A 115,852-nucleotide genomic window follows, 5' to 3' on the forward strand; every position below is an offset into this window, starting at 1 on the left:
TTATCTGTCTTTACATGTGTACTGGAACATGGCCGTCCATGTACATAAAACCGCAGTAACAACCCGTGCAACTTTTCATAAGACACCAATGATGAAAAGTCTACGGTTTTGCTGAAAAATAATTAAAGGCATGAAATTGCCGTTTTGGACCACTGTGCATCTCCGAGAAAACCTAGTGATATTATTTGACATATACACACACACACATACATACACACACAGACATTGCTCAGTTCGATGAACTGAGCCGAATGAGAAGACAAAAAGATTAATATTTCAATTTAAACACGTGTAATTGAGTATATAAGGATCCGGAAGTGCCAGTGATCTTTGAACTTAATCAATGACATAATAGTAGCTTTTTGATTTTCGAACTTGATTCACTTCCCAAGAGTAGCTTTCAAACGATCCAAAACCAAAATTTTATTTGACACGGAAATCCATACAATGATCATTGTCTTTTTCATTTATGTGATTGCGTTTATAGTTGGTATCAAAAGCAAACGTTCCTTGCTGTAAATGTGCAATTGCGCATTTTGAAAGACCTCAATGTTTTTGCACTTGATCCATCTATACGCTGCCAAGGTAAATTTGGTACTGGAAGGATAAGGTTTTCAACAGCATTTTACCGTTTCACAAATACTTGTTACATGTATATATAATACCTCAAAGAACCTGGGACTATTATATATAGGACGATAGTATAGCTGACGCCCAATAAGGAATTCGAACTACTAAAGTTGCGCATTCAGAAAATATAGTGCTCTATTTACTTCATTATATAACTTTATTAAAACTACATTCTCAGCCTCCTTTTGCAGTTCAATTGAAAAGCATTGTGTTCTGTTCAGTATTTTTTTTCTTTTGAGGTTTAGTGTCCGTTTCCTAAAAACTACTGGGAATCCTTAAGTTGAGAGTTGATCGCGATTTTCACGCATTCGTTTGAGCTTTCGTTTCAATGCCAGAACACCTGAAACAAAAGAAATGGTAATCAACAAAGATTTTTTTTCGAAAATTTATGTACACTAGAACATACATTTTATAGTTTGGAAGGCTTTAGCAGAGGAATTATCATTTTTCGCATGGCGTGTTCCGCTTAGCTTGCTTTTACTGTAAAGTGAACTAAATGTTATTAATTCCATCATTCAACAGTTTCGCTAGAAATCTTACTCATGGAATAGTTTCAATTCAAGATATGCTCGCTCCAGATTCCGATGGTGTCGGTAGTTGCGAGTATCGTCAAGAAGTATACAGCGTACTGAAGATTCTCCCCCAATGCAGTCATATGGATTTAAATGATAAATTTTATGATACATGAGTTTTAAGATTGGCGAGTTCCATATGCACGAACAATACCACATCCAGAAAAAGATGTTCAAATACATATAAAGTTCTTTGTTAATGGCGTACAATGTAGGAATGAGAAACTCAAATGGCAACATATTGAGGAATAGGTAAGACCTGTATATAGAAAAAATGAGTAATCTAAATAAAATAAAACATCTAAAATATTACCATGAACTAAAATTAAGTATCACATATAACCTTAACGTAGTATCACGTTTTTCACTAGTATGCAGTGAAAGCAAGAGTAATGTTTCTTGGAACGCGTTGAACACCCCCAAGTAAATGTTGAGTAATACGCTATAATTTTCAAGTCGCAACACAAAACAGCATAGTAGTAATGCAGCATAGAAAATCTTAGAAACTGCTTCCGAATAATCACTGTTTCTCAAACGAGTTAGAGCACCAATTGTATCGAAGGAAACCAACACCATGGATACTATTTCAAACTTAACCACATCACATGCAGTTAGAAATATCGTGTTATTATATTGCGGGAAGTATTTACTGCTTTGATTCACGATTTCCGGGCGTATCAATAGCTTATGATACAATCCAAGGAATACTGTTGCAGCTGTGTAAAAGCAGATATTCCATGCGTGATGAACAGTTTGGGAATGTTTCAGTACTTGGACACGACCCCGACGAAGCACGAGCTGTAAAAACGAAAAAATGGATTTTTTTACTATTGTATATCATTGTAGTATGTAATAATAATGAAATTTCATTTACCTAGTGCTGTAATAATACCTTTCTCATATTACTCATATTCTCATTTATGTATAATAATGTCGTATTCTTTAAAAAATCTCTTTGGTGGAAAAGTTTGGTTGGGCATCATCTAGTATAAACAACCACCCCGATTCTGATAATCGACGGATTTGTGATACGAACGAATCTACACTTTCGTTCGAGTTCGAATTTTGCAGAAACCTCTGAGGAAACATAGTGAGTTCCACTGTTGCAGCTACTTCCGGATTACGGATACGAACGAATCTACACTTTCGTTCGAGTTCGAATTTTGCAGAAACCTCTGAGAAAACGTAGTGAGTTCCACTGTTGCAGCTACTTCCGGATTTTATACCCGAGTTGTCACATGTTAATTCAATTGAAATAAAACAAAAATAAACCTGTGATTTTCACTTACAGCAAAACAAAAGTTTAGCCATGAGAATGCAGCACCCAGAATAGCGGCGATTACTGCAATTGTTCGCCAGGATGCTTTTTCAAAGTTTTACACACAGTTCATAGGTGTTTATGTATCTGTTTTCTTTGGTATCATACATAGAATTATTTGTATATAGAATATGAGTGATATGAAGAAGAAATTATTACACGATCATTAAAAGTGTCATTACTAAGTAATGACACTTCTGCTCAAATGCTCGTCATTACTGCATTACTGTACATCATTACTTTTTAGCATTACACGTTCATTATTAATGATGAGTATTTGTAACTACTACAGCAATAGCAATAGCAATATTTTTATTTTCGTTTAGCTGAAAATAAATTTGATTTGCCATTGAAACGTTAAGGTTAATGAAATATTAACAATTTAAATCTACACTTTGTCATTTTTTCGCGTATAGTTCTAAAGATATTCAGCACTTCCACAAAAAAAATAAGAAGAAGAAATAATGTTGGTAATAATGGAAAATCCGGAATTCCATCATTACTCGTGTCATCACTGAACTCGTAGACCTTACACGATCATTAAAAGTGCCATTACTTTTTAGTAATGACACTTTTAATGATCGTGTAAGGGCCGCTATTACCCACATTATCAGATCCGAATCAATTCCGAATCGGCGAGAAATTTTCATTCGGAATTTCATGTGGAAATCATAATGGATTCCGAATCAATTCCAACTCCAGTGCAACAACCGATTCCGAATGAACCGGTTCGCCTACAACCGGTTGATTCGGAAATCATTCGGAATTGAGTGAGAAGATGCGGACTGAATTGTCAATTCGTCTTCTTCTTCTTCTTTCCTGATTTTGCACGTTTTCGTGCTGATTTTCAGTTTATTTTTAAACGAAAACATTATATAACTGAATAACAAATTTAAACCTTCTTGTTTTTCGGATATACAGAACTAGTAAAAAACCAGTTCTTCTTAGAATCCCAACATAAACTATTGAAATTCGCTGGAAATTAACAAAACGGCCTACCTTAGTCAGCATCATCCATTCCTCTAGCTGGAGTGTAGTGAAATGGCTTAAGTCGCTTGAATTTCACACTAACACATTGATAAAATGAGCCAATATTCAATGACATTTATAATGTCACTGTCAATCAGGTTGATCGAGCAGCTAACTCAGGCGAAAATTCTAGCACTGAACCGATCGAGCACTAAAAAATCATGCAGTCGAGTAAGAATTCATTGCTCATTCCGTCATTTCGATAATGTGGGTATTTGTATTTTTTAGTTGACACCCGGCCCGGTATTGTAAAGAGTAATGCCCCGTTTACACTTCTGCTGGCTGCCAGCATGCTGGTGTCAGTGTACTGCCCTCTTAGGAAAAAACGTTCAACTGTGGTCCAATGATCCAAAGTATTAGACCAACAAAGGACCACCGTTGAACGTTTTTTTCCTAAGAGGGCAGTACACTGACACCAGCATGCTGGCAGCCAGCAGAAGTGTAAACAGGGCATAAGGAATTTTCAATGCAAAACCACGGTAATCCGATATGCAGGTTCGCATATGAACTGTGGATAAAATTTTGAATGAGCATTCTGGCGAACACTTCCACATGTCTCTGCAATCGATACTGTTTGGGGTACTCACATTATGCAAAACTTTTGTTTCGCTTAAAATCACAAGTATATTTTTTAAATTAAATTCACAGGTGATTGAAACGACATGGAAAAAATTTGTCTTTTACATATATGGAAATCGAGTGAGAAGTATTCTAATTGTTGTGGTTGGGATATTTCTATACTAGGCAGAAGTACTTTGTTCTGGAAGATCACGGCAACCAGTCGATTACGAAGCAGCTTATTTCCAACGTATAGCAAATTTTAAATTTACATACACGCAGAGAAAAAAATGTAAAATTTACCAAATTTGGATTTAACACGATTTATGTTATTGAAATGATAAAAGAAAATTTGATTTGATATTGAAAATATTGTTGCTGTCATCTACAAAACAAGTTTGTTCCGATCAAAATTTTGATATATATAACAAATATTTTACTTGTACGTTCCTGTCAAAATAACAAACAATTCTACAATAAATTTAATTTAAAAATTAGTTTGAACTGAACGAAGTTTGGATATAGTTAATATTTAATGTTTTGTAGTTCAATTTAGACATTTTTGTTAAATTTAGCGATGCTTATGCTGTCGTTTGTGAAAATCATATATATTTGTTTGTTTTTAAGAAAAAACAAAGATTTATTTAGAATTATTTTTCAAGGTTTTTGCTATCGCTGTGAAAACAGACTTTACAACCGAGGCCCATTCGACTCAGTTCAAAGTTCAGTTTAGATACAAAGACTGACACCCCAGCTTTTTTCTAGAAACTATCAGACAATTTCATTATACTTAGATTTTATACATTTTTTTTTTGGTTTTCTATCTCTCATGTAGTTCAATATGATTGAAACCCGCTAGAAGAACATGTGAATCCATCCAAGGAAATCAAATATTTCACATGTAAACGGAAACGCACACGCACCATGCAAACCACCCATATATCTGATTGAAATAGAATTCATCACAAGGTATGCGTGTTTTCTCGCATAACGAACACCCTACCAGTCCCTAGTTGGTCATATAAACAATAATCTCATGCCTTTACCAAAAACGATAGTTTCACTTTCTTGGAATCTAAAATAATTTACATCGTTCAATGAAAAAAAAAAACAATTTTAATAAACCTAGTGGTGTTATAACGTCTTCCCCATTAACATAAGTAGTAAGATTTTACGCCCATCGAATAGTCAGGCCTACAAGATCAAATATATTTAAAATCTGTTTTGAAACTATCGTATATAAATATATTAACTAAGATTAAGAAGATTAAAACTTGAAATTCTGGAATTTCGTATGTGTGTGTGTGTGTGTGTGTGTGTGTGTGTGTGTGTGTGCGCGCGCGTATGTGTGTATGTAACGTTTTTTGCACTAACTTTTCTCGGGAATGGCTGAACCGATTTTTTGCACTAACTTTTCTCGGGAATGGCTGAACCGATTTTTACAAACTTAAATTCAAATGAAAGGTGTTATGGTCTCATACGTAATTCCTGAATTTCATCAGGATCCGACTTCCGGATTCGGAAATATAGGGTAAAGTGTGTTAAAAATTTTATACTGCTAATAAACAACATAACCAGGGCCGAACAACATAACATACCATTCGACTCAGTTCGTCGAGTACGCAAAATGTCTGTGTGTGTGTGTGTGTGTGTGTGTGTGTGTGTGTGTGTGTGTGTGTGTGTGTGTGTGTGTGTGTGTGTGTGTGTGTGTGTGCGTGTGTGTGTGTGTGTGTGTGTGTGTGTGTGTGTGTGTGTGTGTGTGTGTGTGTGCGTGCGTATGTGTGTATGTAACGTTTTTTGCACTAACTTTTCTCGGGAATGGCTGAACCGATTTTTTGCACTAACTTTTCTCGGGAATGGCTGAACCGATTTTTACAAACTTAAATTCAAATGAAAGGTCTTATGGTCTCATACGTAATTCCTGAATTTCATCAGGATCCGACTTCCGGATCCGGAAATATAGGGTAAAGTGTGTTAAAAATTTTATACCATCACTGAAAAGTGCGAAAAACCGTAAAAAGTTTTTTAAATCGACCTCAAATCTTTTCCAATTGATAGTTTTTATCAGTAGACGGTCAAACAAATCTATTTCGGTTATTGTTTTAAGAATCGAAGAAAAATAATTTTGAAGAATACCACAGTATTATATATGATAGTACACTGAGTCAAAATCTCCCATTGGATTTACGTGAGAAATCACATACTTATTGAAAAAAGCCCACCACATTATATTCATATGCATCGTGTAACATTTATATGTTAATTTATTATATTTAATTGAAATCTCGATAACTTTTAAGTGTACAGCACTTACGCCTTATGTGTGAAGCACGTAGGCAGATTTCATGTGTAAAGCAAATATAAATTACGTGATTGTAAGCTGAGAAATTGTTTGAAATAAAAATGGCAGTAAGTAACGAAGAACAGAGTGCTCGCAGATTTGGGATTAGAAATTGTCTGTTTGATCTTTTACGTAAGTTTACACGAGCTATCAAAAAATAATTCTAAAAATAATTAACATTTTTCAGAATTCAACAGCGACTTTTTCGTTTCATGTAGGCAACGGAATGCTACTTTTATATGGACGCTACAGTGTACCAGTTATAATAAGTATCAATTTAGCTTACATATTCGTTATTAAAAAATTAGAAAAATTCATTTTAAATATATGAAGGAAACGTAAAATCATTTTCATTCAATAAACATCAGCCATACTGCCAATAAGTCAATAGACAAGCTTTTGATTACCATTGAAAAAATACATAGAAGTTAAATGAAATACCGATAAATAATATATGGATTTCATATAAGACCCATGTGATATACTAATAATAGGTAGGTGAAATTCACATAAAACATACGTGTTGCCAACATTGATTTTCATTATGTGGGACACATGGCCGTCATATATGGGGAAATTAACTTTTACGTGCAAAGTATTATGGAAAATAATCATATGTTTTTGCATTTGAATACTAAGTAATGTTTATTTTGAGTGTATGATTGATATGAGAAGGCATCATTACACCATTAGGTGGATTAAAACAGGTTTTTTCCCTACATTCATTATCTTTACAAACAATCTTGAACGAAACCAACATGACATTCAATCAATTCAAAACCCTTACCTCCAAGCTTTTTTTGAAGTAGAAGAAAATTACTGCTAATAAACAACACAACCAAAATATTGAATTTATCGTTTTTCTCGGGCTATTATCACTACCGATCTGTGACTTCAGAGAGTGAAGATATAGCGCGAATTGGAATAACATCCTCAAAAACTACAGCCCGACAATCGTAATTCAATCAACAAAAATATAAAGAACTATTTTGCATTATTTTCAGGAATCATTTTCACTGCTTCTAAGAAATTAGCACGGTAATAGCTATTTGAAAACTAAAAATCAACACAAATTCGATTTAAAACTTTCTGAGCAAGATATATTACACCAAATTAAGACATAAACAAATAACTTTTCCACTGTTTTTCGTTTTGTTTTGATTCCTTGCTGACAGTGTTACACTCAGAAAAATCATCACTTCAATGCTACGTGAAAACGTATGTGATTATTATCCATAGAACTTTTCTTGTAATACTTATGTGAAGTATAGATAGCACAGAATGAACTCATGAACTCTTAGTCCACATTTGTATCACGTAATATCTACGTCACTTTTTTCGTAGATTCCATAGAATAACTTTGTGAAATTTATACAAAGTTCATTTAAATTGTACTGTAAAATTTATTTCATCTGAACTTACATTTTACCAGAATTTTACTTAATAGTGACATTATTTTCATGTAATTGTTACTATAAAGTTCTATATTGAATCTTAATAATGTATATTGGTACTAAAAACTAATAGATTACATAGTCTGTTGAACATAACATTGTGATAAATTTTGTTTGCACGCAGATATTCTGCAAATTTTACTTTTAAATTCGTTTCTGTTGAAGCACTGGTGAAAAATATCAGAAATATAGAATGCATCGTAGTAGTTCAAGATGTGATTAATGTGCTGGAACACAATCTAGAGGATTTGCCTTTGCTTATGCAAATAAGTTGTTGAGGATTGGGTTCGCAGAGCCATTTAGTAAACTCAATGAATGGTACATTTGCTTATAAATTATACTCCTGCTTGGTACTAATATTAGATCTGAAAGTATAATAAAAATTAGCTGGACTTCATAACTGCCGATATAATCAATGAGCAATTATTTACCCAAAAATCACTGTGATAAATACCGTATAAGGGTCAAAAGTGATTTGGCCTATGTTGTTTGTTCTAGGCTTTTCAACTGACGCCATATCGCGAGCACGAAATGAACATGACAAAATGAATTCAAGTAAGTACGTGACACATAAAATATATGTGACAACAGCAATAATTCTGACATATGGTTCATTTCATATTCAATCATGATCCGATGGTTGTTAAGGAGATCACGTAAACTCCGATGACAAAGCCATTTTTGGAATCTACGTGTTTTTTCACATAAGGTTAACGTGTGGATTTTTTTGAGTGTACGAATTATAATTACACTGAAAAAAACACGTGAATTCAATCTGTTTCAAACACTTCAAATCACGGTTGATTTTTCAATAGGGCGTATAAGCAAGTGACAGTTTCTCTTTAATCACTCTCTCTTTCGATTATTGTGATGTGTTTAAAAAGATTTTCTTTGATATCACTATTCTGTTTGAAAGTCGAAAGTTTCGGTTTCTTTTCATGCAAAGAGTTGAGTGATAAACGTGGGAACCGCTTGGTATGTAATAGAAGAGAAAGTAAACAAAGAGAAACTGTCACTTGCTTAAACGCCCTATTGAAAAATCAACCGAGAAATTCAAAGATAGCATACTACACTCAGAAAAATATTATGGCCAACTTGACCATGTGAGTGTAGTGGTTTTCAACCGACTATTAAATCAGATGATTTCAACAATAGTCAAGTTCATGTTTACTTTAAATGGTATCGGCTCTAGAATATAACTATTGAACAGTATGTTGTATGAATAACTAATACGATTGAGATGATCAGCCTAACCATGACCAAATCTTTGTTTACATTGTAGTTTTTACTATACCAGAGCCATGGTATTTTCGACATTTCACCACAGACTAACAGACAGGACACTCGAATTAGATTCTTCAAACATTTTAACGGTCATTTCGAATATTCCTTTATTTGGGACAGTACTCACATGTGTCATGATGGCGCCACGTTACCCTATCAAAAACATCCTGTCTGTCATCTATACTGTGTTTATTTTTTTCATTTACCAACAGAGTTGCCATTCATGCAGAATTACATGTAATGTATTGATTTGTATACGTCCATGCGAATTTCATGCAGGATACAAATTTTATACATATTGCCAAAACTATATACAGAATTATGCCTACTTCTCATCCTCCAACGCAATACAAAATCGAACCCGTTTTGTTACAATATTTACTTGCTTCTGGTCTGCCGCCACTTAATTTCGGGTGAAAACTACCAACACAATAAAAAATAGTCTAGATGAACTACGTTGAGTCAAATAAATGGTTACCTTACAACATCACGAAAAAGTTAAATATATTATAAACTTTGTTCTTTTTTTTTTGCGATATTCTCCTAACTAGAGATCATTTTTTTTTGTAGAAACAGACAATGAAAATTATAGAATGATAGTACTCAAGGGAGAGCAAGGATGTGAAAATATAGAACGGAAAAGTGAGACGTGACAGAGGGTCATTTAAGCAAGCCTAAGCCCAACTCCTCTGGTAGAAGGTAAAAGTTAAGTTACTAGAAGATTTCTGCTTGCTTAAATGACGCTCTGTCACGTCTCACTTTTCCGTTATATATTTTCACATCCTTGCTCTCCCTTGAGTACTATCATTCTATAATTTTCATTGTCTGTTTCTACAAAAAAAAATGATCTCTGGTTAGGAGAATATCGCAAAAAGAAATATTGACTACTAAACTTAGTCGTTAAAAAAAAAAGAAAAAGAGTATATATTATCAACGTAATCCAAAAATTTATTGTGACGATTCATTTTCAAAAATTTTGATGAAATCAGGCATAACTGCAAGCAGCTGATCGGTGTTGACAAACGAGGGGAAACCAACTAGTAAAAAAACTTTTACGTAACACAAGGGGTGTACCGATAGTAAATAGTTCGCGCAGTACAATATAGGTGAAACTAGTGCATCACGAAAAATTATTTTTATAAGAATTTACTCATACTGTCATGTCTGTTAGTCTGTGATTTCACTTCCAGTTATTTCGAAACTAAAAGCATTGGTTGATTCAACAATGCTGAAGATCATAATTTTCTAATTTGAATACAACTGAATAGAAATATAACATTAAAATACGATTATTTTTGTTTTATAGTAGTTCTTTAGTGGGTTACATAGCTTCTGCTGCATCTGGGCCGTGTAAATTCACCTTCCGAAACGATAATTATTTCATCTGTGGACATCAATCGACCAGGTTGCTTGTCTCAAAAATGATCAAATAAATGATGATCACTTTCAGTACAGATACAAACCAAGATTTGGATAGAAATTAGCATAGATGAAGCCATTGATAAAAATTTTTAAGCTCAGTTATCGTCGCGAATCGAACATTTTTCCAAGCATTATTATCATTTCAGATATAAAACTAATACCGTTGTTTTTGTCTTGTCAAACCAAGTGCTTGAATAAGTACCAAAATGATCTGTTTGGTTTTCATTGCCGAAACCGGTAATCACGGCTAAGGTAGCGGTCAAAAATAATAGTTGTTTTGTCTTAGTTACCAATATAAACATTTTAAGAACAATTTCAATTTGATATTAAGAGTTACTGAAGAGTAGTGATATTACGATACAGTTTTCATTGACGAGATGCAGGTCGCGTCATCGGTAGAAACGTACCGCTCATATACGTTATTCGAAACACTAGTCGAATAGTCTTGACCTTAGCTAATAAAAATCATGTTCATTGACTCAAAATAGACGAAAATTACGAGAAATAAATATCACTCTCAACTCCGCTTGCAAATTATGATAACGCGATCTATGTCCAGTCAACGACATAGTGGCGTATTTGCGCCCGGGGTAATATGATTTGACGCTCTCATCGTAAGAGGGGTTTTAGCAAGCAAAACACGGTCCCTACAGCTTACAATCAAAAAGCGTGAGCAAAAAATCTCTCCGTTTGTACTGCCGTCCCAGAAACGTTAGGCCCGGGACTAATCAAAACTGAGATCCATCAATACCGTCACAATTTGGTGTCAACGATTGTCTGTATAGGTAAGTGTGTTATTATAAATCAGCGATGAGTTTCATCTTTACCATCATTTGATGGATTTCATCTTAAGGGGTTACACCACTGTAGAATTTGAAAAAAATTGGAAATTTTTTTTCCATTGCAAAAGGTCATGTATGATCTTAAAAATAATACTCCAAAAGATAAAAAAGGCAAAAATTTTTAGACGTCTAAATTTTGAGTTTTACCGCGAGACTCCGACTATTATACTTCACGTTTTTTTAGCTAGCCAGAACCACGTTTTTTTAACAGACTGGAAACATAAGTCAAGTAAATCTAGACCAATCGATTCAAAAATTTTACAGAATAGTACCGATAGTTATCTCCACAGATGTACGTAAGGGTTTTTGAAAATTATGAATATTTTTTTATGAACAATTTTGTAATGAAAAAATGCGGTTTTATTTTCAAAGGGCTGCCATTTCACAGAGAACCAATTAATTAAAAAACCGTACGTACCTCTATGCACACTGTAATATGAAATTAGAAAATGTTTTGTTCTAGATCGAAAATTGCGGGAGCTGAATTTCCGGCCGTCAAAATGCAGTACTTTCGCGGAAATGCCACCAAGTCGCCATTTTGTTTTTAAAACTGATCATTTTTTTGTACCTAAATATACATATTAAAATTGCTTTATACAAAATTCGAATTACTCTATTTTTTGGGTCCCAAAATAATTCCCCAAAAAAGTCCTACTTTTTTCTACAGTGGTGTAACCCCTTAAATCATGAGGTGAGCTGATGCATAGAAAAAATGAGCCTCGTGAGTTTTTGCCATACTTGGCAATTAGCGGAAATAGTAGACTTAATCCGAGATCAGAATTGACTGCATGACCAAAGATTCTTAGGTCACGTTGGTCATTGTTGCTATAATAAGAGCCTTCGCCGAAGAAATGGTATTGTGGGGATGTTCATGAGCACACTTCACTGTTAGAGTAAACAATTCTCGAGTAAGTTTCAAAAAATGGAAAAAATATGTTACAATCCCATAAGGCTTAGATAATCGATTAGACAAAAATTAACTGATAAAATCGCAAAAAGTGCAATAATCTGCGTCGCCTGAAGCGAATTCACGCCACCGAAATGAAAGAAAAAGGTGATTGTTCGGTATGCTTTGACTAAAAATTAATTCCAAAAATTGGTTCAATTTTAATTATTTGAATAAATAATTGTAATTCATATCAAATATATTCTTAATTTAGTCTTCTTCGGAAAATCACTATAACGTCGGCTGAGGACAATAATTTAAAATAAAAAGTTACAAAACACTTATAATATAAACATAAAATAGTTATTTGGTACCTTTTTGTCACAAACTAGATTGGTTGCAATTTTGTTTTGTATTACAAGGTATATTATGAGAAAAACAGTTTAAACATTAGTTGGTGCATCCATTGCACAGATAATAGTTTTCATTATGGCAGCAGCGGCTAGAGATGCATAGTTTTGCCATTTCTTGGATGTAGTTCCGTCTTTGTAATCAGAAATGCCTTTAATTAAAATAAAACTGTCTCTACAGTTTCCAACTATGCTATCAAGCACAGAGTTCATTTCTACATCGGTAGCCACTAGGCCATACTCCTGAGAGTACATAGTCCTCAAACTATCAGATTTAACGACATCATATCCAGAACCAATCGGTCCAACATGTAATCGAGTTTGAGGAACACCATCAACATCGTCCTGCGACACTGGATGAGCCACTTCAATCACGTCTTTGTTTCCAATGTTCATATACAGTTTGTCTGTGTTTGGGGCTGGTCTATTGAAATCATTGTCACTTTTATTCTGAAGATTGATCAAACCTTCTTTTATGTAAGCTTGCCACGGTTTCTTATCATCGTCATTAATCTGAAGTGTTTTACCGATCAACTGCAAACAGTCATTCAATGGGTAATATGTTTTAACCTCTCCTTGATTGCTGTAAACATAGCAGTACGGTTTTGGAACAAATTTGGAATCGATGGCATCCAACGAACTCTTGTTTTGTTCGGACAACGATGCAATAACAACATCTCCCAACCGAACATGCTTCTTGTAATCAGTATAATGAGGGATGCCTCCCGCTAACCCAACGATGAATACATAGTCTACCTTCTGGAACGTTCCCAGCAAACGTGTCGTTGTATTACCAGCCGCTGTCATAGCCTCGCGTGTACTACCTATTGAGGGTAATTTAGTGCTGACGATACGATGAGCTCCAATATTACCCAGAGTATAAACGTTTGATTCACCTGAAATTTACAAAACATTAAATGAGTTAACACTATCAACATGAGTAGTATCAAACCAACAAGAATTAAACCTCCACCGTAAAAGCATTCGAGATGAGAATTGTTCTTTTGGAATATAGTTTCAATAAAACAAGTAATATATGGATATTGCGTAATGTTTAATTCAAGATAACAAGGTCATATGTATGAGTATAATTTTTCCATAGTTATATCTAGTTAAAACTTGGTTTAACGTCTAATTTAACTTTTTGACATGTAAGATGAGTTTTTTCAATTAGGGGCTGGGGTCCACTAGGAGATTGATAGTACCTATTAGCTCTCTCCGGACTGTACCAGCCTAGATGCCGTGTGGAATCCGGCGGAAAAAAATGAACCAAGAATAGATCCACTGGGTTCCTGCTTCCATGTCCTAAAAGGCGACAATTGCAGGAGTTTCTTTTTCCTTTCAGTTATCAGATATTTTCAATGTTTTACTTCTGATTACTCTATTTTACTAAATCATCTCTTTATTCAACCTATCAATTTCCGTCTAGCTTCGGCGAAAAGTTTTATTGTGAATGATTTCTTCTTCCATGTTATTGATTGTCTTTCAGGATTATAAAATGAATGATAAAAATCAACCATTGCGCAAATCCGTTTATATTACAAAGTTAATAACAGAGATGACATGTATCGGTATATTGAATACATAGTAAAAAACACTTGATATTAATATTTCAAACAGTAAATTAATATTTTTCTCGGTAGCCGGCAACTAATATAACCAATTAATAATTTTAATAAATAATTAAAATAATAAAGCGGAAATAATAAAGAATCAAGACGCGTGTGAAATCTGTTGACCTTTGTTTGATGATTTAAAATGATTTTATAATAACTGTTTAGAATATTTCAATGCAATGAATCAACTTTTTTGTCTAAATCCTATTCGCTCGTTTATTTTGTATCACGTAGTTTCATTTATAAAAACGTGCTTAATCCACCTAGCAGTGAGATGATACCTTTTTTTTATCAATCCGAATGTGTTTTTTTTGCATGACTAAGAAAACGCGAAAGGTAGATGCATAAACGAGTGACTGCATACTCGACAGCCGGCTGTCGGCGGAGTTTTGTCAATTTCGGAGATTGACTGTTTGGTGCATTATATTGCCAGCACAAAGTAACACATAAAACGATAATACTTTAAAACATTCTTGGTAGCCGGCTACCCAGAGCAATAAACACATGATAACATTATTAAAACATTTACTAACAAAGTATCCTCTCCTGTGATGCATGTGGGAATGCAGAGGATTCCTCGGTTCTTAGTAGCAACATGCATCGAACTAACAATCCTTTCCCTCCCAAGTAGATCTGCATTCGGACGTGGCCGGCGTCGGTATTGATCAGCATGCATGGTTCAATACAGTTTGCACAGTGTGAAACAATGTATTATTCCCAAACATGTTACTTCAAAAAATCATTTTGCAATCTCAATTGGTCCAGATCAATAACGGAGTAGCAACACACGGGCGGTCTCTAATGCAAATGCTAATGTAAGATGAGTTTTTTCAATTCCGTGCATTAGTGTCTTGTGATTAAGTACACCAACACTTGTCTTGGATGATTACAGAGCTCAAGGACTTTTTAAATATTTCTACTTGGTTGGTGAAGATATCGACATATCATTTGCAAAAGCAGAACCAGCCATGCCAGATAGTAGTAGTGTCATTTCCGTAGATTGACATTTTTGTCAGAAGCTCTCGCGAGGCAAAGCTTAGTTTTTTTGCTCGCCAGACAAAACTAGTTCCCGTAGTTCTCCGGTGACAAATTCTAATTTGCGTAGATCTTTGGATCCGTAGATCTTTGGATCCGTAGTTCTACGGAGAAACTGAATGGTCGCACATGAAAACAACTCGTTTTTTTCAAACTCGCCAAATCGAATCGGTACTAAGTTAACAAAAAAAAATTCACTCGTACCCGACTAAAAAACGTAAATCTCTACCCGAACCCGTTCCGATCCCGTCAGGTTAATTTCCGGGTAATTAAACCATACCGACCCATAGTTTTCTATTTTTTAACCCTAAAGGACTATTCACACATTTCAGTTTCGTGACGGTTCAGTGAAAGTGCCTTCAGTGCGCCGTCAGTGTTCTTTTTTTATCGAACTCTTCCGTTCCGTTTCCGTGCTGTTTTCGTTCCGGTACAGCAAATGCAGTGACATACCGACTTCAGTAAAAATAAAAAAATATCGGTGACAACGAATTTGAGTTTGCCGGACGGACACTACGCTGACGGCGAACTGCACTGAAACGGCACGGTGACGGATAGATGTGAATGCGCGCATAGAAAACGAATGAAATAATATCAGTATCCGTGCACGGTGTCATGCCGGCAGAGTGAATTTTTTTTTGTTAACTTAGTGTGAATAGTCCTTAACCGGGTATGGCTTCGGGTTCAAATATCCGAAATTCAACAATCTCTATTACCCGGCTCAGTACCAATTCAGGACTAGTGCAAATGCATGCATTGAAATATGTGCAAGAATGTTTGCGTCCTTCCACGAAACTGTGCATGCACTGAACCGGATCGGAAAGGTGGATATTACGACATTTATTTGAGAATATTACGACATTCTGTTTCGCTATTGCACTGCAAACGATACGGTTGTCGATATATTTATCAACACAGGCACATTTGCACCTTGTGGTGTATTGATGCCTCTCTCATTAACATTTTATTAGAAATGGATGCAAGTTCCGATGGAGTTTTTTAAAATCTACTTATTTGTGTCGTAAGTTTTATGACGATTAGACATTTTGACCAATATATAGTAAGTTCAGCGAAAGAGCTATTCCGTTCAAATGTTGATTACAGAGACAAAGATATTGTTTATAGTAAAGCAGATTGATTTATCTCTCATGCACTTATTCGATTTAGTCAACTTAAACGAAAACGAAAACCTGTGATTCTGTTGCTGCTGTTAATGCAATTCAGGTAAAATAAGGAGTAATATTTTTTAAATAGTATTATAAAACATTCTTTGTGATTAGGTTTTTATTTTTGTTATTATTATTAATATAATCATTTGTACTCACAGCATTATTATGATTGACATTACGAAGCGTAAAACTCAACTTAACTTCAATCTATTATAGAGGTTTTAACCTTAGGGTCATTCGTCTCTTCGGGCTAGAAAAACTTCCTGATCCTATGTGCGGGGTTGGCAATCGAACCCAGGTGGGCTGCGTGAATCACGCTATACACGCCCCCAATTCTTTCATTCTTTTTGCCACACTACCGTAAAGTGGCTGTGATTTTATTCAACCGCAGCACCAATGACGCAACATTGCGATCAACCAAACCAAACACCGGTAACAGACATTCGTGCCAACACTGGCGTTCTTGTTTCTTCAACACGATTGGAAACAGGTGTGTTCATGTGCGCATGGTGCCGATTCGGTTGTGTTTTGAAAACGTGGTAAGTTTACGTTCTCCCATATACGATATACGAAAAAAGTGAAAAAAGTACGTTGCGAACTTCGTTTGCAAAGGCAGTGGTGCCTTCTTCTTCCGTGCTTCCGGTGTTTTAAGTCGGATCTGGATGAAACGGCCCAGTATCTTTTAGTCTCAAAGTAGATTCATATATTAACTAACTAACAAGATCTGCCAACTAGATAAATTTGCCAGTAAGTTTTATAAAAATTTGCACCTCGTTTCGCCATCACTTGTGAAAAAATACTCATGAAAACGAAAGTTTTCAACTTGTCGGATCCGGATAGACCTTCTACCCGCTAGAAAATAAAAATCCTGTACCTGAAAAAAACTTTGGTAGTTCGAACTCTCGAAACCAGACAAAATTTTTGCACCCGACCCATACGCGTTTAAAATGAAAAAATCGTTATCCGTACCAGACTCGAACCCGACAGAAATGTTTTTTTTTTTCTATACCCCTCGGGTTCAGGTAAATATGCCCGAAACCCGACCTTCTCTACTCTGCACGTCGAGCAAATCCGTCAATAACTTCATCAATAAAACAGCTTCGATGTTGCAATTGAGACAGCAATTTGTATTCAACTACCATAAGCATAAGCCCATGAAGCCTCTCCTAACGGTGTGCATACAAGATTTCATAGAGCCAAACGTGACAAAAAGAACAACAAATATCGGAGCTAAACCCAGTAATTCCTTCTCTTCTTAAATCTGTGCAAGGAAAAGACACTACAGGGTCCGGCACTCGAAGTGTAACCAACTTCAGACCGCTCGCGCAGCTGACGCACGGGCATCAGCTCTCTAGAAATTTGCTAAATGACAGTTCGGAGTTGTATAGTTTACAAGCGCAAGAAAGCATTTTGCCAAAAGTGAACGCGGAAAAAAAATCTTGACTTGAGAGAGCGAAGGAGTTGCTTCGTTTGGCCGAAAGCGGTCAATTTCCGAACATTGTATTTTCTGATGAGAATTTTTTTCCAATTGAGCAATTCGTAAACTCTCAAAACGATAGGGTTTACTTGACCGACCGTTCATACGAGAATTTGAGTCATCGATTGGCCACCAGGAGGCAGCACCCGCAACAGATAATGGTTTGGGCCGCTGTAACCGCAGATGGGCGCTCTCCAATCGTTTTCATCGAGCCTGGCGTCAAGGTAAATGCGACATATTATCGGGAAAGTATTCTGGAGGTTGCTTTGAAGCCGTGGGCAGACAAACATTTCGCTGGCAGACCATGGACGTTTCAGCAGGACTCGGCACCGTCTCACAAAGCTCGAGTGAACCAAGAATGGCTGAAAAACAACGTTCCGAACTTCTTCACGTCCACACAATGGCTCTCGAATTCACCAGATGCGAATCCAATGGATTTTTCTCTTTGGGCCATTTTGGAGAGCAAAGTCCGAACTAAAAGATACACCAGTCTCGAGGCGCTGAAAAAAGTTATTGTTCACGAGTGGGCCTAAATACCTGCAAGTCACATTCGGCAGCTTGCGATTCGTTTTTTGACCGTCTCAAGGCCATATTCAAGGCAAAAGGTGGTCATATCGAGCAAAAGTGATTTGATTCTGAATTTTGTATTATTTTTACACATTTTGTACTTTGAATTAAGTAAAAGTAATTTTCCAAACTGAATTTATGGCCTTTTTAATTGGTTACACTTCGAGTGCCGGATCCTGTAATGTAGCGGAAAAGAAAAACTTGAAATTTTAAGTAGAATGTATATGAGATGCGTGTAAATACACGTAATTTCGGTGCACAAGGCAAAGTGCTTCAGAGCGTCACGTATTGGCTACGACAATGCAATACGAAAAGATCGTTTGGCTGTTATTGACTAGCAAACGCAAGCAGCTTAGAGTGAATTTATGCATATTATTTTGTGAACAAAATTGCTCATTATTTTATATTCGGCATCACCCGATCTGCTTTCATCGAATAAATAGAGAATCTAAAATATAATTGAAGTTCAAACACTGGCACCAGCACACTACCAGCTTATGTAAACGCTTGGCAGTGGTTGGTTGTTTCCAGTAAGAAAATTTATGACCGTTCTGCATATTCTGCTGGTAAACGTTGTTGGTGAAGTAATTAAAGATGGTGATGGAATGATAAACTTGTTATTTTCGTTCGTTTTTTCACGATTCTCTCAAACAAAAGCATTTGATGGTAATAAAGTTATTACTATTGAAAGATTTTTTTCATGAATTTCATTTTCTATTTGTTTTAAGCAATAAACAGTATCAGCGGTTGGTGTGAGAACAGTGTAAACACCTTATTTGATACCAGCATCTTGTTGCACTTTGAGTGGCCAAAGAATGATATGTATCGGTTATTTTGTGACACACTTTTATTTTCGTATATTTAGACTCAAATGCAAATCTATCTAGTATTTCTCAAAACATAAGAAAATATTTAAAAATGAGTACTAAGCTCGCAAAGAATTTCGAAGCCAGTGTGCAAAAGAAGAAGGATCCAAATTATTATTCCAAACGGCCGTGAATGAAATCCTGAAGTTTTGTTTGCGAAGTGAGTTCAGCGATTTATTACTAATAGTTTAAGCGTGTATCACTAAAGTAATAATTGATTTTCATTTCAAACCATCTGGAATATTTACCTATAATATTTTCCTGAATTAGAATTACAAGAATGGTGAGTTTGAACAAAAACGTGATAATAATTGAGTGTTTGTTTGTACGTGCATTATTAGGGTAAGTCAGCTACTCTCTTTGTGTGGTGAGACCACTATGGTGTTTGATTTATTTAATGATTCTGATTAAGACTGGAGTCATCTAACAGTTGCGCAGTAGTCCGTGAAATGTGCTTCCATAACAATACGCTATGCAAAATTATAAAAAAAAAATATTTCACTTCAAACGTGGAATTCCGATACGACCGACTTAACGAACTCACTGAAATTCTTTCTTTATTTCTGCCATACTTCTAGTAAAGTGGTTATGATTTTTCTCAATTGCTGCTCCGTGTACAATCAAAACCAAACACTGGTAAGCCTTTCGCACCGGCACAGTGATTCTGTTTTTTTAATATGGTTGAAAACTCGTACACATGACTATGTGCTCGGTGATGTTTTCAAAACCAAGTTTCGGTATCGACTATCGTTTTCTTCACCGCGTGTACGAAATCGCGATGTTGTACTTTCTTATTCATTACCAACACATGTACGTACCGGTGTTGTTTATAACCCACTTCTGTTTACTATCTATCATTACATTCTCGAAAGTTAAAAAATTGATAATTTCAGCGATTGCACCCGATGCACCCAAGCTCATATAAATTGATTAAAATTATCAATGCATAATTTTAGTTCAATCGTTTGAAGGCATGATTTTTCAATACTCATATGAAGCACGTTAGTTCATAAATTAACAAACCATTTTCCTCGCCCTTCACATATGTTGTTGAAATGTACCTATATTAAGATATGGATGGAATAGTCATTCCAGATCTCTGATATCAAATTTTAACCCAAATGCTTAGGATAGCGCGCTTACACCGCACTTCTCAACGGCGCTTACAAAAAGCGTAATGAAATATTGGTCCGAAGCTTGCTTACACCGTAAAACGAAAATGGACATATGTACATATCGAAAATCGTTATTGGACTAAAGTTGCAGAGATTTGGATATGGAAGTAGAGATAATGATGTTATAGTACTTAATTTTGATGAAAACGTATTTTGAATTGAATAACTGTCAATTTTCTTTGTGAAATCAAACAGATATCTATCATGAATTTTCTTTCTATGGACATATAGCAAACACCAGCGAAAAACATATGGAGAAATTTTCGAAAATCTAACACCTTTAATTGGATGTGCGTTTGAAGCATTGCGACGTTAAAAAAGACACACACTCGTGAAACACACAGATTGCGATAGGTTTGTTCCAGCAGTAACTTTGTATAAGCTTGCCATCAAAGCTATACAAGTTTAATCTGTAGAAGAATTCCCATTTTCTGCTAATACTAGAACAAACCTAATGATGAAGTTGTATAAGGTGATACAAGGACTTTTAATTGAACGCAGTTGTCGAATGCTCTTACCAAAACGTTTTCTTCTTTTCCTATTTCTTTGCAGCCCATTAATTGGTGCTTCTGGAGATGTTCCTGTTAGTATCAAAAGTTAGTTTGTAATGATTTTTAAATGTATCTTAGTTTCAATGAATGATCTTGTATTTTTGAATACATTATTCATAGTTTGCCGCTCTATATGAGTCAAATAGTAATCATATTCTAATTCATGCATAAAACTTACCAACTGTAGTGTACCGAACAAATGTTTCTTTGTTTTCTAGCATGGCATCCACTGCTAATTTTTCGCAATATTGCGCCGTTATTATAGCAATAGTTGGCTGTTTGTTGGACGCAATCGTTGGCATTTGTTTAACAATCTTGATCTCTTTGTCATCGTGATGAATACGGGTGAACGAATTGAACTCCATTGATTTTATAAGGCCTCGTTCTTTCAGCAGCATCATGATTTGAAGAACCTCTTCCTCATCCCAGCCATTATCTCTGTTACAATCCAGAAAAAGATTAGTAAAATAAAATAAACTTATTGATTTCAGACATACTTAGCTAAATCCTCTGGAGTTATAGGATTTGGATAAGCCTGCTCTATCAGCTCCAAAATTTTTTCCGGCGTAAGAGGAATTACTTCAAACTGAGAATCTTCAAAAGACACTGAAAATAAGTGAAATATTAAATATATTCGTAACGTATAATTATTTTCTTTCTAAATGCTACAAATGGTGGTTCGCATGCATATTATTGAAGACAAAAAAATAGCATTCATTGGAGCTTCTATCAGTAATCAGTAATTGAAATGTACAAGAAAAACCATATCTTCCCTTTTTACAATAATATTTATTGCCATCCTTGCCATTGCACAGAAAATTTACGTCTTGCTTCAGTCATGTATCCTATTTTTCAATCAATAAAATGTGTTAGCAAAACGGCTAATGAAAATTGTCGCACAGAGACGGTTGAAATGGAATGATAACACCCAGAATGTGCCTCTTTAAAAGTTTCAGTTGACAGTTCTCGTTGCCAAAAATACCACTGACCGCTGTTTTTATGGTTCGAACTAAAGGTTAAATATACCCAAAACTGCTGACCAACTTTTCTGTGGGTCTTATTTTAAAGATTGCAACAAAAATTAAAACCCTTTTCTTTTGTGTATCACTTTTTATTGCATAAGCAAAATTCGATGAAAGGTAGCTAGCAGAGAGTGTGATGTTTACATGTGCAAATTTTGTCACAATCAGTTAAGTGTTATCAAGGTAGCTTGTAAGTCGGTGATCTGTGGATGCGAGAAATTTAGCAAGCTATACATAATGACCGGAACCATCACCAGCCAAATATATTAAGAAAAATACCTCCAGAAGGTCTCATAAAGGTAATACTCTGTATTGGCCGGAACTGGCATCATGCTTCGCTCAATAGAAATATTCTAGGCGATTATGATGGACAAACTTCGGAAAACCATGGAGGTTTGCAAAAACGACAAGGATTTAAAGAAAGAATGGATAAGAATATGTAAGAATGATGGATTTTATGGGTAACATCAAGTTCAAGGCGCACACGTTTAGTCTAGAAGAGCAGGTTGAATAAATCAACTTTGCAAAAACATAGTTAATATATGTTTATTTACTTGCTGAGACATTCAAAAATATCCGACTTAAACCGATTTTTGGATGATCGTATTTGATTGTTGTTTTTTTTTTGAGTAAAAAAGTTACATAAAAGCTCTAATACGAATCAATCCTGCCAAAACATCAAATTATCCAAAATTCTGCATCAGCATAATATTTAGGTTTGTAAAAACGTAGCTTGATGATTACGCGTATTGTTAAAAAACTTTTGATTACCAGACATTACATTTTCATTATACTTTGTAGGTTCTTAGTCGTCTTTGAATTTATATGACTTCAATCAAATGGATAGACTTATAGTATATGCATATGAAAATACCATAATAAGAAGTCATATGACCTAAAGTGACTTTACGTGAAACCTACTGCAAAACAAAAGACTTTGGTACCCTCTAACTTAAAATGAAATGAAACTCATTGTTGTAGCATGTTTTTAAACATGTATTTATTATTTCAATTTAAACTGATGTGACGCTCACCCTAAAATCCGAGGGGGAGGGGGAGAGGCATAATAAAGGCGGTTTTGATAGAGAATTGAATCCTTGTACGGAACAACCATATGTTGAAGAACAGTTGGATAAGTAGACAGTGTATTGATAAACGGTGATACGAACATAGTAGGATAAACTTTCAAATATACAGAACACAAACTCATAAAAATGTAGCTCATACTATTGTTTCCAATTGTGAGTCGCTATGGGGCACAATTAACATGTATGACACACAAGTCACAAATGTGATTAGTTGGTTTGGTTATGATGCTTTTCGGTGATAGAAGTTAACACCGATTCCGTTAGGATATCACGACAACATCACGCTGATCATTGGTTAGACTGTTGTTATACATTTCGAGCCAAAGAGTCTTCATCAAGACCTCACCATTAGAGAAATTATGCTCTGCTACGTTATGTTGCTGGATCGGGGAAGGGTGTACACTGCTGGAGGCGTATCTTGCATCAATCTCACCAATACCATCACCTCCGACATCACTAGTAGACGCAACATGCTTACTACTACTGTTACTCGAATGACCCATTTTGTTACAGTTTCCATAACAAAATATTACGTGACCGGGACGAGCTTTATTTTTTGTTTGTAAATGTAAATGAAATATTGATGATGTAAAGTAATAAAATAATAAAAAAAATCATCTTACGTGGACGAGAAGGTGGTGCGGACGTTTGCTCCAGTATTCGAAGTTCCACTTCAACAGCCTGTATTTCGTTGTATCCTTTTTGAAGTAGTTTCATGATTTTTTTTATGAACCCCACATAATCTGAAAATATTGATTTTTTGTTGATTGATCCGCATGGATAAAATTATCGGAATGCATTAATAGAAAAGACAACATAAGTTTTCGTAATTACCTCGTGGGAACTCTTTCGGGCTAACTAGTTCACGGAAAAAATCTTGTGCCACATGAGCCTGTTTTTCACCATCTTGAAGCCAATCACGGAACCAAAACCGAATTTTCCTTGACTCTTGTGAATGTTCACCAGTGTTTGCGCTGACTAGAAAAACGCGGAACTCAAGACTGAGTTGTGGTGGGCTTCGCTCCATCTTTTGGTCTGAAAAAATTCAAAATTTATGATCTACATCATACGGTACATCATCTCATACACATGTATTTACACATTTAGTACATGTCGATTACTGTGTAATTCTATTTGTTTGGTTTTTTTTATCAAGAACAATTATATATAAGGCTTCGTGGAAAATCCAAATCTACCAGTGAAATAACTTCTTTTACTTCTTTTTCTTTGAGCGACTTAATCTTTTCATTAGTTTAATTAAACATCACATTAAACATTGCCAACCTCAGCACTTTAAGAGAATTAATAACACGAGCTTTATCGAAGATACCTCTAAATTATTTCTACTTTTACAGACTACAGAAACACTTTTTTTATATTTTGTATGTTCCATCTGACTTATTGTTGTATTTCATACTTTGTTCAAAAACTGGTAATGTTCTACTATAAAAAAGTAAAGTCAGAGTATCACATTCTGAAGTTGATTCATAACTTTGCATAACCATTGCAAAGATACTAAGAATCCTTCCAGGTCGTGATTCGAACATACGAGAACTGGTTTGTGAGACCTGCGCCTTGTACTCTGAATTATTGACCCACGGAAAATTTATTGAACTAAAAAAGGTGAATTCAAACTTGAAGTCATTAATTTCGCCCGCTTCTGTATAAACTTAAGAGCGCTACCAATATTTTCAATAAGGAATTCAAAATAATGTCATGGAAATGAAAATTAAAATAAATATAGTAACAATTATTATCATATTTTTGTTGAGTTTACTTTAACGAGAAGAAATATTATATACAAATAACTGTCCGTTATGTCGATAAAGCATTCTGGTCCTCATTTATTCATATGTATACAGTAATACTCATGCTACTTATACACACCGACATAATGAATACATGAATAAATCATGTTTATTTTCCCAACATTCAAGATATCAGATTTAAAAGTACTAAATCGTGTCAAGCACACAACACGTTGACCGAAACCGCTCTAATTTGATTCCTAATGTTAACTCACCTGTGGTGGCATCTTTGTTGATTATGATCCCCCGATGGTCACCACCAGCTACGTGTGTTCGTTCTCCGACTTGCTGAACCAACTTACGCTCTATAAGCAACACTGTAGAGTTTGCTGTCTTTCCTCTAGGTGTCATCACGACTTGTTCGTCCTCAGGCGGAACCGAAGGACTACTGATGGTAAGATGTCCTGTGTAAATGCTTTTAGCCCCATTGCCGATGGGATCATTGTTGTTTTGATATATATGTCCACTGCCAGCTCCATTCAAAGTGGGTGATTTGTGTGGTTTTGGTGGCGGAGGTGGAGGAATAGTTCTTGCTGGCACTGGTGATCCCATCGCTGCGAGCGGCGAAGGTGGAGAAAATGTTTTATCTATATATCTGCAAAAAAAAGTATCGAAGAAAATAGGCAAGGATATTAAAAATGAATTTCACGGTTAGTTGTGGAATAACGGATGTTTGTCACGAAGGTCTGCAGCAGTAAAACTTGTTCTACTTCTTAACAATCAGGTACTGTGCTTGTTTACATCCATAAAGAAAATTTATTCAAAGTTTCGTGCCAAGTTTTTCGTATATGTGATCCAAAACTATGTATTACTAAATGCTTGTGGTAGTTTATCGAGAATGTTTCTTCTATAAGCTGTATAATATCTCGCGTGTAGCATATACTATGCTGATTCAAAATTTAGTATCACTTGGGTATTTCCTCCTCTTTTAGAGCATACAATTTTGGTTTTGTTCAAACGAAAAGAAAGTCTATTAATCCTCCTAGTGGAGTGATGATGCCTTTGTGGACTTATCAATTAAACTAAAAGTAGTTTTCAAATGCGTCCAAGATTTCGAAATAGGTTTATGCATCTTCGAGAAAGTTCACTGTTTTAAAAAATAACTGCGATTTGTCGGTTACGTAATCTTAACCTTACGTGAGATTACATCTCCCGGATCGGAAACTTTCGCCATAACCTTTCCGAACTTGAGCAATGACATTGTATCATTAAAATAAGCTTCACTTTGTTGAAATTCGTTGCCGAGAAAAGGGTGCCCTTCAAACAAATCCAGACATGCTGGAATCAAAATAACCATCTCCAAAAATTTCCACAGAGAGAAAAATTGCGTTTTGCCGGTTACGTCACTTATACCGAGGATATCTCCAGAACCAGATGTGAATCAATAGTAGCTTTTAAACTAGCTCAAGCTTCTTTCAATCGGGTTACTTATTTCAGAGAAAAGTCCGTTGTGCCAGTTATGTCACTTATATCTTCGGAACCGAAAGTGACAGCTATTTACACTTCGAATTTGATCAATGAATTAACAACAGCTTTTAAACGAGTCTGAATTCGGTTAAATCGGTTTAGCCATTTCCAAAAAAAATAGCGGATAAAAATCTTTGAAAGGTCTTATTAAGATGAGTAGAATGTATAATGCTACTACTACTACTGATACTGATACTACTAATTAAATATTGTGTATCGTTTGCGTAGTCTGTTGAAACAGAAAGATCAAATTTTACAAAAAGAATGTAATGCAAAGGGTTTGCTTTGTGGTCATAATTTACTCTCATTTTTATTCAAGTTGACTTAACCGATTCACACAAGCTTAGATTCAGATTAACTACGTCTTTGTATTCTATATAGAGGTGCGAATTCAAAATTCCAAAAATAAAACCAAGCATACAGTGGTTAGGTTTTGAACATCTACAGTGGGTCAATAAAGTATTGGCACACCCCACATTTTCTTCAGATCTAGACTCTCGTACTTATTTCGAAAATTTCAACATCACCACGTAATTCCCCGTTCAAAATAACCCCAAATCACTCATTTTCAATAAATAATTTTATTTCGATTAAAAGAAAATGCAAAAAAAACAAAAACAGAAACCAAAAAAGTATTGGCACACTGCCGGAAAATAAAAAATTAACGCTAAAATTCAACAAATAAAACGGTAAAATGATAAAATGTAGGACTAAAATCGATCTAATACTTCGTATTCAAGCCATTAGCCACGATAACGGCTTCTAGCCGTCGTTTCATAGAGTTTACAAGCGATCGAGTGTAGTCTGCTGAAATCTTCTCCCACTCCTTCAGTAAAACGGTTTTCAACTCTCGAAGGTTGGCTATGGTGTGTTTTCGAATTGCCCTCTCCACCGCTGACCATAAATTCTCGATTGGGTTAAGATCAGGTGATTGTGGCGGCGTGTTCAGTTTATTTTTAACATTGTAGAGTAACCATTCTCGTGTCACATACGCTGTATGTTTTGGATCATTGTCTTGTTGAAAAATAAACGTATCGAGAATATTCAACTTAGCCGCGCTCGCATGTAGATTTACTTTTAAAATATCGATATATTGTTTAGCATTCATTTTTCCGTCGATAAATTCTAAATTTCCGACGCCATTTGCCGACATACAACCCCAAACCATAACGTGACCGCCGCCGTGTTTTACCGTTTTTAAAATATTTTTTTGAAGTAATTCAGTGTTGGGTTTTCGCCAAACCACTTGATGACCATCGGAACCAAACAAATTAAACTTGCTTTCATCTGAAAAAATAACATTATCCCAGAATTCTTGAGGTTTGTTAACGTATTCTTTTGCAAAATTCAAACGTTTTATTCTGTTCGTTTCAGAAATCAATGGCTTCTTACGAGCTGATCTACCGTAATAACCGGCTTTGTGAAGGCAATTTCTGATTGTTTGTGGGTTGACTTTTTTATCTGAAGTGTTTTCAAGTTCGTCGGCCAAGCTTTGGGCACTTACTCGAGGATTTTGTTCGACTACATGTAGAATACGACGTTTTTCTCGTGGCGTAATCTTCGCTGGTCGGCCACTTCTTGGTTGATTGAAAACGGTTCCAGTTTTTTCATGTTTTTTTATGATTGCCCGTATTGTAGAACGACTTATATCCATTGTTTTTTCGATATCACCATAACTGTAGCCTTTTAAGTGAAGATTAATTATTCTTTGACGAGTATCCGACGACCATTCTCCAACTTTAGTAGAAATCATATTAATTTTTTAATAAAAATAATCGAAACGTGACCGGACAGTGTTTAATTAACACGTAGACAAACTTTTTCATGTTTGCAACAAGTGTTTGTGAAAAAAACAAACAAACAATGTGATTTTTTAGCAGGGGTGCCAATACTTTTTTGGTTTGTATATTTGCATTTTTTGTGCTATCTTCTGATTAAAATGAAATTATTTATTGAAAATGAGTGATTTGGGGTTATTTTGGACGGGGAATTACGTGGTGGTGTTGAAATTTTCGAAAAATGTACGATAGCCTAGATCTGAAGAAAATGTGGGGTGTGCCAATACTTTATTGACCCACTGTACAACATCTTAGTTTACGGTATCATTATAACTACTGCTTGGAAATATTCGCCCTTAGCCCCTAGCTACTTTTGATTTCGCTAGCGTTGTTGGGAATACGAATGAAATACATCGTACATCGGGATGTCACACAGTGAACGAACTGATTGAACTACGGCCATGGAGTGAGGAATTGTCACATGAAAAGTCGGTGCGGAAATGTCCCGAATCCCACAATACCAACGATTGCCTACTAGATGACATCGCAGTAAAATGTGTGAACTGGGATGGCGACCATCCTTCTACTAGCAATGACAACAAAACTACGAAACTGCAGAACGCGGTTAGATCAAATCAACGCCTTAGGAAAATTCATCATCGAATATGCATTATAATGAGTTGGTTGTAGTAAATTGGAATGCTTGCTCACTCAGGAGCAAAACTGCTGAATTGTCCGAGTTTCTTCAAGAGAGGAATGCCGACATTGCTATTTTAACTGAAACTCATCTTCAACCGGAAATTTATATTTATATTTCCAATTATAGAATTCACAGGCTCGATAGGACAACTACCAGAGGAGAGGGAGTATCCATTGCCATTAAACGATCCATTCAGCACAGGCTTCTGCCTGCCTTTAAATTGCAACTTATAGAAGCCATCGGAATTGAGATTACAACGACGATGGGACCATCATCATTGCAGCGTACTGCCCCAATCAAACCAATCTTCGAGATGGTACGAGTGCGTCATTGAAGCAAGATCAGGCTAAGCTCTTTCGACGACAGAACAAATTCATCGTTGCCGGGGACCTGAACGTACGGCATGAGCTGTGGGGAAACAAAATCGAAACGGATTCGTGCTTGCCGAAGACTACGAAGCTGGACAGTACAACATCCTTGCTCCGGATCAACCAACGCGACTTTCCAGAACGGGAGTTCATTCCATTTTTGGATATATTCATCAGCAGCATCGCCATAGACAGCTCTCCGGTTGTCTTCAACGAACTTTCTTCCGACCAGTGGCGTCTCGTCCTCATGTGCACCTCGTGCACTGAACAACTGGTCGAATAGGCTCTGTGAGAACTTGTATGCACACATTCAGGAGAGGCTTCAGTGACTTATGCTTATGGCAGTCGTAAACAAATTGCTGTTTCTGTTGCAACGTCGAAACGGTTCTGATATCATACCATATAAGCAGTGCACAACCCGTAAATTCTGTCACGAGACGCCACTGCTTCCGACCACTTTCCAGTAATATTGACATTGGGATCTTTACCAGAAACAGTGCCTATTCAACCTCGGAGGGACTATTATCGTACCGATTGGGTCCAATTCCAACAAATCGCCGACCAACTAATTAATATCGATTTGCCTCTTAATTCTCCGATGGAAATCAATGCGGCCCTATCATCCTACCAGCATTCAATCGCAGTCGTTCGTGATAGGACGGTTCCAGTACAACATATGCCGAATTCCTCTCTTCAAATTGACAGTTTCACCAAGAAACTCATCCGACTTCGGAATATCTACCGGAGGCAGTATCAACGAACTGTCATCCTAGATAAGAAGATCTCTTATAACAACATAACTACGATTATCCAGGATAGGATAACTGAGCTTCGCAACAGGAACTTCCAGCAAAAGCTTCGACAAATTCTCCAACATTCAAAGCCCATCTGGTCCTTAACGAAGGCCCTTAAGAAAAAAACCGAAGCCTATTCCTCCCCTGATGTCACCCCAGGACGCAGCTCAAGAAATACCTGTAATCTTACCAGTAAAGAAGGAAAATGCGCTAGGCCAGCAATTTGTGTGTTCTCACAATTTAGGATTCAACATTGTTAGTCCACAAGAATGAGTCGTTTCTGATAGCGTAGCTGAGGTTGACCAATCAGACAGCTTGGTTCTTGAGGAAGGTAGAGTCACTGTGAATGAGCTGATGGCTATTGTGAAAAAATCCAAAAATATGAAGACCCCCGGTTTCGACAACACTTTCAACATTGAGCTGAAACATTTGAGTATTCGAACATTTGATTTCTTACCTGAAATTTTTCACAGGTGCTGGGAGCTTGGCTACTTCCCTTCAATGTGGAAGTTAGCTAAAGTTAACCCAGTTTTGAAACCCTGGGAAAGATCCTTCCTTTTCGAACAGCTATCGGCCCATCAGCTTATTCTCTATCCTATCCAAGCTGTTTGAAAAGTCAATGCAAAGGCGAATTTTTGCTTTCACAGATGAACAGTACATATTACTGGAAGAACAGTTTGGATTCTGGAAAGGAAGATCCACAAACTCACAAAAGTTAACAACGTCATCCAGCAAAACAAATCAGAGTCCAAAACGACTGCCATGGTAATATTGGATATTGAAAAGGCAGTCGACAATGTGTGGCACGATGGCCTTGTGTTCAAACTGCATCGGTTTAATTTTCCCATGTATCTTATCAAAAATAATCAAAAATTATCTTGCAGATAGAGTATTCCAGGTTTCTCAGAGAGATTTACTATTCATGCTGGTGTACCCCAAGGAAGTATCCTAGATTCCATCCTATTACATTTTTACATCAGATATCCTACCTTTTTCGGAAATTGTGATCAATGCAGCAAAAACTCAGGTCATCATTTTGTTTCCACATTCAAGATCTACAAAACTTGTTCGATCAGACGAATGCCGAATACGATTCGGTGATGAGGTCATCCAATGGTCCGACGAAGTTATCTATCTAGGACTCACCTTCGACAGACATCAGCTATTCAGGTCACATGTTGACAAAATCGTTCAAAAATGCAGCATACTGTATCCGCTGATTTGTAGAACATCTAAACTGTGCCTGAAGAATCAGATGGCTGTCTATAAACAAATCATCTACCCCGCAATTGATTACGCAGTCCCTGTTTGGCGGGGCTGTGCACGAACGCACAAGCCCCTTGGAAAAGGACTAGTGAAGTACATGAGATGACCTCCCTGGATATACTACAAGAACAAAAATTCGAACAATACGAATTTAAAGATGCTCAATCCCTGTAATACAAAAAATTCAAAATTTGTACGTATTAGGTTAGGGATAGTTTTAAGTAGGTAGATATTTTATTAATAATTAAAGTAAATATAATGATTAAACATTAGTATGTAAACCAAGAGTCACTAAAACACCTAATATTAATAACGAATCGTATGAACAACAAAGATGAAAGGGCAAAGGGTCAAAACACTTGTACTGTAAATCGTTGATGTAATACACAAAAATAAGTTTAATAAACAGATATTTACGCAAAAATACAAAACAAGAATCAATATCGAACCGACTTATACTCTGAGCCTAGCACCAAGAGATATGATTTTCAATGTGTGAGTTCGCGTTTAAGGCCAGGTTCCTCCATTCAATTTTCAACAAATCGAACAATTCGGTAAATTGCAAGAAAATACTCTTACAAATATATATAATTGGTCCGGGAGGTATACGCGACCGAGCAGTTTGTAGAAAAAGGTGGGACGCTTGCGCGCCCAGGCACGATTAGTCAAGAGTAAAAACTTTGATAGGCTTTTTCTCGAAATCATGTTTTTTTCAACTGGGTGTCACTCGTATTCCAAGGCTATTGCACGAATCAACATGAATCAAACGGCATTTTACTCGTTAGATGTCTCTCTATGGTCGGAACAGCAACCAAAAATATTAATTGCAATTTAAAAAAGTCATAACGAAAAAGGGGTGAAAATTGGAAAAAGGCCACCATTTTGTTTGTCCTCGGCGGAAATTTTTCATTCTAGTTCCGACCATAACCAACTCGATACAGAATATGAAACTGCTTCCCGATTATTGGTTTCCAAGAAATGATGACACCCACCAACAAGTAGAAAGAGTTAGAGAAGCTATTTTCAGAGCCGTCATATTGAAAAAATAAAAAAATAATATATTTTTTATGCTTGATATATGTAACACATGGATCAATAAGTCCCGAGACTAAAGCAGAGATGGCGATCGTAGTAAACCAGTAACTACGTCTTTCTTGAGTACTAACCTTTGCATGAAACGGGTCAAAATTTTAAGTCGATCCGACCAGAAACAGCTGAGTTATCGAGGTTGGAGTAAAGTCGTTTTGTAGTTTGTTTAAAAAATGGAAAAAACCGAGTTTCGTGTTTTGATAAAACATTGTTTTTTTAGTGGGTAAAAACACCGTGCAAGCGAAATAATGGATTGGAAAATGTTATCCGGACTCTTGTCCATCAAAAGCAACGATTTGTCGGTGGTTCGCCGAGTTTAAACGTGGTCGTACCGACACAAATGACGCGGAATGCTCGGGTAGACCTGTGGAAGCCGTTACACCGGAAAATGTGAGTGAAGTGACAAAAATTATAATGAAAGATCGTAAAGTGAAGCTCCGTGAGATTGCTGAGATGACACAGATATCTTATGGAAGTGTATTTACTATCCTTCATGATAAATTGAACATAAAAAAGGTTTTTTCCAAGTGGGTGCCGCGATTGCTTTCGATGGAACAAAAACAGCAACGAGCCGATGATTTAGAAAGCAGTTTATCGCTATTTACTCGCAACAAAAAAGATTTCTTGCGTCGTTACGTGACCATGGACGAAACATGGATACATCACTACACTCCAGAGTCGAAGCGGCAGTCATCTGAGTGGCGCACAGCTGGCGAAAGCCGTCCGAAGCGTCCGAAAACGCAGCAGTCAGCTGGCAAAGTCATGGCATCAGTTTTTTGGGATACGCATGTCGTGATTTTCATTGACTACCTCGAAAAAGGTAAATCGATCAACAGTGATTATTATATTGACTTACTGGTGCGTTTGAAGGAGGAAATCGCAAAAAAACGACCGCACATGCAGAGAAAAAAGTCCTTTTTCATCAAGACAATGCACCCTGTCACAAGTCGATGAAAACAATGGCGAAATTGAACGAATTGGGCTTTGATCTGCTTCCCCACCCCCCATACTCGCCAGATTTAGCCCCAGTGACTACTGGCTCTTTGCTGATCTTAAAAAATGCTCCAGGGAAAAAGATTTGGCTCAAATGAGGAGGTCATCGCTGAAACTGAAGCTTATTTTGAAGCGAAAGATAATTTTTTTATAAATATGGTATTGAAAAATTGGAAAAACGTTGGAACCATTGTATCACCCTAAAAGGTGATTATGTTGATGAATAAAAAAAATTTGCAAAAAAAATGTTGTTTCCATTGTTAGTCTCGGGACTTATTGCTCCATGTGTTATTATATTAGTTACTGAACATACGAGCCGACTTCGGATATACCTGATTCCTAGAAATTGTGGCCAAAAACTCCAAACCAGAACACACTCACACTTTCTCCGCAGCGGCCCAACCGATTTTCACAAACAAAAAGCCCAAATAAAAGGTAATCCGGAACTACAGGAAGAAGAGTGTTTCAAATTTCAAACCGTCACTTAAACTGAACTGAACTGAACTGAAAAAGTTCTCCTAATTTTAACACGAAAATATTTCGATATTTAGGCTTTGCTAGTTGCGCCCGAATGAACTGCCCTATTTCTGTTCAATGAGTAGTTTTTTCAAGAATATTAGTAATATTACAGAAGGTTCCATCACACCACTAGGTGGTTTGAAACAGGTTTATGTTTACAACTAAACCCTCCCTCTTTGAAGTGTGTAATATTTGTACATGTGCCTGAAAATCTCGATCACGAATTGGAATTGAAATTAACCTGGTTCAGAAAATCCAAGCTCATGAAACTTCTAAGCGAAGATTTACATTTACCTGCTACGTTACTACCTATAGACTGAATTGATTATATTTGTTTTCTACCACTATCCGTGAAATTCTAAAATAACATCTAACACAGTCATTTCATCAAATGGAACAAAATAAATTTGAAACTGCCGTAAAAACACGCGCTGTATTCACACTAAATGTGCAATTTATTTTGCCAACATAGTAATAATTACGTATTGCAGAGAAAATGAATAAACAAACAAATCTAATGATAAACAAAAACGTTTGGTTTTTTTTATTGTTGAAAGGAGGAAAGAGATAAAATATTTCAGAGGCGATTGAATTTATTTGATGTTGATAGCGTTAAGTGAGCGAAATTGTTTCTGCACACCACCGAGTAAAGCGTTAATTCATTTATATCCTTTTCGCTTGATGCAGAATCTAAACCCAATTTATAATTTTATTTCTGACAAACTGTTTGATTCAAGTTAGTTTCAAATTTAGGTTTAACGTCATTGAGCCGGAAGCCAATAATGAAAAAATCCGATTTTGGTTGCTTCATTCGAAAGATGCATTTTTTGATAACTTGTTCTGTCCTTGCGGAAACTTTATCCCAGTATTTCATTCCATAATAGTATTCATTTGAAATTTTCCAATGTGTTTTTCTTGTTAGACACTGATAAAACTTAAAATAAGCTCAATTTAAAAAAAAGTATATAAGAACATCAAAATTGTTAATATGTTGCGTAATGATCAAAAATCATTTAGTTTTTGAGGATCGCGCACTTGAGACAAGTTTCCTGATTGAGCTGGTGTATCATTTGAATATTTCAGACGACATTGTGTGGATGGTAAGACTACTTTTTTCCATCAGCTTCGGAAAATTCTCAATGAATTTAAAACTCTGTATTACATACGCACTTTTTTAGAACGATTGGAATTAGATTTTCATCACTCATCACCATGTGATTCCGGAGCAGGAGTTCAACATTTTTGTTAATGTCGATTTCAATTCTTCAATTTCCATTCAAACGGCTGTTTTGGTGATTAGTAAAAATATTTAATCTTTACATAAGAATAATGGTTCTTCGTGGTCCCATGAGTTATATTTAGCAAGCAGCAGTAATTGAAATAAAGCTAATCGAATCAAAATTATATAACTTGTACGTGCTTTGAGAATTACAGTCGATGGCATTCGATATTTATCACTGCGGTAACTCATGCGTGAATGATACATGAGATAAAAGTAATTATTAGGAACCCTAGGTGATGATTTTTTTCTGTTTGAATCGTTATCACAGTATTGACTTGAGAAATAGCATTCTCAAGTATTGTGTAATAGCGCAAGTCATAGTTAACATTGTAGTAAGAATCAGTAAATACATAAAGCAGTTGGTAGTTAGTTATTCAAATTTAGAATCATTGTATTATACTCCAGTTTTCAGTTTCTTATCTCATGTTGACGCTATTTCGAGCCAGAGGCAGATGATACCTCAGTGCCATCGCACAACTGTCCAAATGCACTTATATTAGCTTGAATGATAGTTATTCATTTTTTGGATGCCTTCAATGCAAACTGAGCTTCAGTTTTCATACTTGAAAAAAAAAGAAAACACACATATTGCTTGGATTTATATTTATCTTCTTTGGTCTCGGTACCCTGATAATCTTTGGTCTTGATACCTGCTCGATTTCTTCAGACAGCATGATATTTGAAAGTTCAATTCATTTAGATTACAGAAACATAAAATCAGATATCTCTCAGGATTGAGTTCACATAAAGAATTATAAATTAGTTAAAACAAGCTAGACTTAGTCAGTCGTCATACATAAACTCGTAGTACAAAGTAACAACAAGACCCTGGAGTTGCGGTTCAATGCATAGGGGACTGGTCTTACAAGCCAGTTTTCGTATGTTCGAGTCCCGACATGCAAGGATTTTGTTCTGTACGAATCAACTGCGAAGTCTGTTGAAACAGAAGGTCAAATTCTACAAAAGGAATGTGTAATACCAAGGCTTTGCTTTGTAGGCAACCAGTATCATTCTGGATAATATCGAATAAATGATTTCACACATGCCATGCAAAAAAAATTATACTGTTTCTCAGATCGCTTAAGGTGACTATGGAAGCGAGCCACAAATGGCAACCAAAAAACCACCTACCCTCCCACTCCACCTTCCGCTATTTTGCCCTGCTATTGATGTAAACAAACCATGAAACACATTTTTTCTACGCGTGGGGATAAATATGTTGCGTAGAATTGCTACTGCAATTTAGTGACATAATCACTCGTCGTATTGATATATGTTTACGATAAACTATCAACTCTGACGAATGATTTGTGCAAAACTTTTTCGGACCTTCATTCGATGGTTTCTTCTTAGAATGTTATTATTTTTCACTCACCTCAAGATTTCAACTGCTGTTTATAGCTCTGTGATACAAGTAAGCTTTATGAAAAACTTTTGAGTTGTTCTTCGCCGGTAAACTTATCCTTAGATCTAAACATTTTATCATAAAACCTAAGAATAACTCACAGTTCTGGTTTTGAAAATTTTCCTAAAATCCACGATAAAAAGTTTGCCGGCCTGCTTTAGTATTGGTAATACCACCCTTTTATATTCGCAGTGATGCCATACATAATTAGAAAAAAAAAAATCTTGCAATGCACTAAAAATGGTTTTATTTTCAATTTGTCGCACATTGATATAGTTAAAATTACTGATAAAAACTACTTTCGTACATCACCATCTAAAACTTCAATATTTTTTTTAAATAACGATAACATTTCCCTTATTTCCATTGCAAACATTGTTTCCCTTCCAAATTATCCGCAACCCTGTTGTCTTAGTTACCGTCGCAATGGAATGCAAAAAATAAACAAACAGTTCAAGTATTGCAATCTTTTCGAAATGCCTCGTCCATATAAGAAGAAGAAAGCAGCGCTCATTCGCGAAAATCAATAGAAAAATAGATGGAATACGTTGATATAGTGTGTTTTGGGTAGCGAGTATGTGCGGGACTCATCAGTTCAAACAGTGGAAGAACTGCCAGAAGTGCCGGTTCAAAACAATACCACAGATTTTAGAAACTGTACTTGATCCAATAATTTGGTATCAATAGGTAAAGATCTAAAATATTTTCGTCAATATATGAAATTATATCTTCAAATGTGCAAGACAAATCTTTTCAGAGAAAATAGCCGATTTATCATCAAGCCCTCTCGTCAAGTGGCACTTGACTGTTCTCTGGGTGAGGTTGCTTCCCTATCTGAAAACGATGATGTTGTCGACTAAATGGAAAATGTAGAATTTGTTGGTTTGTGTTTTTTTGAATATGTGAGCTTCATATTCAAAACTAAAAATTAATACAAAAAGCCATTACAACAGAGTTTGTTCTGATTTTGTGTTGTGTTACTATACTTAATCCATCAATGTAACAGCTTCCTTTTTACTTTGTAATGTAAGAAAAATGCCAAGAATCAAACGAAGGCAAAACTATCTTCTTTGGCACAATCATTATATTCTCAAGATTGCAATTTGTTAGCTTCAGAATGAACATGAAGATGAGATAAGTCCACTCTGTTCTGCTAGGTGATTTGAATAGTTTCAATGTTTACATTTTGTTCTTGCAATTGTATTCCTTTCAGCACACAAATATTATTCCTCTCTACTCACAAATACTATTACTATATGAAAAAGTATTGTTTCACCAATACTTTTACATTTATTTTCCTTGGCTTCTGTCCACGGTCACCTTAATATGCACCAGTCTGCAAAATCCGTGTAGATTAACGTCTATTAGGAGCGACATATTCGAGTGCCAAAAATTACTCATATTTACAGTTAGTCAAACACATGTTTAATGAACTTTGATATATTTTTCAGTGTTTAAACATGTAGATTTACAGACCTATTTGCAAGATAGGGTATCAAAGTTTGGTTTTCGATCGATTAGTGTAATGAAACTAAATCGTCTTAAAAAAGAAAGAAAGGTTCGTTTTGGATTCCACTATGAAAGGAATATTTCTTTCTTTTTTAAGGCGTTTTAGGATTATGTTTGACCCATATTAAAATCATTTCTGTAAAATTCAGTCATTTTACAAACTACGCTGTAATGAATTGTGCTATATATGGATTTGCTTCTCCAGTAAATTCGCTATGTACTACTAAAGACTGTCCCAGAAAGTATGGACGCAACCAAAAACCGCTACCATTTCACAATGGTTCCGAATCTGTCAATTTTTATGGCTGCGTCCTGTTGTTTACACTCTTCTCTAACCACTTGTGCAGTTATTTATTCGTTTTTATTAGTTTGTTTCTAAATGCGTGGATTTTCAGCAGAACAACGTCGAAAAATTGTGTACAAATGGTGCACAGAACGCTGACTGTCAATGAGAAAGATAACAAAAATGGAAGGAGTAAGTGAAAAAGCCGTGCGAAATGCAATCAATAAGTTCGGTGAGGAGGAGGATAAACGGGTCGGAAAAAAGGTCCTGATAACCCTCAGTTGGATAAACGTATACTGAAGGCGTTCGAGCAAAAGAAGGAGGTTTCAGTTCGGGATGTGGCCAAAAAAGTGGGCACTTCGAAGTCAAATGTTCTTCGTGCTAAAGAACGTTTGAATCTTCGAACCTATAAGAAGCAGAAACAACCAAAACGTAGTCCGAAACAAGAAGCATCAATCAGGCCGAGGGTTCGAAAGCTGTACAATACGATTCATGCTGGAATTTTGAACTGCATAATCATGGACGACGAAACCTACGTGAAACTCGATTACAAATCCTTGTCGGGACCACAATATTATACGGTGCGAGAAGGGCAAGTGTTGAACCAGTCCGGGACATCGAATGAAGTCGAAAAATTTTGTAAGAAAGCTATGGTCTGGCAAGCAATTTGTAGCTGCGGTAAGATTTCGAAACCCTTCATCATCACTGCTTCAATTAACAGCGAAATATACATCAAGGAATGTTTACAAAAACGACTTCTACCCATGATTCGAAGCCACAAACATCCTGTTGTCTTCTGGCCAGATCTTGCTTCTTGTCACTACTCGAAATCAACGGTAGAATGGTATAGGGTAACAGAGGTAATTTGGCCCACTTTAGGATTGATTTTATTTTGGCCCACTTTGTATAAATATCCACAAAATGTTGTGATATCTTTGAAAAACCCTTCCGCAATAGGTAATTTAATGTGATTAGCTTCAAATGGATGCAACATGGGTTACGTAACATCGATTTAATCCATAAAGTTTGTTAGGTGGGCCAAAATATATGAAGTGGCCAAAATACCTCTGTTACCCTACTACCAAAAATGTCACTTTCGTCCCAAAAGACATGAATTCACCAAATTGCCCATAACTTCGACCAATTGAGGAATTTTGGGCATTAACGAAGGCACATCTTAGGAAACATGTCTCGGCAGCCGAAACCATTTAACATTTCGAAAAAGATTAGAAAAAAGTGTCAAAACTTGTCGCCAAGAAGTCTGTACGGAATTTATTGAGGAACGTTCGCAAGAAGGTGCTCCAGCTAGTCTACAATGGCTAAGTAGTAAATGTGGAGAATAATATTCTGTTGTTGTAGTCTAATATTATCAGTATATCGAATAAAATTTGAATATCTAACACTTAACAGTCTTTAAAAATTTCTAACAAAATAATTTGCTATAATGTATTTATACCATGCAACAATGTTATAGTTTTGCTGAGCTGTAGTATGCACTATTCTATCACCGGTTTAATGCAATAAATTCAGATTAAACAATAGATCAATCGAACTTATACTAAAGTTAAAAAACTCTCAATCATAATTTACAGGAGATGTCAAGTAACCAGATAAAAAATTGTTAAAACCTGTCATCTTTACATCAAAGTTTGAAGATTTCCAAATTGTTGTATGTGTTATTTAAACATCAAACATTTCAATATTGTTCATTTTTCATAATGAGTAAATAACTACTGTTTTTGTGTATCTTTAGTGTTAAAATAAGATGCAGTAATGAATAGTTTCGGAATCGGACAGGACAAAAACTAAAATCCAATCGGCCAAACAATAGAACGAATCAATGAATTAAAATACATATTTCAGTTTATGAGGAAAGGATTTTCCGCAGTCATTCAGGTACCCATGATGTACCAAAACCCCTGAATCACAATAAATAAATAAATAAATAAATGATTTGGTTATTACCATTAAAGCTAGAGATGGGCAATCCGTTCGCGAACGGCTCAAAATTACTAGTTCATCTTGAAGAATGCGTGAAAAAATGTTCTTTTCAAAAGAAAGTGAATAAATACGAAAAGAAAATGTATTAATAACTGTGTGTTTCGAAATGGTCGTAGCATGAAGTATGAATTGTATATATTCAGAGGCCTCTGAAAAAGTGCACAAATGTGAACGATTGCTGCTTTAAATACACACAAAAAAGTCACTGCATTCACTATTGAAGAGTCTGTTACCAACGAAATATAATTATTCGCTTTCAACTGGCTTTCGCAGAAACATACAAAATTTCTGAAGAACAAATGAACGACTCAGGAGAACTAGTTCTTTCGGTAGAACTGCCAAGTTCTGAATGGTTCTTCGAAATTAACTAATTAAGATATCATATGCTTCCGCAATTCTTTGATTTTTGTAGTGAAATATGTAAAACTACTTGTCATTTTTTCGGCACTTCAGGAAGGACCTTGCTTTTCGGTACAAACATTTGATTTGTAAATACCAAATACTTTACGTCGTTGACCCGCGAGATGGCATTAGCAGTATCACATAACATGCTAATGCACTGATGAGCCGAAGGCCAAATATAAAAAATTAAAAGATCTGATTCCGCTTTGAGGAGCTATCAATTCGGGTTCGAGTAGCTAACAAAATCTATAAATATTATCTGATTTTAGCTCAACTTAAACATTTTTTTACGTTCTTTTGCGTCATTGTTATAAGCAGCTACTTATGAAACAGTAAGACTTTTAATTTGAATATAAGTTCGTAGGAATCGATTCAACCATCTCAGAGAAACCGGAGAGAGATAACTATTTCCGGTGCTTTCCGGTAGTATAACTGAAATCAATTTTCGTTACAAATGCTGATATAAGTTTGGTCTCGTCATTAGTTAAAATGAAAAAAATATTCTAACACGTATTCAAAATAGAAACAGGTTTGATACAGTTCTGTTATGGTATGCTCATCGGGAGATCGGATTCAAATAAAATTCAGTAATTTTGTATGCGAACAGAAGACCTATTATTTTAACTTTAGTTCGTTAAAATGGTCTGGTTCGAATATAGCATATGACACACGGTCATCCGAGCATCCGTTCAAATGTCGGTTTGCATAGAAATGCGATTGTAAACCCTGTTCTTCATGAGAAAGGTAAAAAACGGCCTTTTACCAAATGTAACTGTTGTAACAATGATTGAATGTATAGAATTGTAACCATTTCAGTAAGTTTTACCTTTTTTAGGTTAGTGTGAAAAGTTAAATAACTCTCATTGATGAACAGCAAATTTAGATTATCTGTTACTGCTGATTTAACTAATATTTATAACAACAACAAGAGAATCCATAGAACGTTGCATAATATCAATGCCCCCACCCAAAATATCTCCATCTCCATGAAACGTTTTCCTCGGTTTAACTTACTAAGCATGCCTCAACGCAGAGCAAAAGTAATTAACGTCATCTAGGCCAGCATGATGTAACTCTATGCATATTTTATGCCAGGCAGTTTCAGAAAGTTTATGTCTGTGCCTAGACTTAATCACAATCTCACTTGAATAGCGATAGTCTTTTATTTATGGGTACAGCATGAACGAAGGAATGTTTATTTTTCATTTTTCTTTGCTTTATATTTACTATAAATGAATACGCTTCTTATCAGCATAGATTATAACTTTGTAGCATAGCATACAACTGAATGTGGAACTACAACCTATTGAAGAAATATGATTCTCACGGCGCTGGCAATACCAAACTAGAATCAGTAGGGTAACAATATCCTTATTCATTAGAATATATCATCGATAAAAAATAACTTTGTGTTTAACTTTACCAGAATTATGATACATTTTTCACTCTGATTGCGATACAAAACCGAAGCAAAGATATTGGAGCCAACTGTATTATAATACATGTATTGAAGGCCGAGTAATCTTGGAAACATAGTGGGAGTTCAACTAATACAATGACTATTGGTACAATCCTCCTAGTATGTAAATCACAATCTTTTCTATGTATAGTGAAACTTACCACAATGTAGATCATTGTGAATGTATCATAATGTTTGCAAGCGTCAGAGTAGTTTACATTATGTCAGAGAAGATAGAGGACTTCAGTTCATATTCGAACCTAAGTTATGGCTTGTTGAAAACTTGTTTTATTCCACCTAATGGTGTAATGGTGTCTTTCTCATTAACATTTCACGAGAAATCGATGCAAGTTTCATATTGGATAATTTGAATAACTGTATCCAGGCCGGAATTCGGAGAAGTTCCCAGTTGCAGTAAATTTTTACGGTCATCAAATGGACAGGAATATAAATTGAAACTCAAATAGTTTTACAATCAGTTTTGAAAATTTCATCGTCAATTACATGAAGGTTTTAACTTTCATCACTCCGGAAGTAGGATCCGGATAAAATTTAACCGCATTCAATATAATACCTATTTGAATAGAAGTTCGATCGGTTTAGTCACGGTTGTTTAGTTATAAGCTAATAAGACCTGCATACTATAACAATTCACTGGCAACACACTTAGAAAATTTCGCAGAATTCGGTAATTTTTTACCGAGTTTTCAACAGCTGAACGTTCGGTAATCAGTTCGGTAATTGAATTGATTACCGATCGTTCGGTAATTGCAGAATTGTCGAACAACTACCGTAAACTGTAAACCAAATGGATCTAACTGATTGTTCGGTAATTTTTTGTTTTTTTTAATTTCCTTTGGTTGAAATTATTTTATTTTTGGATTTTAGAAAACTACACATATTGACAAAAACGAATGAAGAAAATCCCAACCTGCTATGGTTTTATTCTACGAAAAAGGGTCAAATGTTCCGGCTGCCCGGTATTATGAGCACCTTCCAAAACACTGCACAATCCGTCGAGTCCACCAGAAATTACCCTTGAACGATTTGTGTAGGCAGCAAGTGGATAAGTGATACAAAATTATTTTCTGTCTATAAGGAAACAAAAAGTTTTTAGTGGTTCTAATGTTTTAAAAACTTTAGCACCTGTACCTCAATCCATTCGATGAACTCTACAAGATTTAGATTTGATTAATAAAAAGACACTTACTGAAAATTTGATCAACTGTTTGACAGTTAGTTTTCACGACAATCAGTATTTACAGAAGTTCGGTTATTGGAAGATTATTTTACCATGCCATACCAGATTTACCATATGAATTGTATATCTATTTACCGAACTCTGTAATGAAAACAGATCGTCCGGTAAAAATTTGCATAAGTTTTGTAAAACGACGTTCATATACCGAAATATCGGTAATTTCTATTGATTACCGAAAGTTTTCGTCAAAAAAATTACCGAACAACGGAATTGAATCTTAGTGTGTAGTTTTGAGGAATTTCCATTCCATTTCAATTTCCGTACCCACTAACAAAAAATTCAATGGAAAATATTCCATGAACATTGAATGAAAAGACAAAGCCTATGTTTTGAAAGCGAAATCCTGCATTTCTGTTATTTTTGTATATGCAATTCTTGCTAAAAAGGGAATTATTTTTTAACCAACAGCATAAAATGTGAATGGATTTTTAAAAATTTTTGATCACAGCATGGAAGTAAGTATTATTTAGTTTTCATTGACATCATTACACCGTTGGTGTACGATATTACTGTAAGTCGGCCGTAAAATTCAATCTATTGAATCGGTTTTATTCCTCCGGGTGCACATCCCGTGAAGTGGCTGTGATTTGTCTCAATCTCAACACCGTGTTAATCCAAAATCACAAACCGGTAACAGACATTCGTACCTGAACCGTGATTCTGATTTCATAGAAACTGTGCTCATCTGTGCTCGGTTTTGACGCTTATCACCTTGTAATTCTGGAACCGAAACACAGATCCGGATGAAATCAAGGAGTTCCATATAAAATAAAAAGATCTTTTATTTGAACCTAAGTTTGTGAAAATCGGTCAAGCGATCGCTGAAAAAAGTGAGTTTAGCGTTTGTGATCACTATTTCCGGTGCTTCCGAAACCAGAAGCCGGGGACCGGCATAACCGGAATGGATTCGTTTGTCTGTCAAACTGACAAGCTCTATCAATTGGAACTGATTTGAGACCAGTTTTGAAATATTTTTCCGTGGTTTGCATCGCTGCTCAGTATAACGGATTGAAATTTTCAACACTCAATTCTGTATTTCCGGAACCGGAAGTCGCATCCGGATAAAATTGAAAATTTAAAATTAAAATGAAAATCCCATAGCTCCGGAACCAAAAGTCGGATTCAAACAAAATTCAGGAATTTTGTATGGAACCCCAGGCAATATAAGTTTGTAAAAATCGGTAAAGTTATCTCCAAGAAAAATAGGTGCCCAAGAACGTTATATACACACATTAATACACACACAGACATTTTGCGCACGAACTGAGTCGAATGGTATGTAAAACTCAAACTGTTCAAAAGCCGGTTTTCAGAGTGATTGAATAACCTTTCTATATGAGAAAAGTAAAAACTCGTATTCAATAACGGGTGTATTTTTATATTATATCCAATTGGAGCAAAATACCTAGCGATTCTCCCAATCAATATAGAATTAAAATAATTGAATCAAAGAGCTCGGACCGAAATGTGTTGTGATACTCAACTTGCTGATTTGTATGGAGGGGCGATAAGGTGGTGATGTCATCATCAACCACTGAACCACTTTGTACAAGCGTGCAGATATGGTTATAAAGAACCACTACTAGTCGGGATGGCAAAATTCGAAGTGAGTCATAATGTCATACAATGTACCGTCAATAGTATATCGAGACTTGTCAGAGCGTCAATGTCGTTATCAACTGCTACTGCTTTATATCACAGATAACAAATATTTAGCGCACATGCAAAATGTTTATAAATGCCTTCATAACCTTTTTAAATCAAACCAACAACCAGAGTTTTATACTCATAGCAAGCGGTACTAAACACACGAAAGGAAGATGTAAAAGCGTGGTAGTGAGATGTCTGGTAGATGACATTAACAATAGTATATATACTAACAGTCATTTTGGGTACAAGTAACCGTTTTGCTCTATATATCAAGGTATTAAAGTATGAAAAAATGATTATCAATAACTTTTACACTGGTGCATTGTTTCTAGCACTACATACTAATACCACAGATAACAGGCATCCAAGCTAGTACGACTGTTTTCAAAAAGCTGTATCAAGCATACAAGTGAAAATTCGCTAAAAATCATCGTGGCGTACGATTTCGCATGCATAAACTACCATTGTGTGCAAGATCAAATACAAGAGTCCATGAGCCATTGCAGGGCGGCTCGAGTTGCTACTTAGGCTGTGAACGATTTCGCGGTTAATTTTAACTTTTGGTTAAATTTCTGACACTTGAGTGGTTATTTTGTGTCGAGTAGTTAAATCTAACTAACACTTCGGCCCATTTCAAAATTTGACGGACGGAAAGTTATTTGGGTTTATTTTCCACTGGAAATCATTTTAACTAAAGAATTAATGTTAGAATTTTCATTGCAAGATTTTTTTCAATGTCGGAAAATAACCATCGATCTGTCAAAAATAATCCATTCATTCAATTTTAACAAGCTTAGATTCAAGTGAAGGGTCTTACAATTCCATATAACAGAAATCCAGAATTTCATCTGGATACGACTTCTGGTTCCGGAATTATAGACTAATAAGTATAAAAATTAATTTTCCATGAGCCAAATACATTGTATTAGCTTATGACCAAATACGTTGATTTTGGGTATATCGCATCATTCTTGGTTCCGGTAGTACCGGAAAAGTGCTCCTGTGCTCAAAACCGGAAACACTCCAATTCCTCAGAAACGGCTAGACCGATCTTCGCGAACTTAAATTTAAATGAAAAGTATTTTGTTCCCATAAGTTTTTGTAAACTTTTATCCAGATCCAGTTTCCGGTTCCCCAAAAAAATTACAATGTGTCATATAGAGCGATACGGCAAAAACGTAAAAATTCTTCTAAATTTGACTCAAAATTATTTCAATTTATAGGTTTTGCTGGTTTTTCACACACTCAGACTTAAATAAAAGGGTCTACGTATGTCAAAAAATATACGGCTTTTGACTTTATTTGGATCTGACTTCTGGTTCTGGAACAACAGGGTGATATATGTTTTAAATTTTGAGCCGACATTTAGAGCAAATGAAGATTCACTAATAGTACTGTTGTTGTACCGTTTAATTCCACTATGTCACGTCATTAAACTCTCACAAAGTCACTATTTTCACGAAAGTGTATCAAACGTTATAATACAGATACGTATTTCGGAATGTTATTTACATCCTTCTTCAGTGTATCGGTTTTATAAGTTTATACGGTTATACAATAAACTTATAAAACCGATACACTGAAGAATGTAAATAAAATTCCGAAAAACGTATCTGTATTATAACGTTTGATACACTTTCATGAAAATAGTGACTTTGTGAGAGTGTAATGACGTGACATAGTGGAATTAAACGGTACAACAACAATACTATTAGTGAGAATATTGTACTAACAGCTCAAACAGAAATTTAGTGAAAATGAAGATTATTAGCTTGGGTCAAAATTGTTAAAAATTGAAAAAGTTATGCTAGTGTATGCTCAAACAAACTTTTTTTGTTCTTATTCAATATTCAAAGAAAAGTTTTTTTTTTTTGAGAATCCCCTATGTCGTTTTCGCTACCTTGGGTTAGTTTCAGTTTTCTCAAGCGAAAACGACATTAGTAATAATAATGAAAACATGAGTTATTAGAGAAAGGCTTCATAACACCTCTAGGTGGATGAAAGCATTTTTTTCCGAAACCAGACAATAACAACATGTAAGCAAACTGAAACAAATTCTATAGCGTAGGGTAACAGAGGTATTTTGGCTAACTTTAGGATTGATTTTATTTTGGCCCACTTTGTAAAAATATACACCAAATGTTGTAATATCTTTGAAAAACCCTTCCGCAATAGGTAATTTAATGCCATTAGCTTCAAATTGATGCCCCGGGTTGGTGGTTCAATGCAAAGGACGCTGGTCTTACAAGCCAGTTGTCGTATGTTCGAGCCCCGACCTGGAAGGATTCTTAGCGTCAGTAGGATCCATAGTACTAGCCATGCAATGATTCTGTACGCTATATGAATCGGCTGCGAAGTTTGTTGAAACAGAAAGGCCAAATTCCACAAAAGGAATGTAAAGTCAAGACTTTGATTTTTCAAATTGATGCAACATGGGTTACTTAACATCGATTAAATCCATGAATTATGTTAGGTGGGCCAAAATATATGAAGTGGCCAAATGCCTCTGTTACCCTAATTGACGTTTTAAGAAAACACATGAAGTATATATTTAACGAAGTTGCTGACAATACTGGACAATATATTATCGCAACAAAAGCTGATAGACGTAACCTTTTGTCAACACACTATTAAGTCATGCATCAAATCCTTCGTCGATTATTTATTCCGATACAAAAATAATATTTAATTTTGCTAGTAATCTTATCCCGGATATCTGGGCTATGGGGATGATAAAAACATGCTATACGATTTCTTGTTTTACTTGTAGTTCAAACATAACTTATTATAGTTCACTGTGAAGGAACATCCACAAAGTAATATATATGGGGCATCAGCCACCAAATTTTTTTCGGAAATTTTATTTGGCTCCCCCATTGGAGATTTTTCAAGATTCAAATTTTCGATCTTTGATCGGCATGCTGCACCACTTACTAAATTGTTCACAAATGAAGAGTTTTATGCATGTATATCTCATAAACGTAAACGTCAAATGTTGATTACAATTAGAATATAATATGGCGAAACAAATAAAAGAGTTAATAAAGTTTAGCACTAAGCAGTTCAATTTGAACTGCTCTGCACTGAGTCAAAGACGAAACGTAAAAATAATAAAAACGGTTATGTGCCCTAGCACAAAATTTGGCTAACCCCTAAATGACCAAACCTGCATCGGCCAGAAATAATCGAAAACACGTTTTCGTTCGGCACGTCAGAAAAGACATTGCACTCCGTTGCAAAACAAAAAGTGTTCTGTAAATAGCAGAAACTTTACGTCTGCTTAGCGGTTCAAATTGAACTGCCGAGTTTAGTACTAAGCAGTTCAATGATGAGTCAAAGACGAAACGTAAAAATAATAAATAAGAGATAGTTTTTTTTAATTTTAAGTTATCAGTAAGTTTTCAAAATCTTGAAAAAACATAGAGCATTTACTTTTTTAGACTACCTACTTGATTTCGTACAACATCTTCTTGGACACTTTTTTTGAGCAATTGATTGTTTTAGAGTAATGACTATTAAAAAAAAAGATAAAACGGCACAATTCAACACAGTATTTTTCTACTTTTGAATTTTTTGAATTTATTGTCTAAATATTTCAAGAACGGCTACGTCTACGAAAAAACACAAAAATTTATTATTTTATATCTGGAAAATCTTATTCTAGTATAGAATTGACTGTTCAAGTAATCAAAGTTTTGCAAATTATTGGAAATTGTTTTAGTTGTTACTTCTTCGTTTTTGAAAGAGCACTGATCAACTTAAATTCAAATATTGGTTTTAACATCTAGATTAGGAAAAAAATAGTAAAAAAATTGTTTTGTTTGTTATTTGTTTTTCTAATTTTGTTGTTTGGTTTTCTAACTTTTCTCAGTGTATGTTTCCGTGTTGAATTGATTGATTGCCGTACTGAACGTATACAAAGTTTTACCCAAATCGAAGAAAGTTGATCCTGATTTTGCCAACCTTTTCCGTTGTTAGTTTCTGGAACAACGCTACTGTCAACTTGTCTTTGTTTCGGTAACTACCGGCCGCCCGTCAGCGGGCTGAGTTGAACCGATTTGATCGACACCAACTCGTTCGTCAGCCTTTGGTTATACTGACATCATTACAATTCAGCAAAACAAGTTTTCTGAATCACTGTGTGCACCTTACTTCCTTTCACGAAGGTTAGAAAACAAACAACTGAAACGATCATGTACCCGAACAAAGTTTAATATCAAACGGTTCGAGAAACCAATATTTCAAAATTTAAAGCATCACTGTTGGTGGAAATAGCCATATGAGGCTTAGCATAGATAGCAATTCTTACTAGCTGTTGTTATTAATTTTATTGATTTTTTTTTCGAATTCACAGAAAATAATATTAAAAAAATTCTGTTATGCGCGTAACATAAATTCTAATTAGAATTTAGGTAACAAAAATGCCTATGAGTACTACGAATAGAGACAACATATCTAACGAAAATTGATTTAACTTTACTATTGCTTCATTGCATCATTGCATTTCCTATTTTTCTTTATATTAAAAATAACAAAAATTAGAGGCAGACTTAGTCATTACTACTCAGAACGTAAGTGTATCGAAAAAAGTTTTCAATTTGATATCACACTCTACTCGGGTAGTATACATGAACAGGAAGTAACCTTCACTTGTTGACTCAACGTAGCTACTATATTCAATCATTTGGGCATGAATTAGGTGCTCTTAACATTTCGTAGGTAGCATTTAATCATTAGATGTAATATTAGATCATCCTTTCGATTACAGAGAAACACAGTCGGCAGTTTTGAACACAATAGCTATTCAGCTCATATTGTTTGTACAAATCACATGTTCTCACGATTGGCTTCACTGACATGAGAACTGTTTGTACTTTATGCTGTGAAAATGGTGAAAATGAAAACTACAATAATTAAATATTACTAGCTAGATAAAAACTTACCGAAATTTCAGTTTTTATTGTTAGTCGCAGTTAAAGCTAAAATTGAACACCAAACATAATAACACAAACATAATACGAGTTATCCAAAGAAATCACTAAGAAAAGTTTAATAAACACGCCATTTAACCATCAGAACTCAACCGATAAGAGCGCAAAAAACCCAACTGTTTGATAAGAAGCTTATTTTCTGCACATTTTTCTTTCCTTACTTTGGCGGTGTTTTTCAATAATATTGCGCTGCTCAATCGACGCTGTGAATATGAAATTTTCGGTCAACTTTATTACGCGACTCAACAAATTTCCAGATCACAAACACTGCCCACTTTGCTAAAAATAAACTTCTCTTATTCTCTCACTCATTTGAATTTAAACAGTGAAACAATGTAACCGAATCCACCAAATAATTGCTTTCGAAGGGGGATACCGGATCAAATTTGCGGGCGATAATTTAAATCACAATGAACAATTCACTCACTTGTTTGTCGTTACCTTTTATTCCGTTTTCAACTGTGGTCAGCAAATAACGAAATACTTTTCTATGTTTTGAATCGAAACACTAATGATTGTGTTGATACTCGAACCGACGCGAACGGAAATATATCAAACACTAGTCATGAAAAACCACCCAAACGATCGTATGCGGCATGTACGTACAACTAGACGTTTCTCTCTTGACTAATGCCCGAATTGCAGCTGGAGGGCAGTGAGAGCGAATTTTATTGTTTTATCTTTCTTTCGACATGAAACGACTACAAATCGTTTCACAAAAACAACACACTTATCCCGATTTAGTTGAGAAGAGCAAATTTGGTTGAGAACAGAAAATGTAAAAATTATTGCAAAAAATTGAAAGTAATAATATTTTACACTACGTAAGGTAACGATACCGCTATTCATCTCAGCTGTACTGTTAATTTTATATATTATAAACCACACTCTATGAGGAAGATGTAAAATAGGTGCACACTTCGAGTTTTCGCGTGGCTATTAACAGCAGTACTGTACAATTATTAAACTAATTTTCCTGCAGTACTAAACCCGAAGATGTTGTATTCAATTTTATCACAATTCGTTGACTGAAAATCAAGCAGTCCGCAAAATAACATGGCGACTCTACTAACAAAACAATTTTTTTGCTATACCTTGACCCTCTATTAGAAACGACAATGACTGCAATGAAATGCTTTCCATTATTAGAAAATGCGTTGCACTTACAAACGTCACATTCTTGAATCATCTGTGATTTATGGTTTATCGATATGTTTTAATCAGCGATATAACTAATAAATCTTCATGGTTAGTAGATGGTCGTCTGAATGGAACAAAAGTGTTATAATTCATCGTCTAAGGGCATTTTCAGGAGTGTTCTTGTTCTGGAAGTATAATTTATGTTAGTTTTAAAATTGAAATCTGGCAGCCTTTTATCCGTGTTTCAAATGTATACAAAATAGAACGGCTGCCTATTACATTGTTAAAATACACAATAACGAATAACTAAAACTAGAACGGCTACATAAGCAAAGTCCTGGCATTACATTCCTTTTTGTGGAATTTGGCCTTTCTGTTTCAACAGACTTCGCAGCCGATTCTTAGTGTACAGAATCATTGCATGGCTAGTACTATGGATCCTACTGACACTAAAAATCCTTCCAGGTCGGGGCTCAAGCATACGACAACTGGCTGTGTGTCCTATGCATTGAACCGCCAACCCGAGACGGCTACATGGAGATATGTTTATTTCAGTTTCATTTTTATATCTGTTTATGTAACCCCGGTCGTTCACCGGTGTGTTCCAGTTTCAGTTCTATAATAGATCTCCAATATAAAACCTCCAGCTGCTGTTATATATGTAAACTGTTTTACTCACGTCGTCCTGCCAGAACTACTTTTGAGGGGATTATTCAAGGCTGATATTAACACATATACATCAGCAAATTCTCAACATGCACATTCAATGACGCGTTCTCTCTTCTTTGGTCAACTATACTCTGTCTACAATCTGAGAAACAAAACGACCACGATTTAAAAAACAGTGCGTCATAACTATGAGATCATTCAACATATATTTATTCAGGGAAATCAAATTGTGTGCAACATGCAAAAAATGAACCCCGGTTAGTCAGCACTATACGGAGGTGCAACAAAGCGTAGATCAAATCATACAGCAATAATTGACTAGAATTTTGCATCATTTCAATTTGATACCCTTTTTACTTCGTTCATTATTTCAACGGCACCCTTGGGATTATATCCTTCAATGCTACATTAAATTACCAATGTATGTGTATTAGAAGCCTGACAAAAATGATTCCGATAAAAGAAACATACAACATACGTATTTGCATTTGAAACATCTAACGTCGTCGATCTGACTGTGGAAATGTTGCATGTATCACAATCCGAAAATGTGATATACTGTAAGCGTTTTTCACATATTATTATCAGAGATAACCAGTGTTCGAAATCGGTTTTATAGGAGCCGACAAAAACAAAAATTTTTGTTGGTGATTGACAAGGAATATTATTTGACTTCTATTAATACACACAATTGCTTATTAAACATTTACAAGACAAGTTTTGTATAATTAAGTATTATTATGTAATTCAGCTCAATTGGAAATAAATATTTATAAAAACTATGTCCATTGGCTGTACTAAATTTGGATGAAAATAGAATGGTCATTTAGGGGTTATCCTATTTTGTGCATTGGGCACATAACCGATTTCTCTACTTTATGTTTCGTCTTCGACTCGTCGGTACATAACAGTTTATGTTGAACTGTTATGTAACCTAGCACAAAATAGGATAACCCCTAAATGACCATCACCTGAATCGGCCAGTTTAAGTCGAAACTCGTTTACGTTCGGCACGACAGTAAAGAAGTTGCACTTCGGTGCAAATAAAAAAAGTGTTCTGTAAGTAGCAGAAACTTTATGTCTGTCTCGCGGTTTATGTTGAGCTGCTAGATTACATAACAGTTCAACATAAACTGTTATGTACTGACGAGTCGAAGACGAAACATAAAGTAGTGAAAATAGAATGTTAACATAACTCACATAACCAACCGCAAAGTTTTTGAGTTGATAAGTATTTGGTATCAAAAAAAGAACTAGAGATACGTTTGTTCAAAAGATTCATTTATGATGATATCAGTACATGTTGAAAGAGTTTCTTGTACAACATAGATTGAAAGTCTTTATATAACGTTTATTACAGAGTTTGGCTAAAAACTGTTTTTGTGCTATGGGCACAACCAATTTTACTAACTTGGAACTGCTGAACAGACGTAAATTTAACGCATTTTGCGAAACACTTTTTCTATTGCGCCTAAGCCGAATGTCTTTCCTGACGTTTGTGAAAATGTACAATAGTCAACATAGCAATGCGAAAATTTGCATCTTCTTATGTTTTAAAGCAATATAGTAAATAGTGATAGCAGATCTCACACTAATCAATATCATTCCGCAGTATGACAACACTCCTTCACATGATCAAAAAAAAAATTATATGCTCCTACCACACCCGTCATATTCACCAGAGCTGGTGTCTTCTGATTATCGCTATGAAGATGTTAGTGATTATGATGACACAGATGTTAGTGCCGACCGATACAACGCGCCCACACCCCTTCCTGAGCTAAAGGACGGGGAATACTCGATTATTATTGATGAAAAAACATTTCAAAAATGCGCTAGTCTTACAGTATAATCGTAGCACTTGCAATGGATCCGTATGTTGAGAAAAGGTTGCGGAGTCTGTTGAAACGGAATACTCAAATTCCGCAGAAGGAATGTAATACCTTTGCTTACTGATATATTGCTATTATCTGTACATGTAAACATTTTCGAGACCTATAGATAATAGATACGTCCGAATCTTATCAGTCTGATGATTGCGAAATTGAAATGTAGAGCATGGTACGGGTAAATGTCTTACTAGGAGTGGAACAAAAACTAAAAGCATAATCATTAAATGAACAAAATTTGAAAAATTTAAGATTACTTCTCAATTGTTTAGTAATCCTATAACTGATCGTACGTAAATCAATAAACTTCACAAATATTGGAACAACATCTTTCATCAACTTTAATGCATCTATTGATGTAAATAAGGATTTTCAATCATTTCATCATCACCTGGCATTCGACAACTGCATTATTCGTGTAGTGATAGCGTTATAATGCACACTAGTAGCAACATTACAGATCGGCCAATGCATGTGATAACAACGATTGTCACAAGCTGCGTTTTTAGATATCAATTGAACAATGTCATTTGCATGTTTGGAATTTTATTATAAACTTTCGTCTGAAAATTTTAATAAGTTGTGAATGTATTAAGAATTCTTGCCGTTAACAGTGTGGGTATATTCATGGAGCCAAGGCCTACGAAACCCAAAACAAAATACTCTAGAAAATTAATATACTTGAACTCATCAACTCGGAGAAACCAGAATTTTCACAAAGCGGGGATCAACGTAACCACAGTTGAGTTAAAATAATAGAAGCATATCTTAATTGCTTATTCATAACTTTTTTCTCCACATTCTAATATCTAACGATAACACATTTGGTATCTTTTTTCCTTTTTATGGACTACACTGGCCAAGGGTGGGGGTTTTCAAGTTCCTTAGATTCTATACCAAACGGCTACATCACATAAACAAACACGAGTAACGCCTGTAGAAACCGAGGCCATCATGGTAGGTAGGTTTTCTCCAGCCTATAACCCAAGTTACAAATTCCCTTGCATGACCAATTTGTAATGAAAGACACGAGTATATTCTGCTGCAAATACAGCAGAGATTTTGAAAATTCGGGAGGTAATGTGGCGATCACCAGTTAAGCAATAGTTCGTGCGTCTGTATTGTTTGATCATCTGTCAGTGGCGACGATTGAATCGTTATTATGTCATCCTACCAACTGCTTTATCGTATTCATGTCTTCATCAGTAAAACTACTAAAAATTTCGTATTGTATCCGCTTCGGTCTAGACCCTGATCTCCTATTTTGTCTTCCATGTCTAAAGATGTAAAAACCGATTGTTACATAAATGTTTTGAAATTACCTAAGAAATAGGTTTTAAATGTTACTAACACTATTCTCAACTAATTGTTGCTATGTTAGTCAATAATACAAATAATTAAACAATGTGAAGACATGTTAAACATATTAATAACGTAAAAAATACTCATCTTCGTGTCTTACTAAATCGTACTATCCAGTTTTCGTTAGTATTTAGTGCAAATGATGCTTCGCAAGAAATGTAAAATGAAATACCATGTTTTAGTCATCCATAGATACTTACCGAACAGGAATGTTAAATTTTGAAAATATAAAATCAAAAAAAATGCACTTAACTAGCACTACATATGTTTTATTTTAAGACAATGTTAACATAGGATAATAAATTACTTGTTTAGATCTTGAACATAGTTTAATATAGGATACTACCGAACGTTAGTTCTTTTTAATAGCCTACATTTTTTCGGCATGCGATATTTGATAAATCCGTACAGGATAATCGTGAAAATATTTTCCACAATCTAATGATTGAATGAAACTTTCTTCCAAGCCACTTCTTTTAGTCTCTTATGCAAGTAACTATCTCCAGACTTTACCCCTTATATCTCCTTTGCCTTATACAATATCCGGCCAAAAAATAAAAACAGCTCGCTCATTTCAAATGAGCATTAGTGTTTATTTAGAGTTTTAGTCCCTATCGCATCTTCAATAGGGCCTAATTGAATTTCATATAAGGGGCGACGAGGAAAGTGACGTTAATGATGGAGTCTGAGGAATGGGTGATTTTTTATCTAAATCATCGAATTCGTCATTTTGATTCATTTTGAGTTCATTGAGCACCGAATTGAGCTTGTTCCATTCATCCATACGTGGTGTGGCCAAATTATCAGCCACATCGTAAACATAAATACGCCCAGCTTCATCACCAACAGTCACATGCAGACCCGATGGCGTCCATGAAACTCGATTTAATGCAGGTTGACCTTCAACTACAACTGATGCGGTCGGAACCTCAGTGTCCTGATTCAAGTTCCATAGATCCAGGCGACCACTACCATCAACTCCGGCAAATAGTGCTGGGTGGATAGGGGACCAAGCTACGTCCATCACATAGTCAGAGTTATCCTCAAATGAGTAAATAGGTTTGTTATCCTTTAAACTCCATAATTTTATGGTCCAATCAATAGAAGAAGTTAGGAACAAGTGTCCGAAGTCGGGTGACGATTGATTGTGATGCGCGGAAATGCCCGTTACTGGACCCAAATGCTTCTCATAGGTCTCTCCAATACCAGATCGATTTCCATGGCGACATGCTGAGTAAACGTAACCATCTTCACTGCCGAGAACGAAATTGTTGACTTCGTTGTGCGGGAACGCCATACACGTTACTGAAATTGCTTTCGATTGGCGCTGTTGTAACTCCAGAACGTCTTGTGGCTGTGATAACATATCCAAACTCCAAGAGCACATTTTACCGTCGGAGCTAATAGAAATTACGTTGTGCGCATTTTGTGTACCAACCATGGAAAGACAGTAGACCGGTTGCTATAAAAGATCAATATAAAATTCAGCGTCTACTTTACGATATATTGATAAATTTTCTTACCGTATGAGCATTCGTGCTAAGTGGTGTTCTTTGAATAGGTGTTCGTTTCTGTACTCGATTATCCCATAACACTATCTGACCAGAGTAAGTTCCTCCAAGAATTAAATTAGGGTGAAACTTTGCAAAACACGCTGACATTACAGCACTTTGACAATGAAACACTTCTTCCGGGGTGTGCTTTTTGAATTTTGTATTCCAGATTACTACAACACCATCAGGTTCATTAGGAGATTCTTCGTTGTTGTGATAGGAAGCAACCATTAGTTCTGGATGATGAGTTGACCAATCGAACGAAGTAACGCACCGATTTTTAGACCAACGATCACAGTAAAACGTTCGATTGAGAGATAATCGAGCAAGTGAGCGTTCATCACTGTACAGAAAATGTATATGAGAAGTTTTTCTAAAATTGAAACGTACAGTAAATCTTACTTTATATCATCAGTATCTCCGCCGCCAATGTAATCTGTATAAATATCAACCATTTCCGAGAGTGCACGTTCCATAACTTTCCCAGCTTTAAGTATGAATCGTTGGAAATCTTCTGATAGAATTATCATCTGTTTCTGTTCAGCAGAAAGCTCTTTAACTAGAAGAAATTATGAACAATGAGATTTATCACAAACTCCAATAAATATGCCATACCTTCTTTGACTTCATCCTTTTTCTGCTCTTGAGGAGTAATAGCTGGCGCCACTTCCTTGACCGTTGGTAGTCCATGCGGTAGAATTCCCGGTGGTAGTTTCGAATGGAAGCCATGATCGATATGAGTCAGGGAGTTTTCCTCATCATCACCTTGACCATCGCCAAAAGTAAGCACTGTATAAGTAAAACTAATCTTGCTCTAGACCTCTCGGAACTGAATATAATTATGCTACATCTACCCTAGCCGATCGAGGTTACCAAATAGTGTGTTAAGATTTCCAAGTGAGATGTCTAACAGGTTATATACAAAATATGAAAAACCAAAAGATGTGTTCATAAATTTATTACATTACAAGGAAAAAGACAACGTATTCTGCCATTCAGCTGATCGAAAATGCAAAAGTTTTTAGTCATATCATGAATGCATCGAGTATAGTGGAGATTTTATACCCTTTTTCAACAGATTTCTCAGACGTTTTTTAGCGGTGACCATTGTAATTGAATTATTGAATTATCAATTAATAATTTATGATTAAATAAAAAATCGTAAATAGTTGGTTATCAGCATAGAATGATTTATAAGACGCAGTCTAGCTGAGCACATAAGGTCAACTTTCATTCGTTCCAGTAAATTTACATTTACACCAAAATTTCTCGGTTTGAATTGAATATCGACTTTCGGATTGGTCTCAAATAAACAGTTTAATAGTGGGTAAGGATTAGGTTCTACATCATGAAAGAGTACACCAAAAACAGTATACTTCTAGATTCTCACAATTCATGAATGTGAAAAAGGGAAAAAAACAGTTTTTTTAAATTAAAGAACCAAATTGAGTTACGATTTTGTTTCCGACCATGAAAATGTATCATTGAATTATAGATCACTTTTCAAGATGCATTCGAATACAGCACTTTCCACATAAGAAAAGAATCGCAATTTGTTAGTTTCGACAAAGGTGCCGTAGATTCAAACCAGAACGCAATTAATTAAAACTGCAACTTGTTTCAAACAAATGTTGAGTGTTTCAGAAAAACATTTTTTGAATTAAACCAGAATTGTTGTTGCCATTATATTAACAAAAAATTGTAATTTTCATATTTTTTTACTGTGCGAACAATAAACAAACGGAATTTTAATCGATTAGAAATCCCTCTAGCGCTCAATAGACTCAACAGAGACATCATTCAGATAGCATCTGTTAAAATTTCATGACATTCGGTTCATTAGTATGTTAGTTATTGTAACTCTTCACTTTAGGAAAATTAGAAAAGATAAAAAAAGTAATTTAATGTGTTGATAAAACACTGTTGTTCAATGAAAAATACTGTGCAAACTAATTAATGTCTAGATAAACATTTTCCGAACTCTGCTGCAAGCAAATCAAACAGCAAATGTCGTCCGACTAACCTAGAATCGTCATCCTGTTGTTTTGGAAATCGTCTCAAAATTTCGAAACAATCAAAAAATGAAGTTTCATTCACAGAAATGTCGCGAATTTAGAATCCCTAACAAATTGAAACGATTGGTAAATCGAGTCCACTTGCGGAGACAGTCAAATTTTTTATTTAGAAAATGACGTTTAAATTGTTACATGATACTTTGTGACGATGGAGGGGGCATACATCGGACTGAAAAACTATGTTAAGAAAGTTGGATGTCACAATTTTGTCTGTGACAAAAATAATAGAAGATATAATGTTTAATAAGGAAAAGTTACGTCTTTCATCTCGATGACGGGGATGAACGCCATGGATTCGGGAATTATCAATCATCACCTTTGTATTTTCTGCTCGTAATCGTGTGTATTTCAGATTTGGAAATATTTTCCAGACTTAGAGAATGTATCCACTTAACGCAAATTAAGTTCAATAATTTGGAAAACCTATTTCACATGGTAAATTGGGCTATAATGAGTAGTTTTTATATAATCCGCATCCACTCAACAATAATAGCTCAACAAAGTACGAGTATGTATAGTAATAATTAACATTGTCGTATCCACTACCGTAACTCCAGCGCTGAGTATCCCTTGATAACGTTTCTGTTTGTAAATTATTAAGTTTTATAGCATTTGTACAATATAATCGAGGCATATTTGAGAGCTACAAACTACTAAAGAGACCTAGTTATAATATAGGCCAATGGACGTTCTAAGGTGTGAGTGACAGAAAATGGGACATAGAATAAGGAAGAAAAAAGCGATTCAAACATGATGCTGATTATTTACATATGGAAAACTAGGTTAGCTTTGTACATAACGGCTGAAATTGTTACATTTCTTAATTCATTGTGATATTACTTCAGTGTTTCACATTCCCATTAACCCACCGGTGAATATAATCTACAAGTACTCTAATTTCTCCACCCATTTTGGTTGTATTGAATCCGATTTGCTTTTGTCTGAAAACACATATCTGGTATTGACTGTATGATTGTATAGAAAACTCATGAAATGAAATTTGATCTCAAATGACACATAGCACATTAGTACATATTTCGATGATATGTAGGTTAGGTAGGTTATTGCCGTGTAGATTTTAATTAAACTGCAACAGAAAAGCTAAAAGACGTCGGTGAAGGAGGACATGGGAACCTGAACCCGATCAAGAGCAGCGTCTATTCCATTACACAATATCAAGTTTAAGACTAATTGAAAAATTTCAGTCAAAACCTTGATTCTGGAAATGTCAACGGCAAGTAGATACACATAAAAAACTTCAAACATAGTGCGATAGGAAAAAAATGAAAGATTGAAGAAAGTAGCAGTAAACAGAACAGAGAACGAAAAAACATTCACAAAATAGACATTCATTCAAAAATTAGCATATAAAATCGTAATCTCTAAAAAAATACATTACCGGTCGTGGTGTATAAAATACAAAAAGATATTTGTACAATTTTCTCTATACAAAGTGCAATTCTCCTGTTAACTCAAAACTGAAGCAAACTTACTGAGATGAAATAATTCAATTTAACTGAGCTAGCTATTCATACGAAAACACGATAAGTCATTCTCAATTGGTTTCATTACAGTATATAAACAAATGCTATTAAGCTCTATTTTTAGTATGACTAATTTGGATTAGTCATGTTAGAAAAACCTACCTGTAAACTCATCCTCCCATTCTAAACCAGGATTTAGATTGTATTCATCTTGAAACAGAAAGAAAGTCCAACTTTAACTGTATTGTCGTTAATTATGAACTGAAGGGTAAGTTATAGTTGAATATCGAAAGAAAGAAATTGTTTAGAAAAGGGGCGCAATGTAGTGCAAAACTCAACAATATTTAATAAAGTACCCTACTATAAGACGAAATTATGATCAAATTTCTGCTTCAACATTATCTCATTTTAACTATCTGATAACGCGACAGATAGCGAAATATATATTCTTGTTTTGTTTTTGAATGAATGGATAACAACAATGAATGTGATGAAATGATTAGGAAAAATATGCAGTTTGGCTTCATACACCGATGATACGAGAAATGCAAAGCTGAGAACGCAGCCAAAGTTATGAAATGGAAAATACCTTCATAACCAAATAATTGAGTGCGAAATAAGGCGTATTTTTGTACTCAAATTGGCGAGCCCTCTTCCGCAAAAGTGACCAACTACATATAAATTAATAGTACAACAAATAATGACACATGCAACAACATAAAACGAATGAACCAGCTATCTGGACTCGTAACGCACTGACTTGTTTTGGACTGATTTCAACATGTCTATTTATATATGAAAAAATATTACTACTCCTGTTGGTAACACAGTTACCTCTAGTTCGAAAAACCAGCCTTTAAAATCCCTATCCTGTATCGATTTGGAGTGTGCAAATTTCGAACAACCCTTCTTCATTCAGATTGGGTAATTCTCTTTAGTCGAACCATAAAATCATTTTACTTATATGGGCCAACTTTGCCGCTTCAACCGTAAGGAGCAATATCATTGATTTCAATCAATATAAATTTCTACACCAACAAACTATAAAGTAATAGTATCATTATTATTAATATCGTCTATTTATACCCCGTTTTAACATAATAGTGATTGTTCGCCGGCTGTATTGAGTATTGTTCCAAGTTGGAATTGAAGAAAATCATCGATATTTTTCTCGGCATAGATTTTACAAAACAAAATGTAGTTGTTTTCCCAACGCATGGAACATTAACTGATCAAACATTAGTAATGTAAGAAACTTGATCAATTAATCGGTTATATTAGTTAATCGGTTATATTTATCACAACAAACCATTGGTTATTGGTAAAAAAAAAATTATTATCGCGACAACTAATCAGAAAAATAAACCTCAAAACAAACGCTGTTTATTTCGCATTTACTATCAATGTGTGCCAGTCATTAGCATGCAGTGCGTATTTGATGGATGATACATCAGATAATCTGAATAATACGTATGAATTATGAAAAATAAATATCATATAATATTTTAAGAAATAATAAGTACTAACAATTGATAATAAACGCTATTCTAATATCCGATTTTTTCTTCAGGTACGGTCGACTTTAAAGAAAGAAAACTTCCCGAATTAGAACAGGTTTTCTAAAACGCCACAACGGATCAAAATAAAAAAAATAAGTCAAGTCAGATTTGTCCTAAATATTGTGTTCAGATCACACATTGTTAAGCTTTTTTCAATGAAATAACTTTTGTTTGAGATAATTAAAAAAAATTATCGATAAATTAGCAGAACATGCCTTCACAGAATAGAAGTCCAAAACATGAGACGAATCGAGAATCATCCTTTAGTCTTTTAATTCATTGCTGTCCAAATGAAAGTACAAAAACCTTGAATTATTTACCAAAATAACTTAACTAAAATTTCTAATTAATTTGCGAAAAGAACCCTCATTTTTTCATCATTCCGTACCCTGTATAATCCAGCTACGATAATATAGTACATGACCAATTATTTACAGGATATTGAAACTAATTTTACAGCATCTACTAAAACGAACTTTGACTGCGTTCAAAGCATTCTGCAGGATGGTAAATATTAAAATTTATTTGCGTGTATGTTTAATTAAAACCATGCGGGTGTGCTTTCGACGAAACCGAATTGAACGTTTTCAATTTTGGATGACGACCGACAACGACAGATTCATTTGAACAATGAAACTACATAACTATCATTGATCATATCGAAAATAAACAAGCCATGTAGAAAAATAATGGGTGGAGAAATTAAACTGAACTTTGTATTTTAGAACCAACAAATGCGGAGTTTTTAAAACTTTAGCTAATTAAATACTAAGTAAACTAAACAACGAATTAGATAAACGATATATCAAAGCTGACGTACAGCAAACATATACGTTGATTGAAAAAAGTAAATGAGACAGTGACAGTTTGTACGCAATGAGAAATTCTATCGTGATTATTAATGAAGGGTGAAAAAAATGGTTATCGTTGCATGGAAGATGGCCTAAAAAATTAGCAGTTTCGGATCCAGATCTTCCAAGCAGCGTTGGTCCATTTATGTTAGACTGGAAAACTCGAAAATCTAACACTTACCGTAATAGTCAGTCGCATGGGCTGCAAAGGTGAGGCCGGTAAAGGAATAAAATTAGAATTATTAGCATTTGAAACTTAAACATATAGCACAATTATATCGAGCAATTACATAGCATATTCGTGTACGCGTTGTAGATATGCATAAGATGGAGATTTTTCATTTTCAAATTAAATCATTTTGAAACACCTATTGAAGCTGCTATCTGATAGGCGAGGAGCTTCCAATCAGGATGAACACAACAAACAACAAAGCGATATATCGTTGAGCTAAGTGTTAACTGTGTCTATCCAATCGAAAAAGTTGGTCAAGATCACAAATGCGATACTAACTTGGTCGAGTGACACCAGGCGGAAAATGGAAAAATCTCCATCTTGCACAATGAACCAGTGTTATATGTGATTTCTGATTGATAATAAAGCGAATATGTCAATATTTATAGAATTTGGACTAATGGTACATATATGAATAGATTCTTATCGAATAGATTTCTAATAGATCTTCTACATATACATGGGTTTTTCTGATAGCTTGTAATAGATACAGTAACTGGGACATTGGTATTTTGATTACCTTTACGCGGTCTCCACCAATCCTCCATATATCCTGACAGAGGTGAGGAATGGCAAGAAAAAACTGTATTTGTTATTTTATTTTAATTACTGCACTATATTCAATATTTTTTATGTTTTGCACGGAAAATATATTCAAGATGGACAACGAAATCAATCATAAAATCCATTCTCATTACAATCAAAACGCTGGTTTGCTTTTTGAATAGTTGCAGCTAAACAATTTTTTAGAAAGCAAATACAGTGTTCTACTAATCGATTGCTCTAGACCTTTACATAAGTGAATACAATTACTCATTCGAGCTGTTATTTTATTTTTCGTTTACTTTCTTGCAACGTTTAGTAGAATATTATAGTTCTAATCAACGACTTCCGATCTGTTCAGTAAATTTAAAGAAAAACTACCCATTTGGTTGTTTTCTGATCTAATTTACCGAGTTTCTCAAGACTGCTATTTATCATTTTACCCTCGAAGACAGCGTATCGAACAAAGACAGTAGATCTCACTCAACCTAATGGTTTTCGTATATAAGATGCCTACTGGAGCTGAGATGAATGAGGAAATTGTTATGAATAGCTGAAGTGAAAGTTCTGAAGAATTTCTCCTCCATACTATACGATAAACTTATGGAATGCATTTATATTCTTTGTCTAAAAATCAGAGCTCGTTCTTATGACTTTCGAAGATTATTTTTGTGACCAACGATCTTTGAAATGCATAAGATCAAATTTATCAAATAAATTCAAACTCACAACGGATATGAATAAACGCTTACATGCTTCAAAAATGATGTTCAAGCCTCAACAAATATCTTATTACCGACATTTTGCCATGGTTTCGAAATAATCAATTAAAAATATCCACAACCTGAAAGTTTTTTCGAGACCATTTTGAATTGAATTTACCAACATGTTTTTTATTACGTTTTCTATATCTCGTGCATACGACATTTTGACATATACGAAAATTAACGCTAGCATGCACGCACCGAGCCTTGCTATCTTATTTCACGTTTAAACGGATTTATTCTTTGAACGTAGAAAAAAAATAATCAAATATAAAACGCTGGATTTAAAATACCATTTCGTAATTCAGTTGATTTACAAACTATGCAGTTAAGGGAAGATAGCATGATAATACTTTGGTCCTATGAACATAGTGGAACATGCTTTCATAAAAAAACTGAATTGTACAGCCACATCCACAAAAATTGTTTCATAAGTAGCTTAGCCCGGTGAGCATAATCGTGTGCTAATCCTTTCATATATTAGTAAATTTTGAAAAAAAAATATGAAGTTCCATTTCTCCATACGAAATCAACAAGTGGAATGCTAGTGATATATAGAAAGGTATTTGAATTTGAAATATGCTATAGACATATACTGCTAACGATAAACTGTAAACTTACCATCTCGTTCGTGACCACCCGTGCTGGTCGTTTGCGTCTGTTTTGAATAAACAACGGTTTCTTTCGGTGGAATGTTGGTTGCTTGAACCGATACTAGACTCAAATTGATAGGTTTCTTCCGATAACTGTGAAATCACAAGTAAGATTAATTGTTTAACTTATTTTTAAGATAACATACTTTTGTCCGTTTAAACTTGGTTGTAAACTAGCATCTGGAGTATGATTTGCAGAATGATCCGACGTTGCTGAATTCACTGACGATAATGACGAAAGTACTTCGGATACGGGAGCAACTCCGAGCGACGAAAGCATTTCATCCAGATCTCTGAAAACATGAATAGCACAAAATATAAAGAAAAAACTTATAAAAATTTACGTACTTTCGAGTGTTGCTTTCCGGGTGACCTAATTTTCCTGCCGCTTCCTCAAGGTCCTTCATTTCTTTTTCTTTTTGGCGACGTTCTTTCTCCTCTCGGAGGGCCTGTAATTTGGCCTTTTTTCGCACCAATTCTGCTTTTCTGTCCATTCTTGATAATTTGCTAAATTGCTCTAACTTCTCCAGCTTTCCTCTTTATTGAAAATCGCATACCGCACCAAATGTTATCGCCAAATATGTAAGGCAGACGAATAAAAAAAATGATGACGTCATTTTCTGATCATATCGATTTTTCACTTTGCGAAATGAAGTGTTAACATCTGTTTTATACTATCAAACAGAACTTCTTCGTTGTTCGATATTAATAGCGAAATCTACAAATCATGTTTCAAATAAAAAATATTGATGCGGAATAATAAAAACTGAGATACTGAAGACACGCAACGGAATGCAAGCAAATGGGCAGTGGCTCAACAAAGCTACTTGAGTATCGTTGTTAATATTGGCAATATTTACATATTTTTAACACCAAATGCACCAATGAAACGATTGAGTAGTTATTATAGGGTTAGTTGAACAACTGGAAGTCCAAAGAAAATTATTTTTTACCAAAGCGGAGAAGAAAAACTATAGCACTCGGCTACAGTACACTTGAACCTCTTTTAACACGAAGACGAATATTTTATAGTGATCCAATCCGCACAATGTAGTACAATTTCAGGTATCCACAAATCAAATAGAAGCTCTTGGATTGGTATGCGTGAAATATTTTATACACGGTAAGTATCGGATATTTATTTTTGAGTAAAAACACACTCATCAAAATCGGTTTGTACGATGCGGTACACTGTCAAAGGTACATTATCAGAGTGACAATGTACTTTAATGAAATATCGATGAAATTGGAATCACTGGAAATCGGAATACAACCAGAGATGCCAGATGTGCAGATTTGTCTGTAAATCTGCAGATTTCGGGTATAGTGCTGCAGACATTTTTTGTTGTGCAGACTTTTCAAAATCGAGTTTTTCGCAGACTTTCGTCCAAATTTTCTTCTTCTTCATCTCTTCTTCTTCTCTCTGGTCGAAGCTGTTTCTGACAGCTTCTGCTTGTGGCCCGGAAACGATAACCATATGGCCAGTTAGTTATTCAACGTCTCATACCTGTGACGGTTGCGTGACGTTTTGTTTGCTGGTTTAGTTTAATTGTACTGTTTACACATTTTTACACATTTAATTTAGCTTGTCGAATAAATTTCAGTAATTCCTTGTAATACTTCATATTTTTGGATTTGAATAAATCATGTAGGCATTTGAATTGAAAATCGAAATGAAAATTGGATCTGAATGTTCCGAAACTCGGGCAATTCATTATTAGATGTTCGGATGTTTCCTGCTCTTCGCATATTTCGCAATCACCGGATTCCAATACTTTCATCTTTGCCAGCCAGTACCTAGAGAAATCATGTCCAAATTTACAGACTTTTGAAATTGCCGCGACCTTTTTTTTTGCTCGCCAAGTCAGTTTTGCGTGTAATACCTAATAGAGAAATTGCTGCTAGCATGGCATACTTGCTGACTGTCGATTCTTTTTCACATTTACAGACTTTTGAAACCCTGTCTGCAGATATTAGAAATTTTAACCTGGCATCTCTGAATACAACATAACCATGGATACGAATTGTTCTTGTTGTGGATGCTGTTTACTTACCATTTCAACATGAGTGCCTGATTTTACATCCGATGTTCTCAACATTGAAAATTAACTGTAATTATTATCGACACATAAGATACAAATAGATTTAGAAAATACTCAATCTCTTAATCTCCCACTTCTTCAGTTTGTTACCCTCCGCTGACAATCAAACTACCGTCCTACCCGTTTGTTACTACCTGTCTCTTCCCGTTTTTACCCGTTGACAATAAGACATTTCGTATAAAAGGAGCAGCATTACAGCATTCTTTCGAACAAACTTATAAAACCGATACACTGAAGAAGGATGTAAATAACATTCCGAAATACGCGCATCTGTATTGTAACGTTTGTTATGCTTCATTAAAGCATAGTGACTGTGAAAATGTAATAACGTGACAGTGAAATAGTGGAATTAAATGGTACATAAATAGTGCAACTATTGAACTGTAAGTATTTATAAAAACCTGTTATAATCCACCTAGTGGTGTAATGATGCCTTTCTCATGTACATATAATATTGTGGTATTCTATTCAAAATTTTTCTCTTCAATTTTTGAAAGAAACCAAGAGATTGCTTATGCATAACATACAGAATAAAACAGTGCTTTGATTGCGTAAGTCATTCTTAGAAAACGAAATGGGTTCACTATTATATGCACTTCTGGCACCGGAACCCGAGAACCGGAATAATAAAAGTCAGTTCGTACGGCCACCAACTAACATGACATACAAACTCTACTAGTACGCACTCTAAATTACGATTTAAACGTTTGTTGTTTCCGCAAATATTTTAAGTGACGTTGTACAATATTGAACACACTTTACCCTATAATTCGGGAACCGGATGAATTTCAGGAAATCCGTATGGGACCGGAAGACCTTTCATTTGAATCTAAGTTTTTGAAAATCGGTCAAACCATCGCTGAGAAAAGTAAGTGAGATCTATTTTGGTATATATGACCACTATTTCCGGTACTTCCGGAACCGAATATAGGGAACCAGGATAGCCGGAATCGGTTTGTTTAGTTGCCTACTGATAATGACTATCGATTTTTGTAGTTTGGAAACAGGCTTAGAATTTTTTTTACGTTTTTTGTTTCGCCGGTTTATATGACGGTGTACAATATTGAACACACTTTACCCTATAATTCCGGAACCGGAAGTCGGATCCGGATGAAATTCAGGAATTCCGTATGAGACCACGAGACCTTATATTTTAATCTAAGTTTGTAGAAATCGGTCAAACCATCGCTGAGAAAAGTAAGTGAGATCTATTTTGGTATATATGACCACTATTTCCGGTACTTCCGGAACCGGATATCGGGAACCAGGACAGCCGGAATCGGTTTATTGAGTTGCCTACTAATAATAACTATCGATTTGTGTAGTTTGTAGACCACATTAGAATTTTTTTTACGTTTTTTGTTTCGCCGGTTTAGGCGACGGTGTACAATATTGAGCACACTTTACCCTATAATTTCGGAATCGGAAGTCGGATCCGGATGAAATTCAGGAATTCCATATGGGACCACGACACCTTTCATTTGAATCTAAGTTTGTAGAAATCGGTCAAACCATCGCTGAGAAAAGTAAGTGAAATCTATTTTGGTATATATAACCACTATTTCCGGTACTTCCGGAACCGGATATCGGGAACCAGGATAGCCGGAATCGGTTTGTTTAGTTGCCTACTGATAATGACTATCGATTTGTTTTTTTTAGACCAGTTTAGAATTTTTTTTACGTTTTTTGTTTCGCCGCTTTAAGTGACGGTGTACAATATTGAACACACTTTACCCTATAATTCCGGAACCGGAAGTCGGATCCGGATGAAATTCAGGAATTCCGTATGGGACCACGAGACCTTATATTTTAATCTAAGTTTGTCAAAATCGGTCAAACCATCGCAGAGAAAAGTAAGTGTGATCCGTTTTGGTATATATGACCACTATTTCCGGTACTTTCGGAACCGGATATCGGGAACCAGGATAGCCGGAATCGGTTTGTTTAGTTGCCTACTGATAATGACTATCGATTTGTTTTTTTAGACCAGTTTAGAAATTTTTTTACGTTTTTTGTTTCGCCGCTTTAAGTGACGGTGTACAATATTGAACACACTTTACCCTATAATTCCGGAACCGGAAGTCGGATCCGGATGAAATTCAGGAATTCCGTATAGGACCACGACACCTTTCATTTGAATCTAAGCTTGTAGAAATCGGTCAAACCATCGCTGAGAAAAGTAAGTGAGATCTATTTTGGTATATATGACCACTATTTCCGGTACTTCCGGAACCGGATATCGGGAACCAGGATAGCCGGAATCGGTTTGTTTAGTTGCCTACTGATAATGACTATCGATTTGTTTTTTTTAGACCAGTTTAGAAATTTTTTTACGTTTTTCGTTTCGCCGCTTTAAGTGACGGTGTACAATATTGAACACACTTTACCCTATAATTCCGAAACCGGAAGTCGGATCCGGATGAAATTCAGGAATTCCGTATGGGACCATGAGACCTTATATTTTAATCTAAGTTTGTAGAAATCGGTCAAACCATCGCTGAGAAAAGTAAGTGAGATCTATTTTGGTATATATGACCACTATTTCCGGTACTTCCGGAACCGGATATCGGGAACCAGGATAGCCGGAATCGGTTTGTTTAGTTGCCTACTGATAATGACTATCGATTTGTTTTTTTTAGACCAGTTTAGAAATTTTTTCACGTTTTTTGTTTCGCCGCTTTAAGTGACGGTGTACAATATTGAACACACTTTACCCTATAATTCCGGAACCGGAAGTCGGATCCGGATGAAATTCAGGAATTCCGTATGAGACCACGAGACCTTATATTTTAATCTAAGTTTGTCAAAATCGGTCAAACCATCGCAGAGAAAAGTAAGTGTGATCCGTTTTGGTATATATGACCACTATTTCCGGTACTTTCGGAACCGGATATCGGGAACCAGGATAGCCGGAATCGGTTTGTTTAGTTGCCTACTGATAATAACTATTGATTTGTGTAGTTTTGAGACCAGTTTAGAAATTTTTTTACGTTTTTTGTTTCGCCGCTTTAAGTGACGGTGTACAATATTGAACACACTTTACCCTATAATTCCGGAACCGGAAGTCGGATCCGGATGAAATTCAGGAATTCTATATGGGACTGGAAGACCTTTCATTTGAATCTAAGTTTGTGGAAATCGGTCAAAGCAGAGAAAAGTAAGTGAAATCTATTTTGGTATATATGACCACTATTTCCGGTACTTCCGGAACCGGATACCGGGAACCAGGATAGCCGAAATCGGTTTGTTTAGTTGCCTATTGCTAATGACTATCGATTTGTGTAGTTTTGAGACCAGTTTAGAAATTTGTTTACGTATTTTGTTTCGCCGGTTTAAGTGACGGTGTACAATATTGAACACACTTTACCCTATAACTCCGGAACCGGAAGTCGGATCCGAATGAAATTCAGGAATTCTGTATGGGACCACGAGACCTTTCATTTGAATTTAAGTTTGTGGAAATCGGTCAAACCATCGCTGAGAAAAGTAAGTGAGATCTATTTTGGTATATATGACCACTATTTCCGGTACTTCCGGAACCGGATACCGGGAACCAGGATAGCCGGAATCGGTTTGTTTAGTTGCCTACTGATAATGACTATCGATTTGTGTAGTTATGAGACCAGTTTAGAAATTTTTCTACGTGTTTTGTTTCGCCGGTTTAAGTGACGGTGTACAATATTGAACACACTTTACCCTATAAATCCGGAACTGGAAGTCGAATCCGGATGAAATTCAGGAATTCTGTATGAGACCACGAGACCTTTCATTTGAATCTAAGTTTGTGGAAATCGGTCAAACCATCGCTGAGAAAAGTAAGTGGGATCTATTTTGGTATATATGACCACTATTTCCGGTACTTCCGGAACCGGATACCGGGAACCAGGATAGCCGGAATCGGTTTGTTTAGTTGCCTACTGATAATGACTATCGATTTGTGTAGTTTTGAGACCAGTTTAGAAATTTTTTTACGTGTTTTGTTTCGCCGGTTTAAGTGACGGTGTACAATATTGAACACACTTTACCCTATAAATCCGGAACTGGAAGTCGAATCCGGATGAAATTCAGGAATTCTGTATGACACCACGAGACCTTTCATTTGAATCTAAGTTTGTCAAAATCGGTCAAACCATCGCTGAGAAAAGTAAGTGGGATCTATTTTGGTATATATGACCACTATTTCCGGTACTTCCGGAACCGGATACCGGGAACCAGGATAGCCGGAATCGGTTTGTTTAGTTGCCTATTGATAATGACTATCGATTTGTGTAGTTTTGAGACCAGTTTAGAAATTTTTTTACGTGTTTTGTTTCGCCGGTTTAAGTGACGGTGTACAATATTGAACACACTTTACCCTATAATTCCTGAACCGGAAGTCGGATCGGGATGAAATTCAGGAATTCCGTATGAGACCACGAGACCTTTCATTTGAATCTAAGTTTGTCAAAATCGGTTCAGCCATCTCCGAGAAATCCTAGTGAGATTATTTGACACATACACACACACATACATATACACACAGACATTGCTCAGCTCGATGAACTGAGTCGAATGGTATATGACACTTGGACCTCCGGGCCGATTTTCACTAGTCGGTTTTTCAAGTGATTGCATAACCTTTCTATATGAGAAAGGCAAAACATATTTTATGTCTACGATACTAATCAAATTTTCTTCATAGTTTTACAATCAGTTTGGCAATCTTTGGGATCTTATCAAAAGAAAGAGAAGATTTACTGTTCAAGAAAACAACAGAAAATTAAATTTACCGTAGCGATGGAAATCGGTCAAATAACCAGTGATTCTGTTGACACCTTTTTTCTGTTGATCGATATATCTCCGAAAATATTCTACGTAATGACTCCAAAATATTTTAAATATTGTTTAAATGTATTCATAAAAGATATAAAATACAATTATTTTTCAACGGTTTTTCGAAAAAATAGGCTTAAAAAACGAGCGTGCGACGGTGAAATATTTGATGGAAATTGTAGTGTCATCTGAAAACAAATTCGAAAGATAAAAGTGAATATTTATTCATTCATTGCAAATTCTCCTTTGATTTTTTAAGAACTTCCTTAGGCTCTCCGTCGAATTCCGTGAGGTTTCACTATCATTACAATCATTACTTGCTCTTACGGCCTTCTGAAAAATAAGCAAGGCGTATAAGCAAGTGACTTTTTGATCACATCACAATAATCGAAAGAGAGAGTGATTAAAGAGAAACTGTCACTTGCTTATACGCTCTTTTGAAAAATTACCCGAGAATTTTCAGTTCAGCAACGTCACACGCAGAGAAATTGAATATGTTTAAAATAACAAAACAGTTTTGTTTCAAGAAATATTTTGTTAAAAATAACAAATATGTCACTTGCGCGTTCCTGTCTATTTCTTGACAAACAATTTCATGGTAAATTTAACTTTCAAAATATGTTTAAAATGAACTGGCTTCAGATAAAGGTAATATCAAATAAAAATATCACACGCAGAGAAATTGAATATGTTTAAAATAACAAAACAGTTTTGTTTCAAGAAATATTTTGTTAAAAATAACAAATATGTCACTTGCGCGTTCCTGTCTATTTCTTGACAAACAATTTCATGGTAAATTTAACTTTCAAAATATGTTTAAAATGAACTGGCTTCAGATAAAGGTAATATCAAATAAAAATTAATTTGTATTTGGTAATATTATTAGTTCTTTGACTTTATAAACTTGGCAGTTGAAATGAATGATAAGATTCAAACCTAAAATAATTAGTATTTAAATATACGGTTTTGTTTGTTAAAATCATACATTTTTGTTTGTCATTATTCTTAAAATGAGATTTCTTTCAAACTAATTTTCAAGGTCATTTTTTAAACTAATTTTATTTCGATTTTCATCCATTTTTAAAATGTTGATTGCTTTCAATAACAGTTGGGCCCTTTTGCTGTGGAACGATCAAATTTTTCACATGCTTCAATCAATGATCCGGTGCTCCATTAATTTGGTCAAGATAGAATTCCTGCATCAAATATTTTCTGTAATAAACGTGCTATGTAATGTAATGCAAGCTTAATAATATTTTGAATTATCCATACATACACTTAAACTGTTAATAAACCCCAAGGAATCGGAAGAAACACTTAAATTTTCCTTCTAAAACACGTGCAAACTTTTTTGATTATCCACGGGAGAAAAATTCTCTGGTTTATAAGAAACAAAACTGCAGCAGCAAAATTTACTTTTGACGTGAATTCGTCTTATTTTCTAAGCGCGCCGTTTCAAAATTAGCCCTGTGTTAGAAATAGTTGTTAATCGTGATTATCTCTTGTTGTACTCTATGTAACAACATCGCTACTAATAAACCGATGACATGACAAGCGATCGCCTCGGTTGACAATTCAATGCATACCTATATGGTAAATGAATCGCAAGTTCCGTATTGTCAGTCACCATCCCAGAGTCGTAAATCGAGTTTAAATCAACTGCTGTTAGCTAAAGTTAAACTTTGGTGACTTCATCAAGATTTTTTTCAAGTACCAATTAGGTGCCAATATATCAACCCTTCAGGAACGTGCTCACGTGTTGCATGTATTCCGCGTATTGCTTATGCGCATAGCTCTGTTCGCAGTGGGCGTCCTAGCAACGGTTAGAGTACGATTCTAAATAAAGTTGCCAAGAAGCCCAGGTGTATTAAGTTTTTTATTTATAAAATTAGCATTATGTCGCAAATGAGCCACTTAAAATCTACGACTGGTTTCGATGATGGTAAATCGGATAGATCGGACAAGTCGGATGAAAACTTTGTATTTGATTCATCGGAAGACGAAGAAATTACGATGATTTTTGGTTTCAAGGAGGATGAGGCACGTCAGAGATTGATCAGTTTTCCAAAATCAACCCGTATGGTCATCAGTCCAGACTTGCAGGCTGAGATTGGAATGGAAGTTGGCCAAACGATTAGCGCAGAACATCCCTGGAAGCAAATTAAAAAAGAAGTTCTTGAAGATCATATGCCGGACAAGTCTAAAGAACAACAACTGCTAAAAGAAAAACTGAAGGATATGGATTCAGGAAAGTTAATTTTAATGGGTTATTCGCCACAACTCTCATCAGAAGATGACATTTTTGTAATCTTCATCGATGACCGTGAAACAAAAGAAGCTAGTGAATTAATTAAGCGCATTGAAATGCTCGAAAGACACAAAGCTCGCGGAATTATGAAAAAACGTCCGAAAAAATGGAAGGATATGGGAAGTCATGAGATGGTAAATATTCTCCACATTTGTGTATAGACTGTATAATATGATTAAAATATTGGAATGGACAGTTTGTAATAGCTATTTCTGAAAATTGCATTGACTCAAAGAATATGACTTGAATTGGTTCACTCAATTTTAGCACTTTTCACCTGTTTTATGCTATTTGCATAAAAAATGGAATGAAGAAATCACACCAAACAAGAGAATATTTTCATATGCCAATCGATTCATCTGAACGAATTGAGAAAATATATGAGTGTTGCGTGTGTCTGCGTGTATGACACAGAACAAAGACATGGTTTACTTCTTTAGCTATGCAAAGATTTATTTCGAAGTTTGACCTTGCATTTGGTTTACAATGTTTTTTTATTTTTTATTTTTAAACTAAGATACATTATGATAATACTACGATTAACGGATATATCGATATATACGTGCAGGGGATTTCTCCACTATACCCCAATAATGGGGATTCTACTCAATGAAATGGTTTGAAACAAGACTAGATACAATTTTAATTTAACTGATTCTGAGTACTTGAAGTATTGAATACAGTATCCTTTAGCATTGCATTTTTAACAAGGTTCGTTCTTGGCAACATAATGGGATGTTATCTAGGTATACTGGAAACATGTTCGTATCCCGAGCTTAAGGTGATGACCAATACATTTTTAAAAATGTTTTAACTACAATTGCTGAAAAAAAATTCATTTTACTCAAACATGAGCACAATGCATATGCATATTCACTAGAACTTTTGTACATTCTGCTGCTATTCTTCCTGACCACAATTTTTAATGGACGATGTTTTGTTGCACTCAAAATTAACATAAAAATTCGTTTATTCTAGCATATAGTCAAAAATTATTAATATTAACTTAGTTATATTGTACAATATTACAATAATGTAAGGAGCGGGTAGAGTCGAACACTTTTGAAAAGTGATTTATTTTTTCTTTGTATTTTCTTATAGTAAAATATTTTAAGAATTTTTCGTCAAATTTTCAAGCCTATCTGTAAAAAAATATTCCAGAAGCTATGGGTTTTAACTTTGCTTATCTCATACTGCGAAGAGGGAAAAGCTCGGCGCACAAGCCCAATAATTCTGTTCCGATTGACTTGAAAACTTGACAAAACATTTTTGAAATGTTTTATTATACAAAAATATAAAGTATGATTTTTTGAAAGTTCTAGACCATACCTTCCTCCTAAAAAAAGGTGTTGTTTCCTTCGATTTTATAGTCAATGGATTTAAAAGCGTTTTTCTCGAAAGTATCGAAAGTTTTCATCGTCATCATCGTGTCCATCGTCATTTAAAAACTGCTTCACAATCATTTTCTAATTTTGGTCACCTTTTCTACATATAAAATACCCAACCTCAACGTTCTCTTTTCCTTTTTTTTACTTTGGGGAGGTTTAAAAGCCTCAAAATGGCGGACTTTTACATGAAATATCGCAGATCATTCCCCTTTTGATTGATCCATTGATGGTTTCAGCAGAAGCTATCATGAAAATATCAATATAAAATTATTCTATATCACCACTATTATCATATTTACAGGTTCAATGTTTTATCCCTGTCAAACGAAATAACGTAGTCAATCTAGAAACACAAAGTATATTTCCGGTTAAAAGATGCAGCTATAACTTCACCCATCGCTACGTCAACGACGCTCGTGACGGATATGTCGAATTGTTACCAGGTAAAAAGTGTTTCGAGAGCGTTCAACGCAAGCAAGTGGATTTCTCTATACAAACCGGTCCCCGTAAAATTGACCGGCTTCAACAAACAGACCCAACGTTTCCAACAAACGCTTGGTCTCAGTATCTCTATGAAATCCCCGAAGAGGAAAGAGAGGCGGAAAACAACACCTTGATTGCTGTAGACGACAGTAAACAGTTGCCGGAAGCGAACAGTTATGTCCAAGAGTTATTTGATACACTTGAGTTCAATCAAATCGATATGTATAGAAACGATTATCCTTTCATTTCGAAGAAGAAAGTTCATAAATACCAAACACCAGTATTGCAAGAATATTTCTGTTTCGCTAATCGTTCGAAGTGCGCCAATCGATATGTATCAGCCCTTGATTGGCATCCTAAGATATCGGGCATTTTTGTAGCAGCTTATAATTTTGAAACTGTTGCAACTATTGTAGGTTTAGAAAACAGAAATATTGAACCGGTTGATCCTATCAATAGAATTGTTTTTGAAAAATGCCCTGTATTAATGTGGGGCTTTGATGACACACTTACTCAAAAATTAGAGTTAAGATCAAACCGTGAGGTATGTTCGATTTCCTTTTGTCCCTATGATGGTGATTTACTGCTGGGAGGCCTTACTAATGGGCAATTGATAATTTGGGATTTGAAAGGCCAATTAGACCGTGTCGAAAAGATTGATGATGTATCACCAAAGCAGCTAGCATATCGTAAGGAAATCAGGAAGCTAATGGGATGGACAACTTATGAAAACGTCGATCGCACTGTAGAACCGGTAGCTATCAGTGCTCTTGATAAATCACCTCGAAGACAAATAACTGTGATTAAATGGTTACCACGAAATTACTATTGCGCCACCACAGGACAAATTCGTTCTCATGCCGAGAAGTTGCATCGTTTCATATTAACGGCATCGATAGACGGTTCCATTTGTTTCTGGGATCTGGATTTTACCGTTCCATCTGTAAAGAAAGTTGCACAGACATCTAAAACAGTTACAGATAGCGATGTTTCACCTTATCAATGTTTGGATAACGTATTTTATCCGATATTTCGGCTAAAATGTGACACTCCGATCACGTCATTGTCTATCGATGAAGCACTATATAAACTTATTCCGATGCCGCCTGACCACAGAACAAGTGACATTGTTACCAGAGTTGTGCACCAAACCGAACCAACAGCTATTGAATATAACATGAAAATGGTGATTGGTAGTCTAATGGGTGAAATCATTCATGGCAGCTGGGAAGGACATGATTTTGATCAAGGGGCGGCAACCAACGAAGAAAGCTTAAAGTCTAATGGAAAATATGGGTCCATCCACGATGGGCCGATCCTCTCTATTGACCGAAATCCGTTCTGCAAAGATATATTCCTTAGCATCGGTGGTCATGTACTTGCACTATGGAGTGAAAATTGCATCACCTCGGCTATTTTTTGGAGGAAGAAAAAGGCGCGAGTGACTGCGGGAAGGTGGAGTTTGGATCGACCTTCAGTATTTTTCATCATAGATAGTAATGGTGATTTGGAAATTTGGGATACAATTGGTGAGTTGAACGAGTGTGTGCCTTGATAGCTTTTTATCACAAAAAATATTATTTTCTTACAGTGAGGATCGATGCACCATGTTTAAGATTAAGTCTTGGTGGACATATTTTGACATATCTATCTCAACACAAATTGTCAGCTTCAAAGAAATACCTAGCTGTAGCGGATTACAACAGTAACATAAGAATTTTTTCAATACCAGCCAGCTTTTCGGAACCCATTCCAAATGAGAATACGGTAATTCAGTCAGTTTAATTTAAAATATTAGAAAGATGCATTCAGTTTAGACACAGATAACAGATATATAGGCTCGAACAATTTTTTTAAAAAAAATTGTAAATTTTAAATTTGCTGTATGTTGCAAATAAGGAGCTCAATACTGTCATCTACTTGGTTTTTCGCCTCGATCTTCAAAACGTTCCACTTCGTTCCGGGACGATAACAAAATTTACTTACCTATTACACTATTTTTTTTAACTATACCGATTGGAACACTTCTCACACGATTTACACAAGTGTATACCACGCATTTTATTACCTTACCTAATCACACCCGTATTGGTGGAGAGCATCAACTGTGAAACAATTGAATTTGTTTGATAATTCAAATACAATACCAAAATGTAACCTACAATTTTATGGTGAACACACCGACTCAGATACAATGAAGGACCTTGTCACGTTGTTCAATGTCTGCAAATCTATTTATTATAGCAACGAATCATGTAGGTTAACCTGAATTCAATTGTATGTAATTTATTGTAATTTACTTACAATTTAATAACTCATTACATAACTCATTAACTCAATAACTGCATTAGCTTCAAATAGTTTTTGACTTTTTTCTTATACCACATCCACGTTGCTCACTTTGCTAATATTAGAGATTTATCATGATGATTGATTTACCGAGTTGTTGTACGTTACTGGTAATGGAGCAGTTAAGAGGGACATCACATTAGACTCCAAGATGTCTATAACCGCTAGTCTAGTATAATCCGTTTACGTCTGGGTCCAGGCATGTCAAACTCTACCATTCCAATACCGTTTCCAGCACGCGTCCTCTTATCTATTAATTTCTTACCGTGCTGTTCGCCACCAAGACAATTTACCAACAATTTGAATCAGCGTGTTATTACGGTCAAGTATCCTTTCACCCTCTACTCTCAGTATTCTTCGAAGATATGCTGAGCAAGCTTCTAGCTACTACGAAGCGTCTTACGTCAATCTATCTGTGTCGTTACAAGAATTTTGACTCCGTTCTAGTTTCCTAGCAGGAAGTGAACCGAAGTCAAAGCTTCTTGATCAGCGCATTACAACGGGATATACGTAAGTGATCTACAGTTTACAATAGATTCGAGATGCATCTAAAGCGAATCCAACTGCAACCTTATGTTAATAGACTTTATGAACCGCTCTCACGCTTCTTCCATGTGAGGCGTACGGAAAGGAATGAATTTCCAACACGTTTGAGCACTAGTAAATGTCAGCGCTAAAGCGTAATTTCTAAGTTCTCTTTCCTTCTTCAGTATGCTACTTGCGTGTTCCGTTATTTGTATGTATCTCTCGTCGAGCGATGAAACGCCGTACCAGATTCACTGTGAATGATCTCGATGTGAACTGCACGGATTGTGAGACAGGTGAATAATTCTTGCCGACTTTCACGAGCACTGGTTCAAAATAGTCGAGCCCGACAAAGGAACATGGGTGAACGTCTGTCATTTGAATCTATAGCGTTTTTCATTAAAAACACTGGTGGCGTGGATTGCTCTGGTTTTGTACTTTGGAGCAGAAAAGGCAATGAAACATCGTCAAAAAATTGCACTTCTACTCAAAAGTGCAAAACCAGAGCAATCCACGCCACCAGTGTTTTTCAATGAAAAACGGCATAAGTTTGTGGAAAGTGAAAGTGAAAAGTGAGTGAGATCGATTTTGGAATATATGACCACTATTCCCGGTGCTTCCGGAACAGAAGACCTTAAACCAAGATAGCCAGAATCGGTTTGTTTAGTTGCCCACTGATAATGGCTACCGATTGGTGTAATTTTGAGGCCAATTTAGAAAAGAATTTACGGTTTTTGTTTTGTCGCTTTAAGTGTACAATATCTAACACACTTTACTCTATAACTCCAGAGCCGGAAGTCGGATCTGGATGAAGCTCAGGAGTTCCGCATGACCTTTCATTTGAATATAATGTCGTTTTCGCTTGATGCCAAACCTAACCCAGTTTCCACCCTAACTGCTGTCAAACCGTTTGTTTGAAGCTAGTTTCGAACCTAGCTTTAACGTTGTTGTGCTGAAAATCGAGTCAGTTTCGAACCTGGTTGTTATATCAGGTTTGCTTAAACCCCCGTTGTTAAGTGCGAAATCAACACAGTTTCACGAAAAGTGTTTGTTTGATGAAACTACCCTGGATCAGTTTCAGTTTTCTCAATCGAAAACGACATAAGTTTGTTAAAATCGGTTCAGTCATCTCCGAGAAAACCTAGTGAGATTATTTGAAACATACACACATAATGGTACATGACACTTTCTATATGTCAATTTTTCAAGTGATTGCATAACCTTTCTATATGAGAAAGGCAAAAAACTGTTTTAATCCACCTTGTGGTGCAAAGATGCCTTTTTCATATCAGTCATACTATTATATATAATTTCTTCTTTCGACCCTTGAAAGAATAAACGGAATCGGTTTGTTTGATCGTCTACTGATAATGACTACCGATTGGAATAGTTTTGATATCGATTTAGAATTTTTTTACGTTTCTTGTTGTATGACGGTATAAAATTTTTAATACACTTTACCATTTGATTCAATGCACCCCTTGCATTTATTTTTACAATTTTTTGCCCATTTTACCCCATATTTCCCTAACCGGAAGTCGGATCCAAATAATATTCAGGAATTTTGTATAGGACTTCCTTTTATTTGAATAAAAGTTTGTGAAAATCTGTCCAGCCATCTCCGTGAAAAGTTTGTGCAAAAAACGTAACATACACACACACACACATGCACATAGACATTTTGCGTACCCAACTAACTGAGTCGAATGATATATGACACGCGGTCTTCCGGGCCTCGGTTCAAAAATCGGTTTGCAAAGTGATTGCATAACCTTTCTATGTGAGAAAGGCAAAGAGATGTGGTGATTGAAAATCTAAATATTTCTAAATATTCCGTGCCCTGTTATATTGAAAGAAGTTTCGCCGTCAACTTCTTTTAACCAGTGTATCATAAAAAACATGTTCGTGCTCTTTTTGCAACATAGTTTGAATTTGGTCGTATCAGAACTAGCTACGGATTGCTAATTGGTTGATAATGGTAGAAGTAACGATTTCATCAATTTTAATAGCCATAATCAGACGATTCGGAAAGGTCAAGGCGAACACTTCCGATTCCTCATATATAATCATATAAATTGCATATCCGACAAACCGCACTCTTTTAAAATTCCACTTATAGAACCTGGAAGTTTTTCTGGTACATAAGGAAAATGACCATAAAATATTGAAAAAAAACTTCCAACTTAACATCTTAGAAGTAGGCATGCACGTCATAATAAAAAAACAGGTTAAGCGTGCCTCAGCAATATATAGATGTTTGGAGTTTCATTGACAATTATATGTTTGTTAAAAGAAAACGAAATGTTCACAACCTCCTACAGAAAACGGAAAAGTTTATTATTGAAATTGATTTAGTAATCATGCAATAAATAAAACAATGACACAGGGGGACGGGTATATCGTGATGAGTAAGTCGATGACTATGACGCAGCACGCTCGATTCCCAACCCCGCACATAGGGTTTATAAGTTTATCTGGTTCGAAGAGGCAAAAGACCTTAAGGTTAAAACCTCTATAATCCAAACAAAACAAACAGAACAATGACAAATGCATTGGTCTAGGATTACCTTTAACCGCCAAGTTAAGCGCTAATTTTTAACACACCAATTGTTCGAATCCTACAAGGTCGTCAAAACGAAATAGAACTAAGTGGTCACTTGAACGAAGACAACTGGGTGATATCACCTTCTGCGATAGTAGCAGAATGATAGGGTGCCAATTGGTTTGCATGTAATAACTCAACTGCGATAATTGTTGAAATTCCTTGAAATAGGTCAAGTATTTCGACTTGACGTTCTACTGCTGAAGTGTATTTAAACCCTTTAATGTGGTTTTAAATAGGTTTTAATTCTTCCAGACTTTTTGTCAACTTGTTTTTTATATAAAAAAGCCGGAAACATTTCTTGCAATATTCATAGATCAGCATTTTTCATCTTATCCTTAAATTATTATTATTATTTATAAGAGGTCTACGTATAAAACAGAATAAGTCTAAAAAGTACGAGTAACAATCTGGATATTAATGATCTTTCTATTCTTATTATTAGTGTTTTACGTAGGAACGTCCATATGAAAATTATTCACATGTGTGCAATATCATACTGTGTCCCAAATGTGTAATAGGCTGGTTCCTAAGACTAAAGGTTTGGGTACGGTTGGTAAGAAATAGGACTTTGGATGCAAATTGGAGTATTGTTATGTTCGGAAAATGTTATTTGTTTATAATACATGTAGAAATAACTTCATGCCGTTTCCTTACAGATGGCGTAATTTAATTTTCGTTCCAGTGATTTACCTTTCTTTATATGCGTTGGAAAGCTGCAAACATGCAGTTTCAGTATCAGTATGTGTCATTTAGCTGAAGCGTAAACAACAATACTTTATTATCATAAAATCATCGAGTTTTGTGGTTAATAAAGCGTTTTTAAGTGTCGAAAGAGGTTTGCGCTGTTTATAAGTGGTAATTTTGTTTTGGAAAACGAAAAACTATCCGGAGTTCCATCAAAGTTTGAAGATGATGAATTTGAGGAATTCCTCGATCACTTGCGAATCACTCTAAATTACTTAACCAGCCAATTGTGAACGTTTAAAGTCACTAGGAATGATTCGAAAGGTAGGCAAATGGGCGCCTCATAATATGAAGTCAAGAAACATCGAACTCTGTTTATTCACGTACATACAACTACTTCAACAGTACAAAAGAAAATGTTTATTTGATGCAAAATGATGTGGTGATAAAAAGTGGATCCCTTAAGATCCAAAACGTCGGGAAACATACATATACCCCGGCCATGCATCATCATCGACGGCCGTTCAGAAAATTCATGGCCTGAAGGTTATGCTCTGTATATAGACTCGTGGATTGTGGCCAAATCCGTGGTAAAGGGTATCCGTGAATCGCCAGAAAGATGAAAAAATAAGTGGCTAGCGATGGACATTGAATATTGAATTGTAATCATATTTTGTCAATAAAGTTTGAAATTTCGATAAACCGCGGGACACAATTTACTCTGTGTACGATATGGAAACATCTTTTTTTATAAACCATACCAGAGAGTAAGGCTTGGAATATGTTAAACACACACACACATTATAATGGGACTCATGTTGAAACCCACAAACCTGAATGAAAATCAGGGGCTATAGATCGGTTACCTTTTTTTGTTGTTGTTTGTATAAGCACATGCTAAACGTTGAGGAGGGAGAGGGGACGGACAATATTTCTTTACTCCACGTGCTCAATATCCTAGATACACCATAGATGGAAACTATAGGGCTAATTATCAGATTTAAGATAACTAGAAACTAGTGCAAATATAAACTCACACACATACAGAAACATTCAACATTAACAGTAGAATTTTGTAATGATTTCCTAAGTTTCATGAATCCTTTTTTCCGTTATTTTCATATTGCAGAAATTCGAAAAATTCATTCAGCACGAACTTTCTCGTAAGGAAGCACAAGAATCATGGATACAATCCTATTACGAAGCACACAAAGAAACTATTGAAATACAAACCAAAGCTAAACGCGAAGCAAAAGAACTGGCGGAACGTATGGAAATTGAAAACAAGGAACATGCTGAGTTTCTGAAACGCCAAGCCGTCGAAGAAGCTAAGAAAAAGGCCAAGATGGATTCAGAAAAACGTATCGATCTTGCAAAACGATCAGAGGCACAATGGAGACAAAAAAATTATAAACGTCTGTTGCACAGTATGATGGCAAGAAGAAATATCAGCCCTGGGCAGTTGGCGAAGCAAATGCGTCCAGAGAAAGAGATTAGAAAATACAATGAAGAAAAACGCGCTGCTATAATTGAGGATTTTGCACGAATCGAAGATGACTACAACGAGATAAAGGCACAGCTTATACCAACAGATAAAGTTTCAGTTAGTAGAAGTGAGCAACTAAAGGGATGCATTTCACGATACGAAAAAGAAATATTGGATTATCAACGCGTGGAAAACGAAGCTAAACAAATTTTGCAAAATTTTGAGCTCCCTACAACAGCAAGTTTTTCCGATATTTTAGCTCGAGGACGTCAGAGAAGAGAAATCATCAATCACGAGTTAGGTGCCAACATTGAACATATAGAAAGCTATGCACGTAAAAAAATGCAACGAGAATTAGAAGTCAACGATGCAAACGGTGAAACACAGAGCACAACAACTCTTGATACGCTACAGCGGGCTCGCGTAGTTACTTTTATTGATGATATTCCAGAGGAAATACGTAGGCGGATGACTCAAGATCAAGAACTTGGATCGGCTCGCAAAAATACGCCCGTCGATGAAGAATAACCAATGGCGCGAAAAAACTAAATAGATCATTTCATTAATGTATGTAATTGCATCAATATTTCACTAATATAAATACAAATATAGATTTTTATTAACTAGGTTACAAGATCCCAAAACTGAACTTACTATAGGGGAGACCGGAAAAATACGTTCTCCAACTGTTTCTTTCAAAGTATTCATTCAAATTCCGAATAATTGTTTATAAGTGCGCCCTAATTCGTAGACGAAACCACAAAAACAACCGAAATGGTTTATGTCGTGTCAAGAACTTTATAAATAAAAGTAGACTGTTTTAAGTCTCAACATCAAAATATTACAATCTGGAAAAATCCAAAACTAAATCCCTTATGGTTTTCTGTCATAACTTTGAACTATAATCGCCCTTATTCTGAATAACGTCGTATCGTTTTTTCTCTCGTATTTCATTCGTATTCCCCATAACGCTAGCAAATTCCTGGAAGTTTTCATACATGTTTCCAGTTCATAAAAAAGGAGACAAAAAAGACATCGACAACTACCGTGGAATTACGTCGCTCAGTGCTATTCCAAAGCTTTTCGAAATGGTGGTACTTGATTCTATATTCAACCATTGTAAATGGTTTATTGCAGAAACACAACATGGGTTTATGCCGAAACGGTCCACGACTACCAATCTCTTGACCTTCACGACGTTTGTGACGAATGCTATATCCTGCGGTTTACAAACTGATGTTATCTACACGGACCTTTCCGCTGCCTTTGACAAAATTAACCACGCCATTACTGTTGCTAAGTTAGACAGATTGGGATTTGGTTCTAACATGCTGCGTTGGTTTTCCTCATACCTTAATAATCGCCGATTAGCAATCAAGATAAATGACGCTGTATCCAAAGAGTTCATCGCTTCTTCTGGGATTTCACAAGGCAGCCATCTCGGACCTCTGATCTTCCTCCTGTATTTTAACGATGTGAATCTTTCTCTAAATTGTCCACGTTTATCTTTCGCTGATGATCTCAAGCTATTCCAAATAGTTCGAAGTAACGAGGATGCTGTTTTCCTCCAACACCAACTTGAAATTTTTTCAAAGTGGTGTGAGGTAAATCGAATGGCTTTGAACATTGATAAATGTTCAATCATCACGTTCACACGCAAAAAAAATCCTTTAAGATACAACTACTGCCTTGATGAAGTAGTGATCAACAGAACCACGTGTGTTAAGGATCTCGGTGTAATTCTAGACGAGCAATTGTCTTTCAAGCAGCATATCAACTTTATTGTAGCAAAGGCATCTCGTAGTTTAGGATTTGTAATGAGAATAGCAAAACATTTCACAGACATTTACTGCTTAAAGTCTCTATATTGCTCACTCATTCGTACAACGCTCGAGTACTGCTCTACGATATGGAACCCATATTACCTTAACGGCTCCTACCGAATAGAATCAATACAGCGCAGATTCGTCCGTTTTGCTCTTCGACAGCTACCTTGGAATAACCCCAACGAGTTGCCTAGCTACGAAAGCCGTGGATTATTGATTGGACTCGACACCCTTGGCATTCGACGTAATTTGTCCCGTGCTATGTTGATCGCCGACATGTTGAACAACAAAATAGACTGCCCTGCACTCCTCAGCGAAATTTCTTTAAATGTACGCAGTAGAGCTCTTCGGAATAACGTCTTTCTTCGATTGCCTCTTAGCCGTACGAATTATGGATATAACGGTGCTATTATTGGTCTACAGCGAACTTTCAATGGATTATCTGCCGGATTCGATTTTCACATTACGCGTAGCAGAATTCAAACAAATTTTTTAAACATACTTAGAAATAGGAATAGTTTTTAATCATTGGGACTACACATTGTCTGTTGATTACATGTAAATGAATAAATAAATAAATAAAAAAAAAAAAAATCAAAGGTAGCTATGATTCGATCGAACCACATTCGATCGAAAAATCAATACGTCGTTATTCAGAATAAGGGCGAATAACTCAGTAATTTGCCGAGGGGAATGACAGTAATTTAATTCCTAATTACCAATTAAAAATTTACTCCGCTTCGCATTGCTTGAGGCTCATATGTGTCATTTTCCCTCACTTAATGAGAATATGAAAAGTAAGCTTCGCTTTTTAGATCACCGTGGGTATACCATCAATTTATCTAGATTTTACAAGAATATTCATGAATAATTTGCTTGTGTTGCATAGTTACTGCTATGACAACACATACAACAATATCGTTGATGACAAGCGGTGAAATAAATTCATGTTCGAAAGAATTGAATACGTGCAAGAAGACTGAATTTGTAAGTAATAAATGTAATGAGTGAATAGAATGCATAATAAATAAGGAAATATATTTCCAGCTTCAAGCTGCTGGAAAATGAGGAACATGAAGAGACCGTCTACAACGGATACGAAATATGCCCGGAGGCTGGAACGGAATTTATTGTGAAAGACTCGTGTAATGTGAAGCCGAACAATATTTTTAAAATTCAAAACCGCAACGGGAAGGTTGTACATTTAAAAAAATCTACATTTGTATGGATGATTTCGAATCAAACCGAACGTTGCTCGACAGACAGAATTTATCGTTTTCAATCACAAGAGAAAGCAAGTTTGTCGATACAAAGATTTGGAAATGATGTTCTGAATAATATAGTTATAGGAGAATGGATTTTAGTGAGAGAAGATAGTTTAAAAGTTTGTAAAGTATATGGTTTCAAATACATGACAGGGAAGAATAAGAACTACTCTCTGGATAGTGCGCCAATTAATGTACCAACGGGTGCAATAAGACGTGGTATCATTATTATTGGTTCATATTTTGACATTTTTTATTTTGATAACGAATTTTTATTGGAGATTTCGGATCAAAGTAGCAAAATTCAGATAGACATCGATAGGTATATAACACATTTAGAAAAGCCATCCATTTTTAATAGCTTATTAGTTTATGATTGCAATTCAGCAAAGTACATTAATAAATTTGTTAGTAATAAGAAATATTTCGATTAGCAACATCATATAAATTAAAATTAACTGCGTTATAATGAAAAAAAAATATATGATATGTTCTGTCCGATAAATAGTTTCTCTTATATATATATATATATATATATATATATATATATATATATATATATATATATATATATATATATATATATATATATATATATATATATATATTTATATTTATATATATATATATATATATATATATATATATATATATATATATATATATATATATATATATATATATATATATATAAATATATATAAATAAATATATATATATATATATATATATATATATATATATATATATCTGAATCTTGTGAGGTCTCAAGATACTCATGATCGAAAACCTAATCGGTTCAAGCTGGTAACCATCTGGGAAAATTATTCGCGCTTTGAATTACCATCATCAATTATCGGTTGAATATGACCAATTATTTATAAACAACCATACTAGTCAGAATAGCTTGTTTTTATCATAAATTGTTGTTGTTAATTTCACATTTAATTGGCAGAAAGATATGTTTGTACATAAAAAATATTAAATTAGACAAATTATACTCTGTTACTGAACTGTCAATCATTTCTTTTAGCTGCTACTGATGTGTGCTACTAACAAGTAGATGCATGTGGATATGTCGTCTCTTGTTTGCAATAACAAAGAATAAAAAGCATTTCGAAGAATTTCGACGTTATAGTAGTCCTTTGAAGTGAATTTCTCGTTGCCAGACTAACTTCTACTTCGAAATCAGAATTAATTCAATACTGTCATCCCCCTCGTAATTTGCTCATGTATTGATATACTTTAACAACCAATCGATTTAGAATAAAAAAACATGTTCGGCAACGTCATTTCAGTTATCCAATAGCATACCATTAAAAAATTGGGTTGAATCGACCTATGTTATCAAGAACCAATCACAACATGTCATAATGATACCATCCACTTGATTACTCTAGCACGGTGAATGGTTTCGATCGTTGTTTCACACCTCGCATTTCATTCAGTAGCAGTTTTGCTTCGGTTGGTGAGGGGAGGATCACTCCGTTCTGCACAGTATGAACCTTCGTACAAAACGGTATCTATAATCATATGCTCTGCAACAATTTACAGTTCAGTCGGTGGCTGCCTGCGAGTGAAACAGGGGACGACGAAATGGAAAACTACATCTATTCGCTCGCTGGATAGTAGCTGTTGTACTGTGTGCGGTGTGTGGATGCTATTCCCGTTTATTTTTACAATGTGTAATGCATTTACGCACAGAGTGTGGGACTCTCCACAGGACTACTACTGTACAATTAAGACTACGCACTAAAACACTTTGGATCTTCAACCCTACCTCCCCGGAACTACCGGGGTATTATTCCGAGGTAGAAGGCTATCGGTGCTCAAAGCACCCTTTCCGGCCTTATGCATCGCCATGGATGTCTGCATCGTTCTCTTTTACTTTTGGACTTTTTAGCTCTCAGCTTTGAGCCACTCGCTTTACTTCGCAGGGGATCGACCAGGGGGATGTCGAGGTCGGTCCGACGATTCCGGTTGGAGCATGACCTCCCGTTCGCTGGCGCCTCGACGACCCAGGGCTGGTCTACGTCACGAACTACTCGGCTGATCCCTGATGATGTATCTAATCTACACCGACGGAAAAGTTCCCCGAGAATGGAAGTTTCCCCGGGGCCGGTTCTAGACTACGCCGACGGAGAGCTCCCCAACGAAAGAGTTTCTTCCGACACCAAATATCGTATTTCGCCACAGGGGGTACTCGAACGAGTGCCGATGGCGGTCTTGTGAATCGTGTTGGACCTTGGCTTCCAGTTCACTGGCGCCCCGTCAACTCAACTTCAATGCTCTGAGTTCTACTCGGCTGGTCCCCGGCGAAGGATCTAATCTACACCGACGGAGAGTTCCCCGGCGAAGGAAGTTCTCCCGACACTGACTTTTCATGTTATGCCACCGGGACACTCGAAGGAGTGCCGAGGTCGATCTGGTGATTCCGGTTGAAGCATAACATCCGGTTCACTGGCACCCTGACGACTCGACTTCGGTATTATGGCTTCAACCAGGCTAGTCCCCGACGAAGGATCTAATATACACCGGAGAAAAATTCCCCGACGATGGAAGTTCTCCCGTAGCTGTCGCTCCCGATACCTGTGAACGGATCGATCAGCGAAAGCCTGGCTCACTTCAGTGATTCCGGTTGAAGGATGTCTTCCGATTCACTGACGCCAGACAATCCATACCGGAGCTACGTCGCAATCTACTCGTCTAATCCCCGGCGAAGGATCTAGACTACACCGATGGAGAGTTCCCCGCTTCCCCGAGCCGACACTTGTTCGCTGATCCCTCTTTAACGGACGCCGGTTGCAGCTGCCTGTTGTTCTGCGCTCCAATTCCGCAGCAAGATGCCCGCGATCTGTGAGGTCGCGGTCGCCACTGTTCCTGTTCACTTTCAATAATCACTCAGACTATCAGAAATAAAACGCTTCAAAAGATTCAGAATGAAATTGTTAGTTTTAATAAAAATAGCCTCCCAGGTTTAGTATAAATAAAGGGTGATTTTCTTGCTGGTATCTTTTTGGCAACACTGTTTTTGATAGAACACGCGTGAATCGTGTAGTTATTCAATAATGAGTAAGATCTCACTCATCTACAGAAAAAGTGGAACAACTCTAATTTAGAATAAGTCTTTAGTTACTCAAATTCGATTTCTTCCACTGGAAGGGTTTGGGTAAAATCTATTAATTTACTGAGTAATGTAATTTATACATGTGCCAAAAATAGTCAAATGCCAAATTTTGAGTGAAATTTTATTCCTCATATACCAGATTTGCGTAAAAATTGCTTCTGAGTGTATTGTATTAAAATTTCAAGTAATTGACACGCAATACCTAAAATAACCCTACTGTGTTTATTTATTATTCCGATAGCCAGTGGCGTCTCGTCCTCATGTGTAACTCGTGCACTGCACAACTGGTCAAATAGGCTCTGTGAGAACTTGTATGCACACATTCAGGAGAGGCTTCAGTGGCTTATGCTTATGGTAGTTGAAAACAAATTGCTGTCTCAGTTGCAACGTCGAAACGGTTCTGATATCATACCATATAAGCAGTGCACAACCCGTCAATTTTGTCACGAGACGCCACTACCGATAACAATTGATTTATAGCGACATCATATCAAGTGGCGGTCGTTTGGAGTAGTGTATCAATCGCACATTGACATACGTGTTAGTAATGCTCAGGCATCAATCAGATACTTATTCCTAATAAATGACATTTGGGCACATTCGTTTACATTCTGAAGCACAATACGGAGCTCTCTTGGACACAATATCTGCGTCGATTGTACAACCAAGAGCACAGATTATCATTTCGGTTTTTGCAGACACAGTTTTGTGTTAAGCGACTCACCCTTGAAATGCGTGATCTCACTAGTAAAAAGTAAAAGCTGTTGCTACAAATGATTAGACTGATCTTGCGAATAGTAACATAAATACGAGTTCTTGCGTTAAACTCAAATTTAGTGTAAGAGTTACTCATTATCATTGATGGTAACTACTTAATTTTTTATGTTTCCATGTATCATTTGAAAATAAGTAACTAGTACTCAAACTCTGAGTAACTTTTACTAAGCGTGCAGTTTGGTCTATAATGTAATCATGAATCGTTGTTTGGTCTATAATTTAATCATGAATGAGCGCTAGCAAAGTTGGAGGAAGATTAACTTTTTATCGAAACCAGACCAGCCAGAAGCATTGCAAGAGCTACCAATGCATCCCAAAAGAGTTACTGTTTGGTGCCGGTGGCATTATTCGTGAAATACCGGCCGATATGTTAAGAACATGTGCCAAAATTATACATTGCGCATAGGCCATCTAAAACGGAGTCGCGACCAATATTTGCAAGAAATCGTCTTCAAACATTAAATTATATTGAACATTGAAGATTTCATCGATTTTCTCAAATCTTTTGTGTATTTTGACCTTTCTCATATAGAAAAGCTATGCAATCGCTGTGAAAACCGACTTTACAACCGAGGCCCTGGAGGGCCGAGTGTCGTATACCATTCGACTCAATTCGACTAGATCACAAAATGTCTGTGTGTGTATGTGTGTATGTATGTGTATGTATGTGTGTATGTGACAAATGTCACTCAATTTTTTCGGAGATGGTGGAACCGATTTTAATAAACTTAGATTCAAATGAAAGGTGTTATGGCCTCATACATTTTTCCTTAGTTTCATTTGGATCCAACTTCCGGTTCCGGAATTACAAGGAAATATGTGTAAATTTATTAAAATATTCGCACCCAATTTTCTCGGAAATTTCTTAATCGATTTTTACAAACTAAGAAGAAAATGAAGGGTATTGAAATTCTCTCAAAAGTCCCCGAAAAAATGATCCAGATCCGACTTCCGGTTCCGGTATTACAGTGCGATTAGCGAAATTTTTCAATTCATGAGTATTTTTTCACAAGTGATGACGAAATGAGGTGCACAGAAAGCAAGTTTGTCGATACAAAGATTTGGAAATGATGATTCTGAATAATATAGTTATAGGAGAATGGATTTTAGTGAGAGAAGATAGTTTAAAAGTTTGTAAAGTATATGGTTTCAAATACATGACAGGGAAGAATAAGAACTACTCTCTGGATAGTGCGCCAATTAATGTACCAACGGGTGCAATAAGACGTGGTATCATTATTATTGGTTCATATTTTGACATTTTTTATTTTGATAACGAATTTTTATTGGAGATTTCGGATCAAAGTAGCAAAATTCAGATAGACATCGATAGGTATATAACACATTTAGAAAAGCCATCCATTTTTAATAGCTTATTAGTTTATGATTGCAATTCAGCAAAGTACATTAATAAATTTGTTAGTAATAAGAAATATTTCGATTAGCAACATCATATAAATTAAAATTAACTGCGTTATAATGAAAAAAAAATATATGATATGTTCTGTCCGATAAATAGTTTCTCTTATATATATATATATATATATATATATATATATATATATATATATATATATATATATATATATATATATATATATATATATATATATATATATATATATATATATATATATATATATATATATATATTTATATTTATATATATATATATATATATATATATATATATATATATATATATATATATATATATATATATCTGAATCTTGTGAGGTCTCAAGATACTCATGATCGAAAACCTAATCGGTTCAAGCTGGTAACCATCTGGGAAAATTATTCGCGCTTTGAATTACCATCATCAATTATCGGTTGAATATGACCAATTATTTATAAACAACCATACTAGTCAGAATAGCTTGTTTTTATCATAAATTGTTGTTGTTAATTTCACATTTAATTGGCAGAAAGATATGTTTGTACATAAAAAATATTAAATTAGACAAATTATACTCTGTTACTGAACTGTCAATCATTTCTTTTAGCTGCTACTGATGTGTGCTACTAACAAGTAGATGCATGTGGATATGTCGTCTCTTGTTTGCAATAACAAAGAATAAAAAGCATTTCGAAGAATTTCGACGTTATAGTAGTCCTTTGAAGTGAATTTCTCGTTGCCAGACTAACTTCTACTTCGAAATCAGAATTAATTCAATACTGTCATCCCCCTCGTAATTTGCTCATGTATTGATATACTTTAACAACCAATCGATTTAGAATAAAAAAACATGTTCGGCAACGTCATTTCAGTTATCCAATAGCATACCATTAAAAAATTGGGTTGAATCGACCTATGTTATCAAGAACCAATCACAACATGTCATAATGATACCATCCACTTGATTACTCTAGCACGGTGAATGGTTTCGATCGTTGTTTCACACCTCGCATTTCATTCAGTAGCAGTTTTGCTTCGGTTGGTGAGGGGAGGATCACTCCGTTCTGCACAGTATGAACCTTCGTACAAAACGGTATCTATAATCATATGCTCTGCAACAATTTACAGTTCAGTCGGTGGCTGCCTGCGAGTGAAACAGGGGACGACGAAATGGAAAACTACATCTATTCGCTCGCTGGATAGTAGCTGTTGTACTGTGTGCGGTGTGTGGATGCTATTCCCGTTTATTTTTACAATGTGTAATGCATTTACGCACAGAGTGTGGGACTCTCCACAGGACTACTACTGTACAATTAAGACTACGCACTAAAACACTTTGGATCTTCAACCCTACCTCCCCGGAACTACCGGGGTATTATTCCGAGGTAGAAGGCTATCGGTGCTCAAAGCACCCTTTCCGGCCTTATGCATCGCCATGGATGTCTGCATCGTTCTCTTTTACTTTTGGACTTTTTAGCTCTCAGCTTTGAGCCACTCGCTTTACTTCGCAGGGGATCGACCAGGGGGATGTCGAGGTCGGTCCGACGATTCCGGTTGGAGCATGACCTCCCGTTCGCTGGCGCCTCGACGACCCAGGGCTGGTCTACGTCACGAACTACTCGGCTGATCCCTGATGATGTATCTAATCTACACCGACGGAAAAGTTCCCCGAGAATGGAAGTTTCCCCGGGGCCGGTTCTAGACTACGCCGACGGAGAGCTCCCCAACGAAAGAGTTTCTTCCGACACCAAATATCGTATTTCGCCACAGGGGGTACTCGAACGAGTGCCGATGGCGGTCTTGTGAATCGTGTTGGACCTTGGCTTCCAGTTCACTGGCGCCCCGTCAACTCAACTTCAATGCTCTGAGTTCTACTCGGCTGGTCCCCGGCGAAGGATCTAATCTACACCGACGGAGAGTTCCCCGGCGAAGGAAGTTCTCCCGACACTGACTTTTCATGTTATGCCACCGGGACACTCGAAGGAGTGCCGAGGTCGATCTGGTGATTCCGGTTGAAGCATAACATCCGGTTCACTGGCACCCTGACGACTCGACTTCGGTATTATGGCTTCAACCAGGCTAGTCCCCGACGAAGGATCTAATATACACCGGAGAAAAATTCCCCGACGATGGAAGTTCTCCCGTAGCTGTCGCTCCCGATACCTGTGAACGGATCGATCAGCGAAAGCCTGGCTCACTTCAGTGATTCCGGTTGAAGGATGTCTTCCGATTCACTGACGCCAGACAATCCATACCGGAGCTACGTCGCAATCTACTCGTCTAATCCCCGGCGAAGGATCTAGACTACACCGATGGAGAGTTCCCCGCTTCCCCGAGCCGACACTTGTTCGCTGATCCCTCTTTAACGGACGCCGGTTGCAGCTGCCTGTTGTTCTGCGCTCCAATTCCGCAGCAAGATGCCCGCGATCTGTGAGGTCGCGGTCGCCACTGTTCCTGTTCACTTTCAATAATCACTCAGACTATCAGAAATAAAACGCTTCAAAAGATTCAGAATGAAATTGTTAGTTTTAATAAAAATAGCCTCCCAGGTTTAGTATAAATAAAGGGTGATTTTCTTGCTGGTATCTTTTTGGCAACACTGTTTTTGATAGAACACGCGTGAATCGTGTAGTTATTCAATAATGAGTAAGATCTCACTCATCTACAGAAAAAGTGGAACAACTCTAATTTAGAATAAGTCTTTAGTTACTCAAATTCGATTTCTTCCACTGGAAGGGTTTGGGTAAAATCTATTAATTTACTGAGTAATGTAATTTATACATGTGCCAAAAATAGTCAAATGCCAAATTTTGAGTGAAATTTTATTCCTCATATACCAGATTTGCGTAAAAATTGCTTCTGAGTGTATTGTATTAAAATTTCAAGTAATTGACACGCAATACCTAAAATAACCCTACTGTGTTTATTTATTATTCCGATAGCCAGTGGCGTCTCGTCCTCATGTGTAACTCGTGCACTGCACAACTGGTCAAATAGGCTCTGTGAGAACTTGTATGCACACATTCAGGAGAGGCTTCAGTGGCTTATGCTTATGGTAGTTGAAAACAAATTGCTGTCTCAGTTGCAACGTCGAAACGGTTCTGATATCATACCATATAAGCAGTGCACAACCCGTCAATTTTGTCACGAGACGCCACTACCGATAACAATTGATTTATAGCGACATCATATCAAGTGGCGGTCGTTTGGAGTAGTGTATCAATCGCACATTGACATACGTGTTAGTAATGCTCAGGCATCAATCAGATACTTATTCCTAATAAATGACATTTGGGCACATTCGTTTACATTCTGAAGCACAATACGGAGCTCTCTTGGACACAATATCTGCGTCGATTGTACAACCAAGAGCACAGATTATCATTTCGGTTTTTGCAGACACAGTTTTGTGTTAAGCGACTCACCCTTGAAATGCGTGATCTCACTAGTAAAAAGTAAAAGCTGTTGCTACAAATGATTAGACTGATCTTGCGAATAGTAACATAAATACGAGTTCTTGCGTTAAACTCAAATTTAGTGTAAGAGTTACTCATTATCATTGATGGTAACTACTTAATTTTTTATGTTTCCATGTATCATTTGAAAATAAGTAACTAGTACTCAAACTCTGAGTAACTTTTACTAAGCGTGCAGTTTGGTCTATAATGTAATCATGAATCGTTGTTTGGTCTATAATTTAATCATGAATGAGCGCTAGCAAAGTTGGAGGAAGATTAACTTTTTATCGAAACCAGACCAGCCAGAAGCATTGCAAGAGCTACCAATGCATCCCAAAAGAGTTACTGTTTGGTGCCGGTGGCATTATTCGTGAAATACCGGCCGATATGTTAAGAACATGTGCCAAAATTATACATTGCGCATAGGCCATCTAAAACGGAGTCGCGACCAATATTTGCAAGAAATCGTCTTCAAACATTAAATTATATTGAACATTGAAGATTTCATCGATTTTCTCAAATCTTTTGTGTATTTTGACCTTTCTCATATAGAAAAGCTATGCAATCGCTGTGAAAACCGACTTTACAAACGAGGCCCTGGAGGGCCGAGTGTCGTATACCATTCGACTCAATTCGACTAGATCACAAAATGTCTGTGTGTGTATGTGTGTATGTATGTGTATGTATGTGTGTATGTGACAAATGTCACTCAATTTTTTCGGAGATGGTGGAACCGATTTTAATAAACTTAGATTCAAATGAAAGGTGTTATGGCCTCATACATTTTTCCTTAGTTTCATTTGGATCCAACTTCCGGTTCCGGAATTACAAGGAAATATGTGTAAATTTATTAAAATATTCGCACCCAATTTTCTCGGAAATTTCTTAATCGATTTTTACAAACTAAGAAGAAAATGAAGGGTATTGAAATTCTCTCAAAAGTCCCCGAAAAAATGATCCAGATCCGACTTCCGGTTCCGGTATTACAGTGCGATTAGCGAAATTTTTCAATTCATGAGTATTTTTTCACAAGTGATGACGAAATGAGGTGCACATTTCTATAAAACTTACTGCTAAATTCATCTAGTTGGCAGATTTTTATAGATATTGAATTTATAAAACTACTTTGAGACTACTAGTCTCCGGTTTCCGCCTCCGAAAGCACCGATAATAGTGAAGAAAATCTCCAAAAAACGGAACTCACTTCGATTTCTCTGCAACGGTTAGGCCGATTTTCACGAACCATGATTCAAATTAAAGCTCTCATTGTCTTTAAAAATGCTGTGCAATTTCATCCTGATCCGACTTCCGGTTCCGAAATTATAGGGCAATGAGTGTCGAAACATTCAAATCGTCATGACGATGCAAAACTAGTACACGACGGTACATACGGCTTTGCTTCGTTCGCAACGTGCTTTGTTCAATTTCGTATAGCCTGCAGGGTTGCCACATTAAAATTTATATTTTACAGGTAAAAAAATGTAAATTTCCTAATTCTTTTATTCAATTTGTACTTACTTGTTAGTGTTACAACGATGCTTTTCTATAAAAATACACTTGATTTTACGTTTCGTCTTAGACTCATCAGTGCGTAGCAGTTTATGTTGAACTGCCACCTCCGACCTGACGGTTCAACATAAACCGCTAGGCAGACGTAAAGTTAATGCTATTTGCAAAACACTTCTTTGATATTACACCTAAGTATAATATAATATAATATAAAATAATATAACAAATGTAATATAATAAAACACAATATAATATATCACATCCAAGCTAATACAAACTGTTTTTAAAAAGCTGTGTAAAGCATACAAGTGAAAATCAATTAAAAATCACCGTTGCACACGACTTTGCACGTATGAATGTCTGTTGGATATCTGTTTCTTGTGATATAACATAATATAAAAAAAATAATATAACATAAGATGATATAACACAGAATAATATAATATAATATAATATAATACAATATAATCTGATATAATGCAATGCAGTATAATACCATACAACATAACAAAATATAATATAATAACATAATATATGAAATAATATGCTATGATACAATCTATAACAGTTGTTTTCGCAGTGTAAGTGATGCTCTTCTTTGGACGCAGTACTGCAGGAAATATAATATTTCTGTTTTAATGATAATAATAATTATAATAATAGTAATAATAATAATAATAATAATAATAATAATAATAATAATAATAATAGTAATAATAATAATAATAATAATAATAATAATAATAATAATAATAATAATAATAATAATAATAATAATAATAATAATAATAATAATAATAACAATAATAATAATAATAATAACAACAATATAAAATACAATGTAATATAATTCAATTCAATATATAACAAATAATGCAACAAACAACATGTTGCAATATACTATGATAAAGCACTTTAGGATGGGCTTCAAACTACAATCCATTTCGCACCCTCTCATTCTGCTACTAACGCAGAAGGCGATAGCACCCAGTCGACGCCGTTCTATTGACCAAATGTCATCATAGACGCTCGGGGGTTCTAAGTAATGTAAATAGTAGTTAAAAACTCTAGAACGAGATTCACTCAATTTTCTCAGAGATGCTTTGATCGATTCCCACAAACTTAGGCTCAAATAAAAGTTCCGATAGGTTGCTGTTTAATTTCATCCGGGTCCGATTTCCAGCTTTAGATCTATAGGGCGAAGAGTGTTCAACCATTTAGTGCGACGATGCAAAATAAAACTAAAATTCTTATTAACTAGACAAAACTGTATACAAATTGAACAAGTTATGTTGGTTTATATCCAAAGAAAGTTTCTTATTTTGTTCAAGATAGAAAAAGAAATTCTTGACAGAATCTTCCCGTGAAATTTTTGGAAATATGAGTCATATGAGAAAGGCATCATTACACCACTAGGTGGATTAAGACAGGTTTTTAAAATCAAATCATATACAACTTAAAAAATCACCCTTTATGAGTTGCACAGACTCACGTATACAGAATTATTATCGTTCTGGCGGGAGTTCTTCCATTAAAAGATCGATTTTAGAAGCTTACATCACGCCTGCTAATAAAAGGTGCTGAATCCCATGGTAATTAATAATTTCGATTTACTAGTCGAGCTTCGATCTCAAACAAAATTCATGACAGTATATTTCAACCACATGTCACAGGAAATCAACCCATCAAGATATATTCCTATCCGTGTGAATGCCCCTGACTCAACTTAATTTTTCGATACATCCATGCAGCGCGAAGTGCGTGGAATCCCGGATCATCTACGCTCGACGGAAATCCCAAAAATATTTTCAAGTGTTAAGTATATATATATATATATATATATATATATATATATATATATATATATATATATATATATATATATATATATATATATATATATATATATATATATATATATATATATATATATATATATATATATATATATATATATATATATATATATATATATATATATATATATATATATATATATATATATATATATATATATATATATATATATATATATATATATATGATATATATGCCTGAACGACATATTATCAATCATTATCTAATCAATATAGTCTGGGTCCCGGCTCATTGCTCCATTCCTGGCAATAAAAGAGCCGATATTTTAGCCAAATGTGGTGCTATTGATGAATTATATAGCGCATCTTGCCAAAGAACACGTTCCAGCTGGCAAGCTTCTTGGGATAGAGATGATTTGGGTCGGTGGATGCACTCAATTATTGCGAAAACATCGGCAAAGGCATGCTTCAGGGGACTGGATGTGAGTAGGGATTTCGTTCGTATGATAACCAGACTCATGTCCAATCACTACACGTTAGACGCACATTCCTTCAAATTGGGCTCTCCGAGACTAATTATTGTGCTTGTGGAGAAGGTTATCGGAATATTGATCATGTCGTATGGACATGCGCGGAGTATCGTGATGTCAGATCTCAACTAATAAATTCTTTGCGTACCCAAGGTAGACTATCCAATGTCCCAGTTCGAGACATTCTTGTTTGTTGTGACCTTCCATACATGAAACTTCTTTATCATTTCATAACGAAAATTGGAGTTTCAATTTAATAAAGCACCCTTTTAAGACTTTGTTCTGATTCCAGCTGCGACCATGAGTTTAACCAATAGCTAAATTAGAATAGAAATTATGTAATGATACAAACAAACTCGAAATAGTTTATGAAATTATCAACAAAATGTCTGGAAATAACAGCTTATTTTATAATTTCTAGAAGTTAATCGTTTGGTTCAAATAATATTTCCGATTAGATTTCATAATTAATGACAAATTATCTAAGATGATATTTAAGTAATAATAGGAATATGTTTTAATGAATTTAAATCGTTGTGACTATTTTAGAATTAAATTAGGATAAGAATTTTATGTAAAAGTGATGCTACGGCGAAGAAAAACTTATGTAAACTGCCTTAAGAAATAAACATATTTATGGAAAAAAGTAGACAAAATCACAGTATCGTAGAAGCAAATGATTTCTCCATAGTCATAACTAAATGAAATAAATAAAAGAACTTAAAACAACAAATATAATACTGTTTTCATTTTTAGACTAAATACATAAGTAACAATCCTCGTATCGTGAATTTATGAGTACAACGATGTCCTTTGAATATAACTATAGAGATAACTAAGTCCTCACAAAAGTTCCTATCTCCTGCCTTCTCATGTGTCTATGATGACATTTGGTCAATAGAACGGCGTCGACTGGGTGCTATCGCCTTCTGCGTTAGTGCAGAATGAGAGAGTGCGAAATGGTATATAAGTTAAAGCCCATCCTAAAATGCTATATTTATCATAATTTATTTCAACATATAATTCTGTTGTTTTTTACATTATTCATTATATATTGAATTGAATTATATTTCATTATATTATATATAACTAGCTGACCCGTCGAACTTCGTCTCGCCTACAAATAATTTGTTAATAATAATTTATGCTTTCGGACGGCAGAATCGCCAATCAATGTTTAAAATTTTTTTTGCATAAATATCTGTTTATTAATCTTATTTTTGTGTATTATATCAACATTTTACAGTACAAGTGTTTTGACCCTTTGGCCTTTCATCTTTGTTGTGTGAAATACGACATTCCATTTATGAGCATCTTATAAGATATAAAATCGCAAGATTTTTTCAAACTGTGTATGCTCACTGGACAAATAATTTCGGTATGCGTCGAGGTCTGCTACGGCTTCGTCCGGTTTAAGTCCATATTCATGATGCACTTCAATGAAGATACGCTGGAGATGTGCAGGTGATGTAGGAAGTCCTTCAGTGACGGTTGTCAAATCCAATTTGACAAACCAAAGTCGCCTGTATCTAAGTTAGCCGAACGTTTTCATCTTCTCACCTTCGCTGAAAATGTCAAAGATTTCAATGTGGAAAAATCCTGGTGGATACGGTTGTATCGTTTGATTTGTATATCTGGCAGTGGTGAGGCAGTCGGTCACCAGAATGTCTGCCAGCCATATTTTTCCAGCTGGCAGCGTTTAGTCAGCCATCTGGCAGCCATGCGTATGCGGAAAACAATGTATCACTAGTTTTTGAACCACCATTAGATTGGGACTTCAGTGCGGACAAGGTGCCTTAAATTTGATAACTTACAACCCCACTTTCGATCAGGATTAAATTTAAATATTCCAGTGAAAGGCTAACTCCCTGTGTGAACTTATGTTCTTTAATGCTATTATGGGGCATGCTCTCATCAGTACACTTTGTAATTGTCTAGAAATTAAAACCTCAACTACAACAACAAGTCGTACTAATGCTATATTTCTATCATATTCACATAAATCTATTCTATTGGTCGGGGTTCTCGATTGCAGTATATATTGATTACACTAAGTTTAATTTAATACGATTTTTATTGAACCTATTTTAAGTTTTGTTTTGAAGTTTTGAAATATATTAGAAAAAACCCGTTTCGATTAAAAACATCTTCAATTGTGATCTTTTTGAGTTCTAAAACTAAATCAATGTGAACTGTAATTCGTGAAAGTTCAACGAGAATAAAGCGAAATCAACAGAACTTAGAACACTCTATTTGATATTAAATTGTCTACTGTCACTAATAAGGAAATTAATTATAGTTATACAGTTATGAATAGAAATCGATTCGAGTAAGTTGTATATAAGTGAACGGTGAATTGTCTCATGAATCGACAAAGCTAGCTCTAAATAATGTACGTTCACCATTTGTATTTCCGACGCCATTGTAGTTGATCGTCTATGGCTATTAGTCTCATTTACATTTTCAGGTGCATGGTAACATGGGATATATAGCAGAACACGTCACATATGCGTTATATGAATACAAGCAACAGTCGCGTCGGTGGCATCCAACTTGGTGGCAACCACTGGCTAATAGCCGACATCAACTTTACCTCGTTTGGCGTATCAAGATACGGTTATGCTTCACCAAACTACGTATTCAGCACCAGCAGTAAGGCGCAAAGCCCAGACACTGTTCTCTCTGTGCCATAGCAGTAGAGGTATTCATCAAAAGTAAGAGTATTATCACTAGAGCTCGCTAGTCCATTGAGGTCTTTTGAAGTGTTTGGTGGTGTGCCCAGAGCAACGCCCCACGAAACCGTGAATCAGAACTCCGGAATAAGCAATATCCGGCTTCCGAGTACTTCAGTATCGTGTGCAGCAGTAAAAATTTAAAAAAACTTTTGTATAGTGCTAGTTTCTAAAAAGCAATCGATAACACTCAAAATGCATAGAATATTTTACGTGTGCTTAATCCTGGCTGCAAGTGTCCGTGAGTATATTATGTATACTGATCGCGATTCGTATTTTTCGATGCAAAATATTTAAATTTGAAATGCATAATAGAGTAAATTATTCGCCGGTTAACAGAAAAAATACTTTAGAAACAAGTGTTTGGCGGAAAACCCAAGTGAATGAGAAACAATGACTTTCACATCACAAAAGTTGAAAATGCATCTTCATAGATGAAGTAGTCAAAACGAAATTGTGCACAATAGAGTCTGCATAAACGAAAAATCCAGTCTACGTTGAAATTACTTTTACTTTCGTTCATGTGAGCTACTTTTCTCTGCTCCACATGTGTCTGTAACCTCACGTTATTACATCAGAGCACAGGCGAAGTTAACTTATACCAGTTACATACATATTTGGAACCGGCTGAGGCGATCTTAGTAATACAGCACAACGGGACTATTCAAAATTTCCAAAATTATGTAATTAAAGTGCATGGTCCAATACACGTCAATAAGTGTGCCATGTCGAGCTTTTCGTGCAAAAACCAAATTAACGAGAAAGAATGGTTGTTCGGTAATGGTTGCTTGTTTGAATAACACATTTGCACCTAGTTGATGGATTTCATCATACTTTGTAGACTTATTTTTCTTGAATACCAAAAAAGTTTTGCCGAATTGTTTTACCAACGCTTACGGAATATTGATTAGCGATGATTTGATTCGATTGATACTACGGTCATTCACCTTTCGTTTGGAAAAAAATTATTCTTTTGTAGAATTAAGTTAGGCTGGGGATAAGGAATCTCTCTAAAGTAAACTATCTGTTCTTGAAATATGAGTAGGGAATAACAGAACGTGTTTCCTGCACAAAATTTCAAACAACTACAAATACAAGGTGAGATGAAAAAACTGCAACAAAGTAAAACGCCATAATTTTTTCATTTTTTTTTTAAATTTTATTGAATGAAAGCAAAAAATGTCGGAAATAACATCAAATTTGAGAATCGGTTTAGATTTGTTCGAATTGGCCACCTTTGGCACGAACTATGGCCTTCAAACGGCCAATGAAACCATCACACGCTGCCCGAAAGTGGCTCTGCGGTATTTTGTCCCATTCTCGGCGAAGCGCTTGCTTGAGATGATCGACACTTTGGTATTTTTTAGTGCCAACCTTGCTTTCCAAAATACCCCAGGCACAATAGTCCAACGGATTGGCATCCGGAGATTTTGGTGGCCATTGTGCGGTGGAAATGAAGCGAGGAACCTCATTTCTTAACCATTCTTGGGTGGCGCGTGCTGAGTGCGATGGTGCTGAGTCCTGTTGGAATGTCCAAGGTCTGCGGCCGAAATGTTTGCGTGCCCAGGGCTTCAGAACTCCCTCCAAAATATTTTCGTGATAGATTTGCGCATTTATTTTGACCCCACGGTCGATGAATACGAGCGGCGAGCGACCATCGGCTGTTATGGCGGCCCACACCATCACCATGGCCGGCTTTTGAGTTCTGGTGGCCAACCGAAGTTGCAAATTTTCAGCTGACCTCTCTGGCAAGTAAACACGATCATTTTGTTTGTTTACAAACTGCTGGATAACGAATGGTTTCTCATCGGAGAAAACCAAATTCGGCAGTTCACCACTTTCGGCCAAGCGAAGCAACTCTTTAGCTTTTTCGAGTCTAACTTTTTTTTGCGCATCAGTAAGATCTTGCACTTTTTGGAACTTCAATGGCTTTAGTCCAAGCTCATTTTTCAATATTTGCCGAATGGCATATTGCGATATGTTCAGCTCACGAGCCATTTTTCGGCCACTGCGACGCGGATTTCGTTCAATTCGCTTCTTCACTTTTCGAACCATTTCTGCCGATGTTGCTGTTTTTTTTCGTCCACTTCCTTGACGTCGGGCTACGCTACCAGTATCACGGTAACGAGCGATGGTACGAGACACAAAAGATTTATTCACTTTTAAATGCTGGAGGGCTCTAACGATAGCCACTTGTGGTTTTCCAGCCAAATGCAAAGCAATCACACTATCACACTTGAATTCCATCACAAATAACTTTTTTTCTGAAAAATTCCCACCAAAATGCTTTTGTGCGCTTGTAAATAATATAATGAGCTGTCACTAGAATAAATCTGACAGCTGTGGGACGAGCGGTTTAGAAATGACAGCAGTCTGAAGTTGGTTGCAGTTTTTTCATCTCACCTTGTAAACATTTGTAGTTTAACTGGCGTTTTTTATTTACAGACTTGCGGGTAGACTCAGTTATTATACCATCTTAAAACGAATAGCACCTTGACATTGTTAAAGATAAAAATAATAAAGTAAGAATTCCGCACACACTAAATATAAATTGATAAACATTTAAGAGAATAAATCATTTTGATGCTTCAAAATAACCAATAAGTCAATTTCATATTTTTTTCAATGATTTATATCTAAAAAAAATCATTTCGATCTCTAATTCAATGGTGCAATCCGATTCCATATCGTTTTATATAGGAAACAAATGGATGACCTTCAACTTTGCACTTTAGTGGCATCAAAACGAAAAATTATCAAAAATGTTGGATTGGGTTTTGAACACTTTCAAAATTCAGACAATAGTTTATTACTTGTTCTAATCACTCGTTTGGATATTTCAAACAGTAAATATAAGAATAAGCCTTGCAAAACAGCCTTGACCTTTGCCATTAATCGACTGACCACTACGCTCTCATGTGGAACATACTTCGTCTGGAAATAGCTTTAGTGTTGGAAATGTTAGATAGGCATTGATGGTAGACACTCAATCAGTCTCAAAGCACAAATTTATTGATAGACTTTCGGAAACTAGAAAAAGCGGCAACAAATGATGGTAGTATGACTTGATTGATCAATTCATTGTTCTAACTTCAGACACCTGTACTGAAGGGTAAAGTAGTATAAAGTGTACCTCCTGACTATAAAACGCGCTACTTCTTTATAAGGCGTTCAGGATTTTTCTAAACAAAAGTTTCATCACTTCATATCTTCTCGTATGCCCTTTTATATGCAAGTTTTCCAGTTGGCGTTTGCTGCAAAATATGAATAAACTGAAAAAAAATCGTTTGACCGCTTTTGATGTAAGATTTCGCTTGGACTAAATAAGCGTTTTACCCGTAAATAAACCGGCACGGTTTATAATAATCGGTTGCTATTTTGTAACTTTCAGTGCAAATGTATTTATTCATGGTTTAAAAATCGTTTTATAGAGTTTTAACATTTAAAAAAATGTAACATTGAGTAGATCGAAAATACAGATTCGGAATTGAAATAAGTTGATCGGGCAAATAATTTCTGATGCAAATAAATTTTTTTTCTGTATTTTTTATTTCTTTTTTGACATTTCAAAAGTAATAATGCATCATTATTGTGTGGCATAATGTCTTGTGTTGTGGGGCATACCATTGATTTATTGTAAGACGTTATCTACGGCTGTTGGTGCATTCTGTCTAAGGCAAATAAAAAAAAGGGGGGGAGGGGCGATCGCTTATTTCCAAGTTTGTTACGAGTTCGAAGCCAGGTCAATTAAGAAAAAAGACAGAGGCGTACCAAGAAGACAGAGCAAGGAAAGGTCAAAGTTGCGTTTAAATGTTTGTATGTATCGATATATGAGTATTATTCGCCAACACTTTCAGAACTAAAATATCAGAATGCATACCTCGAACTCGAAAAGATTTCATTAGATTTCACCTGGTAATTAAGTAATCCACGCCCAAACCACTCCACATGATCGATGCCGTCCTCAACGAAACGAAGCGTTCAAAATGTTCCAAGCACTTTTTGCCCCTTCAAAAGATTTATTGGCCTTGGCCACGCTCTCCCAACATTTTGGCAACTGGAATTCAAGCATATTGTTAGATTGTTCTTGAGATAAATAAATAAGTTGTTTCGAAAATACAAATAACTCCATTTAACTTGATGATCGATCTTAAAACTCATGTTATCATTGACTGGAATATTAAATGTTTATTAAATATTACATACAAAATATACAAAAATCCCATCCCATACCAAGGGAAGTTTAAAACTTTTCATTCTGGGCTTTGATTGTCTTGTATTTTTTATGACATCTCGTATCTGCTATCGATCAGTCAGTAGATTTTTTTTTTTTACTGTAACTTTCAAAGAGACCAATTGTGTATTGCAACTTGCTACAAAATTGATTTCTGTTATCTAATTCTGTCTAGTCGGGTTAGTTCAGCATCAAAATCTAATGATGAAAAACCTTTTATTTTGTGAAATAGCAACGTCGCTGTCATTCATTACTGATTTTCTATTTCGGGCATTAATCCAGCAAGTTAACTTTTTTATGCGGATGGATATCGAAAAATCCACTGGTTTGACTTCTTCGTAAACAGACCTTGAACACATTACATAGACAGCTTTAATGCGATTCACGATGAAGATATCTACAAAATTCTACAAATTATCGTGTTCTTCTTTCATTCTAAACCGGTTAGTTTGTGATAACAATTAAAAGAGGAATGTCTGAAATCTATTTGCATACGATTTATTTGTTTACTGTCATCTTGCGTGAATATCATGAAGAGTGAGTGGATCTAGTGAATTTAAATGTCCTATTATCAAACTGCATGTGATAAGGTAGTTGTACCAGTAAGCATCTGATTTTTCGAGCCACAGAATTATTTCGCTGATTTTTGGTATGCATTGTGGATTGGACTAAACATCTTTGCTTCGAGTCTGAGAGGCAATAGTGCGAATGAATTGGTGTGATAATTTTAAACACGTGATGAGAAAAATCCAAACTGAAAGTACGTATAGAGATATACGAATAACTTGTATTAAGCACGTACAAAATATTAAAGTTAGGGGAAGATGTTCGGTTGCCGGCAGTGTTTGGTTGCCGGCACCCCACCGTAACTTTTGACGGAAAGCAGATAGCGTCATTAGGCAAATGTCATGAGTGTGTAATAGCAGCACGTTCTTTTTGTGCCGAAAACCGAAGCAAGCAGACGCTTGTACTTTTTGCTGTGTTCAAAACAAATTTTAATTGCGCGAAAATCAACACAAAAGTTTTTTCTGACTTCTTTTACAGTATCATAAATTGAAGAGCATCAATCGAAAAGGTGAGTGGATTGAATATTTATGCGGTGAAATCGATCTATTTCGTGATTTAAAACCGGATGCTATCAAAATTTTTGCAACTAAAGATTTGTTTTGACATTTTCAAAATGTCTACCGATTTTGGTTACCGGCACCCCAAGGTGTTCTTCGGTTACCAGAACCCCAGCAATTTTCGACAAATCGTGAAAAATTGTCAGTGATATTCAGGCTGCTTTCGATACAAAGCAAGTCAATGTTTTGGTCAAACATCTAGCTGCTCATACAGTGGATGGTCCGGCTAAGAATAAACGTGGAAGACCGGCCAACAACACCAAAGACGCTACCATACAAATCATCGACCAAGAGAGCCAAGGCGAAGTCACTATCAGACAATGAAGACTTTTGTCCAAAACGCTTCCAAAAAGGAAAAATTCTGTTTTTCCTTTGAATAACTGCAGTCTTTATTTATATTTTTCCATTTTTAGTGAAATTTCTTGGGGTGCCGGTAACCGAAACCCCTTTTTTGAAATGGCCAAAATTTATCGCTTTACTAAATTGATAATATTTTTTTTTAAATCAAATGAATTAACTTAGTTTCTCAATCAGTTGTTAGCTGGGGACTTTAGCTTTCCATTGATGTATAGAAGTCCGCATAATGTGCACTAAGTCAGAAGTTATGAACCTAAAATAAAAGGGTGCCGGTAACCGAACACTCTTCCTTACTAATACTAATCAAATTTGACAGATATGTTCAAAACCTGCAAATTTTGAAACAAAAGTTTATTTTCCTCGGAAAGTAATCAATCCGAACGACATCTTTCTTCAAAGCGCATGCTTCTCATCCCGAACTAATATGTCATTTTTTTTTTGTTACGGTTTGATTTTATATTTTTAACATTTACGATGGGTGTTTAATCGATAGGAGTGACTTCTCATATTTATTATTTATATGATCTAAGGGTGATAGATTATCACTTGTTTTCATAATCCCATCTTATTTCAAAATCTTAACTACTCGTGAAACTAGATTAATACCAATATTTGAAACGAGAATAGCCTACAAACAAACTTGTACGATAATATATTAACTTCTAGTATGATTATGCAATATCATCAACGAATCATTATTATCAACCTTACTTGAAAAGAACACTAATATACAAAAGATGTTGTAATATTGTTTTCTTGGAGAAGCGCAATGCATAACAAAATATAATCGATTAAATTATGCAGTTCGTTAAGTCATAATTTTGATTGAAGCAAGTAATGCGGTGACCAGACTTGTTGTCCTTGGTACCTGGCCTGCCTTATCGATAAGTATAAAGTTAAAGAGACGACACGATTTATGTATGTACAACTACGTGCGACCTCGCTCGAAAAAAAAAATCCCGCCATATAATATCTGTGCAATGATAGGCAAAGTGCGACTTTTGGAAAGTTGCCTTTATCGTAGATCTAAAAGGTAACAAAAACTGGATTGGTAACACATGCTATAGTGTCTCCTCTTGATAGTAACATAAGAAACAAAAGTCTCCCGAGGGTAACATGGTATAACTGAAGGTCTGCTAGCTTTATGAGATGGGTGGTTGCTTCGATTCACTTTAAACAATATCATCCAAATGTTTCAGGTTCTTGTGCGGTTTATATTTTTTTCACAGTAGCGGAAACAAATAAATTACATTTTTGAAATAAGAATATATTCAGTAATGAGTCCAAACGATTTTCTAACGAGCTCATAAATAACATAAGTAATTTACTAGAATCACTATAATGTGATATGAAAGAGATATGCAATTGTGAAAAAGTTATTTATTTTTCGAGTAATTCTGAAACGTCATTAAAATGACGAAATAAAAACAAATACGTGCCTAATATGTTTCGACAAGAAACAAAACTTGCTACAACTGTTACGAAATTCAGGCAATCAAGATCTGAACTCAGTTGCATCCTTCACCCGGAGACTCATAGTGCGTACTTATGATGCAATGAAGTGAGATGAACAGTTAAAACTAATATGAAAAAATAACTATAAACAAATTAATCATAGCTATTTTCTAAACGTTACATTAATCGTACCCCGCCTAGTAGAGATGGTCGGATTTCGGGTATTTGTGTCCGAAACCCGACCCGAACCAGTACCCGAAGGGTTCGGGTGCCATTTTTTTATTTTCAACGTGTACGGGTCGGGTTCGGGTTAAAAAATTTTGTCGGGCTCCGGAACTTTTTTCGAGTTCGGGTCGGGTACGGATAAAGATTTTTATTTTTTATCTGGTACGGAACGAGTTTGGGTTTGGAAGAAAAATTAATCTCGGGTTCGAATCGGGTACGGGTTATAGTTTTTAATTTCGTTCGGTTACGGGTCGGGTTCGGGTTTGAACAAATGTTTACCCGACCATCTCTAACGCCTAGCTACTGGTTTAGGTAGCCGCATAGCAAACTATTTTATATTTGAGGTTATAGGCAAACACACTGGTATACTACACCTTTTGAAACTTGAGAACTATTCTTGATCTATGCATAGAACGTATGTTTATAACAAACAGGGTTATGGTTCCCCCATTTATCTCAGCTCCAGTAGTCATCTCATATGCTCAAACTATAAGTTAGAATGAGATCTGCAGTCTCTGCTCGATCTATTGACTCTGAAGGTAAGATGAAAAAAGATATATTCGCTCCGAGTTATCGTGGGGTTGTAACAGTAGCATAGTACGAATGTCAAACTATTCTTTTCTTTTTGCGGTATCCCGGGTAGGTGTAAATAACAAACAAAGGTAAAAATAATAACAAATTTTACCATCATATCTTGGCTTGATGTTTCTGTGTTGTCAGAGCGATACTTGATATTTTCATGATATTTCATCAAGGGATCAAGACATTGTATAATATCTGTTCAACATCAAAATTAGTTATAATATCTTATTACGTTATTGATGAGCTATTTCAATTTCATTAAGTAAATTGACCCAGTAGTTTTATCTTCAAATAAAATACCATTGAATAAACTGCATCAGAATCAGATAAGAGAAATACTTAAGATATTACTCTATTCTAGATGCTAGATTATAAAATAATTAACAAATTCATCTTCTATAAATATTTTGTTCTTGGTTTGATATTACAATGACAGAATTTTTTATTTTGTTGCTATTTTCTCATGCAAGCTTTGGTATGATTTTTGATATTTTAACTCTTATTTCAAACTAAATAATGTTAATTTCTACCATTGAGATGTTCGATTTTAATGACAGAATTTGGTATTGGTTTGCAAATCACTTCTACCCGGGATTGCATCTCAGAGCCGAAGCGAAAACGTTGTATTCGATTTTATCACAATTTGATAATTGAAATTCGAGCAATTCGCAAAAAAAAACATGACGACTCTACTAATGAAATAACTATTGATGCATAACGAGAGTTCTAACTAGTCAACTTCATCTTGCAGATGCACAGCAGTTCAAATGTCCCCCCAAAGATGGCCAATACGAAGATCCCATCCAGTGCGATAAGTTCTATGAGTGCTATGATGGTCGTGTCACTGAAAAGCTTTGTCCTGATGGCTTAGTATTCGATCCTACGATCCGAAAAATCAACAAATGTGACCAGCCTTTCAATGTGGACTGCGGCGATCGACTTGAATTGCGTAAATGAAAGCTAAATATTGGTCAGAAAGTTTTTAGCGTAACTCAATTTGTATGCTATTTTCAGAACCTCCCAAAGGCAAAAATCTTTGTCCCCGTAGAAACGGATTCTTCGCTCACCCAGATCCTGCAGTATGTAATGTTTTCTACAATTGTATCGAAGGGGAAGCTAATGAAATTACTTGCACTTCTGGTTTGCATTTTGATGAATATACCGGTACCTGCGTTTGGCCCAACGATGCTGGCCGCCAAGGATGTAATCCTGGTGCTAATAGTAGGGCACATATTTTACAGAAACTTCTTTGCATTGTGCTTAATTTAAATATATTTTTCCAGAGAAACTAAAGGATGGTTTTACCTGTCCAAAAGAACAAAAAAACGATGAATCGGGACAGACCGTTGCGCACCCGAAATACGCACATCCGACTGATTGCCAAAGGTTCTATGTTTGCTTAAACGGTGTTGAGCCACGTGATCTCGGCTGCCAAGTCGGCGAAGTATATAACGAAGAAACTGAGCGATGCGATGCACCAGAAAATGTCCCAGGATGGTAAAATTAGTTCTTGTAATGAAATATCCGTATCTTTCAATCATATTTTATGGCTTTCAGTGAGGACTGGTATAAAGAAAGTGACGAAAAAAAACACTAGACTGAGGCGTCAATCCATAATGGTCGTACATTCACCATCATTGATTATTCATAAGACTACCTATTGTTAAAAATATTTTGATATAATTAACTTATGAAAGTTGTATGAAATTTTCTTTAAATGAATGAAATACTGAATATAGGTCGATTTGTTAAGGAGATGTAAACGAATGAAGAAATATACATCGAAAAAATAAAGTTCAAGATTTTTGGGGTTGTTAACACGTCCCGACATATGAAAAAGAAAGTAAATTTCAATCAAAGTGTGATTTTTTAAATGGTATAGGATTTGATTGTAATAGATTGTAGACCAAACTGAACAAGTTTGACAAAGACAGAAGACAGAAGTAGCTGTATAGTTTACATTTGTTTCAAAATGTTTGAAAATCAATGTAGACATCTTTGAGGAATCGTAGTGCGAATTAAATTTTTGGGTGCCTTCCGAAACGGAAACCGAACACAACCAAAAATGAAAGTGAAAGTTTATTTGGTTATCGACTATCCAAATCTGCTAACTCGATAAACCTGATTAATTTATGTGAAATAGACATTTTTATACTAATCACCCTGTATCTCCAAAACCAGAAGTTGGATTTGACTGAAAAATAAGATGTTTCATAGAATCTTAGAACTTTTCATTTGAATCTTAGATGATTCTTAGATTTCATTTGAATCTTAGATCGGTTCAGCCATCTACGAGAAAAATGAGTTACACAGTTTTAATTTCGTTTCACATATCATCCTGTAGTTCCGAAACCAGGGGTCGGAACCAAACATAATTCAGGAACCTTGTTTGGGAGTATACGACTGAGTTTGTAGAAAACGGTTGGGTTATCTCCGAAAAAAATTGAGTGAAATTATTTGTCACGCATTTGCTAATCTCGACGAACTGATTCGAATGGTATATGGCTGTTATGTTTTTCCATCATTTATTGCTGTAAATAGTTTAAATCAGTAGTAATTATGGAATTGCTTTCAACTCGAAAATTCTGCCATCATCTGGTTTTCATATGGCATATTCGAACGATTATATTGCCAAAATCGAACCGTGCTAAAATCGGTCCGAGGCAAAATACCATGCTGTACACAGTCTTTTGAGCACTTAGAAACAAATGTATGCAACAGTATAAAAAATCGTGCTTTATGTTGCTCCCAAGCATTTCTTTGCCAGACAGCGCTCAAAACTTCTACTGCTGGAATAGGGGAAAAAGTCGTTTACACAAAAATTTCGATATCTCCGTTAAAAATGGATGTATTTCAACAATCTATGGCTTGTTGGATAGGTATTACCGTGCGGAATCTATGTCTGAAAATATATTCTGTTTTCAAGGTCAATTGTGACAGATACTGGAAATTTTGACATAAAACTTCGTATAACTCAAAAAGTAAACATCCGATCTCAAAACCATTCAATAGCGTTCAGAGTGACGGGGAGACTTTTCATTTGCGACTAGTTTGATCAAAATCGTTTTCATATCGGCAATAGTGACTTGCAACATTTTTATCGTTTATTTAACAGTACAAATAGATATCAGCAATAAAAGTACACTCGGAGTAGAAGAAAATCGATTTCAAAGTGATTTACGAAAAAACATGGAAAATCTTCAGTAATGTGTGAAATTGTGTAAGGTTAGGTTTTTTCGGATCAACATTTTTTCAAACAGCAACCAGTTTAATATTGATATCTTGAGTACTAGAATGTATAGCGATCGAGTACCATTTTTATTTTGGATACTTCATCTGTTATTTCCAGGCATTTGAAAAGTGGTATCAAACCAAGATTTGACAGCTCTTGCTGAGAGTATCATCTCTAAACAAGCAGCGCCTCTACATTTCCGTTTTGTGACAATATGGCAATGGGATTTTCACTGAAAACTGCAAATGACTGGAAGGGCAAATGAATGAAAAAACACAATTTTGAATTTACTCTCCCGCTCATGTCATTGACTGGACATGAATTTCGTTCTCATAGTTTGCAAGCGAAGCTGCGAGTGACCGTAATTTCTTGTCATTTTCGTCTATTTTGAGTCAATGAAAATGAATTTTATTAGCTCTGTTAGGCACTATCGATAGCTTACAAAATATCAATGGATCATTCTAAACTAACCGATCCGATCTAGATTTTCGCAAATTAACGCTGCTTTTCTTTTTGTCGTGAATACGATTTCCTATGCCATGGGCAGACCATGTCAGCTTGCTGAGAAATCAATCCTCAGATAACTTTGATACGGGGCACCTTTTCAAAATCTACCCTATACAAGAATGGGTAGCACTTAATCGTGAATATCTATTGCTGTATTCAACGCAGCAACATAATTTCTTCCCCATACAATCGGAAATATGTTCAGCACTTTATGATAAAATTTTCAGTAGTATGAGATTACCACAAATAACACAAAATTTAAGTTTTCTAAAATGTTCGGTATGATATGTCAGTGTCAAATAAGGCGCGCAAAATTCCAAACACTTGAATTGAACGAATCATCGCACAAAGCGTATTGGTCAAACAGACACATAGAAATTTTGTTCGGTAGTAAAATAGGCACTAACATATAAAACAGACATATAGGCTCACATATGAACTGTGGGTAGAATTTGCTCAATCTGCGTGGCGAACACTTGCAGATGTCACCACGATCTACACACGGTTTGGGTGCCGCTTTCATACTTACTCTTACTCTTTCAGTCGTAGACCATGCGGGTCTCTGCTGTATACAGGAGGCGTCTCCATTCAACTCGATTCATGGCTGTTCGCCTCCAGCCTCGGTAGCTGCGAAGGGTCCGCAGGTCCGTCCTCAATTTGATCGATCCGTCTTGCCCGCTGTGCGCATCTTCTTCTAATACCGGTCGTATCATTATCGAGGATCTTTTTATCCGGGTTGTTCTCCGACATTCTAACAACATGCTCGGCCCACCATAACCGCCCGACCTTGGCCGTTTGGACGAGGGTTGTTCCTCCCAGCAACTGTTGCAGTTTATGGTTCATTCGCCTTCTCCACGTACCGTCTTCCATCCGTACTCCGCCAACACCTTCCTGGTTCGCAACACCTTCCGTTCACCTAGTGCGCGTTGATCCTCCGCAAGCATTGTCCAGGACTCGTGCCCGTAGAGGATAACCGGTGTAATCAGCGTTTTGTAGATAGTTAACTTCGTACTACGGCGAATTTTGCTCGATAGAAGCGTACTGTGCAGTCCAAAGCAAGCACGATTTCCTGACAATATGCTTCTCTGAATTTCTGTGCTGATGTCATTATCGGCAGTCACCAGTGAGCCCAAGTACACGAACTCGTCGACCATTTCGATTTCATCACCGCCAATCAGAACTCGTAATGGGTAGCTGATATTATCATCTCTCGAGCCCCTGCATTTCATGTACTTTGTCTTTGACACATTGATGTCTAGTCCGATACGTTTGGCCTCAGCTTTTAGTTCGATGTACATATCTTCCATCTTCTCAAAGTTGCGTGCTATAATGTCAATATCATCAGCGAAACCAAGTAGCTGGATGGACTTTCTGAAAATCGTGTCTATCCTCGCTCTTCTTATCACACCATCCAAAGCAATGTTGAATAGCAGACACGAAAGGCCATCACCTTGCCGCAGCCCTCTGCGAGTTTCGAAGGGACTCGAGTTTATCCCCGATACTCGAACAACGCACATCACTCGATCCATCGTAGCCAACATTATAGCAACATTATAGCACGCAACTGCTGCGCGTAATCTCGAGTTACTCCAGCATCCCGGAACCGCGTGATGTTAAACCGCGACGTTCGGTTTCGACGTTTGGTAGCCACCGTCGAAAGTTTTGAGCGCATGCATACAGCAACGAAGCAAGTGGTCCGAATTTATATTCGCACTGCGGTAGGTGCGAACATTGTTGATGTCCGAGAAAAATTTTCCGTTGATCAAAACGTGTTCGATTTGGTTTTCGGGTGTTGGTCAGGTGATCTCCAGGGATATCCTTGCGGGGAAAGAAGGTGCTTCTGACT

General features: G+C 35.7%; 5 protein-coding genes across 25 annotated transcripts; 2 read left to right on the top strand and 3 right to left on the bottom strand.

Moving 5' to 3' along the window:
• Positions 1-754: 754 nt before the first annotated feature.
• On the bottom strand, positions 755-7,582 carry LOC131425163 (uncharacterized). Its single transcript, XM_058586797.1, has 5 exons — positions 7,236-7,582; positions 1,516-2,000; positions 1,171-1,461; positions 1,037-1,110; positions 755-970 (listed from the first exon to the last, which is right to left on the bottom strand). Exons 1-5 carry the CDS (start codon positions 7,377-7,379, stop codon positions 906-908), a joined length of 1,059 nt encoding a protein of 352 aa, XP_058442780.1. The 5' UTR covers positions 7,380-7,582; the 3' UTR covers positions 755-905.
• A 4,964-nt stretch (positions 7,583-12,546) lies between these two features.
• Positions 12,547-50,950, bottom strand: LOC131425162 (uncharacterized). Of its 10 annotated transcripts, XR_009228944.1 has the most exons (11): positions 50,762-50,950; positions 50,287-50,322; positions 25,333-25,712; positions 24,144-24,344; positions 23,933-24,052; positions 23,656-23,856; positions 21,697-21,805; positions 21,378-21,637; positions 21,167-21,229; positions 12,711-13,642; positions 12,547-12,639 (listed from the first exon to the last, which is right to left on the bottom strand). XR_009228944.1 is itself a non-coding variant. In XM_058586791.1 (10 exons), the coding sequence occupies exons 3-10, from the start codon at positions 25,667-25,669 to the stop codon at positions 12,780-12,782; spliced, it is 2,154 nt and encodes a 717-aa protein (XP_058442774.1). In that variant the 5' UTR covers positions 25,670-25,712; positions 50,287-50,322; positions 50,776-50,950; the 3' UTR covers positions 12,547-12,779. The 10 variants fall into 10 exon arrangements, 9 of the variants coding, with proteins under 9 accessions (XP_058442774.1, XP_058442770.1, XP_058442775.1 ...); XM_058586791.1 differs by having other exon boundaries at positions 12,547-13,642; positions 50,776-50,950; XM_058586787.1 differs by having other exon boundaries at positions 12,547-13,642.
• Positions 50,951-55,642: 4,692 nt separating this feature from the next.
• Positions 55,643-66,182, bottom strand: LOC131425164 (cytoplasmic dynein 1 intermediate chain). 12 transcript variants are annotated; one of them, XM_058586800.1, is made up of 12 exons: positions 66,102-66,161; positions 65,969-66,032; positions 65,457-65,645; positions 65,255-65,401; positions 65,077-65,201; positions 63,669-63,731; positions 63,098-63,118; positions 60,669-60,716; positions 57,563-57,712; positions 57,350-57,506; positions 56,918-57,290; positions 55,643-56,856 (listed from the first exon to the last, which is right to left on the bottom strand). In XM_058586800.1, the coding sequence occupies exons 3-12, from the start codon at positions 65,600-65,602 to the stop codon at positions 56,038-56,040; spliced, it is 2,049 nt and encodes a 682-aa protein (XP_058442783.1). In that variant the 5' UTR covers positions 65,603-65,645; positions 65,969-66,032; positions 66,102-66,161; the 3' UTR covers positions 55,643-56,037. The 12 variants fall into 12 exon arrangements, with proteins under 12 accessions (XP_058442783.1, XP_058442782.1, XP_058442792.1 ...); XM_058586799.1 differs by lacking the exon at positions 65,969-66,032 and having other exon boundaries at positions 66,062-66,182; XM_058586809.1 differs by having other exon boundaries at positions 57,563-57,736; positions 63,669-63,701; positions 65,969-66,126.
• A 7,720-nt stretch (positions 66,183-73,902) lies between these two features.
• On the top strand, positions 73,903-84,587 carry LOC131425165 (dynein axonemal intermediate chain 3). Its single transcript, XM_058586810.1, has 5 exons — positions 73,903-74,464; positions 76,020-77,730; positions 77,793-77,968; positions 83,494-84,417; positions 84,478-84,587. The coding sequence occupies exons 1-4, from the start codon at positions 73,919-73,921 to the stop codon at positions 84,376-84,378; spliced, it is 3,318 nt and encodes a 1,105-aa protein (XP_058442793.1). The 5' UTR covers positions 73,903-73,918; the 3' UTR covers positions 84,379-84,417; positions 84,478-84,587.
• Positions 84,588-102,254: 17,667 nt separating this feature from the next.
• Positions 102,255-112,061, top strand: LOC131425168 (protein obstructor-E-like). The gene is made up of 5 exons (XM_058586812.1): positions 102,255-102,531; positions 111,019-111,216; positions 111,282-111,488; positions 111,551-111,764; positions 111,825-112,061. Exons 1-5 carry the CDS (start codon positions 102,486-102,488, stop codon positions 111,862-111,864), a joined length of 705 nt encoding a protein of 234 aa, XP_058442795.1. The 5' UTR covers positions 102,255-102,485; the 3' UTR covers positions 111,865-112,061.
• The last annotated feature ends 3,791 nt before the right edge of the window (positions 112,062-115,852 follow it).

The sequence above is a fragment of the Malaya genurostris genome, chromosome 1 (genome assembly GCF_030247185.1).
Source record: "Malaya genurostris strain Urasoe2022 chromosome 1, Malgen_1.1, whole genome shotgun sequence".
NCBI classification, from domain to species: domain Eukaryota; kingdom Metazoa; phylum Arthropoda; class Insecta; order Diptera; family Culicidae; genus Malaya; species Malaya genurostris.

Excerpts from the sequence above, each read along its gene's own strand:
- LOC131425163 (XM_058586797.1), bottom strand. The coding sequence starts at position 7,379 with ATGTTATTCCAATTCGCGCTATATCTTCACTCTCTGAAGTCACAGATC. Across the intron at positions 2,001-7,235 it reads ACTTCAAAAAAAGCTTGGAG|CTCGTGCTTCGTCGGGGTCG; the intron begins GTAAGGGTTTTG and ends TCGTTTTTACAG. Across the intron at positions 1,462-1,515 it reads ATACTTAATTTTAGTTCATG|GTCTTACCTATTCCTCAATA; the intron begins GTAATATTTTAG and ends TTCTATATACAG.
- LOC131425162 (XM_058586788.1), bottom strand. The coding sequence starts at position 25,669 with ATGGGATCACCAGTGCCAGCAAGAACTATTCCTCCACCTCCGCCACCA. Across the intron at positions 21,806-23,655 it reads AGAGCATAATTTCTCTAATG|TGTCTTTTGAAGATTCTCAG; the intron begins GTGAGGTCTTGA and ends ACTTATTTTCAG. Across the intron at positions 13,643-21,166 it reads GAAAAGAAGAAAACGTTTTG|GTGAATCAAACGTTTATACT; the intron begins GTAAGAGCATTC and ends TGTAAATTTCAG.
- LOC131425164 (XM_058586799.1), bottom strand. The coding sequence starts at position 65,602 with ATGGACAGAAAAGCAGAATTGGTGCGAAAAAAGGCCAAATTACAGGCC. Across the intron at positions 63,732-65,076 it reads GGGTGGTCACGAACGAGATG|TTTTTTCTTGCCATTCCTCA; the intron begins GTAAGTTTACAG and ends TAACAAATACAG. Across the intron at positions 57,507-57,562 it reads AAAGGATGAAGTCAAAGAAG|TTAAAGAGCTTTCTGCTGAA; the intron begins GTATGGCATATT and ends AATTTCTTCTAG.
- LOC131425165 (XM_058586810.1), top strand. The coding sequence starts at position 73,919 with ATGTCGCAAATGAGCCACTTAAAATCTACGACTGGTTTCGATGATGGT. Across the intron at positions 74,465-76,019 it reads ATATGGGAAGTCATGAGATG|GTTCAATGTTTTATCCCTGT; the intron begins GTAAATATTCTC and ends TCATATTTACAG. Across the intron at positions 77,731-77,792 it reads GGAAATTTGGGATACAATTG|TGAGGATCGATGCACCATGT; the intron begins GTGAGTTGAACG and ends ATTTTCTTACAG.
- LOC131425168 (XM_058586812.1), top strand. The coding sequence starts at position 102,486 with ATGCATAGAATATTTTACGTGTGCTTAATCCTGGCTGCAAGTGTCC. Across the intron at positions 111,217-111,281 it reads CGGCGATCGACTTGAATTGC|AACCTCCCAAAGGCAAAAAT; the intron begins GTAAATGAAAGC and ends TGCTATTTTCAG. Across the intron at positions 111,489-111,550 it reads ATGTAATCCTGGTGCTAATA|AGAAACTAAAGGATGGTTTT; the intron begins GTAGGGCACATA and ends ATATTTTTCCAG.